The following is a 144,179-nucleotide window of genomic DNA, read 5'->3' as shown; positions in this document are numbered from 1 at the left end:
TCCAGAGTCCTGCCACACGATGTGAGATCTGATCATGGCTCTTTGACATGGGGAGGTGCAGACACAAGTGTATCACAAGAGCAGAACAAAACTACTGCTCGTAGGGAGAAGAGGGATTTTCTGTCTTCCACAGACACTGCAATAACGAGACACTATTCCATATCAGTGTGCTTATCTTAAAGAATGGGGCAATATGAACTGGAAGTGCTCAAGTGGGAACAGTTGAGAGGGTGAGGGGTGCTCTATGTTTTTGTGTTTTTTCAGGTTTTGGCACGGTTTCTTGTTTTCTCTCAGTTTGACTAAACTCTGCTACCTATGGATGCTAAGCAACTACACCAGCTCAGCTATGTGATATGAGGAATATGCCACCATTTCTTCTAGAAAGAATCCCTGCACCCTTTTTCATAAACTTCACTCTCACTTTTTCTAAAACCTAAAATGTTAAAAAATGCTTTCCTCATTTTATGATTATGTGTAGGAAATAGAGAAATGGAACCTAATGATACTCTTATTTAATGATTTCCAAGTAAACCCGAGTGTAGGACAGCAACGTACAGTGTGTCATTAATGATATTCCCTTGACACTGCGAAACAAATAGCTCATTTCCTGTAGCGCAAACCGATGCATGAAAGCTCACACAGACTCAAGCAAAACCTTGTAGTGTAAAATGCTATGTGGCATGAGAGATGCTTAAATAGAGTGGTCCTCTTTCAGGAGCACTGACATGCTGCTTTAAAACTGTGCTGCAATTCCTCAGGGATACCTCCTTACAGTTGTCTTTACTCCCTCTGCTGGTGGCTTGTATGTGGGACTGATAACAAATTGACTTTCTTATGTATTATTACCATTGAATGTACATTTACCTTCACCTGGATTCTTTGCAGAAATATCAAGGTTCTGTTATTATTACAGTTTTGCAAAGGACCATGATTTTTATGTAAGAGGAATTATGAATGATAATATGTATTGACCCCTGGAAAATTGGATTTTTATTTAAAAAAATTAAACAGACAAAACATTTTTATCAATAAACTAATAAACTAAAATTAGTCAAAAAATCAAAGGAAAGGAGATTAGTGTCTTGCTATTTTTAAAGCCAGTTTCACCCATGGTATGCAATACACATCATTATGTACACAGTGAATTTTTTTACTGTTATATCAAGTTAAAACCTTTCATTTAATTTATGAAAGTGTGTTCAGATTGTGCTTCTGCACTATCCAGAGTGTTTGTAATGTACCAGGACAAATCCATTTTGCAATCTGTTTGGTCTGTCTGGTAGAGTTATGGGGAACTAATGTTTCTTTGTAAGTAAACCAAACTGTTCTGGAACTAGCCTCCTGAACCCACTGTCCATTTTTTTCCGTTTCTGCTTCCTACTACTACAAGAAAAAGTGTGATGCTAATCTCTGTGCATTCTTTTAGCATGGCTTGATTTGTTTATAGTTGAAATGCTGTGTACTTTAGGCAGTGGGCCAAGAAAAGTAGCTTTCAAGATAACAGATCAGACCACAGAATGTTTTAGGAATTACATTATTTCAGTATTACTCCTTCTGCAGTTGTTTTTCTTTTCTGCTTCACAATCAGGTTATGGTTTGTACCAAAGAAAAGGTTTATTATGTACGCCTGATTAATGAAAAACTAGCACCCAGACAAGCTACATGGGCCAAATGGCTTCCTCGCATTCGCAACCTTTCTTATGTTCTTGAAAAAAGTATTTCATTGCATTGATTTTCTTTAGCGCTGTAGCTGTGAGGAGTATTAAAATTGGATGGCACTGGGGACTGATTGTGTAGTGATATTATTAATCTCGCAGTTTCTTCAGCCAGGCAGGACCCTAAGGCTCTGAAGTTCATTTTTCAGTCAGGAGCAAATGTGAGTTTGAGTCAAGACCATTCTGTCACACACACACACACATCACCCATTCTTCTTTTCGCTTTGAGTTTAATTAATCATAAACAAGTCAGGGCAAGGGGAGAATGAATTTCTTCCAGATAATCTATTTCTGTTTTCCTGAAAGGAATGACAGGAGATGATGTCCAGGGCTGATCTGAACAGACTGGAGTGGGTTCTGGGAAGCCCGGGTCTCACAGGAGCTGGGTTTGTTTCCACCACCAGCTGAACAAAGGAGAAGGTCCAGTCTCAGTCTCGGTCTCGTGCCTTGCCTCAGGTGAAATGACACCGAGAGCAGATGGAATTCCCCACAAAACCTGCAGACGCAGACAGACTTGAAATGCAGGTGAGGAAATGAGCTCCGGTCTTGTGTACATTGATTCATTGAAAGAAATCAATTCCTGTAAGCTAAAGGGTTGTTCCTGCAAATATTTGTGGGACCACTCTTCCCACACATCTTTGAGAAGGACACGCAGAAAGGATTGTAAGTGGTTTGACCTCGACTGTTTGTATTCTCGCACCAGCCAGCCAGGAGTGCCAAGACAAGCCTTGCCTCTGCTTACAAAGGTGTCTAACGAGGATGTGCCCAGCTGTCTGCACAGCAAACATGGAGAGCCGAGGCGTGTGTGCAGTATGTGTATGTTCAGCTCTTCCCAGAGCTCGCTTCCTGGCCAGGACTTCCACTGCCGAAATGTTAGGAAGCTGTCGTTTTATCACGGCCTGCAGATGTTTCTCTCTGAGTGGCCCCCTGACCCCCACCTCCAGCTTCCTGGAGAAAGACAGAATGCACCCAGCATAACTTTTATGGGTTATCAACGAGACAGCATTATCTCTTATTCATGTCCTGTGTGTGTTCTGCAATTTTCTATTCAGAGAAATCTTTGGCCCTGTATCCGTGCTGCGTTCAGTGTTGGCGAAGGTGAGTGTGTGTGTGAGTAACATCTGTTTGACTGCTTTGGTGTATGTGGAGTAGGAGGCGCTGGGTGGTCAATTGATCTAATTGAAAGGAAGAAATATGAAATCCTTTTTGGCTGAAATTTTTGTTTGGCAAATCCTAGAAACCCTAAATTCCAGAAAGTTCCAATGTTTGTGCTCTCAGTTTTAATTTATGCTCACATGATGGAATAGATCTGTACTCTTGCTTTCCATACAGTTCCCAGGAATACACGGAAAACACATTTTGCTCATGACCAGAGGTCACAGCCCCTTTTCAGTGCTCATTCTTTCCTTATGATCCCAGAGATCAATTGTCATTAGTCCGACCACTTTCCAAACAGCAATCTTTATTAATGATGAAAGCAGCCAAAATTCTATATTTTAAATAAGATCTGCTTAACTTTGGGTAGAAAATAGTCATCCTCTTTTGAAATATTTCAAATTTATATTGAGGTAATAACTCTGTTACTGCCTACATTCATCAGCTTTTAAAAGGTTTTAAACAAACTGAGGAGAAATACTCTTCAAATCAATTAAGAAACTATATCAGTTCAAAATCCATTGAGAGACAGAAAACTGAAAAGGAAAGGTCTCTGTTAATGAATTTCACTATAGACAGTGTGTCTAGTGTAAGGCAGAGACAGATTTCTGTTTACCCACCCTTTGCTCTCTGATGTTATGAACACAGGGTGAGTAGCGTGCTGTTCATATTAATCAATCATGCCTCCGAACAGCAGGTTAAAAATAAGTGGGAGTGAACTGTCAGACTACAGTATCTCTTGAGACACTATAACTAACCAAAACCCAAAACACACAGTGGAGTCATGTGGGTGATTCAGGCAAACTCATGTAAAATTCCCTCTCAGCCAAAGCACATTTCACAATGGAGCTCTGGTTACTATGGCCAGCTCTGTCCGTTGTAAAAACAGCCAGAAAGACTGTGGTGCCGAGGTGACGATTAATGCCTCTGGATCATTTCACAGCAGGAAAGGCAAACACAACCATTTTAGAGAGTGAGACTGAACATGTGAAAGAAGAAGACCACTCTTTGTTCTGAAAGTGCACTGGTCTGAGAGGTTAATAGTCTGAGAAATTACTTTGAAAATTAAAATGTTAAATTCTGGTTAGAGTTAGGACTGAGGGTTAAGTTGTAATTTGTTTTAAAAATAATCTATACATATATACTTTTAGAATATTGAATTGCATACTGACTTAACAAATCTATCAATACCTGCTGCAACTGCAAATTCAACATCTAAAATTTTAGAAATCTTAACTGATAATAGCTTTGATGTTGTTTGATGGTGTTGATGTAGTTTGATGGTTAATTAAGACTTATTTTCATTTTGATTTCATTTTTAAGTTTAGAAATGAGCAAATGTGAGATTAGGTTTAGGTTTTACAGGCACTATGGATAGTAAGGCAGCCGAGAAACCTCAGTTTATAAAACGTTTTCTAAAATGTTGAAATCTACAAACTTAAACACTTGCCAGATATCAAAAACGTTTCTCATATTTTCTTGATGAGACAAATATTAGCTATGGTATGGTATTTACAGCTATGTTGATACATATGATACATATGTTTTTTTATGAATAGATTTTCCCTCTCAGCAGTTCTGATAAATCTTTTTATCAGAAAATTGCCTCTAAAAATTCCAGTTCCATGCTTTCATTAACACACATTTCAAAGACAATACAGAAATATATCTGAACTTCAGCTGTGTCTTGAAAGGGGATTTTCAATCTTCAGTGCTACTTATGATGCACACAACATGAATCAAGCAAAATAACAACAGCAAACTAATAATAACATCAGCAACAAAACTGAACCACAGTAATATTAATTCGGGACTAAGGGTCCTGTCTTTCCATGGTGCTCTCCCAGTTCAGCTCTGTGACTCTCCCCCAGTGTGCTGTCTGAGACATGGACGTGTATGAGACGTGGGAGTGGTAGTTAAGTTGTCAATCCCTCATGTTTTATGCATGTGCCTGCAGGACGCAGCGGACCGTGGTGTATATCCAGAACGGTGTGTTCGGCTGCCCAGTGTTTACAGGGGTCTGTTCCCAGACACCTCGAGACAAGCAGCTGGATGTACTGTATCTGTAAATGTATTAATCATAAAAAAAATTCTGAAAAATCTCGGCAACCTGCCTGAAGTGAAAAGCGGAACAGATAAAGCCTTTCTGGCTCATTTTATTTTTTTCTGTTTCTTTAAAGCCGTGATACTTGATGCAGGCTTTCTGAAGGCATAGAGCCCATCTCTCTCTCTCTAACACCTCTGTGACACAAGAGGAGCCAATCACTGTGTAAACAGGTATGTATTTCCATATGGAAAAAGTGAAAAATACGTACAGAGCCACGTTAAATTACAACAATATTTTACAGTTAAAAATGCCTTGCCACAATGCTTTTGTTGTGTACTTCTGAACGGTTCAAGGTTAGTGGATAAATTCTTTAACATGAAAGAAGCATCATGGGCTCTTTAAAAAACACTTTTTTTTCTATTTTTTTTAGACTACTCCTGCTTACTTGCTTACTCTGAGTACCATGGTTTCCTCCAGACTCTAGTGGTCCTGTGAAACATTCAGTGTCATCTCCAGACATCACCAATTACCTCTCCGAGCTCCGGGATCAGCCTGCTCTTTGATGGAGGGCACACATCCTTCCTGTACTCCAGTAATGATGAGGAATCAACAGTGTCCTCTTCGAGACAATGTGGGGAAGTGCTGTAAAAGGCCATCGAGATGTTATGGTATAGAGAGAAAAGGGCAGAGTTTGAATCAAGGGAAGTTATGTTAAGATTATATAATGAACCAAGATCCCATTTATAATATGGTGTTAAATTATGCTCTCCAAGTAACATTTATAAGAGATAAGATCACTTTATTTATTAGCCATATACAATTTATTGTATTAGGAACTTGTCTTTGCACATACCCCAGCTTGCTCTCCATGAGACACACAGACAGGGAGAGAAGCTTGGGGTCAGAGCGCAGGGTCAAATATTTATGCAGCACCCCTGGAGCAGCTGGGGTGAAGGGTCTTGCTCAGGGGCTCAATGGAGTAGGTTTCCTCTACCAGCCACGGAATACAAACCAACAACCTCCCAGCCACAGGCGCAGATCCTGAGCCACAGAGCCACCGCACTGTTTCTCGGAGCTCATGTGAATTTAAAGGCTGGCTCTTGCCTTAAGGGAATATTATACCCATGGCTAAAGCGACTATATTTCTTTAGTCTTGAATGCAGGAAACTACGGGAAGGTGTGTCACTAGTATAAGAATAGTATACAATACTGAAAGGCATCGATCATTGAATCAAGGGGACCTCTTTAGGACACAGTGTGAATTAGGGCACCTGAGCTGAAGCAGACATGGAGAGGTCATATATTTCGGAACAAGTAAAACTTTATTCCATGCTGAAAAGAGAAGAAAAGAAACACAGCATTTCAGCTGTGGAGCCTTCTTCGGGTGTGAGAAAGAGAGGAAAGTCGGTAGCCGATAAAGTGTGTGTCATATATTTAGGACTGGAAACAGGTCACAAAAGGTGATGAGTGGCTGACAAAAGATACTTCAAGATCAAGCTGATTACAAAGCGCAGATCATTTAAATACCAGTTACCAAATCGGCTGCTGACTCCTACACTTGCCTGTGCTTGTATGCAGTGGTTTACAGGATAAATGCCATTTCCCATTGCCAGAGAGGAATATCCAACCTCTGTGCTGACACAGCTGCATATCATGGCCTAAGAACTTGTCACCTGTTAAAACATAAATAAAAATGAAAAGTAATCAAGTAAATAAAAAAGTGAATAAATAAAAAAGAAATGCCTATGAAGAAAATATCTTTCCTTGCTTGAAAAATGATGGATTTTTGAGACTCCAGAACCTTTTGGATGTTGTGATTTGAACATTTTGGGGAACAGATATAAGATCGTGCAAGGGCATGGTGTAGTTGCTAAGCAACACTAGACTAGTGCTGTTGCCCTGACATTCCCTGTGGCAGAGAAAGGGGCTCATTTTAATTCACCAAAGTGGATAGATACATTTCAGAAGAACCTCCGCCATTCATTTTGATTGCCAAAATACCAACTGTGTCAGATTATTGTTTTTTTGTTGGTAGCCAAACCTGTGTCAGTGGTTAGGTGACGTTTTATAGAGAAAAATCAATCCCCACAGAAACCTGAGAGACAGAGCAGCATTATTAATGTTGCTTGTATGTTTTAAACAAAGAGTTAGAAAAGTATGAGAAAATAATACCCCTTGTCCATTTTATTGATCTAAAAGTATTTCTAAGAAAGGATGAATGGAGAAGAGTGCTTTATTTCTACGTGAATGCACATTAGGGGCCCTTCAAAATGGATCAGGTTGCTTTTCATATTAAGAACGTTTTGCTCCTGAGCAAAGAACCACCTTCAAATAGCTCTAGAAAATGTCCTTCTGCATAAACGGTGGGTTATACCAGTGGGTTATGGTTTGATGCGAGAATATGGTCATTCTTTATTCGGGTTTAATAACTTCAGTCTAAATTGAAAATCCTGGGGGTGATGTTTAATTCAGGCTTGACGTTCCTACATGTGCAACATATTGTCAAAACATCATTCTTTCACCTCAAAAATATTGCGAGACTACGTTCTATATTATCGCTACCTGTGGCTGAGAAGCTGATCAACACATTTGTCTTCTCCCAAATTCACTACTGTAATGTTCTACTGACTGGGGTTTCTAAATCCACATTGAACAAACTCCAGTATGTCCAAAATTTGGCAGCCAGAATCCTGACCAGGTCTAGTGCAAGTGATCACATTACTCCTATCCTGGAGTCCTTGCACTGGTTTCCTGTCAGGTTTCATGTCGACTTCAAACTCCTTCTGCTCACCTATCAGGCTCTGCATGGCCTTGGTACCTCAATACCTGTCTGAGCTATTATCACCCTACTCCCCACCTCGCAACCTTAGCTCTTCTAATTCTGCTCTCCTAACTGTCCCCCAAGCCCATCCACATTCTATGGGTGACAGGGCCTTCTCCTGTTATGCCCCAAAGCTCTGGAACTCTCTTCCCAAGGATATCAGAGAGCCACCTTCTCTCAACTCCTTCAAATCTAGACTCAAAACCTCCTTCTTTAGAAGGGCCTTTACTGAACTGGTTCTGTTCTTTACCTCTCTGATCCTGTACTCAGTACCTCCATCTACTGTTTCCTCTTACTGTGTATTCTGATTGTGCATATGTTGTATTTTTTTATTGTTGTTATTGTCGTTCTGTAAAGGGCTTTGGAGAGCCACCTTTAAAGGTGCTATATAAAATCAAGTTTATTATTGTAATAAAGGATTTTAAAGGGTCTAAAATGTAAAAATTGATAATAAGGGAAGAAGATGTCCGGTCATGGTTGAGGTACTGGAGGGTTACGCCGAAAGAGGTTGTTGTAGAAAGATCCCATATTGACACGTTGTCCCATCCCTATTGGACCGTGTTTTGTTTGGAATGACAGACCACACTGCAAACCAAAGCAGCACCGAGTGTTTTCACCCTGGGACTCTTAAATGAGCATTCTGCGAAATATTTGCGATCTCTTACAAAATAAATCATTTTTTCCTTCTTAAAACTTGTAAGTGTCAGCTGAATGTGATGTCAAATGTTCTGTACATATTGCTTATGCAGTGTTTTTCATTTTTGACTGAGCGTCTCTGGGGTCTGAGTACCTCCCTGTGACATACACTGCTAATTGATTGTTTTCATGGAGGCCAGGATATCTGTATTTCTACATGCTGGGTTTTAATCTCTAAATCGTACTTGTTTGTGTTTGTTTTACCTGATAAACACTACCTGAATACTCACACTACACACTGTCACACTACATTCATTGTACCATGTTTACCCACGCATGGGACACAGCTGTAAAACAATGGTTAATATTTTAAGTCTTGTAATATATTGATTTTTCCTATTTTAAGTATAGAAATTTACTGACTAGATTCAAGCACAGGTCATATTTGAGTTAGGTGGGTGAAGAAATACAATCAGTAACTCTAGTGACTGAAAAACACAACGCCCAAAATTATTGTTAATTTGTTTATTGGTGAATTCTTCTTAACACAATAATGTGGGCAGATTAGCTTTCAACCATGTGATATCACTGCCTACTTTCTAGCTTTCACAAAGTTGGTAAGAAATAGACCAAAGATGCAGTAGAATATAATCCTGTTTTTAGTTCAGTGGCAGAAGATTACAGCATCACAACGTATTATTGTTTCTCTCACTCCTCTCTCAATCATGAAGTTATATACAGATAAAAAAAAACAAGAAAGAAAAAAGGGACCCTAACTGAAAGGGTCATGTTATTTGGAACTTGTTTAGAAGCTGAATTGTTACAGTTGTCCTTTCAATCGGTTGCAAGCTCTGCCCAAAGTCTGATATAACAGCAAGCAAAAAAAAAGTGTTCTCTCAGTCACATATTGCAGTTTTCTTTTGTAAAGCATGTCGGGGGTCAAAAATAATAAAAAAAAATGTGATTGCTTTGATGTACCTCTATCTTTCAAAAGCAGTTCTCCTCTCAGTGTGATTTTTTTTTCAATTCATTTCAGTAGTACAGGCTGTATTGCTTGACTTAGATGTCTCTATTCACTGCTGCTGAAGTAGTTTTAAAAATCAGCCATTAGGAACCAAAGTAGATTGGGTTTGAAAAAACTGAATGCATCTCTCAGCTTATCTTTTAAATAGCTATCACTAGACCTCATTTTAGTGTCAATTAACAAAGAACTACAATATGATTACATTTACAGTGCCTAGAACTTAGAAATGAGCTAGTGGTTCATTTTAATGAGAGGAGAAAGCACCTGGCAGATTGTTCTGTGAAACACACTGAAGAGTTTATTTCAATTTCAATAGGGACATCAGCTTCCAAGAATGAGATGCTTTGTGGATGTCTGCGGTACTTGGTGAGATAAAGGTTTAGCTTAACGCGCATGATTAGTGGGCAGCCTACTGCCACAGAACGAGGAGACTCGAACCCCTTTCAGAGTGAGTGAACCCAGGGGCAGCTGCCCAGGTGGAGGTGGGGTGGAGGAGGGAAGCTTGAGATGAATGTGAAGGAAGACGTTTGTGGTTTCTGTTCGAAGTACAGTATATAGCTAATTTCATAACAATGGTGATTAGGTCCAGTTGTGTCTGATTGACTTGCTGTTATTTCTCCCAAACTTGAGTGAATATCTTCCATTTAAATTGATAGCTTTAATTCAATAAGATCTGCAATGTTTTCAAAAGATATTTTGGAGTAGTATAGAGCTGAATTTTCATAGCACATACAGAGAAAAATGCATTACGCTTCAAAGGGTGACATGTCTTCCTCATTCAAAGTTGTTATATTTGGCCTCAGCAATTACAACTGTTGCACTGGTGTATTCATGAGCTGGAAACCCATATTTATACACGTTGTGTACACAGCTCTACTGAATTTCATCAGTCACAAACACAGGGCAGCAGAGCTCATAACACCTGTGCTATCAAGAACCTTTGTTGTTTCTTCAAACATGCTGTTTTTTCTTCTTTATGTTTTTTGACTTTCTGTCCCAAATCAATAACTGTCAAACCATGTCTGTTTCATCACATTTAGGAAACTGAGAAGTATAGTGCAGGTTAGGTTTATGAGAAAAACAGATGAACAGAAAGAGAGAGAGGCAGTTTGTTGCTTTTTTTGGCCTTTATATTGAGGGAGGACAGAAAAAGAAAACAGAAATTGTTGGGTGTTCATGTGGAATGGAGCCCTGGTTGGGGCTTCTTGCTTGCCACAGATACACAGAGTGCAAAGATTTACGATTGCAACAGTCATCCCAGATGATGAAGCTCTGCTTTGCACTGAACCATGAAAAATCCCGAAAAAGATGAAAACGCAAGCAGTGCTCATTGTATTATTCAACAGGCAGTCACCCTGAGATCACAGGTCACCCTGTCATGTCGCCTGGTCGCTTGTGATGTCATCAGGATCATTTCTGATATAAGAAGATACAGATCAGCAAACGATACCACTGAGTGTATGATACTGTACATGTCCACCTGACAGGGACAAAAAGCTGTTCCTGCTTTCAGCTGAATTCTCTTCCCTAAACTGTTTGCTTTTCAAGCTACGTTGATCCACATATTTTAGTTTCTCCCAGTGACAAGGCACAACGCGTGGAAACATGCGCTCCCAAACACACCCACAGTAGCAGGCCGAAGCCACAGCAAACCGGTTCAGACGAAAACAGCTCGGCTGAAGCTCCCTGACGAACACAATCATCTGAAATGACGATGAAGAAACATTTGAGTTTAATCCAGTTTAACAGAATGTGGTTAGGTCCCCAGTTAAGTTTTTTTTTTTATCAGAGCCTCTGACTCATTAGGCAACTGCTGAAGCTGTAGCACGTAATAGTTGAGAGCTTATCACAGCATAGAGGTTCCATTATGGGGAAGGAATAGCAGGCTGGAACTGTGTGTGTCTGTACCACTGTCAGCACTGGGAAACTGTCTGTACTTCTGATGTGAAAGTGAAAAGCACTTGGCAACGATCCAGATCCTAATTGTGTTTTTATCTTCCAAAAACACCTGATCCTCGTGGTATCCAGGTTACACCTAGATTTTTAGGTTAACTACTCCACTTTGTTGAACGCAGTTTTCTAACGGAGTCACCAGTTTAGGCATTCATCTCTACCTCCGTGCAGCTCATTTTACTCCTGTAGATAATGGGTGAACAATTTGGAGAAAGTCGTCCCCTTTTAATTAGCTGTACAGTGGCTTTTTCTTTTTGCCTGGGGATGGTGGAGTGGGGAACTTTTGGTCTGAAAGAAAAAAACCCAAACAGAATCTGCAAAATAGCTTGGAATCTTATAGTAACTTTCGATGAAAACCCTCTTTGTAAAAGCTCTCCTGGAAAGTATTTTATGAGGGATTCGGTTTAAGGAAACTATGCGGCTGCCTCCAGGTTTCTCTAACAACAAGTTCCATTATTTGTTTGTCTACAGTCATGAGGTCTTCTTGATCTTACTTAAAGATTGAGATTTGTTTATGAATGTACTGTAATAATACATTTACAAACAAGATGGGCTGGTCTGGTGAGCCAATATGCTGTGCATTAGTATGATGGACTACAGCTCTTATCACTCTAAAGGAATAAGACAGATGACTTTTAATTATATAATTGTTAAATGAGATTTTACAAGTGTCAGTAAATATTATGGAGTCCAGCTGAATACACAGATGGTAAGACTCCACTAATCACAATAAAGATGCACAGAGGATTTAATCATTCTCCCTGCCTCTTTTTTCACTGCTTATAATCTCACAATCTGGGTCCAGGAAATGAGAAAATGAAAGGTGCTCTATACGTTAAGTACCAGTGTTTTTATAACTAAAATTAAAGTTAGAAGTATAATATTAGACCTCAGTATAGTTTAATTTTTAACATAAACTGCTAAGAGAATGAGAAAACTAAATTAAAATTTTTGCTGTTGTTGCTATCCGGCCACAAACACAAATAATTCTGTGAAATAAGTCGTTTTTAGAAATTAAAATGAATAATGAAAGTTCTGTTAAGTCTATACTATACCTAAACTTTAAATGTTTTACTCTTTTGGTAAGGAAAGTTTTATGTGATCACACATTATTTATTAGCTAAATTCATTCTATATTGATCAATTGTTTTATACAGAGACTGCAACAAATTTGTTGATTAAAAACATAATAACACCCTTTTAAATAATCGTCAATTCACACTTTACATCTTTAGAAATTCAGAAGGCATTTATCATATAAACCTGAGTGCCTCCAAACACAGCAAAACTATCCACTTTTCCAACAGCACTTGCCAGGGACTAAACAGTGTTTGCAGTGTTTTTGCTTTAAGTTGTGTCCCATACTCTCTGTATGCCAAAGGTAATCATTTTTAAGGTAGTGCACTGTGTTCAATTACAATACATTATATTGTATTACATATATGGTCTAATCAGTTACTTGAAAAAGCCTTCTAATTGGCCAACACAAAATATACAATAACAGAAATGATCTGAGTCGTGAGAGTGTGTCATTATACTGTACACAATCTTGTATTCATACAGTTATTTATTACTATGCATTGGTGTGAGTGTGAAGCTTAAAGGTACTATTAAAGACATTGTTAAATGTGAATTGATATTCCAAGACCAGGACTCTGAGATGAATACATAATAAGAAGTCCCTCGTGACTTTTGTTCAAATGAGGCTAGTACATTGTATTTAATAATATAAACCTGACAAAGCTGTGGAATAATTAGTGTTTTTATTTAGCTGTTACCCCTAGGGTATCTTAATTTAAAAAAATGAATTCATACATGATTAAATCTAGAGAGAATCTGTGGGACTTTGCGACAGTAATGTCTTCTGTTAATCGTGGCCAAAGCCTAATTGTGCAAGAATGTTGCAAAATTGGTAAGAAATAAAAGAAGTTTAGAACTTTAGCTCGGAAGTCGGAAGTAGGTGAGAGATCACAGTATAATACTGAACCTCCTCACGGGACTCAAACCCAAGACATCCAACAAGCTCAGCTTTTGAAAGAGGTCTGGGACAAAAGGCAAACGTCTTTGTCAGGGTTGTTTTGTTTTTTTTTTGTATGTAATAAATCCAAGCTATGCCATTTGACTTTTCAATGTGTTTTAATGTATACAGTGAGCTGAGGAACACAAATTGAAAATGGCATATACAGTATACATAGTCAACTGAATCCACCTCTGTGGGAATTTTAAATATGTTCAGATTCAGTGGGAATGCTTGTCTTCCTTCAGTATGTTAAGGGCTGATTCAGGTTTAGATAGGGTACTTTTAGATGCTCTATTTGTCTCATGACAAGGATTTAACATCACTGTATCTTTTACTGATACAGACACTGATTAGATTGCTAGCAGAGCTGTTGACTGTAACCCAAAGTGAAAATTAAGAGTTTCCCATTAGTGGGCAATTATTTGGAAAACCCTTTAAATCCAATTTTTACAGCCACTCTGCAAATGAAAATTGTGAACTGGAAAGTAATACTTTAAAAAACATACCTTTAATTATTTTGTATGTCAGCTCGATCAGGAGAACCATTTGACAATATACTAGAGGGCATCATAAATGTTTTGAGTGATATTTTATTTGTTCAGTATTATTATTAGAATCCCCCCCCCAACAAATTATATTTGATAAAACCTGGTTTTATATATTTATAAATATTTTATAATAATTATTACTTTGCCTATTTCTTTGTTTTTTCCCATTAGAAAGTTTACTGGATTCCCCAAACCAAAGAAGAGTTTTGTAGGTTCTGTAAAAAAAAGCAAAAAAACAAAACACCTGTATTCCATATTAAGAATTTTGCAACATTTTCTGTTCTTGTTCTCTAATCTCCTATTTATTTTAATTTGGGCTGTGGCCTTGAAAAATGTGCACTTGCTCTCCAGAGTTGGTGATTTAAACTGCGTGAGTGCAATTCATACATACAGGCAGGATCAGCTACCAACATTTCCTGGAATCCCCTAACTACACCTTGTATACAGAATGTTTTCTTTCATGTTGCATATTTACCGTCATTTATTAAGTAATAATTCACAGTTATTGTGTATGGTACAGCAACTATCGAAACTGGGCAGGAGTAAGAGATTATTTCAATATTTTGTCTCTGTTTACATTGCAGGGCATCAACTCAGCATTTTTTAGCATATTCGATTATAGAGTGAATTTTTATGTTCTGTATTGTGTACTGTCTCTCGTCATCCTGTATTTTAATCATCTGTATTGTATACTGTGAAGTCCTGTGTTTATATTCTGTATGTAACTGTCACATGTCAAATGTCTGTAGCAATGCTGTACCAACAACCATTCCCACAGGCCTTGGTCATGTGGCAATAAAGATTCTATTCTATTCTATTCTATTCTATATACTGATGAATAATGAACCATCATAGCTTGTGCGTAATGTTATTAAATTCGGAATATAAGCAGATACTGTAGGTCTGTTGGCTGGGACGTATTGCAAAATGTTCAGCTTTAATCAATAGATTTCTTAAAAAGCATCTGATGTTCTATGTTATTTAAGATGACCTTTAAAATTGCCAAAGTGAATTGAATCTAGAATCTCTCTAAAAAGAAAAGATTTTTAATGTTAAACATATGGGCATGCCTAGTAGAGAAATTAAGATCACTCAGCTGCTATCAGCAAGGCAGAAGGAGATAACTGTGAGATAACTTGTCCAGAGACTGAGATGTCCTACTTCAACAATCAGCAGACTAGTCCAGAGAAGCCAGGACACCGGCTCTGGGAGGGACAGTTCGTGTCCTGATAGACAGGGTCACTATATTGTCCACAGGCCATCACCTCCATCACACTGCACTGGCTACAGCATGAGGCATTCAAGGAAAGCACTACCTGCACATCAGAGAATGAGAGTTGCAGCTCTCCATTCTGCATGAAGATGACTTCATAGGTAATGGTAATGGCCGAGAGACAAAAGTCACACCTGTGGGTCAAAGAACATGTGCGGTAGGAGCGGGGAGGATTTTCTGCACTGTTGAATGCCGTTCTGCCCTTAATGATCCAACCTTCATGTACAGTACTGTAGTGACACTGTGGTGAGCGTCACTCTGACTGAGCACGCCAAGCGGTGGAGCAGTGAGTGGAATTGTGTGGGGAAAATCTTCCTTAACAGGCGAGCAGTTCTGGTGCAGGTTGACAGCTTCCCGGCAATACTGTACATTGACGGAGTTCTTGAGACAATGGTTTTTCCTTTTCTACAAGACAGTCTGAAAGTATCAGTTTTCCGGCAGGACAGTGCAAGACCACACAGTGCTGCGATTGTTGGGATTACAACAGCATGACTTCAAGACAGTAATGTCAAGGTCTAATCATGGGCAGCGTTTCTCCTGAATTTATTCCAAAACAACATTTGTGGGACCAACTCACTAATGTAATTAGCGGGAGACAACAGGAGCAGGTTGACATTTGTCAGCTGGCCAGAGATGAACAGGAAGAGAAGTGGAACATCTTAAATATTCCACTTCAGACTACTCGACTCCAGACTATTCCACTCCAGATTACTCCACTTCAAACTATTCCAGACTACTTCACTTTAGACTACTCCACCTCAGACTTCTCCACTTCAGACTTCTCCACTCCAGACTACTCCACTCCAGACTATTCCACTCCAGATTACTCCACTTCAAACTATTCCAGACTACTTCACTTCAGACTTCTCCACTCCAGACTACTCCACTCCAGACTATTCCACTTCAAACTATTCCAGACTACTCCACTCCAGACTACTCCACTTCAAACTATTCCAGACTACTTGACTCCAGACTATTCCACTCCAGATTACTCCACTTCAGACTTCTCCACTTCAGACTTCTCCACTCCAGACTACTCCACTTCAAACTATTCCAGACTACTCCACTTCAGACTATTCCACTCCAGACTACTCCACTTCAGACTATTCCACTTCAGACTATCAAAAGGCTGATCAGGCACATGTGCTCACACTGCCAAGACTGTGTTAATGCTCAGCGTTGTGCTCCATACTTACTTGTAATGGTTTCATTTTCACATATACTGTATATGTATATACAGTATAACCTGTCTGTCTAGGGGGTAATATTGTAAGCAAGATGCTTTCATTTCATATTACTGTGGTATATGGTGTGCACATCACACACACACCATATACCACACACACAACAGTACAGTACAGCACAGGAGCACAAAGACACAGGTGCACAATCCTCTGCTCTTTCTTAAACAGTATCGTGAAGCAAAGGAACTCACATGTGCACCCTCCTCTACACAAACCACGCCCTTTTGTTATTTGGATAAAGTTAAAAATGAATAAACAATGACAAAATTGCAAGGTGAACAGTTTGGAGTCTCTCGTCTCTGGCAAGCCGCCATGTATCTGCCATTTATTTTTGTACGGCATTCCTAAAAAAGAGAAACCTGACAGCATGGTATTCTAATGAAGAAATAAAACATTTAGCGGTGAGTCATTAGTCTATCACTCCCAAATTCTGCTGAGAAAATGCTGCTTCCTTTTGTATTTTTTGCCCTTGGATTTGCCCCTGCAGGAGCAATGATTGCTAGCATTTTTAAATTCAAGCTCCTTATAGCTTCTTTGAAATGCTGTCAGCTGAACAGTAACCCTCTGAATCTTTAATGATCCGTTTAGTCCCAAAAGCCCTTCACAAAAGGGAATTAAAGGAAGCTGGGGTGGTGGGTGTGATAGAAAACCTTTAGAAAAGCAAAAGACTAGGTCATTAGTGAGTGGATTTTCTGACAAATCCAAAATGCTGTGTGCGAACTGCACCTTACAAGAGGCCTAGGTAGCTCTGTAAGACTAGATTTTCCATTCACCACCCTAGTGGAGTCGGTTGCAGTAAGGCAGTGGTTCTCAAACTGTGGTACACGTACCAGGAGTGGTACGCGGAGCGTCGCCAGCTGGTACGCCATATGACCCTGGAACTTTGTTGTGTGTGCTGAAAAATCGGGACGGGTTTTCATATTTTCTATTTTAATACGTGTGGAAAATGCACCCTACGTACTACGACTAATACTTGAGTGGTCACAGAGCTGCAATGTAATTCTATATATTCTATATTATTTTTATTTGTTGTTGTTCTTGTTTTTTTCTGTAAAGCACTTTGAGAAGCCACCTTTAAAGGCGCTATATCAAATAAAGTTTATTATTATAATATTTATTATACGTGTATGTGAGTGTGTGTGCACACGCGCTCATGTTGGTCATTGAGATTTTCTGGGGTTCCTATGAGAAGATGACTTGTAGGTGGTACTTGAATGCTTTTGTTACGATCCCTGCCTCCCGGCAACGGAGGAGGCAGAAGTAGGCGTAGCCCCTATCCATCAGTTCACCTATTAGTTTTCCCATTCACCACCACACCCCCGTCTCATCCTACTTAAACACCTGTCCTTCCCTACCTCGTTGCTCAGTATTGGTTTTTCCGTTCGAGCTTCCTGGTTGCGCTACTTCTACAATGTGTTCGTCTTGGCTTTCGGTTTGCGGTTTTTCTCTTTGGACTTCGGCTTTTCGGATCTCGGCTTGGATTGGTTAGTTTCGTTCTGTTTCGGATCACTGGCTACCCCTGGATTATCGGATTGCTCTACTGACTACGACTTCGGATCACGCTTCGGCTTCGGTACTCGTTCCCTTTCGGATATCTGGCTTCCCCTGGACTCCCGGCTCGTTCCTACGATTACGGTTTGCTTTTGGATTACGGCTTAGCTTTGTTCGCTCCTGCAAGTGGGTTCACTCACTGGTTCGGTCCCTCTTACCGAACCCGTAACAGAATACTGAGCCCTTTAACATGGACCCAGCGGAGCAAGAGGAGATTCGCTCAGCTTTGGATCAGCACGGACAAGCCTTACTTCAGCTCCAGGCTTCTGTCCAACAGATCTCTGCGCACCTGTCTGCAATGCCGCCCATCGGCAATCGAGGAAGCAACGCTGGAGCTGCCGCTTCAGCTCCGCCCCTGCCAGCTCCTACACCTGCCCCTCGACCTCTTCCACTAACTCCACCTGACAGGTTTGACGGCAACCCTACGAAATGTCGGGGCTTCTTAGCACAGTGTGAGCTGGTTTTCAGGCTCTATCCGGAAACTTTTTTTTCTCCTCAGGACAAGATCGCCTTCATAGTTTCGCTGCTAACCGGCCGCGCTTTGGAATGGGCTACTGCTCTGCTTGATCGCGGGGCTCCTGAAATTCAGGATTATGATCTTTTTTTAGGAAAATTTAAGGGGGTTTTTTGTCGTCCCGTAGTTGGCCAAGACTCTGCCTTCCGCCTCTCCTCCATCCACCAAGGCCGCCGGTCTGTACATGATTATGCTATAGATTTTCGAGTAGCAGCAGCAGAGACTCACTGGGACGATGAGGTCCTTATTTTTCTTTTCCGTCAAGGACTCAGTGAAGAAATTAAGGACCATCTGGTTAATATGCCACAATTGGGCAATACCTTGGAGGAAGTTATTTCACAGGTATTGCAATTAGAACTCAGAATTCGTCATAGGAGTGCTGAGAGATCTCGGTCCCCCATACTAGAGGCTCCTCGGCTATCACCTTTCAGATCTGCCGACTCAGAACAACCTATGGAAATAGCCCGCACCCGGTTAACCCCTGAAGAACGAGAGAGGCGCCAACGAGAGGGTCGCTGCCTGTACTGTGGGAAATTTGGACACTTTAAAGCGGCCTGCCCTGCTGCGTACTCATCCTTGAGGCGCCGCCCACCTTCTCAGAATCCTAAGGTGAGTGAGAATACTCAATTCCCTCAGCTTTCCTCAGGATTTTTTATTTGTTCTACACTATTCTGGGGTAATGAAAAGAGACCTCTTCTTGCTTTTATAGACTCAGGGGCGGCAGGAAACTTTATAGACGCCTCCGTTGCTCGAGCTTGGAAACTACCCTTGACCCTGGTGACTACCCCTCTTCGTGTCCAGTCTATTGATGGCTCCCCCGTATCTCCAGGACTTATTAGGTGGCAAACGGAAATTATAAGCCTGCAGATAGGCGCCACCCATGTGGAAGACATCTGGTTTTATCTCCTTGAGACCCCAACACATCCTCTGGTGCTAGGCTTTCCTTGGCTACAGCAGCATGACCCACATATTTCTTGGTCCCGTAAAGAGATTGTAGCTTGGGGACCCAGATGTATTAGAAATTGCTGTCGCCTCCCAGTGAAGATTGCACTCATGGCGACGTCCCCTTCAGGGGTTCCTACCATACCCCCTCAATATTCTGATCTACAGGAAGCCTTTAATGAACAGGAGGCCTTGGCCCTCCCCCCTCATCGACCATACGATTGTGCCATTGACCTTTTGCCAGGTACTATCCCTCCGAAAGGTCGTATTTTTCCACTCTCCAATTCTGAGTCTGAGGCCCTGAAAGTCTATATACGAGACTCTCTGAAGTCTGGGCTTATACGTCCATCCACTTCACCAGCATGTGCCAGTTTTTTTTTTGTGGAAAAGAAGGATGGTGGGCTCCGTCCCTGCATCGACTATCGTGGCCTCAATGAGATCACAATCAAGAATCGGTACCCTTTGCCTCTAATTCCAGCAGCACTTGAGTCTGTGCATGGAGCCAGGATCTTTACCAAACTGGATTTACGAGGGGCCTATAACCTAATCCGCATTCGGGAGGGGGATGAGTGGAAGACGGCATTCATGACAACCCATGGACATTACAAATATTTGGTCATGCCCTTTGGTTCGGTAAATGCTCCAGCAGTGTTTGTCTTTTATTAATGACATCTTTCGTGATCTCCTACAAAGATTTGTCTTGGTTTATCTAGATGACATATTAATTTTTTCTGATTCCTTCCAGGATCATGTTCTCCATGTCAGAGAAGTACTCTCCCGGCTCATTAAGAATAAACTATATGTCAAACTAGAGAAGTGTACCTTCCATGCTTCAAGGATTCACTTTTTAGGGTACGTCATCTCGCCGGAGGGGGTGGAAATGGATTCAAGTAAAGTCTCGGCGATTACTGATTGGCCCACTCCCAAGAATCTCAAACACATTAAACGATTTCTCGGCTTTGCTAACTTTTACAGGAAGTTTATTCGAAACTTCAGCTCGGTGGTCACTCCCATAACCTCTTTGACCCGTAAAGGACCAAAACAAGGCAAATGGACCCCTCAAGCCGAAGAAGCATTTCAGCGTCTGAAACACCTGTTCACTACAGCCCCCATCCTAAAACACCCTGACCCAACTTTGCCTTTTGTGGTCGAAGTGGATGCTTCAGGCCATGGTGTGGGTGCTGTTCTCTCCCAACGTCATGGAGACAAACAGATTCTTCATCCCTGTGCCTTCTTCTCTAAGAAGTTATCCCCTGCCCAAATGAACTATGACGTTGGTAACCGTGAGCTCTTGGCCATTAAGCTGGCATTGGAGGAATGGAGGCACTGGTTAGAGGGTGCTCATCACCCTTTTTTAATTTACACTGATCATAAAAACCTGGAGTTTCTGCAGTCGGCCAAACGTCTTTGTCCTCGCCAGGCTAGGTGGTCCCTTTTTTTTTCCAGGTTTAATTTCTTGATCACCTACACTCCAGCTTCTAAGAACATCAAAGCAGACGCCCTTTCACGGATCCACGACCCCCCTGAGGCCGAATTGATTCCAGAACCCATCATCCCGTCTGGTAAGTTCCTGGCAGCTGTAAGATGGGACATTGAGGTAATTGTCCGACGAGCCTTGGTAGGGCAGACGGTACCTCCTCAGTGCCCTCAGGACAAGTTATTTGTCTCTAATTCCGTCAGATCGTCAGTTTTACAATGGGGACACGACTCCCGCTTCGCTGGACACCCTGGATTCCACCGTACCTTGGATTTCATCTCCAGAGACTTCTGGTGGCCAACTATGGCCAAGGATGTCAAGGAATATGTCCAGGCCTGCTCTATCTGCTCCCAAATGAAGTCTTCCCGGATGAGGGCAGCGGGCCTTCTTCAACCCTTACCCATCCCGGACTGTCCTTGGACCCACCTCTCAGTAGATTTTATTACTGACCTTCCACCCAGCCATGGACACACGACTATTATGGTGGTGGTAGACCGTTTTTCCAAATCTGATCATTTTATTCCCCTACCATCTTTACCTACAGCTCGAGAACTAGCAGAATTGTTTGTGCAGCATATCTTCCGACTGCATGGCATCCCTAAGGATATTGTTTCAGATAGGGGCCCTCAGTTTGTCTCCCGATTTTGGAGGGCTTTCTGTAAGTCACTGGGCGCCTCAGTCTCACTTACCTCGGCTTATCACCCTCAGGCCAATGGTCAGACAGAACGCATGAATCAGGGACTGCTGACCTATTTACGGACTTATATCTCCTCTACCCATGATAATTGGGTGTCCTTGCTCCCATGGGCAGAGTATGCACACAATTCATTGTATACCACATCTACTGGCATGTCTCCCTTTAAGTGTTCCTTAGGTTATCAGCCTCCTCTTATCCCTGACTCCCATCCCAACACAGAGGTACCTTCGGTTCAGGACTACATCTCTAACCTGAAGACCTTCTGGACGAAGGCCAAAGCCACCCTTCTTCGCACCTCAGCTCAGCAGAAGAAGGTAACTGATCGGCGCCGTCGTATCCCACCCAGACTTCGACGTGGTCAGTTTGTTTGGTTATCTACTCGTAACCTTCCTCTTAAGCAACCTTCTGGCAAGCTTGCTCCCAGGTACATTGGTCCTTTTCGTGTCCTCGCCCAGATTACCCCAGTAACTTACCGGCTGGCCTTGCCTCCTACCCTTCGGATCCACCCTACTTTCCATGTTTCCCTCCTTAAACCCTTTCACAGATCCACCCTGTCTAAACTGCAACAAAAACCCCCACCGCCTCGAGTAATTGATGGACTCCCTGCTTACACGGTCAATAAAATCCTGGATTCCCGATGGTCTCGTGGATCCCTACAATATCTCGTCGATTGGGAAGGCTACGGTCCGGAGGAACGCTCATGGGTTTCGGAGAAGGATATTCTGGACCCCAGCCTCATCCAAGACTTCCACCTTAACTTCCCGGATCGTCCCGTTAGGGCGTCAGGAGCTGCCCGTAGAGGGGGGGGGTAATGTTACGATCCCTGCCTCCCGGCAACGGAGGAGGCAGAAGTAGGCGTAGCCCCTATCCATCAGTTCACCTATTAGTTTTCCCATTCACCACCACACCCCCGTCTCATCCTACTTAAACACCTGTCCTTCCCTACCTCGTTGCTCAGTATTGGTTTTTCCGTTCGAGCTTCCTGGTTGCGCTACTTCTACTCTGTGTTCGTCTTGGCTTTCGGTTTGCGGTTTTTCTCTTTGGACTTCGGCTTTTCGGATCTCGGCTTGGATTGGTTAGTTTCGTTCTGTTTCGGATCACTGGCTACCCCTGGATTATCGGATTGCTCTACTGACTACGACTTCGGATCACGCTTCGGCTTCGGTACTCGTTCCCTTTCGGATATCTGGCTTCCCCTGGACTCCCGGCTCGTTCCTACGATTACGGTTTGCTTTTGGATTACGGCTTGGCTTTGTTCGCTCCTGCAAGTTAGTTCACTCACTGGTTCGGTCCCTCTTACCGAACCCGTAACAGCTTTGGTTTGATCAGGGGTGGTACTTGGTCCAAAAAGTTTGAGAACCACTGCAGTAAGGGATTGCTTAGGGAAGCAGTGCAGGTGGGTCTCTCTTGCTTGCTTGCTTAAGGTCAGACACATTTGATGTAGACCTGTGTGACCAAGAGTCCTGTAAAAAACATCAGTTGTAATGGCGCTTGAGATGTTTTTGGCAGGTAAAGAACATATCACAAAATGTTATACGCCCGGTATCTCAGGAAATATGAAAAAAAGAAAAGTGCAGCGCAAGAGATGATATTCAAGATCTTTGGCAGCAAACAAACAGGTTGTTAATTTTTCTGCACCTTTGAATGGCATTGCTCCAATGCTCCTCCAGAAAGGCATTCTTTAGGGACATGTCTGACTCAGACATTTTATTTAAAACAAAAAACAACCTTTTAATGCAAAAATGCTAATGGAAGCAGAACTGAAACTGAGTAGATTCTGCAGAGAGCAGAGATGCACTATAGCAGACACTGCTCCCACAGGTCATTACATCAGAAAGGCTCTTGCAGGCTGGGTGGATGAAAGTTAAGATACAAGGGGACAACGAGGACAGGTTCACTTGATGATCTGTGACTATGACCAAGCAGAGAGATTAGCCTTGACCTGTCCTGACAAAAATCCATAGGAAGTTATAATTATGCAGCCACTGATCATAGCCCCTGTGAAACGTGTCTGTATGCAGTATGTACCGGATGTAACCTTGACACACTGCATGGAATATTAACAAAGAAACACAATCATTAGGGCGAACTTAAAGTTTCAGGCAATTTTTGTAAGGAAATCAAATTATTTCCATTGCAATAATGACAATGATAATGATGATAATACATTATTACCTATTCATAGCATACATATGTTTTGTTATATTATTTTGAAAGGATCAGATTTGTTTAGCAGAGAAGGAGAAACTTGTGACATAACCACTCTGCTCTTGAAATTTCATTACTATTCATGCAGGGTTTTTATATTGAAGGAGTGTTGTACTGTAGGTGACCTGCATGTATGTTGTGCAGAAGAGCACCTATGATAAGTCATCTTCAGTGAGTTGTTGAAAAAACACACATTTCTAAAAATAAAAAAGATTGACTTGAAATATGCACTTAGCCCTTTGGACTAGTTTCTATAACAACAAGAAGAGCCCTATAGAAACGAAAAAATTCAAGGGCTTGTATTAGCTTGAGAGCTGACTCGAGAGAAGGATATTATTGAAAAGAGTACGTACTGCCAAAGAAGCAGAGCTTGTGGACAATATCGGAGGACAGCTTTAGATAACATCACTAGTAGCTCTACATTTGAATTGCCAAAGTACAACATTGTATTTGACAAAAGAGTAAATAAAATCTGTTCTTTTGTTGTGTAAAGTATTGAAGTGGCAGATATGCTGAGGGGCTTGGCTGTGTGATATTTGTTTAAACATCCCCAATGAGCTCTTACAGAGCTTGACTGCATAAACATTTACAAGAACATTGTAAAGAAAAATAACACAAGGTACTGTAAGGTGCCATTATATGGTACATAGAGAAACATAATACAATCAAATGTTTTTATTGAGAAAGCTGAATGTTAGAAATAATAATAATAATAATAATAATAATGGGAATTATTAGGAGGCCATGATTGGTAAAGGCCAACAGGAAATTTGGCCACTACTCTTTTCAAGAAAACACCCTGGGACTTTTAATGACCACAGAATCAGGACCTCAGTTTTACATCTCATTCGAAGGACGGCACAGTATACAGTCCCCGTCACTATACTGGGGCATTAAGTCCCACACAGACCCCCAGGTGAGTTACCCCTACTGGCTCCACTAACACCTCTGCCAACAGCAACCTGAGCTTTCCCAGGAGTCTCCCATCCAGGTACTGGCCAGGCTCACACCTGCTGAGCTTCAGTGGGCAGCCAATTGTGAGAAATATGTTAGAAATCATATCTCATAAGAAGGGAAACCAGAATAGTGACTGGAGGCTGAGATATACATTTTATTTTCCTTCATTTCTATTTTATACACATTCTCCATGGTGTCTTTACAGGTAGGCCATTAATTTTAAAATCCCACTACATTTTTAAGAAGCCCTATTGACTCCTTAGAGTGGTCAAAGAATTTGCAAATTACACTCTTAAGTTTGTGGAAGTCCTGAGGAAATGATTATTTTCTTAGCTTTCAGTTAATAAGAGGAAACAAAGTAGAAGGACTGTTTTTTTAATGATAAATGTACAATTAGGAAGGCAAGGTGCATTAGATGTGCCTAGGAAGTGATAGTGAGAAATATGGAAATGTTATTACAAGAACAGAATTTGATTTTGGCTTCAAAAACAACTCTGAAGATGTTGTTCCAGAGGCCCACTGCCCTTTGTTTCACTTCTGATTCTGAAGTAGTCCAAAAGGTTACTCTCACCAATGCCTCTGAAGATTTGGAATATTTGTCATACATTAAAAACTGAGAACAGAAGGCAGTGAATTTTTGCATTAAGGGCTGGAACAAGCAGCCATGTAGCCGAAGCTGATACTATCATTTCTTTCAAAGAACAGCTGGAAGAGATCCCCCCTGATCTGATCAGATCAATAAGATACCAATCTTAACAGGCCAGATAGACTGAATGGTCTCCTCTCATTTGCAGTCTTTCTTACCTTCTTATTCAACGATTATTTAGGTTTTCTTTATGTACAGAAATTGAAATATGGACTATAAGCCATTATTACATTATACAGGAAGGAGAGAATTTGTAAAAAAATCTTGCTTGAAATAATAACCACTACTAGGCCTTAAAATCTATAACAGTGCCTGATATGAGACTTTCATCTGTCAGTCAGGACAATTTATTTTCAAAGAAGTCGTTAATTGTCATTAGATTTATTTATTTAAGTTTTATTCTGTCTAAAAACACTGTAACCAAAATGTTGCATTCCTGAGGTGGTCATGGTGAAACATCACCTGACCTGCTGGCTGCCATATAAAACTACTTATTTTTCTTGTTACAGTTTTAGGTCTTAAAAGAGATGACCCAGAATATATGATGTCACTCAGCAGATAGTCTTACTTGAAACCTAATAAATAAAACAGCCATAATAAAAATAAAACATTCAAAGATATAAATAAAACTAGTGACAAGGTGTGCCTCTGCCCCCAGCATTGCCTTCTAATCTGTCACACATTCCAGCTCTGGTGTGTTCAGCCGTAAAATATGCCGACTTAATCAAACTGAGCTGCCACAGCCCTGCTCTCATTATCTAACAGTGCAATCCTCATTGATGTGAGCTGTCGTCTTCATAAAATAACAGCAGTCCTCCATCAGGTCTGCCATATGGTATGTATCCGGCGCTTATACAGTACACAGCACACACCCTCTTGCTTGTTATCATTGCAGAGAACAGCAGGAAAAGAGAGGAAGAAACGAATGCAGACAAGCTGAAAGATATTACTGCAGCTCCTCCTGCACCCCGTGTCTAGTAGCCCTGCACTGTCCATATGTTCGTGAATGCATCACCAAAATGACTTCCTGTAGTTTAATCTTTAGAATTAGACTGTGGCCGTAACTTGTATTTGTTCATACCTTTGCATATCTTAGAGAGCACCTTGCACACAGGGTTAGTGCTTTTTTAAGAGAAAACAGTTACTATGAATTGTGGGGATGCAAATATTAATTAGCGCTGGATGTTTCAGAGCTGTAGACAGCGGAACTGTGTAAAGGAGGAGTCATCAGACTTTCTCCAGAATTCCACTATGTTCCAGGACTTTGAGTCTTCCAGGGATTTAAACACTTAATTGATCCTTAAGGAGCCAAGGCACTGTAGTATAGCCAGCAGCTACTGTCTATGTGTAAGCCTGGTCAGTACCTGGATGAGAGACTCCTGGGAAAGCTATGGTTGCCGCTGGGAGAGGTGTTAGTGGGGCCAGTAGGGGGTGCTCACCTTGCGGTCTGTGTTGGTCTTAATGCCCCTAATATATTGACGGGGACATTATGCTGTAAAAAAAGCAACCTCATTTGGATGCGACATAAAACCGAGGTCCTGACTCTCTGTGGTCATCTCTCGAAAAGACATGTGATGTTACACTGGTATCAACGGTCAAATTTCCCCCTGCCCTTTACCAGTCACGGCCTCCTAATAACCCCCCTCTCTGAACTGGCTTCACCACTCTGCTCTCCTCCCCACTGAGAGCTGGTGTGTGGGGGCGCATCATCCAGGCGGGGCTGCACACTGCTGGCGGTGGAGGGGATCCCCATGACCTGGAAAGCGCTTTGAGTGGAGTGTCCAGAATTGACTAAGGATTACTATCAGATGGTCCAGGAAATGGGCCTTGCATCTCTGGTACCACTTTCCTTCGTCTGCAATACTTCTTAATTAATAAAAAATCTCACGCGCCGGGAGGTGTGGATGAATAAATAAGCAATTAAACATACTGAAATATTTTCTTCACATATACTATTTACTTTATAAAGGCCATGTTCATTGTAGCAGGTTGACACAGAAGGCCATGTTGTGCTCTGAAACCCAATTGAGAGTCCAGAAAAGTGCTACATAAGTGTAAGCAGTTATTAATTATTCTTAATTAACCAAGGTGCTGCATAACACTTCAGAAATTAAGGTTTAGCTGGAGTAAAGATTTGCCCTGGTTCTGTTATGTTCAGTTTTTCCTCTTAGACTTTTGAATTCATGAATTATTGGTATCCATAAAGTGGTAACAACCTCTGTTTTGTATTTTTATAGGTATTCATCATGTCTGTCTTTTTAATGAAAAACTCTCGTGGTTTAGGAAACTGATCAGCCATTAGACATGCTGCATCCCAATTTTACTTTTTGATTACAAGTGTTGACTATTATTTAGTTATATTTTTAATTCTCGATCTGTTGTACTCTCATGTTAAGTGCACAGCAATGAGTTTGACACATACTGTACACTGTTGTGGAACACCCTCAGAATCTAAATTTAATTAAGAAAACTTAATCTGCACAGCTGCTAACACCACATAAGTGAGTTAGCTAATGGGATGCTTTTTTACATTGTTGAGGCCAGGATCTGAATAGTTGAACACCACCCCTTGCAATGACCACATTTAAATCTTAATGCAGGGCTTGTTAGCAAACATGATTGTTTGATTTCAACTGTGTAGGGAGCCAGACACGATAACTGTTGCCAAATCAGAACAGAAGAGCTAATCCAGGTATAAATTTAAACAAATAAGGCTAAATTGGTAAAGGCTCACAGAGCAATTGTCAAGACCTGCCCCTATTAAATGTAATTATAGTGTTTCTCAAGGAACCTGATCTCTGCAACACTTTCTCTGATGGCGCCAGTTTTGAAAGCTTAATAGCTGCGGTGTGGGATTGGAGCTGGAAACCACAATACACCATCCTCTGTGGACATCCAATTTCAAAGGCATTTCAAAGTAGTATTTTCAAGCTCTAGCTTAAGTACAAAGTAAACTTTATTTTGGAAAAAAATGTGTCTAAAAGAAAATAAACTCAAGAATAATCATGTACAGATTAAATTCCATACAAATACTGTGAATGCTGGGATCACGATGCACAATTAATATAAAAACTAAATACAAATAAGGAGTATACAGCTCCTCCTTCCCAGTTTCACTCTACTTTCCCTTTAACGCTCATCCACATGACATAACATCTAGGAATAGAAAATAATTTTATTCCTCCAACACATGTCCACAAACAAAAGAACACATTACAATTAATATTACAAATCTCTGACTTGTTTGCATGGTTACATTACCATTTAGATATTGACTCTTCAAAGTATTATACTGCAGCAGATTTATAAAAAGGTCTACCTTTTCACCTAAATCCGTGCGAAGGTTTGTCACATGTTTTTTTTAAACAGAAAATGGTGAGGGTAAAAGTTGTTAAAATAATAATACAATTAATAATGATCAAATAAATGGCCAGTACCAGCTGTCTGCCTGACACAAAGACAAAAAAATCCTGAGTTGATACAGAATCTTTTGATACACCTAATTATTTAATTAAAATAACAATTTATATTCAGTGATGATATAGTATAGCTGGATTAGAATTGTGGTATTTGGCAGTTTGATGTGTACAGCCTGATAAAACTTTGTTCAGTGGGGACATTTCCATTTAAATCCATATTTATTTCTTTTTTACACTATGCTGATGACTCCAGCTGGAGTTCACACATTGATTTATGGGCCTGCTGTTGATAATGCAAACTTTTTTCAGGAGGAAGGCTGAAATAATCCTTGTTCTTTCTGCACCACAGCAGGGATCCTGTTTATAGCAGCGTAAGGAGATGCTGTTACAGGTGTGAAAGAGATCTGACATCTGCTGCAGAGATGTGCTTGACCTCAGTCTGTGTTGTCTTTTTACAACTTCGGTTTACTTTAAGGATGCAACAGTGTTGCAAGATTAAACCTAATCCCTTAAAAGTAAATGTGGTTTTTTTTAATGACATAGATTGAGTAGCTTCAGTAATGCACTTAATTATAAAAGTTTAATTGCAAAACCTAATTGCAGCACTGTGGCTCAGAATGAGGTTTTGTTGTTTGCTGTGCTTCTCCTGTAGCAGACATTAGCTACAGGCGGCCAAGCTGGGTGCTTACACCCATGAGAATGGTGGTGGCACAGCAGTACCAAGAATATGCTGCACTGATCATCAACAGAGCTGCGTTTTGACTGTGGAATCTCTTCAGACACAAGGTACTCTGAGGCCCATTATAACACTATTGTTTCACAGGAGTTAAGCCAATGAATGGAAGAAAGCACAGATGACAATGAATGATTAATGGGATACATCAAAGAGTCTGTGGTCTCGGGTGTTTTCTGCAATGACGCTCTCTCCTGAAGTTGATGCCACAGCAAACTCGATGAGAAATTAATATCGGGGCAGGAGTCCCCAGAGTGTCTTAATTTTAATGACTGTCTGGTCTCCTTAACAGACTTGACAGATTGAGAGTTGTAGGCTACAAATCTTACTCTGGCACTTTTGAGTACAATGCTGCAGCACATAAAACATTCTTTTTCTGTAGGACACAATGCAATCTGCCTGCTTGAATATATTCAACGTTATTTTTTTTTAAGAAAAGGAAATAATATTCTTTTACTACACTGTGAAGGGTCTGTGTTTTTGCTTTGTGTTGTGGTGCATGCACATGATCTTAATTTAAGGCCAGCTCATACAGTACATATTTATATTTATACATGCACACATACAGTTTACATCTAAACGTCTGATTTCCTTCGCTGGTCTCTACATTGAGTCTTTCACAGTCATGCTTGGCATCTGAAAAGGCTGGCAGTTTCTATTATTAGCTGTCTCTAGGCTGGAGAGCTTCATGCAGGTCTGGCCACACTCTCCCGCTGTTCTCTAAACAACAGTGGGGTCTGAAAGCTTGAAACCTGCTGCTCAGTGGAGTCAAGCCATGATTTCTTCACCTTTGATCCTGACTTCACTTGCTGATAAATTATCATGAAATCTAGCTCATCAAAGGCTTCTGTCTGGTAGTTATGCAGCCACTAGATGACTCTAAGCAGTGTAATTAGCAGACCCAGGATGCTGTATGAGCTTGTTAGTCTCCCCATGTCTTCTGTCTGCCCCCACTTGTCTTTTAATATATCTGAGCTGCCTCCTCAAAGCTGCAACCTCCAGGGTCTCCAGTTTAGGTTTAAGGGAGACCTACATCTATTAATAATAAAAATATTTGAAAAAGACTCAGAATGACTTTTCAGGACTTAACAGAAACATTTCGAGTTTTTAAGGGTTTAGTCTTTTACATTGTTATGTTCAACTGAAAGAAATGCAGATGTCTCAAGGAGTGTGTTGCTTGCTCATCACTTGTTGTTTGTCTCTCGGATGAGTGAGTGCAGGGAACTGAAAGTCAATTGAATTTCTAATACTTCAAAATTCACAAGCAATCCACTCTAATTGACTTATTTCTACGGTAATTAAGCATCTCTGAAAAGTGCTGCCACTCGGATACAAATTCTTGCTTCTATTTATATCATAAAAAGGCTGAAAATTGACATGGTTTTTAAACCATTAATTAAAGAAGCTGATGTATTAACAAAACAGCTGCTTGTTTGTTTTATCACTAGCAGGAGCTTGTTAAATAAACACAGGAAAAATCATAGTAGTAGAGAGTGTAATATTTGCTCTGTCTGGAAGCACGACAAACATGTGGGAGTCTATACTGGCTTCCCCTCCAGGCACATAGTTATAGTCTTTCCTTTTCAAAGTGCTGCATTTTCAAGACTTCTCATTTCCTGGGGACTGAATGTTTATTCATTCCTGTACCTGCAAGAAAATACATTCGAGAGTATTTTGTTCTAACTTAAACTTATACTTTCTTTATACTTCCAACAGTTTACTTTGGTAAACAAAGTGTGAGGAATAGGTATAGCAGATGTTCATTAGCATTAAATACTCTCAAGATCATATTTTCTAATTTATGACAGTCCTGTGTGTAATACTTGGATTTAACGATAACATCACATGCTGAAACTGAAAGAACAAATTACACAAAGGAAACCTATCTAAGCCATGTTTGATTCCAGAACAGCACAAGACAGTCTGTTTTTTTTACTTATGTCAGGCTAATCAGCATTTATTTCATGATTTGCAGCAAGCATTGGATATGTTTGTAAAGTACAGTAAAAATGATGAGCAGGGAAGAGAAAGACTGGGCAAGAAAACAACGTCCAGCTCATGCCACAGACTTAACTTTCCTCCCCTGAATAAATGCAGGTCTTGAATGCTTCCATCCAAGCCTCTACCATGCTTACTGTATCAGCACTGTGACTGCAGTTTTTGGCATGATATATGGGGGGGGGGCTGGGACTCCTTATGGTAAGGTTGCTGCTCCTAAGGCAAGCTTAATCATGCCAAAGAATCATGTATTTCAGTGCCTACCTTTTGAAATCGAAATCGATGGAAATACCTTAAGCTATTGCATTGCATTGGTACAAGCAAAGTTAAAGGAAGTGTTGATATGTTTGACATGCAGAATGAAACCACAATGAAAAGTAAAATGTAGAGATGTGCACAGTAATGTGTAAAATCTCCAATTTACATCTCAAAATAGACAACATTTCCAGGTATGTGCAGCACCATATTCTATGATTCAGAACGAGGCAACAGAACTTCTGGTGGCGTGAAGTGCCCCTATGACATTGTAAACAAGCAGGCTTATGAATACATTTCTTTTAGTCAAATAGAAATATTGCTCTCGACTCTGTCATTTTGCCGACAAATACCACTTACTTGTTAACTCTGCATGCAGATCATGTTGGAACACTTCTGCAGTGAAATGTCTGCTGCAAAACTTGTACGTATTAGCTTGTACATTGTATTATAGTAGTCAATACAGGAACTAGTGAGCAGGAAGGGCCACTTCACATCACAATTCTCGTAAAACTCTCGCTCTCGCTGTTGACGAGAGCAGGAGTTTCGGAAAGCATGGTGACAATATAGTACTTTCACAAAGCAATGATTTTGTGCTTAATTCAGAATTTGTGATTTTTTTCTATAAGGGGAATTAATTTATTATGTTACTGAGATTTAATAACTGTTCAGAGAAAATGGGACTTCCCTTTTATTGGCTAAGCGGAATTCAAACAGTAACAGTATAACATTTGCACAATGATTTGATCATTTTGCTGCGTGGGACAATAGTTTTGAAACCTACTGTGCTAGGAATGATGCATGCTAAATTTGCAATTAAATACTTCAACCATTCTTGAACTGTGGTGTGAATTTCAGATTGAAATAGCAGTGGTGTGGTTATCTTGTTTTACTCAGGAACCCTGTTTCAGTATTATAATTGCATCAATACTAGCGTGATGCCTACTGCAATTGCATTGGTACTAGAATCATCCATACTGAAATTGAATTGGTTCTGGAGAGATATATACTGCAATTGCATTGGTAAGTGTGAGAAGAAGTGTTTCCTCTTTCTGTTCAGAGTGGAATTAACCTTCACTTGTTCCTTTGCAGCCAATGCATGCTGACAATTCTCTTCATTCAAACTTGGTTCTAGGACGATGCCTACAGTATTCTAAATGCATTGCTACTAGAATGACACCTATCAGCTTTACAGTTAATTGTCCAAATGATTTTTAACAGACATCAGTTGTGGACACAAATCTAATGACCCAGCGGAGACAAAAATTGTCGCAACTTGTGAGGTGCACGCTTGAGGCTGGTTTGGGTATAGAAGAAATCTGCCAAGTTTCACTTCAGCTGGTGCGCCTGCTCCCAAGAAGATTTTTAAAGGTTCTTTGAATATATGGGTCACACTGTCGTCTTGGTTGACACCAAACAGCATTTCAGTTGCTGTGTCTGCGCTATCATAACTGCCAAATATGGAGCTGGCAGTCGGCAGGAGCCAATTTGAATTTTGGGAAGTAAAAATGAAACACAAATCCTTATGAGCACTGTTCACTTCCATGTTTGGAAGCCTAATGAATAAATATGCCGTCAGATGAGCACGCTGGCAGACCCATCCACTTGTATTAACAATGGAAGAGGCTGGGTGCTGCCAACAGTCTCTTGTTTCTATACGTTAACTCTACAATGGCACTCCCCCACACACACAGTAGGTGGAAGCGATCCAAATTATCCCACGGTACAGCTGGAACTACTGCCTGCCACGCTCAGCTGCATTGCTGACACTGCTGACAGCAATACCGCAGCAGATTTTTAAAAAAAGTTTCTGCTTTTAAAGCTAGATGCTAGAAATCTGCTTCACTTGAAGTGACAACCTAGATCCATGATTTATTACCTAAAGCAGCCTACAAGAGAAGGCCATTTCTTTTCAAATAGATACCTTAAGGTTATTGGCACCCTTTATTTGAAATGGCATTTTTCAGTTTTTCAGTTTTTTTTTTTGTTTAGTACCTGTTAATTACCAAAGGACACTTTTTAGCAATAATAATAGTGTTTATTGGCAAGTCAGTAATATCTGTCGAAGTGTACCGATCACTGATACATCCTAGAAAGATGTAGTGCTTATTCCTGAAGAACTGTCCAAGTTCACACACTTTAACATTTGCACACCCATAGATATCTGATCCTGATCGAAACTACATAACGGCCTAAAGGTAGGTACCTATTCTAGCTTGGACAATAATACACTGTGTCAGCTGCCACCAAAATGTAATCATGTTAACACAAACTCGTGGATTTCACTACCGCATCTGTGAAGGTACAGTATGTCATGTACGATATGGTGTACTTGGTTTTCTATATAATATATTGACCCCACTGAGAAGCAATCTGACTTTATTATAAACATGTATAATAAATGACAAAACGTTTCATTATTAAACCCAATAGAGTTGGCAGCTGTGAATGTGATCTTCTGTCACAGCCTGGGGGACAGAGTGAACCCCACAGATACATTTTGTAGTATTTTACTGTTTTTAATATTTGGCAATGCTATTGCTTCTTCAACACTCTACTACATTGGTCATGTCAATAAAGTTCTTTGAAATTTAAAAAAAAAAGATTCTCAAAAGGTCTAAAATCATAAAATCTGATCACAGACAGATAAGTGGAAAGTTGCCTACTTGGAATTTTTTCCGTACCGGCCCAAAAAAAGGAGTTTACTGTCACCTTGTGGTAAATGTGGAGTACTACAAATTAGCTTCAGCTTTGAAAGGCTTGCTCAGGAAGGTGTGATGAATAGAAGTCGCAATGACGGCCTCAAGGACTACATTTATAAATCGTCACACCTGTGGACAGTTTTGGAATATTCTCACGAGGGTTTTAGTTCGATGTAGGGGTCGATGTGTGTTGCTGTGAAAGGGAGTAGTCGGGAGAAGTCGTGGTAGTCCGGTGCCGTAAGTCTTTAAATTAAATCTCCTGGGCCTTAAATTGGTATCAGAGGTGGACTGCTGCATGTGTGATGGTCTTCTGAGCCGTTCTCCAACAGACAACGGTCTTCCCAAATGACAGATTTTATTAACAAATTACACTCTTAACAACCCCAGACATCTTAATAACAGTCTGACATGGTAAAAAGGTGGAAAGTGAACAAGGCGAATATGCGATCACCAAAATGAAGGTTTCCTCTATTTATCTCTGAAAGTTCTCCCTCTTTACTCCACGGCTCGGAAGGTCTCTGCTGATCAACGCGTACTGAAAATATATCAAAACTCACGAGTGGTCTCCAATTAGAAACAGTTTGGCTATTTATGTTCAGTGGGCAATATCTCAGGGGATATCTCATCTCAGTGGGCGTTCCCGAAGCTAAAAATGTATTTGTCGTGACAATTTAATGATTGAACATTCATCCGAATGTAAAACCAGTTCTGAATATTAAAAAAAAACCCGAAACATCCATTTCACGATTTCTACTGGACAAAAGTCTTTTTTGATCAGTGCGTTAGTTCTTTGCTTTAAGAGGTTTGGTCCATGTTCGTTGGTTTAACAGCGACATTGTCTGGCACTTTCATGGGAAGACCTACAACTAAAGGGAATAAAGTCACTCCCAAGGAGGGTAACGTATCTGGATTCGTAACTGGAAGGTTGTGGGTTCAAGTCTAAGATGAATCGCTGTTGCATCTTTAATTAGCTTGAATGTAAGCCATAAACCAGTCTTCTGCTGCATACACTTCCAGAGATATTACAAAGTGTTTGAGGGGACATTATTCAAGGTGGAAATTGACAGTGTGACTACAGGTCTTATTATTATTAATAATAAAAAAACCTTCATGTTATATAGCGCCTTTAAAGGTGGCCTCTCAAAGCGCTTATTAAGCAGGGTATATCGCCTGAATCCTCCTAATAAAATACCCTGTCTTTCCCTGACCTGTGGTGCAACAGGTGCCAGTTTGCTTTACAAGATAAATAATTGAATAAACACAAATTAAACATTGGCATGCAGGCATAATTACTTTGATTAAAGTATTTTAAAGGTGAACTTAAAAAAAGGTGTTCTTTCTTATTTTTACTTTGACTTGAAAAATGTACGACATTTGTGTAATGTATTTGTGTAATTTGTGTAATTTTTCATGCATTCTCGATTTTACTGCGAAATTAAAATAATATATGGTATTTTATGTTTTTCGCTCTCTAATTATAATATTGAACTGACCCACTTCAGCTGTTTTTGATCAGGGGGGTGAGAACAGATACACAGAACCAAACGGGTACAGGCTGCAGTCAAGACGAAGAACTGCTGGGATAAACGAGTACCCGTGGATCAAAGCGCATTCATTGATATGTTAGTTGATGTGCTAGAGATAGTACTGTATTTATATCTTACAGTTATTATATGAATTCTGTTTCTCTGGTACTGTATGCTGAAGAGTTTGAGTACCTTTTAAAGAAAGGACAACTATATTCATGTTCGTCCAAAAGACAGAAATATCAAACAGCACACTCGCCTTTAGAAATCAAGTAAAAAAACTCACTTTTTTGCATTATAAGGGAGATGCCTTTTGTATTTGTATTGTTTTTGCTTATGTTAAATAGATGTATTATTATAAGTAGTACATGTTACTACTAGTACAGTAGTACAAAACTGAACTGAATGCTGTTTGCACTATTTGAAGATAGCGGAGCATTGTGCCAATTCAAAATATGCGGAGCGTTCATTTACAGTACAACAGGAACAAAACCAAGAAATCAGTGGCAGGGCTTGTCAGATATCATATAGTATTAATCATCAATACACTCAAATTGAAACAGCTTATAACTTCGCATACAATCCATGTTTTAAAATCCCATCAGCGCCTATTGATGTATTCTACCAAAGCGTCAGGTTGCAAGTTTTAAAACGTGAACATCTGTTGAACCAGCTGTGCGTTCCTGAGCTGAACTCCGGCAGGTTTGTGACGCTGCAATTGGCGCTGTTGGTTTTCATTTTACCCGGCCTGTTAAAGGCTGCCATTTTTTCTAAAGCCCATAATACACCCAGGAGTTGGCCTTAATACGTCGTTTTAGGCGAAGAACGCAATAGGTAATGCCCTTATATAACATAAAACCTGGGGAAAACAATTGAATTAAAGAAGTCAGACTGACTCGGGGTAAATAAAGGGGTCTGTGTGGGAATCGGTGGCTGCGGTAGACCAAAAAAAAAAGTTTTTCTGTGGATCGTTCGTCAGCCACTTCTGTAATGCTTTTATTAGCAAGCCAGGTCTATTTGTTTTGACAACCGCGAAAGCTATGATTCGTTGTTTTTGCTTTGGTTATTATTTTAAAGTTATGTTAAATCGCTTTAATTACCTTTCTCGAGAACTGCCCCCCTTTTTAAAAGCATGTTGTCCGAACTTAAGACGGTCGCAGGATTACGCTACATTACCTCGTACACGTACACGTACTCGTACATTACCTTTTGACACAAATGTTGCCTCGCATGGTCGCACAGGCGATCAAGTTCTAGTGTCTGATAAGCTTTTTGTGTATAAATGCCTAAAATGGAACAATTAAACCTCTTTATACCATGGCGTATAAGTTCCCAGAAACGATTGCCTTTTTTCCTTATAAACCCTCCCGAAGAAAACCGCTTCTGTTTTGTGAATTTGTCTTCTGATTTGTGAATTTAATAGTCAGGAGACTAAAAGAGTCTGCAGGTTTACAGTACTTTCTGTGTAATGTCTGATACGTCCGTTAGGTGGCGCTTGATGCTTAGAACTTGTTCTGAGACGCAGGCGCTTGGAAAAGCTTGGAAAAAGTTTTGTTCCACTGTGCTTTAGACTTCGCTGGCGTGACGCTGGGCAATAACTCTGGACGTAGACGTTATCTGTTAACGTCTGGTTAGTTCTGGTGTAGGCTGTTTAATTGCACTTTAGGTCGTTGAGTTAGCTGGTCTCCGTGTACTGTACACTGCGGTGCTTGAACTTGGTTGGCTACCGCTTCTAGGGACCGCGTCTCCTCCTCCTCGGTTTCTTGCGGTCTCATTTTCTCATTGCTCTCCGAGTAGTGCGTAGGGTTCAAGAGGGAGCGAGGAGCAAAGCCGGTGAATCTAGCAGAAAGGGGCTCGTCACCCGGTATTTGTGAAATCGCGCACCGCATCCAGGATTTGCAAAGCTAAATCAGACAAGGTCTGGATCATGCAAAGATCGGACAGTGGGATTGGACGCGTTCAGTAGTTCGGGACAGAGCTGTGAACAATATGACGCGATTGCGCAGCAAAACAAACAGCAAGGTAAGTACTGTACATGTAGCTGCTTTTCTTGTCTTTTTAATGATTAACCTCTTCTCCGCTAAGGAACTGCTTTCGCAGTTCTAGAAAATAATTGGAACTTAAGTTATCTCGTTTCCTTTTGCTACCCGTCGCGCGTCAAACGTCAAATTTGATCAGCACTTTGATCTTTCTAGCCTTATGTATTTTTTTTTCTAGCCTTAGTGCACGATCCGGTGTGAAGTTCTGCAAAGATCAGTGATGAAACAGAAAGGGCGGCGCAAGTAGTGTTTAATCATTTTTTTTTATAATTTCTGCAAGGCGCTGCAGCACGTATCGGAGGAATTGTAATGTGAGCGCATTTCCTTATGTGATTCCCTGAGACTCACTGTCCTCTCCCGGGAATAACGCGCCATGGAAGCGGGGAACGAGGTGGACTTATCCAATAATAATATCGCCCCTCTGTGGAAGAGGAGATCTGCAAACCAGAATGGTTCAAGGGACCACGGCAAAGCCAAGCCCAGGCCTCTGAGCTACCAGATCGACGGGGTTCTGATGACGGATTTCCCAGTGGAGGACCCGTGTTCCTTTACCCTGACGCAGCCGGCAGAAAACATCCCGTCTCCAGGAGGCGCGGTGGTCTTGAAACACGTGTTGAACAGACCCACCCGCAAGGCGCGAGTGGTCAGGAGCATCAGCATCGGCCACCTGTCCAATGGCAAGCTTGCGCTGCCCAAACGCAAGCCGGAGGTGGACAGGCGGGTGGGGAGCCAGGCCCCTGGGGCTGCGGGTGCCGCCGAGAGCGGGGGGGCCCGGCCCGGCTGTCAGGAGAAGAGCCCCTCCTGCCAGAAAACAAAGGCACCCCAGAAGCGGCTGTCCAGCCCCGTGACGCTTACGTCACAGAGGGACCAGATCGTCTTCAGTTCAAGCCCGGGCCCCTCGCCGGTCAGGGAAGACGCCGCCGCGCCCAGCGCCAGCGCCAGCCTCGCAGCCCCGTCTTGCTACCCGCCCGGGTCTCCTGAGAAAGAGGGGGACCGCTCCCCCGTGTCTCCTCCCGGGGAGAGGCTGGTGCTCCACAGGCCGTCCTCCGGTGCTGCCCAGAGCCCCGACTCTCCCACGTCTCCCGCCGTAGTCCTGAGCACCCACAGCCCCGCGGCTCTCAAGATGGGGACGCAGCAGCTTATCCCCAAGGGGCTGGCGTCGGAGGTCAAGCTGGCCAAGAGCCACAGCCTGCTGGAGCCCACCAAGCGGGCGCTGCGGGCCCTCAGCCTGGTGGAGATGGGCTCCGGGGCCCTCTTCGGCGTGGGAGACCCGGACGGGGGGACAGACCCAGACCTCGAGAGCCCCGGCACCCTCAGGCGGGGGCTGAGGTCCACCTCCTACAGGCGGGCGGTGGTCAGCGGCATCGACGTTGACGCCGGGGCCCCCGCCAGTCCGATGAGGGCCAACCACCTGTCGCAGCCCAATCTGAGAGCCGTGGAGGAAGACAAGGAGAGATTCTCCACGCTGGGAAAGGGAAAAGTAGGTCCACCGTATTGTTCATGGAATCCCGAGTGGTGTCAGAGGGCTGTTTTAGACCACGTCGTCTTTAAGAAAATGAAGAGAAGCATATTTATCCTTATTAGCATTCGTTGTACATATGATTTTACATATGAGGTTTAAATTTCCTTTGGAGCTGGGTGCAAACTGGCACTGGTAGTTGATTTAAAGTTCGAGTACACTTCTGTGACCAAATGATAGTAGGAAAATTGGTCTGTTCAGCTAACTGACAAAATGGCGTTTATGCAGTAAGCCTAATGAACCAGTGTAAACCTAAAGATAAAATGAAAAGTTATACTGAAATCCACGACCCATCAGTAGGAATAAACCCATCCTATTGATCTTTTTCCATGTTCCCAAAAGAAGAAGGGGCTGCCAGCACAGGGAACTTTCGACAGTGAAGGTAAGCAGAGCAATGTGATCTTTTCACTGGCATGGGTGATTGTAAGTTCCTGAGCTCAGGTGCTCACTCCTAAGCAGGGAGATCTGGGGCTTTGTTAGTGTCTGCTAGTTTCCAGTTTCACGCTGTCTTTGCGCTGTCTTCATCCCTGCCATGACCTGAAGCACAATCTTGAGAACATCTCATTTATCTCCTCCTTACAATACCTCCTATTGTGCTGCAACTGGGTTAATCATTTTGTTTAAAAAAAAGCAGTAGAGCATTCTAGGAAATAAACCACAAAGTTAAGGTCATTTTAGACACCTTTTGTAATGTATCCCAGAGGGTGTTTTTTTGTTAGTGACCTCTGTATGCAAATTGGAGTTTCTGTGTGAAGTGCCTGACAAATGTTTTAAGCCTTTCACATACATCCTATGGTGAAACAGTATCAGGCGAAAACAGTATCAGGAAGGGGTTACCTGATACTGTTTTCACCTGAATGTGGCTACACAGCCCTGCAAATGTGACCTCATCTCTTGGAGATGAGTACCGACAGGTGTGTATGTTTCTAGTTCATAGTGGTAAAGTGTAGCTAATGTCAGATCCATGTTTAACTAGAAAAGTTCTGTGTTTATTTCCGAATGGATATGGGCTTGTACAAAACTGGTGGAATTTGGAACTTGCAGTGCTTGTGCTGTTGTGGGAGTGTTTTACTTACTTTTCCTATCAAAACTATGTGCTTTCATATTTACTGAAATTCCTCCCATAGTATTTGTTGCAAATTACAAAATCCCTCAGGCAGAGAGTTATGAGCTGTATATTATATATGATATGTAACATCAGTAGTTTGTAGAATATGTAGTCTTTTAAGATCTTAATTCCCTCAAGCAATATTTCAAGATAGGTTTAACAAATAATGAAAAAAATAGACGAGACCTGGTAAAAAGGGCATAATTCCCTTCTCACACATCCAAGTTTTTGAACTTTTCTAATTCAAATAAATCAAACCTCGTGTTAGTCTTGATTTGTATTGGTCATAAATAGATTTTGGAAGTCTAAACGTTACTAAATTGGTCATATGTGCATACTGCTGTGTGTTTCAGAGGAAGAGGTTCTGTATCAGAACTACAAGGAGAAGGCTTTGCACAATGATTCTGATGAGGATGCAGAGCCTAAGGAGCAGAAGTCAGATGACAGGATTGTTGTGCAGTATAAACCGTTACGATCCATGTGGAGCCAGCTCACAGTGGTAAGCATCCCTGTTCAAATGCTTGTGTCTTGTGGTCATCAGCAACACAGTGCACATGCAGCAATGATGAAGAATGCAGAAAGCCATTCATGTTTTCCAGTGCTGCTGTGGTGCCATTTCTTGAACCATCTCTTTTGATAGCTTCTGAATAAAACAGGTGCAGTCTGGCACAATAGATTCCCTATTTGTTCTGTGTTTCTGTCGCCGCTGCTATGAATACTACTATTACTAAAAATGCACATACAGTAGGATGTCGGGATTAGGAGTGACTCTGAGTACTTAGCAGAGCAGTTTTGCCAAACATGGAGGAATTATCTTGTTTCCCAAATGGTAAATGATAAATACTGTATCAGTGTTAGTACCTGCATCCAGCCTTGCACAACATGCACTGCAGGGCTGGACAGACAGATATTGTTTTCGTTTTTATTTTTCACTGGTTGTCACATATATTATTATAATTACAATACTCGATATTGACGTTTCATTTTAAATATAGGAATGCACAGTAACAGTATTTATTTAAGGATCAGATTGATTCTGCATTATGCTGTAATTAGAAATTCCATTCCATTGGCTCACTATAAGCAGATACACAGACTGCAGTGATTTTCCAAAGACGTGATGCTCTTAGATTTGTAACTCTCCTGCCAAAATGTGGTTTCCTTTCCAGTGAAAAACAAACAACAGCACAAATACAAACAAAGCATTCAGCAAGGGGCACTTCCATGAATGAAACAATTATTTTATTGTCGGAACAATTCAACATTCAGGGGTAGTGAATGCTGACAGAATGGAATTTCATAGGATTTCCAGTTTTAGTTGAGCGTGTTGTGTCGTCCTTCCAGTTCCTGTTTTTGCCAAGTTTAAGCAGGCGCATGAATGTATGAATAGTTGTGGATTGTTCTCAAGACGGACAAATTAATTATGTTAGATGGTCCTCTTCTGTGCATTTGCTGGCTTACAAGCAGCCCGTTTGGAGAAGTAAAGCAGTCAATGGTATTTCAAGGCTACTCACTTAGACAGATCCTACAGTAGCTGCTACTGCTACAGTGCATTTCGTAATCACTGAATATATCATTAACTGCAGAGGCAGTCAAAGCATTAGGATAAAATACCAGATTTACATTATGCAACAACTGTGTTATGTTAGATAAATGAAACCTTAATATTACAAACTAAATATTACGATTGTTTGTTTCTAATATTACATTAGAAACAAAAAAGAATGGTGTTGTCTATGCTTAAATTTGGCTCTTTTGAGATTTATGGGTTTGTTGTTTGTTATTTTAAAATAAAGGAACAGTAATAATGTCTTTGAAGGTACAGCTTGATTGATTGTATGGCACTAACGACAGTTGTGGTGTGTTTTAAAAAACACATTCACGGAAGTCTTTTTTTGTTTTGTTTGTTTGAGCGTCACAGCTTGGAAAGACGGACCCAGTTTCTGTTTCCAGGGAAACGAGAGCCATTGAAAAACAACATGTTGGATTTTTGAAGTACTTTGCATGCCAGGGGTTTAGAAAAGCTCCATTCAGTTCAGCACAGATCTCAACTGATCATATGGGCTCCAGACATTTGATAGAGATTTATGGAAATGATTTTTCGATTGTTACATGCCTGCATTACCTGGTAATGATCTTGCTTTTCTTGTATAAAGAAATAGTGGAATAGATTTTGCAATGCAAGTTTAACATAACATACTTCCTTCAAAGGGTGAATATTATTTTATCTGATAAATCATTTGACTTGCCAAACCTGGGATATCTAAAAATATCAACTAGATTTGAAATATTCTGTATAAAGAATTATATATATATAATTTAGTTGCAGGGCTAAGACCATTTGCAGTACACGTCTAAATTTGTTGCAGTATCCATACCAATATCCTATAAATGAAACTCCATCAATTTCAAGGTTGTATTTCAGAGTGGTTGAGGTTCAGGGAGAGAGATAAGAGGAAATTTAAAAACACACACTTGTATCATGGAAACGTTGCATGTTTTGTATATCTAGTTGTCTCGAGTATATGGTTTTAATTACTTCAGTTTCATTTGTGTGTTAATGATGTAATCGTAAATAAGAGGATAATTCCTGGAATCTTTACCAGCAGTTGTAGGATCCTGAATTCTGGTGTCCTTCCAAGAACAAAGTGTGATTACAAGAAACCTCATTTGGAGTTCCTGTTCTGTATGTAGTGTGGTGGTGTACTGGGTCACAGAGAATCTCTGGTATGTTACTAGTACTGTGTACTGTGCCTGGAGCTGCATGCGATTGTCATTCCAAGAAACCTCACTACTTACAGAACTGCGTGTCTCCTACTCACTTCTTGCAAAGCTTTAAGTGTGAAAGGCAGAGCATGGAATAATCTCTCTCACCCCTCTTGTGTTGCTCTAATGAATGTCTGGTGCTCCGAATGCACACCTCCCAGCTCCATTGATTCAGAATTTGTCTGCCTGAGGAAGCAGGTGTTTGAAGAGCAAATCTGGAAGCCACACTGATAGTTCTGGGCTTCCTATTTTACAAGCAACAAACGACGTAAAAGAGTCTGGGTCAAGCATGAGGACAGACGTACCCAGATGTATTGAAACTATGATAATCCCCCAATATCGCTGGGTTGGTTAAGTCACCCGGGCTCCTAAAGAAAGCACCAGAGGAGAATAGTAGAAGCATTTCGGTGACATGGTAAACGCAGACATGAAGAAAAGTAATATCAAGATCACCTTGCGGGAGACTACAGCTCTGGGCTGAACCAGGTGGAAGAAGAATACCTGGGCAGGAAGCTAGTGCTTTGAAACCCAGCGACGTCTAAATGAGGAAGCAAGGTCGAAGTATCGAAGAGTGCACACCCTGACCAGAATACACAGTGCGTGACTAGATCTCTCCCGAGACCACTCCTGCTCAGCCTGCCCAGCCTCAGGAGAGTTCACTGATCTCACATTGGCCTGATCGGTCACCTTTGTGTTCACGGCACGCTGACTCGGGAGGCACAGCCAGTGTTTGATGAGGGCACTTAAGCGCGCTAAGGCCAAACAGCACACAGGGTGTGTTCTGCAATTCCACGAACCTGAAAAAAAAAGAAACACCAACCACAATTATATGCTCTCTGACATTTATCAGATTCAGGCTGCAGAAAAAAAATGTACTGGTTAATTAATCTGTGCCTGGGGCCTATTGTGTGTTTTTGGACAGACAGGTGAAGTATGCACGGTAGGCTGAAACACAGATATTTACATTTATAGTACGAACCTGTTTGTTTCTGCTAGTTCTGATTTTATTAGAATGTTTGCAGAGTTCCAGTCTGCAAAATTAAGGTTTTATGATAACCTGCTACTATGATGACTTTTGAAAGCTGATTGACTCTCTCTTGGGAGTTTACTGTACTCGTTTTAAAGCTTGGTCTTTTCATTCTTTGCGCTGTCCTGTTTTTTTTTTCTCCTAAATCTAATAAGAATAATTCAAGGATAACTGAAAATATACCAGCAAAAGGATTTCACATTTCTGGTCTTGCAGAATGAAACGTGATGAATCTCAAAAATTCAGTACTTGAAACATGATAGTGAAAATATTGGTTCTACACCTTCATAGGATTAGGGACTATAACTCTGCATCTGATCTATTCTGTAGGGCACCTTCATTTATTTGGGTGACACTTTTATGTGAAACAGCTTTTAGAAATCTAGGCATTTTACTCAGGCACTTTGAGTGAAGTGTCTCGGTGAAGGATACAACACCTGCATTCTTAGCCTCCTGTTTTAGTTTTAAATCCTAAGGCCTAACCGCTACTCCACAGCTGCTTGGTGGATTTTGTCTGGGTTTCTGTCTATCTCAGATATCCATGTTCTGGCATTTTTTGGATGGATATTTTATGTTAAAAGGCATACAGTAACTCGGTTTGAGGTGTTGTGATCACCGATGAGTCGCAACATGTATTAGGAGAAAGGTTAAAGGTCATGGAGAAAAATAAAGTGCTGTGAAGGACAGAATTCCTGAATTGTTACCGTGTGTCATCAGGCTTTAATTGCTTAGGAACAAAGCCTAGTGACAAATAATTTAAATCGCAGTGCAGTGGGAAATGGAATATTTCTATCTGTTGTCTGTTGAATCCCAGTGGTTAGCTTGAATGTAAATGGGATGTTGCTTTTTCCAGGTGAAGAAGAGCGGAATATTAGACAGAACAAGCCAGGAAGAAAAGAAGAGACAAGAGGTAGAAGATCTTTAGTTCTCATTTATTTCTCCATTGAAAAGTCAACTGGATCCAGGATAAGTTTTCTTCCTTCCTATAGTGAATGATCCATCTCTCACAACATCCTAGCTGGACACTTTGAGAGAGGAGAGGAAAGCACAGAAAAAGATGAATTCCAGCCCAATCTCAACTCCTCCTGTCACTGGCCTTCTCTCATTGGAGACATGCTGGTTTGTTTACGTGTGAGGAAACTGGCCTTAATAGCTTTTTTTCTCTCTGATGCACGTTGTGCTTGACATATCCTGGCCTGAGCCAGGCCCACGCATGCTTGTCTTATCTGGTCAATTCAGATTACTAACTTTCTGAACTGACACAGAGCCAGTGGAAGTGAGCGCAGTGCCACACATACACACACAAACAAATCTTCTAAATGTTGAGGGCTAATCTGTGCATAAGACTTAGTGCACTGAGGCCTGTGCATGAAGTTTGTCATAGGGGTATATGTGCGTTTAATAAGAATCCATTCTTTGCCACGGATATATCCCGAGCTGATAAATGGCAGCTATATGAGTGTGGAATTCAACAAGCAAAATGAGAAATAGTAAAACCTTTTCTGTTACATATCTATTATATATTTATTAAGTAATATTTTAGATTTATTGTACCTATTTCAGCTCTATCATCAAGAAAAAAGGCCTTAAAATAAAGATACTGTCCAGTAATTTATTAACAGATAAACAGTGAGGAAGGCTCCACAGCTGATATGTTGACGTTTTTCATTATTTATATGTATTTAGTAGAAGTAACGCTAACTTGCTCCTTAAAAACTTGTTGTGTGTCCATTTCAGGCTATTTTTGAAGTAATTTCGTCTGAGCACTCTTATCTGCACAGTCTGGAAATTTTGATTAGGATGTTTAAGAACTCCAGCGAACTAAGCGAGACAATGACTAAGACTGAAAACCATCACCTCTTTTCCAACATCAGTGATGTCTGTGAGGCTAGCAAAAAGTAAGTTTGTTCTTTTTTCTTTTCCTTTGGGAATATCTGAAAAAAAGTATATAAAAAACAATCGATGTTTGAATTTAGTTTTTTGTCTCATCTCAGACTTCACTCTGCCAAGCTTTAATGTTGACATCCGTACAATTTCTTGAAAGACATGCTACCTACTACACAGTTATTGATAATGATTAAATGGGTTGTTTTTTATAGTTGTGTTTTTGCCCTCAGGTTGATTAAGTGATGTAGTTGTGGCTTGCCCCTTGTGGAGGATTTGCATGAAAAAATAGGTGTCTCTGAACACAGAATATTCACTGGAACTCACTCAATTTACACTTTCAGTAAATACAGAATTTATTTTATAGAGAGCAACAGTAATAAAACAAAAGAACAAAGCCAACCACACCTGTTTTTTGTAGGGTTTGATAAATTAAGAAGCGTAAAACGGCGATGATAAAAATGAAATGAGCCGAGGCACAATAGCCAATGTGAGAGTGCTGTTATTTCGGTCCTCCTCCTGGTATGAAAGGTATTAAGCTCTCATTTTCCACAGTCTTTTCTGAGATGTTTCTTATCTGAAACACAACTGAAATGTTACTAACAACACACTAAAGCGGGACAAATCATTCCCAAAAAACAGGAAATAAAAAAGCGTTAAGATAAGGGAAACATGTAGCTCATAGGGGCTTTTCAATATTATACACGGTGCTAGCCTGACAGTACAGTATATTATTCCTCGTTCACTGTCCTGGTTGCAAGTGATTCGTTGTGCAGTCTGGCAGTGCTGGGTCTTATCCGGGTGAGGCAGAATCACGGCAGCACAAAAACAGTGATGACAGATGTAACGCAGACTGAGGTGTAGGGTTTGTATCAGCTGCACAGGAGAGAATGTTCCTCAGGAAAGAAAAGCTTCTCAACCGCAAAAGTTTTAGCAGCAGTGGAGATTGGGGGGGAGGGAGTTTCAGTTTTAGTTTTCACATCTGGTAAATCTGAACGAAAATCCCATGAATTCCTACAGAACACCTAATTACTTTGGCTAAAGGGCTATAACCCGGAGTTCTCCGAGTTCTTGGGAAGAATTTTATTTCAGCATAGAAAGAGGTACAGTAAATGGAGAAAAGCTTTACAGATAAACATGCACATCAATCTCAGATCCTCTCTTGATTTTATTTCTGTTCCAAAGTGAATGTTTCACATTTTTATTCATTTACATTTAATAGTTCATTGAAGGGTGACTGCCCTTTTTTACTTAAACTGAGCAAGTTAAATCTGTCTGAAATCCATAAGGAAGTTTACTGAAATTAAGCAACAGTCAGCCCATTATGATTAGATAGAGGGTGACTAGTTTACAGCTCTGTGCTAAATCCTTTCTGTTCATAATGTGATTTATAAAGATTGGCACACAGTGTCTGTGCGTGGCCATGGCCTGAGTCAGACCGTTCGTTTTGTTTTGGTGGGTACACACTGTATCTTTGCTGGAAGCCTTTTGAAATCGACTGCTGTGGCAAATGGGAGCATCATCTTTGAGTCTGTAAAGTTTTTTTTTTTTTTTAATTCCCATGTGTTTCGAATGTCAGATGCAGCCCATATTAAAACTGGCAATGAAGCGAACACAGAAGACACAATGGCTGTGTATACAGGGCTGTCATCCATCTCCATGGCTATGGCACTGTGGGCTTTACCCAGGACAGCAGTTCAAAGTAACAGCAGTATGGGCCTCTGCTCTAATTGTGCTGGTTAATAATGAACTGATTAAATAACTTAAGAATTCAGTTTGCTGTAGTGAAGTGTGCATTGTAAGCTAAAACATGCTTGCATTTCTATCTAAATAAATGAATACTCATACTACACATTTTCCTTGTATACTTTGCCATTTAACCCCATATACATTATTTATGTAAAATATGGGGACTCTGTGTACATTTATGCATGATTCTCTTAAAGCATAAAAACACATCCCACATTCCTCTCCAGGGCTTAGTTCTGTATACTATATAGCGCTCAGTGCTTTCATCAGTACAGAAATTAGGCATGTGAATGAAACGCTACCAGTATCAAACATGGAAAAAATGACGAGTGTAATTTTTTTATCGTGAAACAAGTCTTGTCCTAGGTAGATCTTTCCAGTTATTCGCTGTACTTTTGTCTACTTCCATCTGACAGAAAACGAAGTTGCTCAATAATAATAATTTGTTTTCTGGAGCTACTTGGCGCAGTGGACGTGCCGGGAGAATGAAACCAGATGATTGTCCCTCCGTGCTCTCGGTTAGAATGCGGGCGAACTCATGCTGTATTTTGGGGTCGAGGAAGGAACCTCCTGTTAAAACCACAGGCCAGCCCAGAAGCAGCACAGGTCACATACAGGGGTCCTTACAAACCCCTCATTGTTCCACTGTGGTAACAGCCAGCAACATTCCAGCCAGGCATTCGCAGCTCGTCTTGGCTTAGCTGCTGTCAATGGAAAGGGAAGACGTCCGCTGAATCCCCCGCCTTTTCGAACGCACTGTGTTCCTCCTACTGTATGGAGTCTTTGTTAGTCACTATGAAGAACTCACTGCTGCTCTATACAGAATCAAAAGACGGCCAGCAAGAACAACCACACCACTGTACTTCCTCCCCAAAAGAGAAGGTTTCATTGTTTCTCGTGTGTTCAGACCCATTTATTGTCAGAGTTTAATATCACGGGCCTTGTCTTGCCAGAACAGATTGTCCTTTCGAGGATGAACTTGCTTGGTTATCTCCAGTGAGTCTGACGTGTTAGAGGTTCGATTGGAGACGCCGGGGTGGTAGTCATTGTGTTGGGGATTGTTAAAGGATGTTTTTTCTGATTGTTTTGTTTGGGGGTAACGTGGAAATGAAGAGAGTGATCCTGTCCTCTGATCTGTCCCAACTTTGCAAAATAATATTAGCCACAGTGTTGTGGTAATTGATGTAGTATTGTGGATTTATCCTGAAAGGCATTAAAAATGCTGCAGATGAGTACTGGTGCTGATAGCATTTAGAACCCATTGAGAAAGGTCTGAGAACCTTGTCTAACCTTGTTTTCCGAATGAGTTTTATTTCTGAGGCAGTAATGATGTATGAGAAATGAAGACTGCCAGTTGGTTACAGCGATTGATTAAAGCATCTTCTGTGCAGGAATGGCATGTGTGTTTTTTTTTCTCACAGTGCAAAAGGGTTTTTGAAACGATGGTATATTTGTGTCATGCAGTGTTGTATGGGATCCTTGAACAAGAAATCCGTTGAAGCGCTAGAGCTGTGTTGGAGTACTTTGTTGACTTATAGTAGGTGTAGCGCCAGATCAGCATAACATCCTGGCAGCAGTTCTTTGTTTAGAATATAGTATTTCTGTGTATTTTCGTTTGGTGAATGCAACTAATTCCGAACACAGATGGACTGAACTTTTACATGCATTTAAAATGTTAGATTTGTTTTAAGCTTTAAATGTCTGTCAGTGCACAATGCAACAGTGCACATGATTGTGTTTTTTGGACTGTTGTCTTTAAGATGGGGGGTACAGTGAGGGCAGGAGGTTTTGCATCCTTGCTCAGCTGTTACTAAATTTGGGGAGGTCTTGTCACAGGTGATTCTTTTCATGGTTGAGAGATAGTGAAGCTTTGCCAGAACATTTTTTTTTTGCTGAAAGGTCCGCTCTACTCATACCAGAATGATGTCATGCCTGTCAACCGTAGCTCAAGGACTGATTCTCCTCAAATCCAAAGTAATGTTCTTTCCCTGTGTGGACTTGTAGGAATCTGTTCTTTTAGAGCTGACTGTCGTCTTTAACATAGGTGAAGTGGCAGTTTCTGTCTGAAAGAAAATATCAGCTTTTCTTTTGTTAAGACTTGAAGAATTGTTTTCACTAAACAAAAAAGAATTAATCATAATCCATTCTGATTACCTTTCTTCTAGAGTATAATGGATCTAAAAACTGTGCCTTCGGGAATTAACCTGGTGTAGCTTGGATGAGGAGTTAAGGAAAGAAGTACTATTTCTTCTTGCAGTCAATTTTCTGTAAATAATTAAACATTTCCCCAAGGCAAACTTCTGTAAGGGTTATAATCTGTAATACTGAAAGTCATGCTTGTTAAAGTGAATTATTTGCCCATTTAAGCGGAGGTTCTATAAATGAAACCATAACTTTTAAGTGTTTTTTCAACAGAATACCATTTTTTAAAATATATGTATATTGAAGGAGTTTTGCACTGACCTGGAAAAGACCATTGAGACACAAAACAATTATTCTGTCCCAGGCAATTAAATTGTACCAGTGAATACAGAAAAGACAAACAGGATAATGAGATAGATTCAACTACAAACTTGCTGATGTTGGAGTCACCACTTACTTATACTTGTTTACAAAATAAGGAAACGTTTCGGTAGATGAAAAAGGTGACGAGACTTGCATTAAGAAGATAAAACAACAATTGTCATCTTATGGGTCTTTGGATGCATTCTAAGGAGGTGAGGATGGATTGAAAGCCTTTTGAAAAGCGCTGACTTACAGTAACACAGAACAAAAATACATTATCCACTTAAGAACCTTTACTGAATTCTTTGGAAACAAAGAACCTGTCATACTGGTCCAGCTACTTACGTACTTAGAGTATCACATTTCTGAAATAGTTTTATTCAAAATTAAAGATAATTGTTGAGTCATAGTCCTGTAAGAAAGCATTCTGGTAAGGTAATGTAGTTGTGCAATGTGGTTTACAAGTCATATAAAGAAATTAAGCAATTGAGAGAGATCTAATTCCTCCAGCAACACTTTGTTCTCAAAGGTTTTGTCCACAGGATCTTGGCAAGGCGAATATTCTGTCAACAGTGCGCTGAACCCCACCCTTTTACTAAACAGATGGTGAGAGGGAAAGGGCAGCCCAGGAGAGAGCCCAGCTACAGCACCTTTTTAAAGATCATGAATGGAAAGAGCAGATTAATAAGTGATCTTTGCGAAAGAAGATTGAGATGGACTGATTATTTCACAAGAAACGTTTTAGGAGTTTATAATGCTCATTAAAAAATTACAAAGCATAAATGCGCACATTTTATTTGACTGTTTTAAATATAAATGACCATTGCAAATATGAGCAGCTCTCACCATATCATGAGGGAACAGCCTTTGGCTGTTGTCTTTACAAGTGAGCGGCCTGTCTGTGAGTGTGTTAGCGTGGAGATTCTTTGGCTCGAGGATTTCCACAGAATACCAAAGAGATGAAGGAAGTAGTGCAAACTGTGCGAACCGCCTGTGTCTGGTGTGGTTTCTGTCAGCTCTGTAGTGATGCAGTAAAAAAAACACTTACAGTACGAGAAATCCATTACGTTGCAGTGTCTCTCTGATGATATTTTGCTGAGGCTTCATTTCGCTTTCATAATGAAAGGCTCCTGCTCCAGAGCTTTTGATTAATCATTACCTTAGGAATTACACTGCGCTGTTTCCCAGCTTGTTCTGCAGCTATAACAATTTTGTACCAGACACTTTCACTGTCCTTTCACTTCATTGAAGTTTCCAAAGGAAGATGAAAGTTATTCTCTACAAATCGGGAAATGATAAAAATATGAATATTTTGTTCCTTTAATAATTGTGATCTGTGTAAATTCTTAAAGAAAATAATGATTTACTTATGTGCCTTTTTTTGGGTGGTTTGCCATGTTGCCGGTTTTGCACATCCGAGCCAACCATTGTGATAGTAGACGGAAAGACCAGACCACAGGATGATTGTGTTAATGTCATTAATTTGCAATGTGCAGTATATGTTCCATAGTTGAAATGCGCATATTAGTATCCATCCTCCAAACTACTTAAAACTGCTCCATAAATCATTACTACTCTCATCCATACTTCATTGCTTAAGACTAACACACCAGAGGGTGTGGCCTAGCCTACAAAGGCAGAATGTTGCAGGGTGAGATGAAATAGAAACATTCTTCATCACATACAAAGCTTAGGGCTATTGAACTGCATGGGTTCTTCCATTTTCATAGCCACTGCGTACAGTCCTCTTTATTTTGTATTTGCTCAATCATCCCTGCATGTATGACATTTTTTTAGTTGTTTTGCGATAAAAAAAGTTTCAGCGTGGCTCAGGATGGTTGATGTCTTGTATCTTTACTACGTTTTATTCTGGTTGTCTTCATCTGCTCAGAGTGCTGTGGCACTGTGCTGTTCAGCAATTCAGAGATTCGCAGTCCCCCGTCCTTGCCAGTGTTCCTGTGCTGTCGAAACAAGATTGTTTAGGTTCATAGCTGAGCTTCTCTTTTTTTCTTTTCTTTGGGGAAGAATGTGAGCACAGCATTTCAAGGATCTGCATGGCACGTGCTCTCAGCTGGCTTCCAGTGGCCTTTTAAAAACTGCATTTACTGTATCCCTTCCTGCTCATGGCCATTAGCCAGATCTGCATCCACAGATGGATTGCTGCTGTTATTTCCTATACCCATGGGAAGTAATATCTTTTTGTTTCAGGCTAATAACACTGCTAAGTAGTATAATGATAAAGAACACATACACTGTGTGCTCCAGGGTATCGCTAATTAACAGTACTCCCCAAACAGGCGACAGCACAGTGGCTCCTGTGTAATTCCACCTACAGTAGATATTAATCCAAGGTTACACAGTGCAGGATTGCCTTCTTAACAATACAATCGTAAGGGATGCACTCATTGATTAGACCCTTTTTTCTCGTTAAATGAGGGAATCTGTTCCTGGAACGCGCTGAACATGTATTTAATGTCAGCATACCATTGCTGTCTTCAGCAGGCTCTTTTCTGTGTTTTGTAAGTGACTGTTTTTTTCACGGGGTGATGTCCAGTTGGTCCCATGTTTGAGCAATGCGAATTGCTTTGTTTGGATGTGATGAGAACCTCTTTTCAGTTGTGTCAATACAATGAAGATCGTCCTCCCATAACACTTTTAATGTGCTGCAGAAACACTGTTTTTTTTTCTTTCCTTCTTGCTTCCATTTGGATCGTGCCCAGGCAAAGACAGCCATAGAAACTAAGGGTCAGCATCTCATCAGGTACCAAAGATACTGTGCAATATAATACCAATAATGGACTATCTGTGATATTCAGACTAATTCATGTGTTTGCTCAGATTACTGTTTTCTATGTCTGACTATTGAACAATCTCATTCCTCATAACCTAATAAAGTGTGCATTTCATGTTGGGGATAAACCAGACCTAGGCTTGTCTCTTGTTTTGTTTTTTTTAATCGGCATCCAGACGAAGCTCCATGGACCAAATACCCTCTTCTCGTTTGTGACCGTCTTTGTGTTTCTCATTTAAAAACATAAGAAAAGTTCCAGATGAGAAGAGGCCATTCAGCCTGTCTGGTATTGCTTGGCTGCTGGTAATTAATTGATCCAAGAATCTCATCCAGCCGTTTCTCCAACGAAGCCGGGGTATCGGTTGCAGTAACAGGGCTGGGTTGTTTGTTCCAGACTCCCTAAACCCGTTATGTAAGAAAGTACCTCCTCTTCTCAGTGTTTACAGCACTTGCATGCAACCTCCATTACTGTCCTCTGGTTTGTGTTTCACTGCTGATTCGGAAGAAGGCCATTGGATTGAGTGTTCAAGGATTTTGATTACCTGAATCAGGTCTCCTTCAGATTTTCTGTTTTCAAGATGTTAAAGGCTCAGTTACAGTATGTTAGCCTGTAAGTAGGACTTGAAGTGTTTATTTAGATTAAATCTAACACACTTCAAAATCTGCTTCTCCCAGTGTCAGTGCTTGTTCTTCAAAACACTGAAACCTCTCATAACATCTAAAATGTTTTTCAAATGCATGTGTTAAAGCTCTGATATTCCAAGACAAGACCTAAACCCCACAAGATGACTTTTTACTTCATCATCTCTAAAATACAGTAGGTTCTGAAGCCTAGTGCCTGCATGATTTGTCCTTTAAACTCTTTGACCTCCACTCACTTGAACTGGAATTCTGTGGCTGGGGTGGCAGCTATCTGAGTGTATTATAAATTGACAAAATGCATTAGGATTCCCTTCAACATCGCACACACAAATTGAAGATTAAAAACAGGAATAAGAGGGTCGCAGTCACCTTGTGAGAGGTCATGGTAGACACCACCCTGGAACTGCAGTGTTGTTAATAATGGAAACAGTTTATGGTTTCATTGAAAACAGTTGAAAAGTGATACACTGCAAAAGACTCTCTGCACAGACAACAGGAAAAGCTTGAAAATCACGTTTTAAGTGACTTACCAATTTCCCACTTTTCAGCCTGGGAGTGGTAGAAAAGTAAAGCTTTGGCCTTCTATCATAGATTTATAAAAATCTGCTTGTCTTCCTTTCCATTTTCACAAATTGTCACCAGAAAAGTCCTTCTCTTTAACTTACATGGTTGTGATTATCCAGGCGAGTGTCATTTTTATTTATGCTGATAGGATCTAGTTTTGCATGTAGAAGCCAATATTTTCTCCTTATCTTCAGATTGAGCCTTAGAATAAAAAAAAATGATCCCATGCTGAGTCTGGACTGCTTTACTTAATGTATTATCTCTGGAGTTTCCTATAATTATTTGTTTGACATTTCCTGCTCTTTTTGAAGGTTCTTTAAAGAGCTGGAGGACAGGCATCAACAGAATATTGTCATTGATGACATCAGCGACATTGTTGAAAAACATGCCATGTCGACCTTTGACCCCTATGTGACATACTGTTCCAATGAAGTTTACCAGCAACGGACTCTGCAGAAGCTTCTGTAAGCTCTACACCCTTGTCTCTGCAGGCTGCTAAGCCACTGCATGAAAGCAGCATTTGTCCATGTGATTTTGAAATAAATAAATGGCAGCAGAGGACAAGATAACAGGTCTGACATTAACGTCAGTCAGATGCTCTTTTGTCAATAGTCTGGGACAAGCAAGTTACAGTAGAACCTTAGATGTGTTAGCCTTATAAGTGCATTTAGAGGAAAGCACTTTTACATTGGCTCTGTAGTAAAGATTGTATCAAACATCAAAGGTATAGTTAATAGGTTGGTAGGTTGATACATTTTTTCCAATGTCATTTTGTTTAGGATGTTAATACCTGTACATTATCAAAGATTCATATGTCTTGTGAGCTCAGTTGTTTTGGAACTTTTTCTTTATGACACAGGACTAAAAACCCCTCCTTTAAGGAAGTGCTTTCTCGAATCGAGAGTCATCCTGACTGTAGGAACCTCCCGATGATCTCCTTCCTCATCCTGCCCATGCAGCGAGTCACCCGCCTGCCTCTCCTGATGGATGTGAGTTCCGCGGCTCTCAATGGTGTCTTGGGGCCCGACTTCCCTACAGCTAGTCTGGCTTCACCTGCAGAAATGAAGAGGCAGCCTCACTGTAGACGGGGCTTTGGAGTCTGTTTTGGTGGTCAGGAAAACCCAGCAGTGTTCCCCCTGTGGCTCTAAAACAGAGAGAAAAGGCTCCCATATACAGTATGTATGGGAAATCCAAAGGGAAATTCATAGGAACCATAAGAAAGCATACAAACAAGTGAGGGCTGTTTGTACCTTCTTTCAGGACTGACTGGAGAGGGGAGGGGCGATAATAGATCTTGTGGCCGAAGTTGGCGTGGCCTCTTAGTTATACAGCATGGCCCAAAGTAGAGCGAGATTTCCATGAACATCTGACGTGTACTTGCGTTCCAGCTTTCGTTGCAGTCTCTCGTTTCCTTCACAATCCTCTGGTGCAGAGAGCACCCTTGCAAGTCCTGTGAGTCACTCTCTGTCTCCTCCACCATTAACTTCCCTCTTCCGAAGAGATGCTTGCCGAAGCCCAAGAGTTGAATGTAGACAGAATAATGGCCAGGACTCTGCACTGTGTAATTGTAGAACTGCAAGACTGTCCCAGGTGGAGCACTGCTGTTGTGCCCTTGAGCAGAGTGCTTCACTCAGATTGCTCCAGTAAAATTCCCAGCTGTGTAAACGGATATGAATGTACTGTAAGTTGCTTTGGATAAAGACATCAGTCAAATAAATTAATAACATGTTGTAGTGTTGAGTTGAGAAATATTTTTGTGGTCTTCTTCTGGCCTTGTTACAGCTGAGATTTTCAACAGTTGTTTTATATCCTACAGTGTTGTATATTTTTGGAAGCTCTGACATCTTATTTGACAAAAAATATGTTAAACAGTTAAGATAGGAACAGCTGGGATAGGATCTATAGATATTGGTTACAAATGTTTCTTTCCAAACTGAAAACACTTCATGCTTAACGTGGGTATTTTGAACTAATTTAATGTCTTGTGTTCCCATAAATGCCACAACAAATTGAAACCAACTTGAAAATGTTCCAGGTTTCACTGGCAAAAGACATGTTAATTGTTTAGAAACCTGGAATTGCTGTCTTTGTTCCTGTCTTTGAATTAGATTGCTTTGTCTTGCAGACTATCTGTCAGAAAACAGCAAAAGACTCCGCAAAATACGAATCCTGCAAAAAGGCATTTCTGGCAGTGAGCAAGGTGAGGGAAAATGGGATCTCTTATTTCTTTTGGGGTTTTTGTTGGGCCCTGTTCACATCATTTTAAATGCAGTGTCCAATAATAGTGGTAATATTAGTTATGTTCATGATCAGTCTGCTTTGGTTATCCTTCTTGGGGTACCTCTTCATTTGTTATTGTTTTTCTGTGGATAGTGAGCCGAATTTGAGCTGCTGTTTAAGTAGGAAAGAGGGATTTTCAGATAAATCCTAAACAAAAGCAAGATGGTGACAAACATCCTGCTTCCTGTCTGGTTTTAGCTGGTCCGATTATGCAATGAAGGAGCCAGGAGAATGGAGAGGACAGAAATGATGTACACAATAAACTCCCAGCTGGAATTTAAGATCAAGGTAGGCTTGTTTGTTGCATTTTTGTCCCCTGAAGGAAAAAATGTAATTCAGCAGGGCCTGGTTGCTGCTGATGAGTTTTTATTGTGTCAAACTGTTCTTGTCCGGTTCTGCCAAGTTGTGTGCCTCATTTTTTACCTCCACATAATTCTTGTACACTGTTTAAAGTGAGAAGAAAAATTAGCATCTTTTCCACAAGTGCTGCATTTCGGTAAGAGGCCTTTCACCCTCAGTTCAGTTTCAGTTTTTGCTCCAGAGGGAAAAGCTTCAGAAATTAGTGTGTTTTTGAAGTTGATCCTCTTAATGGTAATGAGCTGTAATTTTGATGCATGTGGGAGTTCATTGCACAATCCTCTGCATTAACCTCACCATGCTTAGCTTTAACACGTTCTTACTTTTAATACCCAGACTGGGAATTAAAAGCTTTTTGTCAATAATGGATCCATTAACCTTATTTGTGCCACCCCTATCCTTCCATTACAGCTATAAAGAGGTTCTGTACAGTAGACCTGCTTAAAATGCAAAATATAATGCCTTCCCATATCTTACAAAAAAATAAACTTTTGGGGTTCTTTTCTGGCTGTTGCCTGAATTATGAATTTTGGAACATTTGGATGCTACAACTATGGACATTGAGGATTGTTAGTCTTTTTAATCTAAAAGCATTTTAAATTTTGAGAAGTGGTCTGATAAAAAAAACAAGCAAAACCAATACATATAATATTCTTTATATCAAATTTAACTGGGTACAAGGACTCCATTGCATACAGTACATTGTATGTGCTAATTTCAACACAGTAGATATTGTCCAACGAGGTCAGTTTCAGACCCCTTCGTAAAATTAGGTTTTGCCCCCACATCGCCTGCAGGCATGGAAGAAAATCCTGCTCAGGTGCCAGGAGAATCAGTGTTCGGGTAGAGGAGTGTTTGAGGGGGCATGGAGCACCTGTAAAAGGTTTATTACGTGGATTAAAGCAGCCGGAACAAGAGAGGCGCTTTTACACGCCCACGCCCACGCATGGAGAGACAAACAGAAATCTATACGATCCCTGGCTGTCTCATGGGCACTCAACACTGGTCTAACACGCGCTCCGAGCGTGGGCATGTACAGTATTGACCTCAATGGGGGTACTTCATTGGCAAAACCTTTTTTTTCAGAAATCAGATAGCATCTTCTTTTAGATGTGGAAGTGCCAACAGTATTTGTCCCCAGCTGTGGTGTTTTAGTTTAGTGCGGAGTTTGGAATAGCAAATAGCAACAGTATGGGAGTCGCTGGGAAGTCCCTGCAGATACGGGAATACAGCTGTGCGTGTGGTTCAGATACACTGGAGACTGGCGGCCGGTTCACACAGAAGGAAAGAGGATTGACTGTTCCCCTCTCACACTAGGGAAACAGGAATGTCTTTGTCCTGTCCTGGCTTATCCCACAAAGTGGGATTTGACTGTGCAGGGCAAACCGAGGCTTCAGGAGGTAATGGGAAGGTTGGCAGAAGGCAAATCGGACTACCACTGAGCGGCAGTGCATAGAGCACAGGTTTCAAGGCTCAGTGCTGTTCAGAGACTTCATCAGACAGAATCACTTGAAATTCAATCAGCGCACACTGATGTGTGGAACAGCCACTAGAGGTTAAACATCAGTCCCTCTGTATTCAGTTCCTTGGCTTGCGGTGGGCATTTCCCTGCCTTCTTGTTTTGCGACAATGTAGGGAGAAGGAATGTGGAGTTATTAATTGTTTTCTTCAAGTCCAAGATTAATCTTTTGCTTTATTTTCATTGCTTTTTATGAGCACACAGAACTGTGGAGGGATGTGAAAAATTGAGGCTGTATTTTCTGAGAGGATGAGGCTGCTGAACAATAAGTTACACTTGATTCAGGATAATATCACATAACACTGCGCTGAACGGTTTCTGTTTCCCGTCCACTGCCAGAAAGCTCTGCATGTTCCACCTGTGTGAGTTTAGTGTTAGATCACTTGGGATGTTTCAAATTAAATTACTGTACTTTGTAAGCAAATAATATTCAGGACATTATTTGTGCCAAATAACTGATCTTTGCCCTTTGTCGGGAATGGCGCTGTGCAAATATTGTGGTATGAGTGTCTCAGAAGTAAAAGGAGCTAATGCAGTTCCTTAGTGTTTGCAAATTACAGAGAGAATCTAATCCTTTAATGTGCTAAAACAAAATGGGTACAATGACAATATATGACGTTAAGGTGTACTAAGTATATTTGAACTCTTTTGCTTACTTCAGATGCTTAGAAAATCAAATCAGAGGTGGATGTGCTTAGGTCGATCCTGAATTTAGTGCTCAGAAATTATTTTTATAAGCTCCTAGGTATTTCCTCTTGGAGTAGTTTTAGGTTAAATGTATTTTTTTGGAAATGAAACTTATCCGTTATTTGAAAAGGGATGGCGTTAATCAAAGGTCATTTACAGATGTTTCACGATGCAGGATATACAGTACTGCATGTCTGTTAAAATGTTTCATGAAACTGTAGGATAAACTTTAGTATTCTGACTGCTCAGATCACTGTAGATGGAATGGTGTAGGCACAGCTTTGTAATTTTGTCGTTCATGACTCAAAAACATTCTGAAGGTGTACGTTAAGCAAAACATAGGTGAAAAAGCACTTCACCTTGCCCCTGGCATGGTGCTGCTTCTTCATAATCTTACATTTTTTGTTGTCAAACAGCAACAAGTGTCTGAGCGAGTGTGGGAAAAATGCTTTCTGCACAGTTGTGCCAGGCAGATGTCTGAAACTCGGAGCAAGTTGGTGTTGTGAGCTGCTCTTAAAAAAAAAAAACACTTGCCATTAATGCAGCTGCTCACACTTTGTCAGGGGCTCTGCAACACTCCGCTTCTCAGAACCTTTTACAGCTGCAGCTCAGTCACTGGCAAACAAGCAGCTGGTCTAAAAGGAATGCTACAGTGATATGGATATGTTGCATGTTGTACTCTCACAAGTGAATATATGAACAGATCTGTACAGGTGTAATTATACCGCTGAGGCAAATCTCGGAGACAAAATTTTGTTTCAGCCTTTACCCACACGGAGAGATTGGACATTTTCAAGCAACTGTACAGTAAGTCAATGTAGTTTCCAGATAAACTCTAGGAAAAGGAACATGTTCGTCCTGGTAACAAATAATAAATGTAGACATCGCACACAAAACTGAGGGGGGGGAAAGGCATTGCAGGTTGCAAATACTGCAAAAAGTAGTGGATCATATACAGGTTGACAAGCACTAGGTGTCAAGACGGTTTCCTTCCATTGAGGATATTTAATGTGGGAGTAAGGGCTGATGCTTCATTTATACTGTGCCACAAGCTGTACTAAGACCTGGCAGCCCCATTCAGAAGCAAGCGAGGGCTGTTGGTTGAGAAAGGAGGACACTTTCTGTTCTGCTCTTGTTTCAAGGTTTGTCTTCCGTGACTAAATTCCGCTTCGCCCCTCAGCCCTTCCCCCTGGTGTCCTCCTCCCGGTGGATGGTGAAGAGAGGGGAGCTCACTGCCTTTGTGGAGGAGAACGGGATCTTCTCCAAGCGCACCTCGCGGCAGCAGGTGTACTTCTTCCTCTTCAACGACGTCCTCATCGTGACGAGGAAGAAAAGGTGGGTGGATGTAGCCGTGTTTCCGGACTCGCCGTGGAGGGGCTGCTCTGACACGTCCATGGCTGGCAGTTGGGTCTCACACCCCTCGGAGAAAGTCGATGTTTATGTCCCGGAACAGCAAGGCAGCATTGTGGAAAAACAGATGTTTTTTTTCCAGGAAGATCATTTTAATATGGCTGGCCCCTGTTTTATGAAATGGTTGTGATGCTTGTGTTATTTTGCACAGAGTACAACTTTATAAAGTAAAGATGCAGGAGGTGAATGCTCTTGAACGCTGTTCAGCGTGTGAGAGCTATGCTGTGCGCTATCCTGTTCAAGCTGAATGCCATAACAATGATCTGGTTGAAGTTTTCAATGTGCCTCCTTGCCAGAATATTAAGTCAACATGGGTATGTTATTCTTAGATTTAAAAAATATATTTTTCTTTTTTTTATCCCTGATTTGTTACTTTCTCTGATGTCCCCCACCAGTGGAAAGATCGGTTTCTTGCAGCTGTGCAGTTATGCAGAGCACTCTTCATTCCTTGCCTTTCATCTGCACGATAGCTGATGGAAGTTCACTTTGAATCATCAAATGCACAGATGAGAAAAGCTGTATTTATGAGAGGATTCCCATGTGGCTTTTCTATAAAACAAAAAAAAAACTAATCATAGGTCAGTTTACAGCAGCTTATGAATTCAGATTTTTGACATACCAGTTGCATAGCGTCAGAGAATAGTTTTAGTGGCGAGGTGAGTTATGGGTCCACGTGCCTCTCAGTACTCGCAGGCAGTGGGCATCTCTCTCAGTCAGAGGGCTTTGCCTACAGAAAGGAAGCTGACTACTTTTGGGGCTTAAATGGTGATGAACCCTTTTAGGGGTGGGATTTAAGATACTGCTGTTTCAATGTCACTGTCTATACTCAAGGGAATGGTCTGGCTTTATTGATATGTTGCTGAAAAAGACATGTAGATTTCTGTTTCCTGGAGCAGAAATGTGTGTCTTATCTTTCCTTTTTGTCGGCAAAAGCTCCAACTGTGTGAAGAGAGGTCAGGGCACACCTCGCAGCGTGGAGCCTGTCTGACAGACAATGAAAAAGGATGATTTGTTACAAATTATGTGGCCTAGTAGTTTTTTTTTCACAGATTCCATTGCTACTGGATCACTCGGGTTTCAAGGAATGTAAAAACTGTTCCTTCCAGAATCCAATTTCCATCTACCGATCCAACCTGCTGAGCTGTGCTTTTGAATTTGATACAAAATTATAATATTGATTTGTACTGTCTGGCAAGAAACCAGTGATTTTTTTTTTGTTTTCATCCAAATGGACCTCTCTTGCTATACTTTGAACATTTTAAGATGTACTACTCACTGTTTTTCTTGCAGGTACTTCAATATGGAATGGTTATATAAGAAGGTTTTTTAGAAAACAAACAGCTGCCTTTGCTTTTGTTGTTCTTGGTCCCTCGCGTGTTTTGCTTTAACAAGCTCTCTTCATTAAACTGGACACAGATGCCCTGGATCTGCAGTGCTTATTTTTACTGCGCAGTGCGTTGTGCCTCTCTCACGGGGAGCGTGTTTATTTTACGGAGTGTGATGGGACTTTGAACTCTGATTGCACCTCATTCTCATGCAGTTTTGAACTTGACGTGCCTTCATTTTACTATATTCGGGGTTTTTTTTAGCTGGGATGTGGATTTTTTAGTGGAAGGAGGAAATGGAAGCTTATACAGTACATTGTTCTGAAAGAGCTAGAGGACAACAGATGTACGTTTCAGTCTTCATGTTTCAGTATGTGGAATCAGGACTCTCTAGGTCTGTGGGTTCTAGATATGCCTTTGACTGTGATTCTGTCACCAGCTGTGATGTTAATGATGGCCTGTAAATTATCACAGGTTATTCCTGAAACAACAAAACACAGTGCTGTCCTTAGGCCCAAGAAGACATCAGCCTCTTAGATGTCTTCTCGTGTCCTGTTGCTCTAGTGGACTGTGATATGCCCTAGTATTTCAGAAATGCTGCTTGCTCTCGCATACCTTGTAAGAAGTCCCATTGCCAGTCCTCACTGTAGGTCAGTCAGCTCTGCGTCTTGACAGTGATTGAGTTTCTCCTCTAGTTCCAAGGACTGTAACTACAATGCTCCGGCTACTTTTTCTGCTCTTGCGCAAGCCTGGACTGATGCCAGTCCAGTTCACTATGAGCTTGTGTGGCTTGATAATAGAGTGGAAGTATTCTAAAGAGGAGTGCAACTGAAGTTACTTTCAGTTGTATTTCTGCTTGTGACTCTGGAATGGGAGACTGATGTGTATAACCTGTGTTTGTAGTGATATAATTTTTTTTTGATTGTGCAACAGCCTGGAGTTTTTTCTATTCCTGGTACAAGGTGTGTCTGTTAAAAATGGAGACCGTACAGAGACAGCCACAGATTGTTGTGGCTTTAGAATTTGTGTGTATGAACGTGTCCCTTTGTTTTAAATAGACCTTCTTTCATGGCTACATTGTTTAAAATTTTCCACTGTTGAAATAATGAAAAGAATACAGAACTTGACTTTTCCAATACCCATGAGGTTTTTAAGTTCACAATATTTTATGGTTTTAGATAAAAATAAATCAGACTGGTCCATCATGTACTCACACTTGTGGGAGAAATACATTTTAAAGCATATTGCTGTTAGCTGTGGACAAACAACAAAATACTTCTGATACTTCAAAATATTTGAAGAATTAGAATTTGAACTGGATTTAGATTAATTCCTTTGACTATTCATGAAAGATGTCTGCTTCGTATAAAGAACAACTACATTGTTCCGAGGGACAGAGTTCACACAACATGAGCCCATGTGCTTCGTGAACTCTGAACACAAGTCACTGCAGAGCGCTGAGGCTGTGTTCCATCATTCCTCTCAGCTAATTAGGAGTAACTTTATAGCTGAGAAAAAAACGGCCGAAGGGAAGTAGTGAGAAACAGCTTAGCAGTCGGGACCGCCTGATGTGCGGGAGATGAATTTGGCGTTTGTCAGGAGATTCGTCTTTCAAGCTTCTCATTTCAAGAATAAAAGTTTGCAAACAAGAAGGTGGTCAATTATGCTAATGAACTCTTGCGTTTTCCCCCCCTTTTCACTTCCTCAGCACAGGCTTAGAAGGATCTGACAGACCTTTATGAACGAACCTCCTGTTCCTCTGCAGATTATCTGATGCGGATGCTGTCTGACGGAGATTTGTTAATTAATTAACAAAGAGAACCCAACTGCTAAGAGATTAGCAGAATATAGAAGTAATTCAGCTTTTGCATATGGAACATACTGTATGTGAATGACTTTCTAATGGCACTTCTGCAGTCTAGTGCTAAAGAATAAACAAAGAGATCCATTGAAACAGTGAGAGATAAAAAAGGTTAATAATGTTTGTATGGCAGTATCTCAGTTTTTCTCAGTCATCACAGGTGTCTCAGTTTTTTACACTGCTACAGTACCTCGCAATGCTGGGCGGCTGTGTTCAATTCCGGGGGGTACCCCTGTGGAGATTGTATGTTCTTCCCGTGTTCCCCTGGGTTTCCTCTGGGTGTTTTTAGGTTAATTGACCTGGGTGTGTCTCGTCCAAGGGTGTATCCTGAGAGATGGGACCATCTTCACCACATGCTGCCTCAGAATGGTGAATAATATTAATCAAGGGTCAAACCCACCCTGGGAAGCTTCTACCCCACATAAGACCACCCCTAATTACACCCCTCTGTTTTTGTACTGAACTCAAAATACTGCCACTGCTTGAACATTGCACACCGCTGCAATGTGAATCCTGTTAAAATTATAACTGCTACCACAGTCCTGTCTCGAAGAATTGTAATGTCATTTTCTATGTCAGTGTTATGTTATTTTTTATGTCATTGGCCACGTGAGGGAGACAGGCATGTAAGCATTTCATTGAGCTCTTCACATGCGACAATAAAATTAAACTTGACCCTGCTTCACGATTGCTGCTTGCTCCCCCATGACGCTGTATTGGATAATGTGGTGAGAAAAAATGGGTGGATTGAATTGTGTTTCTCCCATGACAAGCATTATAGACAGAAGATGTATAGTTTCTCTTTCTGTGCAGTCCTGAATGAGAATCAACAGAGCTTTGCCACTAAAACAAAGCGAGCAGCCCCCAACACAGGGGAATCGTCCAGTTATCCAACAGAGCTCACTCCTATAAATACCAGCTTTGTCCAAAGAGTGTGTATCAAGGCCCTTTACAGTGCCTTAATCCAAGCCACCATGTGTTTTCGTGTGCTGCTTGGCATTTTGTTGCGGGTGTTATCTCTGTGCAAAGACGCTTTATTTTAAAATGTAGAGGCTCTGTGTGCACCCAGTTTCATCATGGGGCACTCTTAGCTGACTGGCACGTTTCCTCATAAAAATGATTTTGCCATAAAACTGCATTTTTTCGTCACAAGACCACCTTCAGACCGCATGATCAATGGATTAAAAATACCTGTGTAACTATGTTGGGGAGGGCATAGAAGATAGAATTTGTATTCACTAGTTCTTATGGTCTGTCGAATCTGTAAACACAGTTTCTTTTCTTTTGCAGCGAGGAGAGCTATAACGTGATAGACTATGCATTGAGACACGAGATCTCCGTGGGCCAGTGTGAGTCTGACGAGTTAAACCTGTCCCCTGTGAGGACCACGTCAGGGATGCTGTACTCCCGGCAAGGATCAACCAATCACATCTTCAGGCTTTCTTTCTGCAGCAACCATTCTGGAGAAACAGTGGAAATGATCCTGGGTGCAGAATTACTGTAAGTGCTCAGCTCATGCCCTACTTTCTTTTGACTTTTCAGAACAGGCAATAATCCCTGAAGATACAAGATGTCATTTCATTTTTTTTTTTTTTTTTTTGATGGAGTGCCCATGGGAGCTATCCCAGAAACTGTCAGCTGTTCTTGTAAGATAAAAAAGTATGGATTTATCTGAGTAATTTGTTTTCTATACTGTGCATTCTCTCTTAGTTGTATTTGTTGTTGAAACAAAGTACTTAGTTCTTCGTACTGAAAAAAGTCTATAGGTTTTGCCTTGGACAAGTTAGTAGCTGGATCTTCACATTCTAAGAAAAGGTATGATAAACACTGAATGACCAAGCAAACCTTGGACTGAAAGCCACAGTATAAAGATGGGAATGCAAGGTTGGTCAGTTGTAGTGTTCTGTGGGCAGCTGTTGGTAATTGCCTGTAATTTTAATGCTTAATTACAGATCTCTCACCTGCAGCTGGAATCACATTTAACAGTACTGTAGTAAGCTGCTGTAAAGTTACATTTTTTTTTGACAAACCTCCCTTCATTCCTTCCACGACTGGAGTTTCTCACAAACGTTAGTGGCCTCATTTACGCTGTCAGTCGTCCTGTGATTGTCCTGGAGAAGTGAGTTTTTTGGGTACAGGGTCAATGTAATGGAAGAATGTGTCTTGCGTACTGGGCCAAGAGACCAGTGAAAAAATATTTCTGTCAGTTTTTATCTGTAAGTTTCTTCCATGTAGTTGTGCTCTTTTCTAGCATTTTTTCTGGGAAACCTGCTGATAAGAAGTTGCACAGCTTGAGCTCACAACTTATTTATGATGGCTTCTGGGAAAAACCGGCACTGGTGTGCGTGTCTGGGTGTCTGTCTGCGTGTGTGCCCTGCAATGGACTGGCATCCTGTCCAGGATGTACCCTGCCTTCTGCCCGTTGCTTGACAGTATAGGCTCTGGCATCCACTGCAACGCTGTACTGGAGAAAGCAGTTAGAAAATGGATGTATGGAATTAATTAGGATGTTAATAAGCAGAAACAACAATGGAATTTACATTTTCTCGTTATTTTACTGTTAGTCCAAAAAATATGACTTAGTAGACCATTATTGTTCCCTAATAAGGGGGGATATAGCAGAGATTACAGTATCTGAGTAAAGCATTTATTTACCAAAGGCAAATTTTATAGAAGGGACAAAAGTAGATCAATGTACAATAAATGAGGACATTTGAATGCATTCATTAGACTTTCAGATCATTGTGTGACTCGCTTTTTGTCTTTTGAAAATCATGCTTAAGTCAAGTGTCAGGAGATTTCTGTGAGAGTTGTGCAGTTCTACACTGTGTTTTCCCAGTCTTGGCCAGATTAAATTAACCTCCCTCTCCAGGACTGGAGGCTGAAGCAGGAAAACAACCATAAAACTTTCAAATATTCTAATAAAAATAAATCTGTGCTAAAAAAAACGTTACTTTGGCTTTTCTACCTCCTGCTGGTGTATTCTTAATGTTTTCAGCACATGGAGGGGTTTGGCACGTGAGTGTGGTTTTCTTGTTTGGTTTTACAGTGGTCTTGTCTTTGTTTATTGCTCTCACATCTTGCGTTGCTTTCTGTTTAGCTCAAATGAATTTCAGTGCTGATACAAATCTCTGTAGAATTTTTTCAAATCCAATGGAAAAACAAAAAGGAAAAGCTGTGTGAGCTGTATTCAAGAGCTTGATTTACTTAAGCTGTTTTGGAACAATTTGGACTGTGCTGAATGTTCACGTTAATCAACATTATAGTTAATTAATGTGCTCACATATAACTGTTGGGGCTGAAAATGAAGACAGAACAGCTGTTATTTGTCTCAATGACAAGGTTACTTTGTTTCATGATTTCCATTAATGGAGCACCCTCCTAAATGGAGGCATTACAGAGTTTTCTTTGGTTTCCTAAGATACTGTACATGCAGTACATACTGTATATGTAGCTGAGTAGTGGCTCAGAGGTTTTGTAATAGGTTTCAATGAACAGCAAGCCTGCTGCTTTCTGCAGATTCATATTTGGCATCACTTATTCATGTGCCAGTGTGTAAGGTATAGAAAGTGTAACACAAGCCATGTTTACACTTTGCAGTGGGACCAAAGGTGTTGATAGCTGTTATGTTGTACAAGGACTGAGGTCATCAATGCCATAATACAGGCATAGCTTTTTTAGTGGCCGGCATGTTTCTAATCCAGTTTAGCTGGTTTGTGTGGTTAAGGTCTAAACATATACTGAAGATTTGCTGCACATCTTTGTTTTTAGGTTTGCACATCCCAGGTTATAAATGAATTGGTTCTTCTTTCGCTTTATATATTTTAGTGCTTTAGCTAAACTAAGTATGTGGTTCTTCAGCGTAAGGCGCAAGATGAGTATAAAATCATCACGAAAAGAGTCCGCTAAAAATGAGGATCCTCATTGTGCTTAAAATGGGAATTCAGTTTCCAGAACTTGTGAAGTGTTTTCCAATGTCTCTGACCTCTGGACCTCCAGTCTTTGGGAACTTATTAAGCTGCAGTAAAGTGATGTTGTCAGTTGTTTTAGACAAACCTCCCTTCATTCCTTCCTTGAAATACAGATAAGGATTATGGAGTGTATTGTGGATCTTATTTTAGCACTGCTGTTGAACTGCAGAGCTGGGTTTCTGGCTTTTATTGCATAGTAATTGTGCGCTGTTGTTGCTAGGCAGCCATTATTGTTGGGGCTGATCATTCCCACAACTCCCTCTCTCTCCACCTGTCTGGCAGTGTGACCCGAATGTTATTGTACTCCAGGGGATTAAACTATTTTCACTTGTTTCAAATTCAAATGTTAATTTGAATTTAATGGAGCCTTATATATGCAGTTAATGCAGAATCGAGCTTGTTCAAGCTCTTAAAATGGCAAAACATTGTGAAAATGTTGTCAGGATTTCACATTTACAGTATGTGAGTTAATCCTTCTTATCCATCCGTTTAGAGATGGGATGAATTGATGAATGATAGCAGAAGTGCAGGTTGCCCTTCACATCAGAGTGACATCTGCATTGCTGGTCATCTTCACCTGTTTGCATTGCTTGGCACTGTGATATCAGGGCAGAGGCACGTTCAAAACTAAACTTTCAGAGATGAAGGCATGTAGTTCAATACAGTTCTTTTGAGATGGAGTAGTATCGCCTGCATGAGGGAACTATAGTTTCTCGAGTTTTCGTCAGTTCAGTCGCAAGATTAGCCGGAGGCATTGTAGATTTGCTTAAATATCAACCAGCAAGCTGTACATAAATCCTCATGAGCCTCATCTGTTTACTAAACGACAGTTAAACTGTATCTAGGGCTCTCTGGTGCTTAAGTCTGAAACCGAAATAATCAGTGATTATTTGGTAGAAACAAAATTGGCTACTCTTGTGCCTTGGGTTTGTTTTGGGTGCAGTGTACAACAGATGTGGATGGTATGTCAACGTTTAGCTTTTTTTCCTGTCTGCTCTTGATTTTCCCAGGGCCTGCCAAGTTACGACATTTTTAAGTGTTTTTTTTTAATGTTAGCATTGCAACATCCTTTTGCATTTTTTGTGCCATTGAACTTGTTCTCCTACTCTACCCAAACATTTGCTGTAATGAAAATTCCAATAATTCCAAAATGACGGCACATTTTTAATCTTGAAGTTTCGTAAGCCGTCTAACAGGTTGCGTACGAACGATGAGCAGATGTAACAAACTGTTGAGCAAATGTGCAGGCTACAGCTGCTGGACTTGGGCTAAGCCTGGGATGAGCAATCCTGGTTCTGGAGGGCCAGTCTGTCGGCAGGTTTGCAAGGTCTCTTTAAAATCTGCTGCAGCTTCAGAAGAGCTGGAAGAAGCTGTTGAATTGGTGAAGCCAGTAACCAGTTGGTTTAGCTCATTAACAGATGAGGTAGAATGAAAATGTGCAGATGCACCAGCGCTCCAGGACCAGGACTGAGCACACCTGCTCTACAATGTTTGACATGGTTATGTCACTGCACAACCTCCTTCTAACCTGAGGACACCTCAGAAGCAGAGCCAGGCTGGACCGGGTCAGCACTGAAATGGAAGAGGCTATTGCTGACAGTGGTGCTGTTGGATGAGCCTTTTGTGCTGTTCCCAACGGACCAGATTTTCCAAACACCCCACACAAGTGGGATGCGGTCATGTACTGTAGGATGAGGCATTTTTAAAGATGAGTTTTTAAACTGAGGTCCTGAGGTCCTTTGGCTCTGTTTGTAAGAGTAAGGATGTTAACCCTGATCCTGGTCCTGACTAAATTCCACACTCAGTTTGAACAATATGGTGTTTCTGTAGAGTGTCCTTAATCAGTGAATTAACATCTGTGTCTGATCTGCTGTGCAGTGGGGCAGTTGGGTGTCCTGGGTCATCAAGGTGGGTGTTGTTTATTTTGAGGAGTAAATGAATTCAAAATACAAGGATCATGTTAGATATACTATTTTCTGGATAATGATCAGCGTCTCTTCATTACTGTTATGTTAACAGTGTTGTCATGCCAGGCTTTGTTTTTTGCAGCTGTGTACTTCTCAGTCACATACGGCAGTTCTCTAATGCTACACAACACAACCACTATGCTGTTCTTCATATCATCATAAATACTCTTTCTGTGGATGTACCTCCATCCAATTTAGTTTTGAGTAGCTCCTAACAGAACAAAGTTGAGAGACAACCAGATGTCTTGAAATGAAAATGGACTAAAAATGATTTGCTTGAGTGCCATTGCTGCTTTTCAGCACCTCGAAGCTGTTCCCAGTAATGCTTGAGTCTGTGTGGCTGTACCCTTTCTGTTTCATGTTTTTTTAGTTTCTTTGTGTGGTTTCAGTTTGAATTTTTGTTTATGTTTGCGGTGTTTTGCTCGAGTTGTTGTCTTTTTCCACAGCAACAAGCCAGTTCCTCTCTCACCTGTTACCAGAAACTGATAAGGTCCTAGCTCGTCTAGGCAGGGCATTCTCAGCGCCTAGGAATCTCCCTGCTCAAACGAAAGAATTCTGCTGTTATGAACAGAGTGATTGGAGGCGGGGTTCAAAACGGGGGCCTGCATTTTGTTGGAAAATGCTTCGTGCTTGCTGCCATCCTTGGGAATTGTTTTATGGGTTGTGATTCACAGATGGACTTCAGAGTAACCCCCTTCCCAAATGTACTAGGAGGAAATTGGAATCAGGCCTTTCCATCCACCCTTACAGTATTACACAATACTTTCAGATGATGGGAATTCTTGCTGATGAACTTTTGCAGTTCATGCTCTGTTCACACTGGGGAGGAATAAAAATAGGCAGCAATGAGAAACGACCACTGGTGTCTTGACAAAGACCTGGAAAATAATTGTGTGTTTTTGGTCATTACCCTTTCAGTCCTAATTGAAAGAAAGCACTTGCTATTCCTTTCATCTGTGAAATTGTATTGGGCAAATGAGAAGTGACTCATGGAATGAATGTTCTGTCAGGCTGTGGTTTCTCTGGTGGTCTGTTACTGTATGAGAAAGCAAGACTCGGTGATGCTCAGTGAAAGCTACTGCTCACATTGTATTCAAGCACAGCTCAAAACGTTCATTCCTTTTTTCTCTCGCCTTTTCCGTGGGATTGAATTTTTAGCTACCACTTATGCAATCGTATAACAAAAAGAAGAGAGAAAATTCTGAAAAGAATAGTGCATGACAATCTAGGGTTGGGCGATATGGCCTAAAATTTATATCACGGTATAATTTGAATTTTGGAGAGTAAAGATATACAGTACATCACGATATTGAATTTTTTCCTCATAATTCAATAGAACGTGCTTTAAAAGGAGAACACTACTTGGATAGTAAGTTTTTATTGCCATTTTAAACTATGACGGGCAACAGTTAAACTTTTTCAAACCCTGTTTTGCAACGATGCTGCCGGCGCCATCTATGTAAACATCAAAATTCCTTCCCACCGGTATAAACGGTATAGCCACATCCATATCGTGGCACATACTGCAACCAGTGTACCGTCTATACCGGTTATACTACCCACCCCTATGATAATCCAGGGAAAAGCATGTGTTTGTGGTTTTTTTTTTTAGCTTGTCAAAATCCAAAGCAATACGTTTTAAGTATGGTGTACTATTGTTTTATTGATGAAAATACACAAGTACACTTTGCAACAGGATCTTAAGGGTATAATTTTACACATTCCATAGCAGACATAGTACAGAAGTATTCGCTGGGATTCTAGCTGTTCAGCTGCACATGCCAGAGATTGCCCGGATTACAGAGATGGCCATTAAGGTGAAATTGTTGACTGTCAGTTTGAAATAGTAAAAACACCTGGCACTCTATTTTCTGCTAAAAGTGCAACAGTGTCACAGATGCCATTTAAAGCTTTTGAGATGAGTCATAAATATGTATGTTTTAATAGTGTGTAAACTGGGGGGAGGGCAATTGTCACACACTGCGTCATCAAAAATCAGTACCTTCTCTATTCTAAAGCATGAAAAAAGATAGAGGAAAACCTCACCCTCTTATAGCCAGATTCTACTAGCTCTTTAAAAAAGCCCTAAATATGCATGCTTTTTTAATATGTGAATGAAAAGAAAAAAATAGTAAAAACAAGCCATCGGCCATTCTGTCATTACAGATCGGGACCTGGGTTAATACACTTCGCATTATTGCTATGCATGCTGTTACAGTGTCATGTGTAGATGGAAGTCTGTTCCTTAGCACAGCCTGCAAGTAATGAATAAATTAAGACAATGGCACTTGGAACACAAACTGTATTTTACGAATATAAATAGAATTGAACCCACTGAAGCTCAGCGGGTCAGCACCTGGATGGGAGACCTCCTGGAAAAAACTAAGGTTGCTGCTGGAAGAGGTGCTGGAAGAGGCCAGTAGGGGGTGCTCACCCTGCGGTCTGTGTGGGTCCTAATGCCCCAGTATGGTAGCGGGGACACTATACTGTAAAAAAGCGATGTCCTTGGATGTAAAACCAAGGTCCTGTCTCTCTGATCATTAAAAATCCCAGGGCATTTCTCAAAAGGATATTGGTCTTACCCCCATGTCGTGGACAAATTTCCCCCTGGCCTTTAACAATCATGGCCTCCTAATAATCCCCATCTCTGGCATCATCAGTCTGCTCTCCTCTCTACCGAGAGCTGATGTGTCATCCAATGGGGCTGCACACTGGTGGTGGAGGGGAGTCCCCATTACCTGTAAAGTGCTTTGAGTGGAGTGTCCAGAGAAGCGCTATGTAAGTGTAAGGGATTATTTATGTAGACCACCCATTGGTCTTGGAGGTCCCGTCAATTGAAACAGAATTTTAATATATAAATATCATAAAACTATGAAGTCATTAGTTATCCATGCATCCATTTTCTAACAACTTCATGCAATACAGGGTCATGGGGGAGCCGGAGCCTATCCCAGCAAGCTACTACCACAAGGAGAGATACTGTACACCCCGGTCGGGACTCCGGTCCATCGCACGAGGCCAGTCTTTTCAGAGCCCATTAACCTACCAGTATGTTTTTGGACTGTGACAGGAAACCGGAGCACCCGGAGGAAACACAAACGAACACGAGGAGAACATATAATAATATAATAAATAATAATAAATAAATAACAATATAATAATCGACACAGATAGCACCCCAGGAGATGATCCCAGCGAGGCAGCAATGTTATAGAACACAATGAGTTTGGAAAATTGCTGAATGACTGGAGCATTACCATTTTCTGACTTACTTTACCCTTAATATCAATAGAATTTTTAGATTAAATAAAAATTATTAATGTAAAATGAGGTAATGGATTCTTTACATGTCCTATTCCCAAAAGCTACTACAGAAGTTCTTTTGATTAAAATGTTCATTATTAAAACCCTGGAATGTTCCCATGTGATGCCTACACCATCTGGCTTTCTCTGTGTACAAAGACAGTATGCAAGGTGCAAGTCATGCTGCCGGAGAGATTGTCAAAGGCAGAAAGAGCCCAGCCTGTTCCCTTCTGTGAGAACTTTTTGGCTCAGGCCGTAGCACTGAGGTTAAGTTACCTTATGATACTTCGGTCTTGTTCTGTGGGAGCAACTTGAGCAACAGGGCCTTTCAAAGCAGTGCTGACAGCTCCACCTGCCAGATAACAAAAGTTATCTTGTTTCAAAACCAGGGTCATGTTTCACTTTTTTCACATTTTGAACTACAACTTTTGAATTGTGGGTCAATTCACACAACTGGAGAAAAAAGAAACTCCTGCAGGGCTGTTTATGTCATGAGAATCTTTTTCTCACTTTTTCAGGAGAATCAATTCTCTTTCTCGACACCAAAATTAATCTTTTGTTTCGGTTGCAGGAATGAAAGAGCTCGCTGGATAAGTGCGTTAGGACAAAGCGGCACTGACAGGAAAATCGCCGACAGAACAAGTACGTGTCTTTCCCGCGCCCTTGTTTCTAAGAGTCCGCTGCTGCCACCTTGTGGTTAAAGCAAAAAATAAATAAAGTCAAAGCTGTGGCCTGGTTTCTCAAACCCAGGGAGAGCCGATCAGCTTTGTGCCAAGTTCACGAAGGGTTTTATCCGTCTATGTGTTTCTCACATGCTTCTGAAAAGATTTGTCTCCTTCTCCCTACAGAACTGATGCAGGTGGAAATTACAAGGACCTACACTGCCAGGCAGCCGGATGAACTGTCTCTTCAAGTGGCCGACGTGGTGCTGGTCTACCAGAAAGTTAACGACGGTGAGATAAAAGATTTCCACACTTTTTGTCAGGCAGTGACCCTCTCCAGCCCTACAATAGTGGGGGAATTCCTGTCCTGAGGGGGCAGAGGGATGAGTAAGAACTGTGCACCTTCTTTTTCTGGGCATGGATTAGCCTGGCTAACAGCTCCATGACATGGGTGAATCTCAGACATTGAAAGATAATTGCTCATGTGTCCTGTTCCCTTCTTTTAAATTGGAATAGGAAAGAAACTCTGAAGATGTCGATTAGAAGAGACAGCTTTTTCAATTATTTTAATACATTTATTTTATTTATTTTAATGTTCTGGTTTCCTCCTGCCTTCTAAAGAAGGCTAGCTGGCTGGGTTAATTGGCGTCTCTCAATGGTCCCTGTGTGTGTGTGTGACCATCACGGTTCCATGCGGGCTCGTGCCCTCTGCTGCTCCACCCTGCCCATTTTGTCCTGCAACACCTTGAGCACGAACCCAGGTCTCCGGCTTAATGCAACAGTGAACCAGCCGCATGAGCTAAAGGAGACCTCCCTCAGCCCAGGCAGCTGAGGTCCCTACTACGTGCAGGGAGGGCGATGCCCACACTGGCTCTGCTATGTGTGTGTGTGGGAAGTCCTGGGACCCTGTGCTCCTAAGATTGGGTTTCAGACTTCCTCAAGCCTCACCGAGAATCAGCATCTTCCTGGTGGAAGGATATTGATAATGCATATTTTGAACAATCATCTCTGATCTGCATTGCACAGTTGTTGTTTACTTCATAGTAACACTATTTTACAGCATAAAAGTCTTACCAATTCCTTAATACGAATAAATGGAATTTTAGCTTTGAAGGGCACCATATGCTGCTAAAGAAGATCAGTAAGTTGTCAGAAATAAATAATACATACATTATATAAATTTATATTAAGCTGCTTCATATATTACTTTTGATAGTCAAATCTTTAGGTACGTTAAAAGGCTCATATCGAAATGTCTTCCAATCAGAGCCATGGCTTTCGTGCACAGAGGAAGCACATCTTTAATGTTGAAAGGGCAGCCAGCTCAGAATAAATAGAATCAAAAGGAATCCTCACCCTGTGAATTCTTTTTAAAAAAGTAGTTCAAAGGCAAAAATGTACTTTGAACTCAAAGGTATGGGAAGGTTGGGCCTTTGTTCTGTTTTGTGCAGCAAATAAAAGTGATTACAATTGTAGAGCTGTAAGAAAATGTCATGTCTATCTCTGGTCAAACTCTGATACGACTAAATACAGTAGAAATGATTCAGACTGTTCCCTTAACGATTACAAGTTTTTTAGTTTGCTTAATTTTATTATTCTGCATACAGGACACATGCTTCACTGGTGGAAATTACTTTACAGAATTATAATTGAGAAAAGACTTTCGTGTCTTAAGAACTTGTTGCAGTTCTCTGTAGCTTCCCGCAATTTAGATGCAGTATTTTTTCAGACTGAACTTCCCAAGTTCAGTCTGGACCGAATCTGAGACAATTGCAGATGTTAACTCCATGTCCATGTCCTCTTTTCTTCATATTTTATTAATCTTCTCTGTCCTGCACAGTTTTGTTTTCTACTCTATGGTGACGTAGGAATACTGTAAGTCTCTTAATGAGAGGGGGCTATTCGGCCCATTTACAGTAGCTCCTTTGGGTGAAGCCTCTAGACAACACAGGATGTCCTCTCAGTACGTATTTAAACACACGCTGAGAGACGTTAACAATCCCGTCCTCTTTTCCTATTTCACACTTGTCCATGTATTTGTGTCTATAATCTGGAAACCAGCCTTTCGGAATATTCCAGAGATCTCTCACACATGAGCTTCCTCTTGTTACTCTTGCCTCCCCAGGCTGGTACGAAGGCGAGCGTCTGAGAGACGGGGAGAGAGGCTGGTTCCTCTCGGAGTGCGTGCAGGAGATCACGTGCCAGGCCACCATCGAGAAGAACATGCAAAGAATGGACCGCTTGCTGGGGCTGGAGACCAACGTTTAAACCGCTCTGAGGACCCTCCACTGCCTTTCCCTCCCAGGTCTGCACTGGAATGACACGGCTGTCCACAGGGGACACATCCTGAGCAGTCTGGACTTTGAACTGCTTTGGTTTCATAAAAAAGGGAAGGAAATGCAATGAGCATTCAGTTTCCTGACCCATCGGTTTTCTATGTGTATTTTGTAACTTTTGTAAATTGTGTACTTCTGGTGAATTTCACCTTTCACTTTTATTTCGTCTCGATTTTTGCATAAACAGATTTCAATCAAGAGGTACTAGGAAAATCTAACAAAACGTCTTTAACGTCAGCCGGGTAGCTTGTCAAGACTCCTCTTCGTTTGGAAGGTAGTCCAAACGTGAAAAGGTAGTCAAGGTGACTGAGTGGTTTATTTCCATGGTGGTGCAGGAACCACTTAGCAGGACACAGTGCAGGAGATTATGATGCGCCTTCTGAACATGAAACTTATTTGTACTCAGGGAAAAAATGGCAGTCGCTGTAAATCTTAAATAAATGTAAATAGTTACATCTTAAATAACCTATTCAGAAACATATGTACTCTATCCTGATGGCCATTTTAAAAGCCTCGATAAATAGATTTTATTGCATTCTGTCTTTGAAAGAAAAAATCTGTCCATCAGAATGCTTAGTCCTGGCACGTCTCTCGTGGAGCCCCTTTTCAGACGGGATATACAGTAACACGGGGGCATTTGGAGAAAACCCCTGGGAGTTGGAGCCCGGGAATACAAGCAAACTCCACAAGGAAGGTGGAGTAGTCCAGGAACAAACTTGGGACCAAGGAGCTGTGGGGCACCAGCGCTCACTTTCATACCATCGTCCTGCCCATTGAAGAAAACCAATATTTTGATCTGTTTACTGTTTATTACATATAACAATTCAATAACTTTCTTCCACGTATACAATTGCACAAGGAATTTAGCGAAGGATGCAGGCAGCAGAAGGAGGTAAGGATGCAAGGGGGAGAAAGAGGAAAAGCAGTCCCCCCCCACCCCCCTTGTGCTTTCTGGAGCTTGGTGGCTGAAGGAAGTTATTGCAGCACGAATGCTCAGGAGAAGTAGTAAATACCACTTCTGAAATGGAAGATGATGAGGACAAAGGGGAAAATAAATAGGCTAAATAAAAGGGCATTGGTTATAATACTATGCTGCAAAATTGAATCTTCAGTTCTGTGAGTCTAACGTATAAATGTGTTTATCCAGGTAATGTATGCGAGAGAGAAGCTGAATTTATGTACAAGCCCGTAATGAAATCACTCCTCTGCTAATGAGGATTCAACTGTTTTGGCATGTTGTTTTTTTTAAATATTTAGTCCTCCCACAACACTGAAAGAGCCCGGGGGATGCTCAGTCTGAAAACTAGAGTGGCCGCCAGCTCTTTGCTCTCAAGTGATCAGCTGTGGACTCAAACCAGCTTCTGCATCGTTGGTGAGACCCACAGCTGAGGGCAGCCCTTCAGACTTCTCACTGCTCACATGTTGCCTTTCGGAAAGGCAGGTTGGGCAGCGCAAATGTAAACTGACTTAATGGTCTTTTACAGGAAAATGTTAACATTGTATTACCTTCCTGCGTGAAAAATTGTTTTAACAGCAAATTGTTTCAAAACTACACAATTCTGAGAGGCGGCTGTACTGAAATACTTTATGAAAGAGTATTGGATTGTGTTTTTAAAACCTTAAAAGAGATTAATTCATGGGGACTAATGACGGAGGGATTAATACCTTTTTTGCAAAGATCTGTGAAATGTTTACAAGACAAATGATCAGTGCTGTTTCGGCAATGTAAATCACGTAGCGCATAAACTAGAATTAAATTTTTACATAACTCTGTACAAATCTTGTATTTAATATATTCACCAAAAATAATTTGGATTGATCTTTGGACTTTATAAAGTCACTGACTTTCTCAACGTTAATGGCTTGGTCCTTGACTACAAATGTTTTAGATGTTGTCTTACTATTCATTGGTCAGAAATTTGCACTCCACACCTAACCACCAGGGAGTCTCTTGCAATGGCCTGACCTCTTGCCTCCTACGATACCCATTAAGCTTACGTGAACCATGCTCTGTTTATTGTTGCTAAAGGTATTCCATTAACTCCATGCTGGGAGAGAGAGCAACTGTCCTGCAAGAACTTTGTGTTCAGCAGAGTGACCCCACTGAGGACTTTGCTAGTGCCAGTGCCCACAGCTTCAGGTGTTCAACCAGTATTCTTCCCAAAGTCAATTATCTGCTGCATGTCAAGTACACGAACATGTACCAACATACACGATAACGCTGAGTGCACACGTTCTGGATTCATCACCAGCCCAATGCAGGCTAGAAGTGTGTCACATTCATGTGTAGATGCATCGTGATTCACTTAGTTTCATAATTTGTAATGCAGGAATAAGGGGCGTTGATACATTTAATGATTTTACATGAAAAAATAAAGCGGTTAAACTCAGTACTGTATTTCCAAGTCTATCCCATTTCTACCAAGACAGGAGACAAGACAAAATAATCTAAGTACATTCAGCAGCCACTAGTCTTTGAAAGTCATGTATGAGGGCAAAGATGCCTGCATTGTATCTTCTATTAGTAAGAAGATCTTTCAGTGTAAAATCATCTCTGAACACCTCACTGCCTGTCACACTACTCATAAGACAAACCTAGTCTCAAACTGTTGAGGAAGCAGCTGAATTCTACACGGCCAACTGTAGAATGCCTAATGTTTTCATGTCCAATCAGAATTGAATGCAGTACAGTAGCAGTAAAGGGAGGAACTGGGAACGATCTAGACTTTTGTTGACAATGTTACCTGGATGCCGAGCTGTGAAAAGTTGGCTGAACTGGTGCTGCTTACCGACATCTGTGGCACTTTCCAAACACTGAGTGCAAACTGCAAACACGCGTTTGGTTTAATGAGCCGCCTCAAGGTCCACTTGGACCGGCTCATGAGGACAAAGTTCACACAAGGAACAGATGAAACCATAAACTTGGACCAAGCTTGCAATCACCAGCACAATGACCAGGACAGACTGGAGAAGTCTCGAGGCACAAGCCAATTAATATTCCAACACTACCGCTGCTCTGTTCTTACAACTGTTTCAGCCTGTGTCTGGTAATTATTTGATTGTGTTATTCTTTGCTCGTTTTTTTTTCTGATGCTGCACAATGACGCGCACTGAGTCTATTCAACAGGGACCTTCTGACGGACTGGCGGTGAGCTCCAGGACCAGAACCGATGTAATTCTAAAATGTGCTCAGGGGGGAACAGCAGTACAGTGTAATTTGTTGTTTTACGAGTCCAGTACAAGACAGATGTAGGGTTCAAGCATACACTGCTGTAGTAATTGGTCATTAATTGCGGTATTAAAGCTAGTTCCAAGCATGATGTAGAAGAATGTGCTATGCCACAACACATGAAAAAAGTAGGAGGCAAGGGTATAAACCTTTCCTGTTTAATGTTTTTGGATTCTTATTTTGGCATGTGTAACGTTAACATTTGGGTTCATGAAGTACTCCAGTTTCCTTTTGAGTATAAAAAAATAGCTGCAATTTCTAATCTGGGCAAGACTTCACTGGATGTGAAAGTCCCCAGGCGGTGCAGGACAGTGCATTTATTTCGTCCAGCTTTCAACGTACTGATGGAGCAAAGGTAGTTCTCGTAATAAATGGGGCACATTGGTTAAACCAGGCTTGAATTTCAATACCATTAACCACTTCATCACATGTGCCCAATCAGCTGTCACTAATGAAGGGATTTAGTGCCTATGCAACAACGTCCTTTGAGTGTATCACAATTAGTTATTGATGATCTAAATAACACCAAAAACATTCAATCCATGGCCAAAATCCAAACACATTTTCTAAAAACGCACACTCATAAATCGAGTGCATTTTCTTTTACTTAGGAAGAAAATATTAGGACCAGTCCAATTAATTTCTTCATTTCAATGGTGCAGTGAAAAAATAAATTTTCTGTTGGAAAAGTTCAAAACAGCTTTGAATAAAGACATCAGCTAAATAATTTAGTTTTAGTAGGCTTTGTAGCTTACAACTTACTAAGAATGATTTCCATATTATTTTCTTTGCTTTGTATTCAAGTACCAAATGAAATGTATAACTTAAAAAATACATAGGGTGTCAAACTTGAGAATGATTTGCACAAGTCCAATGTTTAGTTCATTATTTAACCGTGCAATATTTGTATTACTTTAACGTTCTATTACTTTCATGATGCAATAATATTGCACTTGATCAGCTGTAATTGTGCACCGATAAACTGTTTATGAGGAACATTATAACTTTAATGATTTCAGTCAGTTAAATGTTTGGAAGTGTAACATTTGATTCTATACTAAAAACGCCTGTTTGATTCAATGTAGATAAATGTGGAAAAGGCAGCCATTTATATTTTGAATTTCTATATTTTGTTACAAAATGCAAACAAACTCACTATTGTTTAACTCAAAGAAGGTATGCCTGACTAGAATTGAGAAACTTCCATGTTACAAAATGTATTCAGCTATCACTCTCTTTCTAGTTATTCTTACATCACATAGTGCCTTATGACCATTAGATTACCATGCACAGCAATTTATATGGAAACGTCATCAGCTCTTGTTAGTGTGAAGTATTTCTTTTGCAAAAAAAGTCTCTGCACACAGGTGATCTATTTTAAGAAGGAATTTATAAATCACAAAGAGAACATCTGTACTTGAAACAGTCACACAATCACTGTGTATGAGTATACAGACTGTATACAGATAGGTTTAGGAGATTCTGAGACTAAGTTATTATACCTACCTGTTTAGAAGCTGCTTGTTTTCTTGCATTGAATCGATAGATAATGTTCATGCAGTAGCATAAGATAACTCAGGTTGACAAAATCATCCAAGACATTAATGTAAGCAAATTGTGATCTGCACAAAACGTTAACTTCAGGTTGAATTTAACCTCTTAAAGTGTTCATGTATTAAGTTTAAACTAGTGAAGAAAACTAATTCATGCATCTTTATACATTTTATAAGCAACACTATAATACACTGACTTGCACAGTTATGCAAAACAAGGTTAATTACAAATGAATATAAAACAAAATAATCCATAAGGTTTAGCAAACTCCTTATATTAGGATTCCGATACTGTAAGGAGACAATTCACAAATGCTTGTAACAAGATCCAAGTGACTCTTTTCTCTCAAAAGCTACTTTCTCATGAGTTCATTCTGAAAAGAAATGAAAAATTCTGTGAAATGTCTTCAGCCACTCTACTGCTGAATCACAAAAAAAAAATATTACTGGTCACATGCTCCTCCAGCTACATGTTCACAGAGATCATTAATCGTAGTAGCCTTCACCAAATCTGGGAGCAAAGTTCCTGGACGCCCCACTCTCCTGTGTCGTGATGAGATCTATGATCGCTGATATGACTGCACAGTCCTTGGACTTCGTGTCATTCCAGTCTACTGGCTGAGGATTTTTAATCTTCTCTTGCAGGAGAGCATCAAGTTCCTTCTTTAAATCCTGTGCAGAAAACAAATTCATCAGTACGTCAGAAAAAAGAAAAAACTAAACTCAAAACAAGTGATGTGCTTTACATCCACTTCATTGGCTAACTCATCTGACTCGAGGAAAGAAAAAGCCTTTCACTGCAGATTTTGAGGTGTCTTTTCTGCGTTCACCCCTACAAAGATATCAGTAGTTTAGCAGAACAGACAAAATAAAATGGGTCTTGACAACAGTTTGTAAGGGGAACTGAAGTTGACCGGCATCTGAATTTGACCCAAGTCTAGGTCGTTGCCAATGTATTCTTGTGAAAACATGTGGCCCTTTCTAAAAGTGGTTGTTTCAAATTTACCACCCTTGCAGAACCCACCTGTACAGTAACACGTTTGACCGTATCGCCAGCTACTTCAGGTGTGGCTTGTATTCGTTCAAATCAATTAGATCCCTTCAGTTTCTAATGTCTGGTTTTCTGCATATAGATCTTCAGCTTGCTTCATATTCCACCAGCTCTATATTGGAATAGAGCCATTACTGACCATTAAAATAACATCTTTCAAGCCACCTCCAGATGACGGACTGTTGCCAATACCAATGGCAATGTGCTGAAGGCAGCTTTGCGAGTCATATTAGCCTTGTACAACTGGGTGAACTGGTCTTTAGTTCGAGGCAGTGACATATCAGCATCCCTGAATTTGCAGGTGGATGCGAGGCGCTTTCACAGCATTTTGAGCCCTATTTATTTTGTTTTTCCCGTTCTCACCTTTACTAAATGTGCTGTCTTGGCGGGGGACTGGAAGACTATCCATTCGTCCACAGCAATGGTGTCCTGGTCCTGGTCTTTCTGGATAGAGATGTCCCCTCCGAAGAACAGCAAGGAAAACGGGGAGACTTCCGTGCAGTCGTACAGGAAAATCTGGAGATGGACATTAGCTCAGTTGGTGCTGTATAGGTTAAGCTTCTGAAGTTAAATAAAGATTTTTTTAAAAAGATAACATCTTCAAAAAGAGCTGGACTTTTATCATTTTTTGTAATGAACGCTAATGCTGCAGAAAAAAATGTATTATGTTCAGCTAAGCTTTGCATAATACATTTTGAATCAGTTTTTGCCTGAATCATTTTGTTAGAAAATTGTGGCACAAATGTTCATTAAAAAAAGAAATGGGAGATCAAGCTTACACACTAAAATGTGAACAAATTTTAATTTGCAAATACAAATTTAATTAAAACGAATTTTAAAAATACAGTTTATGGTATTATTCTGGACATCACCTTTTTGATGTGTAGGACAGTGTAGGACAGATTAGACCGTAATGAACTTGCCAAGATACTTTAATCTTCCTTCAAGTATAAATTACAGTCATGTTTCGTGAAAAATCTGTGGATTCAGGTTACAAAACCTGAAGTGATAAAGCATTTTAAAACAGTAACTGGAGCCTTGCTCTCAAACTCATCCACAACTCCTTGACTCACACACTTATCAGTCCCATGCAGGTTTTCAGATTTAACACTATGGTAACAATCACACATCGCCAGAAGCACAGGAAAAATAAAAAGAGAATGGCAATTTCGTGACACCTCTTAAATGCAAGGACATTTCTCCTCTTGTGGCCTCTCAAAATGTGATTACAACAAGGAGTTTTCACGCTGTTCCAGAAAAAGGTGAAAAGCCTTTCCCTGCATTGCAGTCACAGGAAAAACAAACTGCTTTGTGATGTAAAAACAGAATAGCTGTGGTGTTGGGAAGGAGGAGAATATATCGTGTCCTTTTCAGAACTGAACATACTGCAGCTGGTTGTAGATTCATACAAGACCCCCCGGAAGCAGCCTTTAATGAAAATGCTTTCCAACTTACACTGCTTGTCTTCATCTTGAGGTGATAGATAAGCCAGCTGTAGTGGAACTCAGTTTCTTCAGCATTTACAGACTTCGGATGGATGCTGACTTTGCCATCTGATTTCGTATAAACCTTTACCCTGGAAATGGTACAGGCAGTATGCATTATTTCACCGTGGAGCTGAAGAAATCTCAGAGGTTCTCTCAAGACAGTGTATTGGAACAGCAGATCATAGAGACACAAGGACATGTACAAATCGTTTTCAAGTTCAGATACAGACACACGCGTCTGGAAGGTCTTGTTAGCTGTGGATCTCTTTACCCCTTTCAATAAATTGCCTCCAAGTAAACAGAGAGATGTATAACCTAACTATGAGCAATGAAGACGATACATCTTATCAGTGAGACTCCTAAAGTCTCTAGGACAAACTGTCCTCTAGAACATTTTTTGTTCAGGTGATAAAAGCTTTAAACCAGTTTCTACAGCTCAGTCTTTTTTCCCCTAAGTCTTTTTTAAAAAAATGGTCAATGATGGAATTCAAGGCTTCGACCTTGAAAAGCTTATTAGAAAGAGATGCGAGTGATGGCTTGAGCAGAGAACCCTGCGACGCAGGATGGCACTACAGCAGCTTGATGCATTTCAATTTTTGCAAGGTCTACAGGCAATTGCTCAAATTGTAATGGTGAAGCAAAAACAGAAAAATGCCTTTAAATGTATTTACTGCAAATCCAGATGCTTGTCTATGTGCAAATTTCTAAACAAATAAGCACAAAATATCCATCTAGCAGCCTGTACAGTAACCTGCAGCTCTTAAAACTTCAAATGGATAAAACGCCAGTGGGGGTGCTAATTCTATCCCTACCGAAGGCCTAAGGAAATGGATAAGCTTGCGCTGCACCACAATAGCAACCTTGTGACGCTGGACAGAGAGGACATGCAGTGCAGAGGTTTCTGGGCTGCGCATGGCAATGTGCCCAGAGTACAAAGACAACCAGCCTGCCAGCGGGACTGGTGAACACCTATCGATTCTGTCTTGCTGGGTCAAACGTAATGAATTGATGCAGCTGGAAGCAGACTGTGCACTGAAAAAAAAAATCCAAGGGAAAAATGGACCACGCTCACCAACAGATTCCCATCTTCATAATGAAATTCAGGGTTTATGGAGCACTTTACGGAAATACGGAAGCATCAGCTATTAATCCTTAAAGTATTGTCAAACTAGAAAACATCAATTCAAAAAGCAAGCAAAAGTCACTATGAAGAGCACTAAAAATATTAGCACAAAAACACACTCTGGCTTGCATCAGCATGACAAAATGTGTATTGTGGAATGGTTGTACAGTACGCTAACTGTATTGCTAACTGACCATCTGGTGAAGTGTTGGGAAAATTAAGGTCTAAATCATTTCCATTATGTTACCATTTTGTCACAAACTGCATTTGTACAAACGCATAAAAATACCAGTTCGTCAAAATTGAAAACGCGTTAGGCAAGTGCTTTTATTCATGCTACACATACACAGTATATTATTCCTGAAGAGTCAGAATGAATCACTACTCATCAGTTACAGAACACAGGTTTAGATATCCCAGCACACACTAACAGATAAAGGGCTGTACACAGTTTAGTAAAACCCCATTGAGTGAATTCTGGTCTAACGGTCTCATAATTGTGGATCTCTGGTTGTATTCTAAATTCCAAATCACAGCATGTGCAATTTTTAACTCAGTTGCCAATATTTGCAAGGCTGCAGCTTTGATTGAGTAATGAGGCCCATATGAAGTTGTAGTAGTAGGAGATTGATGCTGAAGTTTAACAAAATTAATCATCATTTGGAAACAAAATCTTAACTAGAAAGCAAACAACATTTAAAGCATGGAAAACAATCACTAATAAACCAAATATCATATGGAATGCAGTGAGAAATCACTAAAAAAAGCGTAATAATTTGACATTTTGTGCTAAAGAGGCATGTTTTGCCCCACGTTTAGTCTGAAAAGCTGCGGCTGTTGTTACATTGCAGACTGGAAACTTGAGAGAACATTGAACTGCCTGTTTAGTAAAGCCTATTTTAATATGCAACATCTAGAAGATAAATAAATGCATTTCTTCTTTGTGGGACCTATTTGATAAGGGCAGCATTGTGGCACAGTGGTTTGCATTGATGGCTCACAGTGTTAGAGCCCTTTGTTCAATTCCAGACCCAGGGTGCTTTTAGCATGGAGTTTGCATGTTCTCCACATTTGCATGGGTTCCCTCCGAGTGCTTCTGGTGCCCCCTACTGTCCAAAAGCATACTGGTAGGTTAACTGGCTTCTGGGAAAACTGTCCCTGGTGCGAGTGTGTGCATGCATGTATGCCAGTCTGTGTTTATGTCTGCAAAACAGGGACCACATGGAGAATAAACCTTATTACATATCGAGACTCTTTTCCCATGAAAATGGGACCCTTGTAATCCTTGGCCTTGTGATGCTGCCGAGACACTTTTAAGGGAAGCTTCAGCTGAGATGAGCGACAGATTTGTAATGACATTGAAGACGTTAATGGTGTGAAACACACTTACATTTTTCGTTTCTTGCTGAAACTAGGTCGTATCTTGGCAACCTTGGGGTACAATCCAGCGCAAATGACAGCTTTTATCAGCTTTTCATTGTCTGCAGGAACAATGTGAAGATCTGAAGTTAGTCCCTTGCAAAAACGTATCTGTACGAGTTAAGTATACCAAAAGAAACTAATCACTCTATGCATATGTTTTTTACAAAAATAAAGCATATAGATTTTGGATATTGATTAAATGTATATGGTGTCATTTTGCTTAATCTTTTTTTTAAGACCATTAAATATGGACTCTGACTACTGCATACACTCTAAATCTGAACCTGAAGAAGCTTTAACAGCCGAAACCTTTTATTTCCCTCTGCTTTTCTGCATGAGCTTAACCTTTACTTGTTCCTTTGCAGACGACGCACGCTGACGCAGCAGCCCGCTCTAAACTCTAAATCACCTCATTAGTGTGAGAGCTGACCGAGAACCAGCAAAATGATTTCAAGCCATCGAAAAAGAAGAATGCATTAAGGAACTGATATGCCCCTTTCTATCATGAGAACACTTTATGTTAACTTTGTGTTAAAGGTGAAGCAGGTCATTACAGGGGGACTCTTCAGTAGTAGAGCTATGTCCTCTTCGACAAATGAGTGGAGGCCTTGCATGCATCTCTCTGTGGGGCATCTCCATGGTGCATACATGCAAATGACATGCAAAGTGTTGTGTGCAAAAGACCAATCAATAAGGAGGTCTGAGATTAATGATCTGGGTAGGAGTGACAAGTCAGCACATGTTAATGTCAACCTGACCACATGGCACCGCAACATTCCAGTTAAGAACTGGACAGCTGTGCACTGGATGCCCTGCTCTCCAGACTTGATCTCCACTGGACAGGTGTGGGAGGAATCAGCATGACACCTGTCATCTAGACCTCACAGGCCAGCGAACAGGCACGTGCTTGCCCAGGCTCTATGAGCGGAATGGACAGAGGCAGCCTAGAGGAAAGCGCATGTCACAGCTTGAACTGCTTCCAAAAATGGCCACACACTTACACAGCAGATTCCCTCTCACCCTGCAACTCACATATGGTGACCCACTGGAGCTCAGCAGGTGTGAGCCTGGTCAGTACCTGGAGGGGAGACTCCTGGGAAAGCTAAGGTTGCTGCTGGAAGAGGTGTTAGTGGGGCCAGCAGGAGGCGCTCACCCTGCAATCTGTGTGGGTCCTAATGCCCCAGTGTAGTGATGGGGACACGCTACTGTAAAAAGGCGCCATCCTTCGGATGACATGTAAAACCGAGGTCCTGACTTTCTGTGGTCATTAAAAATCCCAGGGCGTTTCTCGAAAAGGGGTGTTACCCCAGTGTCCTGGACAAATTTCCCCCTGGCCTTTACCAATCATGGCCTCCTAATAATCCCCCTCTCTGAATTGGCTTCATCTCTCTGCTCTCCTTCCCACTGAGAGCTGGTGTGTGGGAGCGTACTGGTGCACTATGGCTGCATCATCCAGGTGGGGCTGCACACTGGTGGTGGAGGGGATCCCCATTACCTGTATAGCGCTTTGAGTGGAGTGTACCTGCGTCGTGTCTGTTCAATAATGTTTCAGAACACCTCCTACAAAAATATTTAACCATATTCCCGATGGTTTTGTGAATTTGCTGCAGTCCTAAGTGTCGGCTCTTTTGAAACTTGATATCATATTAATGTATATATAAAACTCAATTGTTTTACCCGAGTTGATATTGGAATTGGGGTCCTTAGGGTTTTTGCTGCGGACAAAACCAGCTGCCAGTAAGTGCTCTGCAAATTGGCCCTTCATGTTGTGCAGCATCTGGAAAACCACAGCGAAAACTCAGAGACAACACCGGAGTCCTCGCTAAATGGAAGACAAATGTTACAGTGATCCGATTTGTATTATGCATCTTATCCTAATTATCTCTATGCAAACAATGTTCCAAAAACTGCATTTCTCTTTTGTTTCGAGTTTCCCCACAGAATAAAACCTCCCCACGAAATAAAAGCAAAATGTCTGAGGGCTGTGGTTTAATGCCGTCAGCATGACTACCTGGAGCGTGTTTGAAGAGAGAAAGTACTCCCAGCAGTAGTCTCGCTCAGCTTTGTAACTCCTTCGCTTTGCTTCTTCCCAGCCCTTCAAAACACAAACGCACGAGGTAAGATCAAAAAGAGGGGCGCAGCAGATCCCCAGCTGTCCGTATAATCAGAAGGCAGCCCCCTTCGTCTCTTCAAAAAGAATGAGGTACAAGGACAATCAAAAGATTAAACAGCAGTAATGGAGAACCAAACTACTGCTCAGCAAACACTGTGAAGAATCTAACTGTACGAAGAACTACTTTTTTCCTTGAGACATGGGTGAACGGGGGCTATTAAAATAAGCCCACTTAGCCGTAAGATTCTGCTTCAGGAAATCAAATGGAAAGTGGTGAAAAACTTTAATGTACTGATTTCTTTCTTCCCGCTTTCAAAAAAACAGCCCCGAACAGCCTGTCTTTTCAACGGGTCAGGAATTTAGTTCAGAAGGCAACGTAGTTCAATGAGTCTCACTGCAGCCTGCTAAAGTACAATAAAAAAATCTTCATGGTCTAACGAAGGAAAGGTTAAAAACTACTCTGAGCATAGATACAATTCAGCTAGATAGAATGGGAATAATATGTACAGTAAATTATATTACAGGAAAATAATATCACAGCCTGTCCTCCTTGTTCCTTTAGTGAATGAAGGAAACGCCTCAACAAAGCAACTCAGATTTAGTTTACAAAGTCTACATAGAATTTGCACACACAGCCATCTTACCCAGAATGCATTCACAATTGTCAGGTGGTCACTTTTGGAATTCTTTGCCAGCTGCTTTCTCTTAGTATCCGCAATCTTCTCCTTGCCCTAATCCAGAACAAAACGGTAAATATGGAAAAAGAAGTCAAGTGACAAAGCACACAACGAGCTGCAGAACCGAAGCAGCCATGGAGTGTCGGTGATGGACGGACCGAGTCACATGTTTACAAATACCTGAAGATCATCCCAACCCAAGGCAATGTGAGATCCTGACAGAACTGTTTTGAAGATATCGCGTTTAACGTAGAAGAGCTTTAAACCATAAACCCCCAAGTAAAAGTGCGTAGACGTGGCATATCACTGAACTGCTTTACCAAAGGAATGACGAAGGGATCTCTGAAGCTCAGACTGGCGGCAATAGTTAGGACAGGGTCGAGGCAACTTAACAGCGCCCCGAACAGGATCATCTTCCCGATGTGAGGTTCCACTGGCATCCGCGCCAAGTGAACGCCGAGAGGAGTCAACTCCTCATCCTTATCCAAGGCATTCTGGAAAGGGAGGGGGAAAAAAGATCAGATAAGGATCGGGAAGTGAAACAACGGGGTGTGTTGAGGGTCTGCCGTTTCTTCAGATGAGCGTGCTACTATTTCAAACATGCAAACTCAACTCAAAAGAATACATGAAAACAGAAACTTTTATCAAGCTGATGGTGTGCATGAGTATTGTTGAAGTGAAATTCATTTATTATCTCTAATGACATAATACCAAATACTAATGATACGTACTAAATCACTCAATTAGTCAGAGGACAGATTGGGCTCAGGGTGAGGCAATTTAACCCGCTGAGTGACCAGGACACACCAAATTGTTTTTTTACTAAATCAAGCAAAGTGCAGAAGTGTAGCTTGAAGATTTTTCTTACCAGATCCATTAAATGAGTAATTGCTAACTGCACTGTCTGCTCTGAAGGAGGATCCAGTGTTTTCCGAAGGAATGATGCAATTCTCCCAAGCTTTAGTATCTGAAGAAAACAACATATTTTGAGAATATTAAGCAAGTAACTCAATTTTTTTTAACTCAAACTTGATTTTTTCCAATATTGCATTTGTCTACCAGTAAACCATTACAAAAATTGATTTCTTACAAAGCAATTTTCAGAGCTCAACAGGGAAGCTTATTGTAAAGAGACATCACAGGAGGTTGTGAATTAAAATGGAGAAAAGACTGCATACTGAACATCAAAAGAAACTAAAAAACCTTTGCATGTTTCATCAGACAAATAAAGTATATGAACTTTGTCTTTTGATTAAATGTTTTAAGTAATCACTTTGATTAAAAAAAACATTCATTGCAGTCTGTGATACACCTATGTGACTGCTGGATAAATACAAAAGCAACTCCTCAACAAGAGTTGAGCACTGATTAGGCACAGGTGATCAAAGAAGTGACTTGATTTTCAATCGGTTTGACGTTCAAATAAGAAAAAAACACAAATGCTCCGCTTACCAAGAGAACAATGCCCTCAAACTACTGGTATGTCATGAGCTAGAAAAACTCACTGCACAATTGCTTGGAGTCGACCCAAGTTCTCTTTAGCTATGAACCAAGGTTTGGCGTTAATCACCCTGTTGTTCGTCACATCAGCACACCAACGGACGGGGAGGTTAAAACATGCTGGTCTGGACAAACGTGTTCTAGTTGCTCTAGACTTCAAACTCCACAAGGAGTAAATGATAGCAAGATGTTTATACAGCACTAGCGTGATCAAGCCTTGAGACCTCCCTCGCTATCCTTCCTGTGGACATGACTCCTCCTGAATGACAACATTCCTGCTGGACAACAAACATCCGCACGCTGTAGTAGGACAGCTTTCTTGGCAGAATGCGTTCTGCTATGAACGTGACTCGAGCCCCATTTAATATTAAATGGGAGAGCTGGGAGGACTTGTTGAATCTAGTATGCAGACTAGGGGCTCACCTTGTCCAGAGAGGAATGGGAATATTGCATGACACAGCATCCAAAACCAATAAGCTGAAAACGGAGTGATTCAATCTTCTTTTCAAACACAATAAGCTTGTTTTCAATGCATAACACAGGTCAAAATTCCTGTGTTTGCCTCTACATTTTGTCACACAGCACTGTGAAATATAAGTCCATAGTAGTCTTTAATTCAAATCTTTGATTTGTGCCGCTGTACATGTGTAATAAGAGCATGGAAGCCATTTAATGATATTAATATTGCTGGTAAAATGTCACCAATAAGGTGATTACCTTACATTAAACACTACATCTTTAGACTTACCACCGCCAACTCAAACAGGCATTTCTTATAAACCTGACTCTAAACACAGAAATTCAGAGACATTCTTGCCACCATGCCTGAATGGAACAGCAGCAGTTTAACAATAAAATAAGTTGGAGACTTATCACCTTGACTCCAGCCTACTGAGTGACACAGTACCTTTATCTGCAAGCACAGTTCCTCCAGGGGAGTCCTCATAATTTCAGGCAGCTGATAGTCATCGAGAAGGCTGGCCCGCAACCCATTATACAGATGGTAACACTTACCAGGCTGTACCCTACACAAATGGAACATAAAAGAAAAAAAAAATCAACCCACAGTCATATAATTAATTACGACGTAAAAACAAAAAGCTCAAATTGTGATAATGGCCCCGACAGAGCCGGTCCGGGTGGCCGCGCTGACACCGAGGGTCCATCTGTTCAATTCCGTGGCGTCTTCTCCTGAGTCACTCTGGGTGCTAACGTGCGAGCTGCGCTCCCCGAGACGCCGCTTGGCACGGGCTAGCGAGCAGCAGAGAGGCTGATCAGCCTCTCCCGTGCGAAAGGGCTCCACGCCCTGGGAGTGGCGTGAAGTATGCCACTCCGGCGCCGCGCGAAGACGGCACCACGCGCTCGAAGTGGGCGGGCGACATCCCGCACCGCGTGTGCCACGTCCAGGAGGAAGAGAGGCTGTCTTCGGCGTGCCTTTTCAGAGGTTACACAGCTGTCCGTCAGCTTCCCCCGGGTCACTTTCATGCTTCGCACGGGACTCTTGTGCGCCCGAGCCAGGCCGAAAACTCGATCCTTCTGGAGTCTTCCCGGTCCGGCGCGGACGTTTCTCTACCTGGGCCATGTGCTGCACATCCAGAGAGCTGCCGGAGAGAGCGCCTGACCCCATCGGACATGTTTTTCGAGCTGCTGCTTCAGGTTTGAGCCAAGATTCATTGTCGTTGCCTCCTTAGTCCTTCAGATTGACTTTTTCAACTTTTCTCGAATACTGGAATTTGCCCAGTAAACGGCAACATAACCCTGTGATTCTTGGGCAGGACTGAGACCTTTTACGCTACCAGATGCCACCTTCCATCTCTCTCTTGGGCACAGACTGAAGACACACGATGCCAGAGTGTCCTTCACCCAGCCTCATATATCTCCAGCGGGCTGGGTCCAGCTGCTTAATACTGAGCTCGCTCCAGAAGAGTTACAGGGCCCGGTTTTAACGGGCTAGATCCAGTTTGGCTTAACAAACAGCCTGCGGAAAAACCACGCAGAACCAGAATTGTTCTGGTGCTGACCGAGCTCCCACTACAGTTCATACACATTTCATCTGCCTACGTGGAAGACGGAACCCTGTCCCTAAAAGAAACACCCGAGCAGCACACCTTCACCCAGGCCATCACAACAAAATGCTTCAACATGAAGGGCACGGGAAAGACAGACAACAGACGAACACTCACCTCCCAGCACGGCCTTTTCGCTGTTTAGCATTGGCCAGGCTGACCCACTCAGCGGTCAGGGTGCTGATGTTGTTCTGAGTGTCAAAGTTTGTCTCCTTTATTTTGCCCCCGTCTATGACGTGAACAATGTCATCGATGGTGATGCTGAAAGATAAAGGGAAAGAGGTTCTCTTGACTAGTATTTGTTTATCTTTCACGTCACTCTGCTGTCCTGTGGAAAAACAGAAAATAAATTGTTGCTATGGAAAAAGTGCTGCACTCCATTACTCTCCAAATGTGGCAAACCGAGCGGGTTACATCACCTTCGAGTTTTGGGGATCACATAAGACCTAGTATGAACATGACTAAGACATTTTATTTAACATGAATCAATGAAACTAAGAAATGAGAATGTAAAAGCCTTCCAGGGCTCAACATTGTAGCACTTAGCATTTCTTTAGTGTTTGCCTGGTTTTGTTCATATGAGGGTCTGATTGGTTTTCTGGTGCTATGCCCAGTTCAGACCCCCCAGTATTCTCAAAAGGACAAAAGATCTTGCGAATCTCTTGGCTGATTTTGAACTGGTACAATACTGGTTGGGTTCAAACCACTTCACTTTCTTGGCTCAGTGGTGAGAGGCACCTATCATACTGGTGACCGACATCTTGAAGGTTTTAGGGTGTTTTATTACTTTCCTAAGAATTATTTAAATTTTTTCCTTCAGAAATCTTAAATCCCTCCCCCCCCAAAAAAAATCTAAAAGCTTTCATTATGTAACAAGGTCTTGTTGAAGCATGTTTTAATTTTCCAAGCAAGAACTGCCCTCTTTCAGAGGTTCAGCCAAAACCCTGTGCTGTCTGTGTGATCCTGCCATTTTCAAATTCTTACCGCGGGCGTCTGCTTTTTCAGTGGTCCTCACTGTTCAACTGGTAACATTAAATGCAAATTTGTTTTGAGGCAGCAGGTTTTACACAGTCTATCTTTAGCAAGATCTGTTGCTTTGTGCGAGAGCAGTATGTTATCATAACTGCTTGATCAAAATTCCACAGACTGCCTAGTACAAAGGCTTGTCAAAAGGCACGGCTACCCCCTCCATTCAAAATCTCTCCCTGACAGATTTTCACAATTTAAGCATTTTAAGCACAAAGTATTTTTTGTGCCTGTGCATACTTCAGTAGAGAAAACTTCATAGCCGTTTAGACGGAGATTTTTCCAAAACCACATCGGTGATATTAAGATTGTCTTTGCCTGATCAAAGGAATGAGATAGAGGTATTAATGATATTTTAGAAGGAATGATGGAAACAAAGTCCTCCTTCACCTCTGCTTTTCTGAGCCAGGATATTACTTCTCAAATTCAACATAAAATACTTAACTGGGACACACTGTATTCAGAAAATTACATATTAAATACAGTATGTTAGGTCCAGCAATGTCTCTGTGCCATATAACACTACTGCTGAAGTCTAACCGCTTGCTATATTACATTATGTAATATATTACATATATAGATTAACAAGAGCAAAACAAACCTGATCTGATTCACTTCCAATTGAAAAGGTGCTTTTGGACATCACTTTGCAAGCCCTAAGCTATCAAGTCTGAAAAGTAGCATTGTTTTGCATCTGTTGCAAGAGCTAGAGAGGTTCCCAGAGTGCCTGCAGTGTTACTAATGTCTTCTCTGTTCTCCAATTTTATCAGCTGTAGTCATATTTGTCCTGTGTAACAAAATGATAAGCAACCTAATTCCACACAAGTAATTAAAGCTTCAATTTTTAACTTCAGTAGATGGCTGACAAATTTCAGTAGCCACACAGCATTCTTCTAGACACTAATACAAATTTATCTGATGGTTAGAAGTAGCTTAATAGATTTTTGAAAGTTAAAAATCTATAGTTTAAGTATAGATATTTACATATGTAAATAACTAATTTGTGTTGTTTCCATAAGCAATGTATTATGAGCATTATAGTTCTCTATATATCTGCTAGAAATTACAGCACATCCTAATAGCAGAGATTACAAATTATTTTCTGCCTCCTTATTAACCTGGCAACTCCAGCAGTACGACAATGGTTTGCTTAATACAGAGCAGAGCTCTATAACTTTGACTCAGGGTGAAGGTTACAGCTGAGCTGATGGTGCCGATTTCGAAAGGCTCTGCTGAAACGGTATTAAAGGAATTTGATGAATGATCATGGGCAGACAACCAGCATTCGTGTGTCCTTCAACAACAGGTGATAGGGAAGAAATGGGTAAAACGCACAAACACTACACAAAATTTGCCGTGTCCATCTATAAATAATCAAATGCAGGTTCTTTAACCAAAATATGACTTAAATGCATCTCAGGGCAACTAGTATGACACAGGTCCCAAGGCTTCCTGTAACCCAGGAGTATTGGCATCTTAACAACTCATGCAAAGCGGCAAAGTTAATAAAACCCTGTCTACTAGCATAAGTATATAACTTAACACATTCAACTATAGAATGGATATTTGCACTATAGGATTGAAAGTTGCTTATTATGCAGCCTGTGAATTAATTATATTTGTTAAAAAACAATGATACCTTGTTTCAGCAATGTTAGTGGCAATCACAATTTTACGAACGCCCAGAGGAGGTCTCTTAAAAACCTGAAAAGAAGACAAACGCATACAATGGAATTACAAAGGGAAACCTTCACCTTCTTGTAACGTGCACCACACTGCCTTCAGATTATGCCTCCACGCCTAAAACATGCAACTGAAAAGCGTTAACCTGAACCAATATCGAATGCTCAACAAAAGAAGTTCCTCTGCTCTTGGCTTAGTTAGAACTTGAAAAAAGGAGTCAGAACTTTAAAAAGTTGTTTGTTCCAAGCACTTACCAGTCATGCTGTGGAAGTTAATGAGGTTCTGGGATTAACAACCACCTGAACCGCCTAATCTTTTATTTTCACTTTCTAATCGATTTCTGCATCTGCACTTAAGGTTAAAACCAGACATCCAAGTGTGACAACACTTGAAGCCCGTGATTCTAATTAAAGTGCACAGTGTTTGTTAAGGGAGAACTCTCCCTCATAGTGGGTTTTGAAGATTTACCTGGGTCTGGTTGACGGTGGGCATCAGGGAGTGCAGAGGAATGATGATAAAGTTGTCTGAAAAGCGAATCAAGACTGATAAGCTCATGAAGGCAATTACTGCTTTCTGGTATTCATTTTTAGGAATGTTTGGCTTACAGTTGCACTTAAAAACAGTGGAAAGAGACACAAAGCCAGTCAGGTTGGTTCTACACAAATGATGCTGATAAAACAACCCAGAACCTTGTAAGCAGTCAGACCCGTTTTGATAAAGCAGAACCCCCCAAGAAAAAACAAAGGAGACCTGCTGAGTCACTACGAATGTGTTACATACAACATGGCTTAGCTGGGACTAAAGAAAAATAGGACAAAAAGAATATATTTATTGTACACATCTAAAACAGTATAAATTAAACTAAAGCCAGTTTTGTTCACCACTTCTTCGAATGCTTTTCAGGACAGGTTTCAGAGTTCTCTGCAGTACCTGACTTAAACATCTGCTGAGCCATCAAGAGATCGTTTAGTGTGCTAATGTTGTCCCAGCCAGGCAAGAACACCAGTATTGCTCCATCCTGCAGCAAAATAAAAGCCATGAAACTTTAACAGATTGTTTCCCATTATTAATGAAACACTTATTAGTCTTAAGTACCGCACATTAAAAGATTCACCAGTCATTCCTAAAAGGCAAAATCAGATGTAAATGTCAGTAGGGTTTTGGATAAAAATACTTCTAGTTACTCAAATGGGTAAGATAGAGGTAAGTTTTTTCCTTATAAAAGGAGAGGAAACTACACACTGCTCATCGTGAAAGTCAGTTTCATTCTGTGGGGTTTGTGGAAGAGAAGAACAGACAAAAAGATGGCTCGTGGGGAAGCAGTCTCTTTCCATTCCAGGCAGTAATGCGGTATCCCCACAGCTCTCCTGGGAGCTTGAGAACAGACCGGCCTGTACCCGGCACTGGAAGACAAGGACACTAGTGTTTATCTGTCCAGAATAAAACCTTGATAGTGGGTGTGTGCAGGGCAGACACACTATCAATACGCACTGCTTGTCCCTCAACTCGAGGAAGGTGTTCAATCTCACAGAAAAGACAACTGGGATGCTTGTGTCTCTGCAGCCAAAAACAAAATTCATCCCAATTCAGAAAAAAAAGAAGAGTGCTTTCAATCTCAAAGCCACGGTGGTTTCATCATTTTCCTTCTCCTGAGCGCCTGAACGCAGAATTTCAGCGGAAGCAGCTGGGTATTAATAAAGAGCTGTTTGCTCCACAGGACTGGGCGATGTCGACCAGCTCGCTCCCCACTGATCGAAGAAACACGCCGTTCACATTCCTCGCCCTTGCAGATCATCTCGCCTGCCCAGCTACCCAGCCACAAAATTCATTGATTTTTTTTCTTTTCCATCTAAAGCCAAATTAAAAGAAACAGCAGATCGCCATTTTCGAAAAATAAAACCTTGTATGACACAATGCAGGTTCCGGTCTAAATGTTCACTTCTGACTTGGTAAGCACTGTTCAGAAATACACATTTTTATAAAACACTTTCCTTTGAAATATGACCGGATTTAATTTTTATAAACACATTGAAGTTAAGTCACATAGAATGAGAGTGTAAGTATAATATTAATTGTACTAAATGGCTCTAGATGTTAGAAATGGATTTAGAGAGATTACTAAAATGTGCCAATGGTGCAGTTTTCTTCCACTGTTTAAAAAGCTTTAAGCTGCAGCCCTTTAAGGAAAAAGCTACTTTTAAATAAAAGACACCATGTGGGAAGAAGAAACAAGGAACTCAAAGTTAGTGTTAAATACATTTGAAAGTCTTGCTTTTGCCCTAATAATTACAAAATTATATTTTTAGATTCTCCTTTTGCAGAATAATTAACCATCTGCTGATATATAGAGTATATATTTTTATTTTGCATTACCCCTGTGTTTTAAATTCCTGCGGTTTTCTGAGATCTTATGACATGCCTTATAATTATAAAGCAAAAAAAAAGAGGTCCTATTTTGTGTGCTTATTTCTGGCTGGTTTCTGACCTAGTTTCTTTTACTCAAAAACTAACATGACAGATAAAATGTCTGAATTCCTAAACCTTCTCCTTAATTGATGATAATTAATCTCTATCCTGTGTAGCTCCAATCTATGTGATCGCACAAGTGATGGCAAAAATACCTTCACTGTTATTGCTGATGAGCCTGAGCTTTCCCTGGAGGACGAATAAGGGAGTAATTAAACTCCAGGAGAATATGTTACAGATTCTGAGGATTTTATGCATCCTTATGCATTAGTGCTAAAATCTAAATAAAATGCCACTTAAAGACCAAAGTCACTGTGTAACTGAAAAACAAATTGCCAACAAAATAAATTAAAATCTAATTTCTGCAGTTATGTCTGACATCAAAAAGTGAGCATTTAATTAAGAAATCTACATGAACAGACAGACAGCCTGAGAGAAATATGCATCACTCTGACTTGAAGTATAAAGGTTTAATTACAGCCTTAGCCATTTAAACGTTATCCTCCACTTCCCATAGCTTATCAAACAGAACACAAGATCGCTCGTAACTTCATTATTCACATTCTCTGTGTACGCAGACCAACGCTTTATTTCAAGAACAATCAGGAAATTTGATCAGAGAAATGAAGATGGATGAAAAGTGATGTCTTTATTTTAAATGAACCTGGGGTACTCCATTTCATATATAATAAAACATGATATAAAGAAACCCCTTAATTAAAACACATCAGCAAAACAAGGCTCTCATTCATTCATTTGATGGACAGCCAATAACACTAAGAAAAAGGAGAAGGTGGTAATTAAAGAAATATCAACATGCAAATAGACAGTTAGCTATTGCCTGTATACATTTCTTTACGACAACAAGAGAATCGTCCCTTATTATAAAGGGTACAAAATGATGTCATTCTGAGCTTTTAAAAACAAGAGGGAAATCCTCAGATACCAAGGCCCCTTCAGATCAAGGCCTGTGCTATCTGGGAGTGATTAATTAGATCGCTTACTGTCAGCGAACTTCACCCTGGAGAGGAACAGCCTCCCTGAACTGCTAGGGATTCACTACTTTCTGCCTCAGAGTCTTTCAAGTAACAGATTACACCAATAAAGCAGTTTCAGATAACACTATCTGATTAAACTAAGCACTCGCTGTGCCTTTTATGCTGTCCTGAAGAACTGCTAACTTTTTTAAAGGTGCAACTTGCGTGTTAAAAATACATCCTGCATTAAGGAGGTAGATGGAATAAATCTGTAAATTTCAGAGCATAATTTAAATTAAAGGTGAATTGATTTTTGTTTCCTAAGTTTTCATTATACTCAATAAAACACAAATAGAATATACTGCAGCCAAGAAAGAGGCAATAGAGTTAATAATGAGTTTTTAATACAAACCAATATCGAATGTTTATTTTCCTCATAACAAAACTGAATAGGTGCTGAGCTCCACAACAGTTTTAAAACGACAGGAACTACCCAGTGGGCTGAATTGTGAATCTGCTAAAAGTCCCAAACCTGGCGTCTTTAAAAAAAAAAAACTCACCTCATCGTTCCTGACAATGTACCGGATCAATTCTACGATGAGGGGCAGGTCAATTTTATCGTCATCGTCCAGCATTTCTAGGACCTCGATTGTGCTGTCTGAATACCTAGAATAAAAAAAACAAAATGAATTCGGCTCACCTAGAGCCAGAAAGCTACATCCTAGCAAGTGTGAGGTGGCAGGGAACGAAGGAGCTGCGGGGAATACCGGTCTCGCAGGCTTCTGGCATAACTGGGCCAGGTCTCCCTGTACTCCTCCTCCTTCTCCTCCTTCTCCGGCCGGAACTGCTGGCCCTGCATGAATCTCTTCTTCCACTGCGGCCGGCGGTCCTGAGCCTGCGGACGGTACCTAAGGAACGGACGCGCAAGGAAAACGGAACGTTGTTCATTCTGCAACAACGCGCCTTGCACGTACAACGCACGTGAACAACAGAAGTCGCTCCTTCCCTACTTCGGACACAGAACCCACAAAAAGAGGCGTGGAGGGGAAACAAATCGTTCATTCCCATTCTCTTAGGCCAAATCACAGATGCATTAGAGCTCAATCAGAAAAAAGCAGCATGGGGACTCTGAAAAACAAAGAACCAAACATTTGGTCTTTTAACTATTTTAGACATTCGGACAAGTTTTCGGACAACTGACCTCAGCATTTCCACCACATCTTCCAAGAGGTACTCCTTCACTGGAAAAGTGAAGCCAGGGATGTGAATCATGGGACATTTATCTGGGAAAACAAAAGACATAAAAAGTCTTAAGTCTTTAGCAGTGGATAAAAAAAACAAGGAACAACCGGCATTACATGAGAGAAATTAGATATTTTATCAACTTGTTTGCAATAAATCACTAGATTGCAAAACAACACTGAGCTCTCCCATTATTCCAGGACCACACTAGAATGGTATGTGATAACAGTAAGCACATAAAAAAACAAGGCCAAATTAGATTTGGTTAGTATTGATGAACTGAAGCTGAACTGTGATATTTCTCAAGGTGCATAAAATCAATAGGAGCTGCCACATTTTTTTGCTTAGTAGTCGCACATCATGGTCCTGTGAGTAATAAACAACGAACCAGTGTAAACGCGGCCAAATCAACAAAACACCTGTGAAGTGGTAACAAAAAATCAATAAAAAGCGTTTTGTTTTCTATAGAAGAATTCTTATTGTGTGCCCCATAAACATGCAAAAAAATGGAGAAATGAGAATTTTAATGGAATGTATGTGACTTAAGGGGTAACAAGTGTTTTAATTATCCCTGAGCAACAGTAAAGGATGTAAAAACGCATACCAAAATATTTGGAAAATTTGTCAGCATTCAATGTGGCACTCATCAGGATGATCTTCAAATCATCACGGAGTTCAAGCAGGTCTTTTACTATGGTTATCAGCACATCGGACTGAAGGTTTCTCTCGTGAATTTCATCCAGAACGATATGACTGATGCTCGACAGGTGTCTGAGACAGGAGGAGGGAGGAACACAGGATTATGCACTTGTGAAGGCTGTTACTTCTCTTTGGTCTTGGTTAGGAACAGCACGGCTGCAGGAGTAAGACATTTAAATCAAAATGTTGGGATGGCTTATGACTCCTAAAATGTCTGGAGATACTCCTTCAGTAAAGAAGAACAGATATTTATTTTGCATAACATTTTGTGGAACAGCAGGCTTGCAGGACATGAGAAATTAAAAGAACAGAATTGTATTTTTCTACCAAACTTTCAAACAAAACTTGTGCATTGGGTTTTGTGCCAAGAGTATTCTTGTGCCTAGTTCAAAGGCAGGCACTCAGTTTCTACGGTACAGGACGTCATCATTTTTTTTTTCTTTCTTCAATGAACAACAAGAAAAAACCGTTTTGCACTTACGAATCTGACCGCAGCCACTGCAAAATGATGCCTGTTGTACAATATAAGATAGAGCCTTGTTTCCTTGGTAACTGGCTGAAAAAAACACACACACAAAGGTATGAGCAAAAATTAATTCAGATATAACAAGACTAGTTTTTTCTTTAAATTTAACAATTTCCAACAAGTCACATTATATTCCCACCTCTGCAGACTTTTTGTAATCTCTATCACGATTCAGGAGTTGACATTTTTAAAATTACAATTCACATTCAATTAACACAGTAGACCAGATGAACCTTTTATTAGAATTTGTGTAAGTTGAGAAGAGACAATAACTTGAGTATATGTGACCAGACAAGCATTTAATGCATATTCAGAAATAAACCCTCAATTAGATAATGACATAAAATGACTTCATATTGTTTTATATGTTCATACGTTTAATATGATAAAGGAACAATGCCTTACTATTTAACAGCAAAGCTTTATAGTAAGTGATCGGGCAGGATCAGATTTGATTCGATTATTAAAGGACTTAAAGCTATGATTGAGCAGGACAAAGCATTTCACTGAATCTCTTTTCCTCATAGTGCTGGATCACTACATAAAAAGTCCAGTCAAAATCAACAGGTTCCCCTAATAATGCTTCACTTCAATAAAAAAAATCCTGCTTGAACTCAAGGAAGTCACCATTAAACATGTACTTATAGCCCCCAGCAATGTCAGCGATCCTAACATCTACTGGGGTCCTTCTAATAATCGGTAAGCGTGATCTTAATAGCACTGGCATTTTGTTAATAGCAGCTTCTCACTTTAATTTGAGCGAAAGTCTATTGAAAGGATAAGAAGACTATGTCATCATAAAAACAGCACAGGCAGCTATAATGGAAGTCAGATTTAAACAACTCATTACTTTGGAATTTCAGTTTCAATCTACATGTGGAATGAACATGTTGTAAAGAAACACTAATTTTTTATCAGGATTTAAACACTACTTTTCATAGCTGTCTCAGACGTAATTCCTGGAGGGCCCAGTGCCTTCTGGGTTTTGCTCCATTCATGGTCTCAGTTACACAGCTGGTCTAATTATTTACTTAGCTGCATTACTGTAATGTTAATGAAGCAAACACCTTATTTAACTAACTGTAAAGGACCTTAAGAAAAATCCAATATATAATTTGGAAAATAATTATGTTGTCTAATTGACTACACAGTTTGGAACAAAAATCCAAAGACACAGGGGCCTCCAGGAATTAAGTGTGAGACCTCTGCTCTACTGTAATTTTTTTACCATGCTAGTTCAATACTTCATTGCCATAACAACTAGCTGCATGGAATTTGGCATTATACTACAGAAATAACACCTTTCATATGCAGCTAGATTAAAAATAACCAGATGCAAGTCATGATCGGAAACCCTAATGAGTTTTGAAAAGGGATTCATGTTATGCGTGATGGCCTTTGAGCCAAGAAAGGGATTTTCGGCTTCAAAACGCCTCACCTAACCAGACGTTGACCATTCCGTCACTACCGGCAACAGACACACCAGCTTGTGTACATTTGCTAGCGATTTGCCATGCCTTCCTAAGACGCTCCTTCACTTTCCGCTGATGCAATATTGAAAGGTGACCGTGCAAGGAGCTCAAAGACAGCTTCTAGGACCACGTGTAAAATAACCACTTGCCAGCTTCTAAGCCTCACGCACCAACACACTGCCATCTCTGTTGCCAAGTGGAGTGCTTATCTTGTATTGCAAAGTACAGCATAAACACAGCCTTATCGGGGGGGAGAAAGGATGCCGACGTTAACCAAAACGGGTGGGGAAACAAGCCACCATGAACCTAAAAACGCACAGAATGATGAAGGGGTAATGAAGAAAACAACCCGGCTGCAGGATCGAGCCCTGAAGACTCTCATGGCTTGTTTCAACTCAATGCAATTCCAATTCAAACGTAATGTGCTGCTGAACAATGCTGGTCATGTGTCAGTTCTGTCCGCCCGAGACTTAAATTTTGAAGTTCCGGCGGGAAGACTTTACCACCATATTGAACTGCACAAGATCAACGCATATAAAAGAGTAATCTTAACGCCTCTTTAAACCTCCAGATTCCTGCTGTTCTCTTTCCACATTTTACACTAACCCAGGTTTAGCCATGAATAATACTATTCCAGTTCCTGCAAGTTATGGAGTCAGCATCCACACGCATGTACCACAGGGATAAAATCCTACATTTTTTAAGCTGCAACTGGTCGGAAAACTTACAGAACACAAGAACGTGATGCCTAATTTTGTTTGCAACTCGCCCCCAAAAGTAAAAGAGTCCGAAGTCAGAAGGAACGGATCCGATTGGAAATGACTTTTGCCGAACTTGTGCTGTCTTTTACATGTGGGGACAGAGGCTGATGCTGAATCCCCAAGACTTGATCTCAAGCAGCAGAGTTCTGAATTAAAGGCTGCAGCTTCATATGGCACTACAGCAGGGATTCTCAAGCCTCGCTTTCCAGCCTGATTACCAACGCATCTGTCACAGCTTTCCTCCCACCATGCTGTAAATTGCTTTCAAAAAATGTCTCTTCCAGTTACAAGAAAAAAATGGAGACTGAAGTCTTTACATTCATTCCTGCCTCCCCCACACTCTCCGTAATAAGCGCTACTTTACGGATGACTTATCTTCTGATCTACGCTTTTTAAATTCATAATTTTATGTAAGTTCAGTCATTTAAAAACGAACTGGAGGCACATATGAAATGGGGAACGCAAAAGAAAAAAGCAGCGGGCTGGACAGAACAGCACACGGCCGGCAAGCTCAATATTTTTTTTTTCTTAGTCACAGACTAAAAATTTTAAAGTATCTGCATATTGAACATTTATAAATGACAAGGAATTCTGAGATATCTCCTGTTGCAGCAAAAGAAAAGATCCCAGCGCTTTGTTAGCACTCCACCTACTAAGCTTGTAACCTCCAATGATTCCTTTTATCCTTAGCAGACAACATTGACGGCAAATTATCTCAACAGGAGCAGCAGGAACAATCTTTGTACGAAGAAATCCAGCTTGACATACACAGCAGAGAACGACTGACACGGAACAGCTAACTTTGGTAGAATGAGATCAGTGTTCCCAAAGCCTTTACTGAGCTCAGGACTCTCTCAGATCAGAGGAAACTGAGGACAAATGTGAAGGAAGTGTGTGCAGCAGAAATCAGCAAGATGTAAACATGCTGCAGCATCCCTGTCACCATGTTGCCAGCATGTAACCAATTATTTCTCTGAAGCCAGTGATTTAATAACACATCACACTACTTTTATAAATAACTATGCACGACTGTTACACTTACAATTGGGAAAAAAAAATATGAAAATAAAGGCAATAAAAGCAGACTGACATTTTTGTGAATCGAGCTTAAGTAGTTCCTATATCTACATCCCTGTACACGCTGGGCATGTACAGTGCCATCAGTAAGTATTGGAGCAATGATGTCTAAACAGGGATTTCAACAAAGTATTGGGCCATTAGGATCAACAGGTGTCCCTTGTTTGTCAGGTAATTAGGCACTCATACTGTAAATGATGTGTTAATTCTTCAAACTGTCTGAATGTGTTTTGGAGTCCCTATTTAAATGCCAAACTGAAAAGCAAATAACTTTGTTAAAGTAAAGCAGATGATTTTGAAGCTGAAAATGCACAATCAAACCATGGCACAGAAAGTGGACATACCAAAATTAACAATTTGGAATTGTTAACCACGGCTATACTTACCAAGTGAATAACACTGATTTGATCAATTATATAAACATCTACGGCTGATGACAGAACAAGTATCAGAGATGTCAAGAAAAACTCTAAAAAGCCATCAGTGAAATCACCAACAAACTGCACAGTGCAAGAGGGAATACTTCCACAATTTACAGAGGACAGCAGAATTACAAAGGCAAGATGTAAACGATCACCGGCCACAACAACAGAAAAGGCAGACTGGAACTTTCTCAGCACTATAAGGATACGCCAAAAGTGTTTTAGAAGGAACGTTTTATGGTCAGATGAGACCAAAGTGGAGGAAAGATTAAATTATGGAAAAAGAGAAACAAAAAAAAAGGAACTGCAGAGGAATCTGCAAAGAACAGCAACAATCTGGGAAACATGGGAGAGATAATGTCATGGCCTGGGTCCTTCTGGAACTGGCTCACTTGTCTTTATTGATGATACAACTAAGCAGCAGTTTTAAGTTTTAAAAACATTTTACCCTGCTTGTAGCTTGAGTTGTACCACGCAGCACTACAACAACCCAAATTATACAGACAAAAACAAGCACGGAGTGGATTAGGAGAGAGAAACAGGAAGAGTGCCCAAGACCATCTCCAGATTTAAATCCAATATTGAGCATATTGAAGAAAGAATACATCAGAAAACCCCAAGAAGAGGCAAGAAATCAAAGTGTCTGCAGTCAAGACTTGGCACAGCATCTTAAAGGATTACACAAAGCTTGGCAAGCTTAAATGGTGTCAGACCTGTATTTATTGCCTGAAAGGAATATGAAACCAAATACCAACTTTTACATGATGGAAATTTACTTCAAGAAAAAAGTGGCCCCAAAATTAATATCACGGAGGAATTAACCACTACCTGATCTCTATAATCTCTATAATTATACGCACCCAAATTCATATTTAGGTTTTTTGTGCACTATTTTTTTCTGTTAAGATTTGAATACTCCGGAATTATATGGTACATTCCTTTAACACTGACTGCTATAAAACATCTTAAACATCATCATTGTAAAAAGGTCGCGTGTCTTTTCAGCTGCTGTATTCCTTAAAACCCCATTTAGCTGTCACTGATGCATCTCAGTGCTTTCACAGTGTACATGCACATAGGAATGCTTTTATCAGCATGGATTATTAACCAGCAAAGTTTACTTCCTTAATAAACACCACAAAAGCATAAACTGGAGGAAGACTGTTACAGCACTTGACAGGTTTCACTCACCAATCCAGTCTGATCTGATAGCCAGAGGAGTTTCCTTCTCCACATTTTTCTGCCCTTTCTGCAGCAACTCTTTCAGCCACCTAGACAATCAGCAGAACTCAGAAATTAACATTTGAAATCCCTGGTGTTAATGAGCTTCAAAGAAAACACCTTCACTGCAAGCATCAGAAAGAACAATACTGAATCTGGGCAAGGAAGGGAGAACTACATCTAAAAATATTGTGGGAAGTTAATCTTTTAAATAGATAGCTCCCTGCTGAATCCATCTCCTGTGACGTGAATATCTGGATATAAATCTCACCAGAAGAGAACAACAGCATGCTGAATAATATCAGAAAAACAGGCTTTTCCTCCCTCCATCCCCACTACATGTATGCTCCAAGAAAAAAGGAATCGTGGGGGCTGTGGGTGTGCATGCCAGGTGCAACAGTGCAGCCTTGAGTAAGGCACTTTACCCCAATACTGCTCCATAACATTGCCGCTGTGTGAATGGGTGCCAAGATAAGAGAAGATCACTTTATTGGCCATACTCAATTACTTGTATTAGGAATTTGTCTTTTCGCATACCCCAGCTTGCTTCATGAGAGACACAGACAGGGAGAGAAGCTTGGGGTCAGAGTGCAGGGTCAGCCATTTATACGGCGCCCCTGGAGCAGCTAGGGCCGTGGGATTCGAACCGGCAACCTTCCAGCCACAGGAGCAGATCCTTAGCCACCGAGCCACTGCACTGCTAATGTATGTACATGTATGTATGTCACTTTGGATAAAACAGTCAGCTTTGAATTAGTACACTATGTTAGTAATTAATAAAAAGTAATTAAAACACAGCACTATTTGCCTTTAAAAAACATGTAAGATGGGGTCCATACTTAGAGTACAGAGTGTTAAGGTCCCTGATCTGCTGACGAACCATCCCCACACCTGACTGACCAATCAAATGCATCTTACCCTCCTCAGACGAGGAAAAGCATGTCCTTAGATATTTGAAAATAACCATCTATTATCAGTTTTTTTATAATTGCAGTATTACTTTCATAACAGACTTACAGAAATAGCACTGATCCTCCTGGGCTGAGTGCAGACCACCCTGCACAACGATCCCATCTCTCTCTCGATGTAGTCGTCCAGAATGAACTGAGTCACCTGCGTCGTTTTGCCACAACCCGTCTCTCCGCTGACCACCACCACCTGATTCCCTCTTATCAGGTCCACCAGCTCCTGCAAGATTCCGCAGGGCAGATTACCTTAACAAGAACAGGCCCCCACACTCTGTATGTGCAGACACTGGCAAAGACATTAGAAAAGCCTCCCAATCAAATGAAAAGACTCTTGTTGGCAGGAAAGGAGTGGAAGCCTGGAGAAGCATGGCCTAGACTTCGACCACCTTTCCATCCATCTCTCCATCTTCTAACCATTTTATCCAAAACAGCATTGGGAGGGAGCTGGAGCCTATCCTGGCAAGCAATGGCGGAAGGCAGGATACACCCTGGATAGGACGCCAGTCCATTGCAGTCAACCACTTCCCCTTGGCAGAGAAATCCCCAGAACATCACCGGGGAGAGATAATTTACTCTCCTACGCCCCTACTGAAACAATGTGGAATGTGTGGTTCACACCCACACAGCATCACAGCTTCAGCACAAGGCATCCCTGCTGGGAGAAGGGGATGGAACTGCAGACATTCATGGGGAATTCCAGAGGCACACTGTGACAGCTGTTCTTACTGTTTGCAGAGGCCCACCACCTCCTTCGCTACAAAATCCTAATGGTATTTATATAAGAAAAGACTTGATCCCGAGGGAAATTGAGGCATTACAGCAGCCCAGCCCAAGAAAAGCAAGACAGACATCAGAATAGATTCAAATTAAAACTACAGCATTAGAGTAATTAAATAAGCAAATAGAATACAGTTAGCAAAATAGGTGTGTGCAAAATATGCTAATAGTCACTTTAAAACAATAAAAGATGTGCAAAATGCACATAGATAGATACAGACTGAAAATACTACAGTATAAACAGTATAAGAATGCAGTGTCCAAAAAGTACATGAGTGCAACACGCTGTCCATAGATGAGCAGATGAAGGGCTAACAGGCCTGGCCTATATCACTGAGTCTGCCAACAAGAGGAGATCATTCGACCCATCTTGCGTGTTCGGTTTAAAAGGAAGGGAAGTTGTTTTAAGTTGGCAAGCAAATAGCTGACTATTTTTCAGAATCCTATTGCCGGATGATCTCTGGCTTACTCAAAACGAATTCCCATATCTTTACATACAACAGATGTAAACATTACTGCTCTGTAATCACTTTGTTCTGTTTAGTCACACCTCTTATTGACATAATTCAATAGGCTTGAACAACTGTAGGAATAGTTTTGCTAAAGGTCTCTTGAGTAACATTTCTTGTTTCTCTAAATACAACTGGTGGAATACCATCACACCCTGAAGATGAAGTGCTCCTAGTACCCATGACACTTCTGCTTCTGTGTGCCTGTACTAATTAAAATTGAAATGTGTCTTTCCTCAGCATGAGGTATGTTGTTGACTTCATCCTTGGTGAACACCTGAGTGAAATATTCTCTTAACAGACATTTCTCTTTCATTATATAAAGGAACTTCATTTTTATTTCTGACACTTCTGACATAAACCATTTTTTTAACTTCATATACCAATGCATCAAAAAAAACATTGAACAGGAAAATACAAAACCCTTATTATTAAAAAAACAATTAAATAAGGGTATCGCAGAACGGAATCATAATTCCCTTTATTATATTTAGGGTTCACAGAATTTTGATCTGGATGTAAAAGGCCTCTGAATTCCACTCTGCTAGCAAGCAGCAAACTCTTAAGGCCATTAACTCAGTGGGATGTTGTAATAGAAGGCTCATTTCAAAGCTTCCTTGTCAGTGCAGCTCTGAGTGATTCTCCCAGAGGATGCAGCAGAAAGCCTCTTCACTGGCTTTCTTTTCAAGCTACATGGGTGTGTGTGTGTGTGTGTGTGTGTGTGTATGTGTGTGTGTGTGTGTGTGCGTGTGTGTGGATGCTCGGCGGCCTTTCAGCATGTCGGAAACAACTGCAGACCACTTCTGAGAAACATGTTGCAAGTCTCCAAGCAGCTTTGGCTTTTAGATTTTGTGACAACCACGACATAAGCCCTAGCCTGAAGAGCTAAAAATAACAACGCCTCAAGCACACAGCCTCAGGAGACTTTGGTGTGGACTTGTTGGTCTAAATATCTCTTTTTCATCTGGTCTTAAAATTGCAGACATGCGACACAAAGCAGTGTGTCATGCAGTTTTTCCAAACTCTTTGCTGCCTGCAGCATATTTTCTCATCATCTTATAATGTGTGATGCTGTACAGTTGGAACAGTAAGAAGAGTACAAACGTCCTAATTTTAGGTATGGCAATGGCTGTTCATTCGGTCTTTGCAGTAGGTCCAGAAGCCATTACTCTAAGGATTCTGGACACATGCTTTGCACTTCGTACTGATCAGGGTAATTCTACAGCAAATACCTGTGCAAGACAGACAATATGGATGCTACATTAAATATCAAACAAATATAGCATAACTAATATAATGTAGAAAGGCTCCTGCATTAAAGAGAAAGTATTTGCTCTCAGCTTACAAGCATCAAAAAAAGAACACCAAACTGCCCTCAGTACACTGTTCCTGACTCCAATACTCCTGTATGAATAAGTTACAAAGAAAGAAGATGAGGCCCAAGCATGGCTTAATCCTGGTTGTTTGGATGCATGAAACTGTGGACACGTTTAACCATCACATACTGTTCAATGGTATGTCTGTAGGTCACAATGTTTCAGCACAGTCAAAAGAATAGCAGCAATACAACTATTTCCCAAAGGTTAAGAGAAGATTAGTCACTGCAGAAGAAAAGGTCTAATGTCTTACCTTTCTCATTGAATATGATGGAAGTTTCTCCCTGAATTTCTAAAAAAAATACATAACAAAGGATTTATGATAATTACACGCGATAACAGTTCAAATCAGTGTGGACAAGTGGCTTGGACTCTGAACATGTAACTAGAAGGCTGCAGGTGCTCTTGATCCCTTGAAGATCTGGAGACTGAACAATGCTGCTTCACTTAGCTGAAATACCCTGCTGCATAAGTGGGTACAAATGTGAGCCCATTTTCAAGATCTATGAAAAGATTTTGTTAAAAATAAGGAGTTGTGAAAGTATACATATGACCTTACATTTATTCTGCCTTCTTAATGAAGTCAAAAATCTAATCCTTGTAATTCAACAATAAGCAGATTAATTAACAGCAAGTTAAGTGATATAGTTAAAAAATTAAGATGAAAGGGTCAAGCTGTGAAAAAGAATTTCTTACCAACATTTCCAAGTACTTTGGATCTGTTCTTTTTCGCTGGAGATCTCTTTTCAGCTGTTGGTCAAGACTAGAATCTCGAACAATGTCTTGGAATAAGTATTCCAAGTCATGGTCATTTACTTCCTTAGTATCCTTTTGTGTAGCACTATCAGATCGGAAAACCCTAAAACAGGAACACATATATCCTAGTTTACATGCTCTGTACTGTACCCTGTTCCAAGAAAGATTAGGAAAAAAACTCAAACTCAAAGGAAAAACATATTTTTGCATGAACACATAAAGCACTGTATCTTACTGCAGTTAGAGAAAATTCAATTAATTCAATGAGTTTTATAATTAGTCCTCCAGCATTAAAAGCAGCAGTTCCTCACCCTTTAGTCATACAGATCTATTAAGCACACAGCAGAATACAATAAAAGCTTTAGGTCCACGTTTAAAATAACCTTTTGGGATGTCATTATAACTGGATATAACATCTACTAAGCCTATTTACTCATGATAATAGGGTTCAGAACAATAGGTATAAAAAAATCAGAGTTCCAAATATTTGTAAAAAAAAGGCCAATTAAAAGCAAGGCACATTTTTTTTCACTGCTGGCGATGGTTCAGATATGCTCAATACCCAGTAGAGATGCACTCTGACAGCAATACTAAAGCCTGCAGGAAACAACAATTTCCACACAGTAGGAGCAAAACATAGAACAGTAGAAACGGCAAGACTATTCGTAAGATTTTACTAACGAATCAGTTTACTAAAAATGTATTAATATTGCTGAATAATTTAATATACTGAAGATCCTAACACAGACTGTTTTTAGATCAGACTGAGCAAACTAGTCTGCATTGTCATCTATTCAATAATGACTGAGGAATCAGGAGCTCAGACTGTTGAAGGAGACTTAGAACTACAGACAGCTACATTCCTGTCAAAAAGTGAATGCAATTAAAAACATGAACTGACCTACAGTTAAAACATTCCCTAGCATTTCTCTTCATTGTCTGTCTTTTGACCTTCAAATGATTGAGCTGGTTGCACAATCAGTTTAACTAATTTTACATCTACACATGTTTACACAACACAAAGTGCTGAATTTGTCAAGCTCATTTCAGGGACTATGAATACAACATGCAAACATTAAAAAATCTGATCTATAGGTCAGAAATATAATGCAGAAACTTTGGGTTAAGTACACAATATTTCCTCAAAGGTTGTGTGTGTGGGTGCAGATGTAAAAATGAGCTGAATCACCATGGTCAGGAGAACTGCTGCGATGGGTTTCAGTGCTCATTGGGACAACACCCTTGTAATTGTGATGATTTGGTCAAGTCCGATACTGGCAATAACCAAAGACATTTTAGCACATATTTTAGTGTGAAATCACCTGCAGCTGTGAATATCTTAGTTACAAAGGGACAATACAGCTCTGGAAAAGGGAGATCCAACTCCAACTGCACAGGCTCTGTACATTCCAGACTATTTCTAATTCAGCAATTACAGGTTCACACAACATAAGAAAGGACATTTAGGATTTTTCCTAAGCACTTTCATCTATAGCTTATTGCTGCAAGACGTTCTATGCACCATAGACTACTGTTTATGAAATGAGGGGAGGTTTTGAAGATTAAAATATTTTAATAAGGGGTCTCTGTAAGAAATATTTTATCAAAACGAATCATCGTTTGCTTTTTTGTAGTTATAGTCTGTGACACGCATTTAAAATAGCTGCTTAAAGTTTTTTTTTTTCAGAAAGCAGCACCATGAAAACTGAAGTGTCACAAAGATCATTCAGGATCTTTAAGAACAATAAGAACATCAGAAAATCTGTTATGAATACGGTCCCCAGCATTAAAATTAAGACTTCATTGTAATTAACAACTGAATGTAATTGTAAACTTGAATTACAGTGAGAAATGCATGACATAGCATACCTAAAGAAGACTCCACAGCCGAAACAGTGTGTTTCTTTTCTTGTTTCCAGCATGGAATAAACCTTTACCTGTTCCTATATCACACCTTGGGAAATACTGTACTCTCTTACCTCTGGCTGTCTCTGTGAGGCTGGGGCGCCTCAGAGGCAGAGGAGCGGGCTTCCTTTGGGGCGCTGTCAGTCTGGACAGAGTTGAGGAGTTGGGTGATGTGGTGCTCTCGCGATTCATCCATCTGAACCACAGCTCTCTAAACACAACAGACCACCTGAGCTGGCAGCGCTCCACAAATGAATGGGGCAGAGGGCATAGCTCTGAGGTTCAGTGCCCTTTACGCAGCAGTGTACATCGCCTGGACAACACAGACTGCTTCATGAGAAAAGGGAACTTTGTCAGCTGCACCCAGTGAGGTGTCATCAAATTCAATTGGCTGTTTTCCCACATTAACTGAAGTGCCTACAACAATCGTCAGCCTACTGATCACCCGGAATGTTACCCTTATAATTAGGAACGTTAATAAGTCATGTTAATGTACAGTATCTCTAAATGTGATGTTAGTTTTATCTGGGGGGGTATGGGAAGTTATGATGGAATAGATTTTTAGGTCCGCTTATGTTATTATCTTATCATCAGGCTGATGTCAGACCGCTTTAGGGCTGCAGGTTTTTCTCACTAGTCAAACCTACCGATTTTCTCTCCTGTTCCTTCCTTTTCACCCCTCCTCGCTTGGCGTACCACAGCCCGATCTCCCTGCCTTTCAGGTGGCTGGGGTGCCGTCCTCGAAACGAGTCTTCGTCCTCCCGGTGGTCCCCGCCGGGGTTTCTCTGGTATCCCCCTCTGCTTGACCCGGCTCCGCGGTCCCATCGCTCACCGCTGTCCTCGCCGGACCCGCGACCCCCTCGCCGGCCTCTCCAGCTGCCGTATCCATAGCTCATACCTCGCAGGGTGTACAGCCAGAAGACTGTTCCGTGTCGTCGAAAATGTTTAGCTAAAATCACCGTGTGTGTGTTTCTTTATGTTTTATTATTATTAACGTAATGTACTATCCTGCCTCAGAACGTGCTAGGTGGCTTCAGCAGAGCTTAGACACAAAAGCACCACGCTATCCACTGTTCTCCTAGTATTACAAAGAATCTAGTGACAAAAAAAACTAAATTACAAATTTCAGTATCAATCCGTCAGGACCGAACGTTTATAAAATATATTATCGCATTTTATTTTCTATTCAAAGTGAGAAAAGGACTGTATTATATTTCTTATTGTTCTACAGCAAACATATCCGGCATGTCGCATTCTTATGGCGTCATCAACTAGCTTGAGGCCCATGTGAGAGTGGTGCGAAGGGGCGGAGCTATTTTGAAACTCAGAACTGAGTGAATGTGTAATAAGTCAGAAGGCCGGAATTGTAGTACTTCTTGCATGTGTACAGTTGTAGAGTTAGGTCAGAGTTTTATCTTTTTTTACTGTTGTAGTGAATGTAATTAGATTCCCGTTAGCTAGCTTCGTTTGCCCTCGTGTAATGTCCTGGTAGTTGCAGCAGAAATGAGCATCTGGTTTCTAATCGTCTGACAAGTTACTATTGGCTTGAACTGGTATAAGCTCCTTGCCAGTAAATACTTTCTGGGAATCGAATGGTAATATAGCTGCCTCTTTAAAAATAATTCAGTAATAAACTCTGCTGGGTTTTGAAACATTTTGAACTGGGACTGGCCAGCAGTAGAACCTTTTCAACTGGAATTTCCATGAGAGTTTGTCCTTCAAATTGACATGTCTGCGCAAACGTGTTCCCTATTCTTGTGCAATTTGGACTCTCTTAAAGTTATTCCTTACTGGCAAAGTCCCACATCTCCTTCTGGTCTGTTGTGTTATGGGATTATTGGTGCAGAATGGCTGCTGATCACCCAGATGGGGCTGCACTTCAGTGCTAGGTGAAGTGACACGCTCCTACACGTATTCACTACTATTCTGTGCATGGACAGGCATGTGTAATTTACAAGGAATATTTTACTTTTCTTCTTAAAAAACTTCAGGTACATCTCTTGTATTCTTGTCTTCTTCATTTTGAATGTTTTGGAAAGGAACAACCACTTTGTGATAGCATAAACCCAATACTGTAAGAAGTGAATGTGTTGCAGCCTCCATGCCAGGAAACACAAGTGTAATAGTGTAAGCAAAGCATACTGAGCTGTTTCACTGCCTACTGCGCCACAATGAGTAATAATTACAGTACCTTTAACCCTTATGCTGTGCTGGGGGGGTCAAGGTTATCAGTGTCAAATAGTTCCAGGAGCAAGAGAGAAAATTGTAACCTGTGTACCTGTGTGTGACTATCAAGTGAAAAATGCCCATAAATCTTTCACTCTTGTATTCCACCATTGTATTTACAGTCTTGTAAAGGTATTTAATGCCTTTAAGCTGCTTTGAAGATATTTTTCCAGATCATTTTTCTTAAATTGACCCCGAACATAGCCTTCATAAAAACATGCTGTGAAGGTAATTATCACTGGCCAATACCATACTTCTAGTGGATGGAATGGATGGAACAAGCACATTAATCAGGTTGTAGTAGTTCAGGTGGGTAGCTGCGTCAGCATGCGTAGGCTGCAAAGGAACAAGTAATAGGTTTATTCCATGCTGAACAAGCACATTAATCAGGTTGTAGTAGTTCAGGTGGGTAGCTGCGTCAGCATGCGTAGGCTGCAAAGGAACAAGTAATAGGTTTATTCCATGCTGAAAAAAAGAAGAAAGAGAACACAACGTTTCGGCCGTGGAGCCTTCTTCAGGTGTGAGCCCTCACACCTGAAGAAGGCTCCACGGCCGAAACGTTGTGTTCTCTTTCTTCTTTTTTTCAGCATGGAATAAACCTATTACTTGTTCCATTAATCAGGTTGTTGTCCTTTCAAGGGAGGCCAGGTAATAGCAGTGCCTGTGGCTGTGTCAGTGTTCCAGGGACCCACCCAGTGTGTAAACAGCCGAGAAAAAATAAATCACGGCCTTCAGCTCTGGGTCTTCAGCTCTGAAACCCAAGTAAGTATAAGAGCTGAGCCAAGAGGCTGGAGCCTTCAGCCCAGGCTGTATTTGTGAAAAACAGAAACCAACAGCCTGCACCATGACCAAGGCTGTCGCTGTAGCAGCAAAGGTGCTCTTCAGCCTGGAAGTAACTAGGCACAAAATATCTTTGGCATGCTGCTGGGCTTGCAGATGTTTGGAACTGATGTTTCCCAATGAGGATTTCCTGAAGTGTATAGACAGCATACACCAAATAAAATACAAAACATTACTGGAAAAATCGGAGGTGGCCACTAGCTCTATTACTTAAACTTGGAAGGTAAATTTATGAGTTAATAATTTTGGAAGCCTAATCCTAAGTGAGAGAAAAAAAATAATTAGTCTCCGATATAATAATGTATATTCCGATAAAATAATTTGCTAAAGCAAAACTGAGTGCAAAGTGAATACTCTTGAGATCATCTCGAATGCTCTGCACACAACATTCATTAAAGATTAATCAGATTTATATGCAGATAGTATCCTCTTGCAATTTTTTTCATTGTTTATAAACACCTTAACAGACATTATATCAAGAAAGGGAAATTGTAATTTCCCTGCAGTTGAAAGACAGGAATTTTCAGCATCTATAAAAGCAAATAAATTAAAAATCCCTTTGCAGAGGACCTCAATATGTCTGAAGTGATGTCCTTAGAGTCAATAACTGGCACTCTTTGGTTAAAGTTCTGTTTCAGAAGACACTGTATGAATCTTCAATGCTTGGCTTGAAATAACCATTCCCTTAGAAGTGCCATTTCTATTAATTTTAGTTTCTTTTAATCTCAGGTCTTTGGCAAAATGTGTTTCAGGCAGTTTGTCCTATATAAGAGCCATCATAAGTGTTAAGTAAAAAAAAGGTCAGATATATGTCTGTATTTTCATACCTATTATATACATTAGAAACCTTGAACCGAACAATGAGACGCTTGAATTTTGCAATTATTATTTTTCTTGTACAGATACCAAGAAATTAATATGTAAATGCTTTCATCTCAGGTGTGTATTCATGTTAAATAAGAGTGCCAATTAATTTCTGTGCAGCAATTACAAGGTTGGAAAAAGCAGATGCTCTGCAATAGATGCCTTGAGTTAGAAAGAATGGACTGAAATGAATCATATTTAAATATCTCTTTCACGAATGCAACACCACTGTCAGGGAGGTGTTCCATTTTCACTTTCAGATGTTAATGGTCTGTGTTGATTCCAAATCATCCATCATGTGCCAAATAATACTTTCATGGGTGTTGGACTTAGTTCCTCAAGGGCCTTGCATCTCCTGGGTTTTGTTTCAGACTCTGTAGTCAGTTAAACAGTGGACCTCATTATTTTCTAAATTATACATACACACGATACAGATGATTATACAAGAAATTCACTTCAGTATCAGTACAGTAACCTAGAAATCACCGCAGTACCTGGTTAGAAGCATTGCAATTACTGTATGTAGCTAAAAAAACAGACTGTGTATGTAACCGAGAATGTGGTTGGCACAAAATGTAAGAAGTACAGTTCACGCAAATACTCTTTTTCAATTTATATAAATGAAAGGATGATCTTCATTCTTTTGTGCCAGTTCAACATTTCCTTCACCTTTTCTAAATTTTAACAGTCTTACTCCAACTATTATTTCTGAACCGTTCAGAATACAAAAATATAGGGCTCTACATGGAGCTTATTTCTATCGATTCTAGTGTCACTGCTATATGTTCACCTTTACACGTACAGATATACAGAAAAATTGAGAAGCAAGTTTTGTTCCACATCAAAAATGGACAACTTTAATCTCCCTGTTTGGTCCAGCTGTCACTTTGGGGTGCGGTAGTTCTTTCAAAATGTCTTTCATCCTTTCATACGTGAATGCAAACAAAACTTATAGACAGAAGTGAACCGTGAAGTCTGTGACAATACTTTAGATCACAGAAATACTCAGTTGACACCCCAGGTAGGGTTAGGGTTAGCATTCACACACTACACAATTTTTAAGCTAAGGGCTGGATTGTGGGATCCAGGTAAGATTTAGGACAGGTAGATTTTTGCTCCTATCTGAATTTTTTTTTTCGGAAACTCTTTGGGGCTGAATGGTGTGGTGCACCGTGCAGTAATTGTATCTCAAAACTGAGTCGGTCGGACCAAAAGCTATAACCAAGCATTATTGAATCTCATTCACTTGCAAGTGCTTCTATCAGTGGTCTTGATTGTTTCCCACTCATTTTTTGGGGGTTTGTGGAACATGTCAAAATCCTATGCCAAGAGAAGTTCAGATATAGATAGCAGAAATGCTCTGCTGACACCCCAGGTAGGGTTAGGGTTAGCATTCACACACTACTTAGACAATTTGTAAGCTCAGGGCTGGATTTTGGGGCCCAAGTCAAGTTTTAGGATGAGTGGTTTTTTGCTCCTATCTGAAATCTTTTTTTTTTGGAAACTCCCTGGGGCCTGGATGGCATGGTGAACTGCGTGGTTATTTTATCCCGTAACTGAGTCGGTCAGATCAGTAGTTGTAACCAAGCATTATTGAATCTCATTCTCTTGCAAGAGCTTTGATCAATGTTCTCAATTGTTTCCTACTCATACTTTTTGGTTTGGGGAACATGTCAAAATCCTATGCCCAGAAAAGTTCGGATATAGATCGCAGAAATACTCAGTTGACACCCCAGGTAGGTTTAGGGTTATCATTCACACACTACAGTACACTGAGAGACTTTAAAATTTAACAAAGTCTAGTATTCATTTCACATCTTTTGAAGACCTTGCATATTGTATGGATAAAGTGATATATCTTCCAATACTGTTGATTTGCACAGTAGGATCTGTGCATACTATCTTGGTCATTTTGTCTGTTTTTGGTTCTACAGATTGAAAGCTTCTTGGTTTACTGGCAGAATGAATGGGATTTCTGCCTTGAATAGTTGTGCAGCCTTTTGTACTGTATCTGTTAGAGATTGGCCCGCTGTAACTGAAACACTATAAACGAATGGCTTCTGGTCATGACTTTGGCTCCTTTCGTGTCTGTGTGTATTGTTGTAGTGCTTATCGACTGTCACATGCAGCTGCCTGTTCTTTGGCCATTGTGTTGAGCACTGAGAATGATGTTGAGTTACTGTAATAACTGAAAGACAACACAAAAATAAGGCATATCTTAATGGCACACTGTGAGCTTCCGTGCTCTGAATGGCTGGAAAATGTCAATCCAGTTTCAAAGAAAGGATTAATTTTGTTCTTCTTATTCATTTATTTACAAGAAATGGCTGGGCATTGCAAAACTGAGTCAACAGGGTTCTATGATCAACATTTTGTTTTTGTTTGGTCATATTGGTAAAACATGCAGTACTGTATGTTGTAAATGTAAAGGGTGAAAAACCTGAATTACAGTATTGTTTTTGCTGGCCTGTAATGATGAAGCACAAATATAATAAAAAGATGATAATAATTATCTCGTGATGACATTCTGTTTGTTCCACTATGTTCTGCTTATTACTCTAAATTGTGCTTATTTCCGTTTTGTTCTCACTGCCAATCAGTGTTGTCACACTGCCAATACAGTACTCTAGTCCAGTTGGTTTGACATTTCATGGGCGATAATATTTTACTAAACCAAACATTTCTTTCCACTTACATGTATATGGTACAATAATACTTTATTGTCTGATTTCTCAGAATATTGTTTTTCATCCAAGCAGCAATGTTTTACACAGAGACTTACAAAAAACATACAAACAGTAAAAATAAATATTACATTAAAATAATTATAGCATTACCACTCTTACAGGAATCTCCACAGTTTACCAGAACCTGTGAGTTTACTCCCTTCACAGTCACCCTAATCCAATATAATTGCACAATACCTTTTCATTTTTCCACGTAACCACTAATTGAACTAATTGATTTAAAAAGTCATTTATAAGGCTTCGACTGGTATTCATGCAGAATGTGTGAGGGACCAGAGGAAATACTGTAGTAACAGCCAGTCTCGCACATACTCTTAATGTAAGCAGTACAATCCAGTTAGTGGTGAGTATCTATTAGCTCCAGTCCCCTCTCTAACACACCTCCTTTCAAAGTCACTAAAATATTCAAACTCTCAAAACAACAAAAATTAAACCAAAATAAAAAATTCAGACACAATTTTTATTTCTTTTCTTTGAAATTAAAAGTATTTATGTTACATCAAGCTTTTTTCATAAAAATATACATTTTCCTTTACCTTAAAAGGCTTTGGATGTATATACAGTACACTGCTGTGCTAAAGTCTTAGACATCTAGGACACAATCAGGAGTTTGAAAACACTCTATGTATGTTATAAACATAAACATAAACATGTACTCAAAGTCTTCAATAGTGTTGTCTACTATTATAACAATTTAGGCAGCTTAGTTTGGGTGAAAAATGAAGCATGACATTGAACAATCCTTAATTTACATTGAACAGAATTTTCACTAACGTGATCACAAAGTATATGTTAGTACTCTGAAGTGTTGTAGTAGCTAATCCACCACATTTAACAATCAAATCTAATTGATTTAGTGTCAAGTGCTCATTGTCATTAGCTCCTCTCCATGCATCTGGAAAGCTAAAAGGCTATTTTTTGTATTACAGAATGTACCAGGATTAACTGTTAATTTAAAACAAATGATGAAAATATAGTATTAGATCACAGTGTCATTGTATTTCTGCATAAAGAAAGAAAAGCATTTAGTGAAAAGAGAAGAACAATGCAAGACTTTAGCACAGCAATCTACTGCAAATTTTGAGAGATCACAATTTGGCGTGGCAGACTCAAAGCTAGTGGAACATACCGCCCCCACAGATAGTGATCAATCTTAAACCAGGTGTTAGCAAAATATACAGTACGTACTGCATTTGCTACCAAATTCAAGTGAATAAATTGTTAGGTTTTGTTTCCAAGTCATTTTGAAGTGAATATTCCTACAGTGAAAGTTTTTTAAGAGGTGCTTTATGAGAAATTATACTCATCAGGGCTGATCTTCTCCAATTCGGACCATTATGTAACTGAAAAGATGAAGACAGAAATTGCTCTTAAGCACTGTTTCCATGCTGTTCTTGCTCTCTGGACTGAAGCTGACCTACACACACTTCATGATAACCCCTTCCAAAAATGGAGTTCGTTTGACATGTTTTTATCTTGGTTACGATATTAAATGGAAATTATCAGAAGCACGGTAATGGTGTGAGTGTTTAATTTCAATAATTACGTCCTTTGACTATTCCATTACCTAGATATACTATGTATTGATTGCCTATTTTACAAAACAATATGTATTGTGTGCACTCTGTTCATTGGTATTTATTTCTTTAAATAGCTGATACTGAATGTGCAGCAATCTCCCCTCTCTGTGACAAATATTCTTCTTGGTTTTAGCTTTTTAGCTTTTAGTTATAACCTATTGACCCTAAAACTGCTGTTCACTTGGTATATATCCTGCCTTGTTTAGATGGCAATGTACTGAAATGATTACAGAGAAAGCTTCTATGATCTGATTCTTAAAATGCTTTCTGTTCATTCTGTATATAAACCCAAATCCGGTCAGCAGGAATCTGAATCACTAATGCACACTTGTGGTAAAGTCTGCTTAGTACTATCTGAGTGCTGATTCCATTCAAAAGACACTTTGTCCTGACAATCCATGTTAAATTTGATAGAGTGGTCTACATCACTGCAGTCCGGGATCAGGAGAGTTGACCCAGTGCAAAACTAAGAAAAACAATTGAACAATCTCACTCATGTAAATGTGCTTCAGAAAAAGCTATTTCTCATTGCAGTCAATTTACCATGTGTAATGCATATTCTGTGGTTATGTAGTGATACACATCTCCATGACAAGAACATGACACTTTTTGTGCTGCAGTTCACTGTTAATTTGTCTTGACCGACTGACCCAAACTGCTGACTTGGCCTTAAAGGCTTGCGCTGTGCAGTGATCAGTGTGTGCGACAAGGAGTTTAAAAACACACACACGAGTAAAAGCTCTGTGCACAACAGTATGGAAGTACCTATGAATGTATTTGTACAGTAGCTAACTTCAGACTAAAGCAGAATAATTAGGAAGTCCTGAATCTCCTTTCTGACCTTAATGGATGGCATGCCACATTTTGACTCACGTTGAGATTCAACGATAGCACTGTCACAGTAGTGAGTCAGGGAAAGACTTCTGCATGTGGAGCGAGATTTGAATTTTTATCACTCTAAGTTAATCTGGCATTTAGCACAACTACATGAGTCACTAATGAGATACACATACTGTTGGCTATTGAGGACCGAGGAAAAGGGCGCCTAGATTTTTTTTTCTCTGTTTCACCATGGCTGGAGCTTGTCTTGTCACACGACATGTTAATGTTGCCCCCGAGGTGGGCAGAAGAATACAGAAGTGCCGTACATTCATTCATCAGCAACAGGACTTGAGGTGAAATGCCAAGTGCACTTTGTGTGATTCCTGCAGCAGCACCTGATGCTGTGCCCTGCAGTTGGCTTCACTGCTCCGGCTTCCCTTCATGCTTTCTATAGGCCTCGTTAAGTAATTGTATTTCCTCTCGGTAACCTGATTTATCCTGCTGCTGCTTCTTGCTGTTCTGCCTGTGTGCCTCCACGGTGTCAGGGATCGTTATGTTGATGTCGCTGTCAGGGTTGCTGGTGGGGATGAAGAGAGAGTAAGAGGCGGTTTCGCCCAGGTCACAGGATACGAAGCGGTTCTCCCTCCTGGAGTAGCGGAGGGAAGGGGAGCGGGCATGGGCCGAAGACTGGCTGATGTTGCTGACGATGGACACCGTGTCCATGGCCTCCTCGTTGTCGCAGATCTCCAGCACTTCCAGGTGGATTTTCACGTTGGTGTCCGCGATGCTGCTGGGCGACGCGTCAGTGTTGGGCTCGTGCCCCACGCTCTTGGAGCGGTAGACCTCGATCTTCTTGGCGCTCGGGGAGATTTTAAGGCCGTCGCTACTCACCTCGTACGTGGAGAGCGACAGCGTCTTTCCCGTGGGCGCGTGCAGGGACACTGTGCCCTGAAACGCACACAGAGGGATGGCGAGCCCCCCACTGGACCTCTGAAAGAAAGAAAATAAAGTCCTAATTAGGTCAATCAGAATCCGGTATATGATAGTTAAAGCCTTAAGAAAGCCTAATCTCGTAATCCCAGGTTGCAACTTAATGTATGGTACTTGTAGGCTATTATTGAACTATAGCACTGCCATGGGTGCTGCATAACAATAATCATCATAATAAATTGCATCCATATAGTGCCTTTCATTGCAGAGGATCACAAAATAGTTCACATGAAGGATGGGACCCATTTCAGTGGAATTTGGCAGCCATTATACACCCCTACTGCTGGAGACATGAGAAACTGCTCCACCCATTGCATTCAATGGGAACTTTTTTTTTTGGGGGGGGGGGGGGGGGGGGCAATAGTGCAAGGCCAGAGTGGAATTCAGACAGTGTTCTAGGTTTAAGATCACTGCTCGTATGTGCCTTATCATGCAATCTTTGACAATCAAGTACCCATAACCTCAGTTTATGATCTCATTTGAAAGATAGCATCTTTCACAGCACAGTGTCCCTTTTTAACATGTTGGACACATAGGTCTGGCAATTATGGTCCAGAGGGAAGAGTTCCACATCTTCTGAAGGCTGATGATATCATGCTAAGGTGATAGCAGCATCAATGTATGTAGAATAGATTATTTTTTTCATCTTAATGGTTGACTTATTTATGGAGTTCCGTCGTGTGTCAACAATGTGTCCTGCATCTGAACAAAGCATCTCATCCAAAAAGTGCATAACATGACATAACTTTCTGTTTATCAAGCTGAGTTGAAAACACCATGTTTTTTGAGTTAAAAGAATTACGCGTACTTATCATCAGCTGGGAAAATTACAGCGATGGGTAAGAAATCGGTCTTTTTAACCTCTTTCGTATCAAATCATTATACACCTGTGGCTTTATCTTGAAGAATGACACAGGAGAGAGAAGGAAGACAACCTTCTGATTTTAAGGACAAAATGACCAATACACAGGTGAACAGCTATTGTACAGTAGATCCCTGAACAAACATATGTTGGTACAATGGGGATATAGAGAAGTCCTTTTCATTTGCCACATTAACCTATACAGTAGGTTAAATAACTTAAGTAACATTTTCATAAAGTATACTTATAGAATGTACCTCATAAATTAATCAGAAGTAAAAGGAGCACTTACTCTACACAAAACATACACTCACTCAGACATATTCTTCAAACAATCATGGCAATATTATTACACTGGGAAATGTGTCAAGGTCTGCTGTCTGTGCTTAAAGCTCTTTAAAGTACAAAAGCATTTCGTATTCCCAGGCAGACACTTCCATAAAGAGTATTACTGCCTAATTAACAGAGACACCACAGGAAGCTGAACATCAATTACTAGTTACATTTCACAACAGAAACTTCTGTGTTCAAGCCTCAGGTACAAATTCATCAATTGAACGATTATGAAATAATAATACATGCACATTAGACTCCCTGGGCATTTAATGTTATTTGAAGAGTGGCTGCTTTTATTTTGCTACTTATGGAATCTTATCTTTCCTGGGAATTGAAAAATAATAAATTATACAATTGAGGTACTGATTATAAAAATGTTTCCTTGAAACCCTACATCTACAGTACAGTTTTTCTGTGGTTATCCTGCCTTTTGAGTTGGGAATCAATTTATGATACCAAAACGTACAAAGAGCAAATAAGGTCAGCTTTTGTTCAGCCTTTCTTCCAGTCCCAACAAATATGTATGTAGTCTTTATCCTCTTTACTGACAATTCAAGCATCTTTACTGCTTTGAGCCGACATCTCTTCTGTCTGATGTGAGGATCATCAGTATGCAAGCCTGGTGTTGCAGTGATCCTTCAATAATGCAATGAATTAAGTATTATTTGGGTCACTAGTTGTTTGTGTGTAGTAGTAGCAGCAATAATAATACTATCAGCAGCAGTGGTAATAGTAATAATATTAAAATATCATTTCTATTTGATAGGCTGTCATTTCTGTGACACGTCATCACAAGCTGAAAAAATAGAAAAGCAGTCTGACTGTTTTGCTCATGGGACTGTTGTCATTCTGTTCATCCTGTTGGTTGTACTGCATTACATGAGACAATTAGGACAGTAAAACTACTAACTGTTAGAGCACAGCAGATGGACGCTACTAAAGCCATTCTGGCACTAGAGCCTTCGCCAATGTGAGACATATTTCAAGGTAATGCTGAAGAAGCAAGCCTCCACATTTCACTAAATTTATTACGCGTTAAGAATGTCTCAATCTTAAAAAAAAAGAAATGCACATTTGGTGGAATGATTAACAATCAAGACTCAAAACTGTGAGACAGATTGCAATTCCACGTTCAGCCAAGCGTACGCACGGTGTGTTTAAATGAGGTTACAACCTGAATGGATTATTTTTCTGACTCAGAACTGATATTACCAGCAAATCCAGATCTTTAAAAGAAGTAAACATCCTCTTACGAAAACTGTCTACTGTTAGGTATGACCATAACCGTCAACTCGCTAATTAGTGAAAAAATTGCAGCCTTATGTTTATGGGCATAAACTTAATTGTAAACACATTCTAGACAAACAATCATATTATATCATAAACAAGCAGTTTAAGCTGTTAGGAGAATCATTACTGGAATTTGCATTATCACTTCAGTACGCAGTTTTATTTTGTATTTTAGCCCATGTATGACATAGATTAACAAAGTCCTTGGGCTGGTGTGATGATCTGGCTGTTTTCTAGGAGTTATTATTTCCATGCCAGGTGGCATTTGTTAGACAGTCTGGAGTGAGATTATTTCCAAATGAATAAAATCTGCAGCACCTGACTTGAAAAACCAATTCTTGTTTGGGTAAGCTCTTATCAGTTTTAGCCTCTGGTTGACTGATGTTGACACCTGCAACCATTTAAGTTCGTGTTCTGCTGCTGGGAAGGTACAAGGCTAAGCTTGGTTGTCTTCAATATCCAGGTACAATCTTTTCAATGTTAGATCTTAGAGACACTAGAAGTGCCAGGTGAAATAAAAGGCCAGATCTACTACAAGAGCACTTTAACGCTGATTCTCAGCTAGACTGAAACTGGCCTATGGCGGATGAATGATTTGACTATTTATGTACCAATAAAGACTTTGAAGCTGCCTTTAATATGTTAAAAATAAGCTAATATTTATTTAATATGAATAAAACTATTCATATTAAATAAATAAATAATTCTATTTATAAATAAATATTCTGTCTTTCACAGAGAGCACTGGGTGATCCCAGTACTCAAAACCCTGGAGGGAGAGAGAATTATGGTGGAAAACTTGTACATTTCAGACTGAAACAAGCTGGCATTTTTATACAAAGGGGTGTGGGAGTCTGGAACAAGGTAGCCAGCCAGGTTGGCACTCTGGCTGCTTTCACCGTGTGGCTGGGTGGGATTCTTAGACCAGTTAACTACTAGAAATCTAATGAGCTAGATGGGCCAAATGACCTCTTTGGCTCATTTTTTTTTCCTTCAGCTCAGACAGCAGCTGTAGGAATTGTGGAGGACAAAGATTCTCAAAAGATTTGTGTTCGATCTTTTCTTCTTTCAGAAGGCCAAGACTGGGCACAAACACTCTTACAGTAGTTTCAGCCAAGAAGGAATCATTTTATAATCATCTTGTCAGACTAGAACTCGATTTCTGTTTTGAAAAAAAAAAACTGCTTTGTTTGGCAATAAAAGTTAACCTTTATGTGCAAACAGGAAGCTTAAAAAATCGTGGTCGATCGAGGAGACTTTATGCTCCCATGTTGCCAACAAGCCTTTTGCCTTTTGCTTTGCTTTCCCGTTTGGCAGATTATGTTTTAAAACATGGGTCAGGAACAAGCAATCCAAAAGAGGTCCAGAATGAGCTACTCAACGGAGATTTTTTTTAAACTGCTGTATTACGTTTGCAATAACAAAGCATACGGAATTTGATGAATCACATCAGGCATTTTAGATGTTCGGAACGCTTAGTAGCGTTGCTTTGCTTTTGCATTGGCGAACGTGTTGCCAAGATCATGGGAAATGCGTTACGCGTTTTCTTCTTTTAAAGACTAATTCTAGAAAGTCTGGGTGTCTGTGGTGCTTCGAGTATTTGCGTGGTTGCTGCTCCCGATATCTGTGTTTAGGGGCTGCGGAATATGTCCAAGTGGCGACCCACACACCCGTCAATAGGCTGCCACAGTGGTTCACAGTCATCTTTTACATTTGTAACCCCGGTTTCAAAGTATAGATTCCTGTTTGCGTCTAGACGGAAACTACTTCGGGAAGTCTGGAGGCAGCAGGGGAACTTTTACCTGACGCTGGGTCCTTTCCGATTTGCTGCGGCACCACTCCCAGTCAGAGAGTTCAATTTTGCGGCATTCCTCGTGGGACAGCCTTCTTTCCGGCCCCTCGAAGACCGAGGAACTGTCCGCATTGTTCTCCTCCTGGGCATCTGATGCTCGCTCAGAACCGGTATCAAATCCTCTGCACGTCAGGGCCCCCGGCTTGGTCCCGCTCTTGGCAGCTCGCTTGCTGAAGTCAGCAATCAGGGAGCTGTCCTCTACAGCTGTGGTACTGAACTCAAATTTGGCGCCGCTATAGGGCTGGCCGCAGTCTGCCTGGGTCGTTTTCCTGTTGTTTGTGCCACAGTTCAAGAGGTTGCAATAGACGTTTTTTTCATTGGACAAATTATTTGCCTGGGTTATCTTGTAAATCCCATATCCTTGCTGAAAGGACAGGTTGAACTCAAAGCCTCTCTTTTTTGCTGGAAAGAGAGACAAGTGGTAATGTATCAGACTGCACTGCTTCAGACATGCATGCTATTTTTTTTCATGGCGCATAGACGAAAAATATATATAACTATAAATATATATGTCAGTTTCTTACGAGTGTTTGCCAACTTTTATTTTTAATTTGACGAAAAATCTAAAGCAGAAGAAATAACTTTCTCTGTGAGTTCTCAGAAGGTGAGACTGAACCATTTTGTAGCTTCCATTACAGCTAAAATGTCCCACTATCATTTTGTAATAGCTAGCACAGTGACACTGTGTTCCGGAGAAAAATAAACTACTGAGGGCAGTAAGGCCATTCTTTAAATAAACAAAGAGAAAAGATGCATGCAAAGAAGAAGAACCATATTTCATTTGCATTACTAAACCCAAATAGCTGCTGGATTTTTCAAAAACAAAATTTGATATTTACAAGCGAGTTGACTCAGCCTCAAGAGACTTTTTTGTTTTAAAAAAGGGCATACTAATAAATAATTTCCGACATGCTTACCCAGCGCAGGGTCTGACGCCACGGTGTCACCGTTTCTCCGGCAGTTGATGAAACAGCCACACGGGAGATGAATCCAGCGTTCAGACAGAACAAACACAGGTGTGACTCCAGCTGACAGTAAGGTCAGGATGAAGCTCAGAGTCTCAAAGGACGAGGTCGTAAAATGAGTGATGTGACTCACAAAGATCTGTATCTGGAACCAGAATAACACAAAAAACGCGATTATAGCCCCTAATGGGGGATCAGTATGTCAAGACAGACAATGAAATTGAATTCAAAGGCACTTTAAAAAAGTAGAGTAGGGTGTCTTCTATGTGGTGACCTCTGACATGAACAGAATCAATCTCCTTTCAGCTGAGATGTTTCTATTCTTTCCTTTTCGGATTTCTTTCTCTAATTACCTTTACAAAATACAATGCTAAATCTAGGACAAGATTTCGTATTCGCAACGTGATTATAATCCCGGGTAATAAGTATACTCAGAATAACTGGGGTTGTAAGGACTTGCACTGTCACATGTTTTCGGTTCATTGTAACATTGCCTAGAGATTTGAAACAAGTTTCTTTTGTATCTTCAGGAAGCTCAAGGTTAAACTCCTTTAAAGCACATTTAAATGTGTGTTCACATTGCTTCATAACAATCCGAAAATATGTTTATTTGAAGATTTAATTCTTAGAATAATTGAAATTACCCTGGATCATTCAAAACACGACATTACTTGGACCTTATAAAGCCTGTCCAATTTGCATCTCCCATTAAGACAATGACACAAGGAAATATGAAAGAAAATTTCAGTTGTGAATTTTTGATTTACCCTTGACCGTTCCGTGATCATGAGGCAACACCGAAGTACACACGGTCATAAAAATAGTAACTTGTTAGGTTTGAAACAAGTACAAGTGGACAAAACGCTCAGGGTGCAGCTGAAAGGAATAATCTTCACTGCTTCCCACAACATCAGGCCACCTGATCAGTGTCTCCCTATTAAAGGATCTGGGGTTCCAGGTGGGACATTGCTGTTGTACCTCTGAGAAATGCACTTCATTCGCATTTCGCATTGCTCCGGTAACTGTCCTATTGTGTACATAATGTAGGTAGCAAAGGAGTCTGCACGTTGTTTGAATCGGTTCTCACATGCCTTACAGTATGAGCTTAAATAAAGGATCGCAAATGTAAACTGTGCTACATATATTGTATGTGGGGACTTACCATCATCGGCATCCATAAGACAATTCTAACCATCGCCAGGATCAAAGAAAACCTCTTTTGTGCAAAAAACACAGGTGAGTTTCTATCGCTTTGGTACTCAGGAACTACAGGACTGGAGGAACCGTAAGTCTCCACTTTGCTGTTTAAATGTGGCACTGAGCTGACATTCCTCTGACTGGAAGTGCCGAAACTTTCTTCCCGAGAAAAAGACGGATTGTCACACACTGGGGCTGACCCGTCGACAGCCGGCCCCCGGGCGATTTCAAAATAGCTGGGGTAAAATGTTTTCTGTTGCTCGTCTGAACACAACAGTTGATAGCTCAGAGGCACGGAAAAGGCGGCTAGAGAGCAGAAACAGAAGGCATACAAAGTGAAAAGGAGCAGGGTGTAAGAACTGGAGCTATCCGCGAAGCATCCCAAAGGCGTGGGAGAAAAAGAGCCCCATCCGCTTAGAGGTAAAAGACTTACAATCAGACTGACTATCCATATAGCGGCTATAGCCCACACTATCCTCAGGGGTCGTTTCGCGGACTGGAAAACCCCAAAACGTTTGGTGATGTAAAAAGTGTAGACTGCAATGAGGGATGCTTTCATGTTGCTTGAAATCCCCTGAAAAATATACAGAAGTCCAGCTAGAGTGCAGCGTGCGTCTTCGCTGGCCCCCCACTGCACCACCAAGAATAAAGACACCGGTATCACGCTGATGAGATCGTCTATGGACATAGACGCCACTATGAGCGAAAGTGAGGTCTTACTCCGCATCTTCAGCAAAGATAGGAGCGAATAGATACTACCCACGAAAGTAATAACTGTGATAGCAAAAGTCAAACAAAACAGTAGCAGGCTCGTCTGCCTTTGGACATCTGAAGAATCCGTTCTCTCGTAGCTTTCCGTAAAAAGAATGGTTCTGTTTACAGGGAGCGAGCTGGATGTTGCAGGCATTTTCATCGAAGTTTTTGTTTTCTTGTTCCACTACGATACTTCACACGAGATGTAAAAAAGCCTTTGTAATTATACTCCCAGAAGTTACCTTCTCCGCCAACGCGCTCCATATGCTAGGACACAACCCAAGCGAATCCAAAGCCCAGAAGCGTTTGCTGGGATCAGATTTTTTAGCTGCTGTTTTACGCAAAGGTAAAGGTTTCTTTTCCCGGATGCTGCTCTTGGCCGGCGCGGCTGGGATCAAGACGCCAGCAACAGTAAGTTAAGAGTTACTCGCCGGCTTAATATCTGTTGTCTCACTTCTGTTTTCAAACAGCGCGATGCTGTCATCTTTGTACTAGAAAAAAAGCAGCAGGAAAACAGGGGGCAGCCACACGCTCTGCGCCGCAGATTGAGAGAGTAATGAGTGAGATCGCGATCTGCTGCTGCCCCCTGTCTCAGGCACGAAGTGTGGGCGGCGCGCCGTCCCTCCCTCGTCTTTTACAAGTAACCTCCTGTACATGCAACGCGTCCAGAGCCGAGGACAACGGACATGAAATAAAAAGAAAGAAGATGCAGGGTAAATAAGTATCAAATGACGTCTAAATTGGTACTCTCCGATTTAACGCGACACGGGGCATGGCATTCGTTTGCCGTCGGTCTCACAGATCCAAAAGTTGATTTTAAAAACGTTTGAGAAGTAGGTTAAAAAAGGCTTGTGTACAGACCTGTTTGACGAAAACATATTAAGCCTTTATTTGGTATGAAACTGATATAGGGACAAGGATAAATCCCTTCATCATCATTATTAATAACACCACTAGTCATTATTAACCGGGACTGCAACGCGAGCATCATCACTTGTGTGTGTGTATTTCTGTGTGCTTTTTTGATAAATCCATTTGCGTGTTTCCTGACTAATGACGCAGCTCCCGATTTGTGGTCACAGCTTATTGTCAAAGCGCTCAGTTTCCTGGGCACAACCCGCTAATGGTGAAAATGCATGCAAGGTGAAAAGCCTGGACTGCAATCAACAACGCACGAATAAAGTCAATGAGAAGAGGGGGAAAACGGGAAATATGAAAATCAGTTTAATTTTTATTTTGGCCACATGATCACAGAGGCTGGCGACTGTCCCGCAGGTTTGAAATGAATCTACATCTGAAGTCTCCTGGAAAGGGGGTGGGGGGTTTGACCAATTAAGTCAATAATTCGATCACCACAGTTGTAGAAAAGTAGGTCGGTACGAATTCCCGGCGTATGGCGGCTGTGTGGTTCCTTGACGATGTACCACTGACTGTGAGAAAATAGTAAAAAAAACAAACGCCTTTAAAGATTAAGTAAACTACAGTACGACAAAACGGGAATACCTGGTAATCTATGCTACCCGATGGACAAAGTGAATGAGTGAATTAGTATGTAAGAACTTGGACGTGTGTACAGTTTGCAGGCGACGCTACTTAGTATTCATATAGACAGAGGACAGCACGCACACATGTCATAGGGAGACATACAGGACGTTACTTGCGATATCTCTGTAGACGTGCTAGTGAAGGAGAGACAGAATTTTATGAGATAGGAAATATTGTTTCTTTTTTAAGGACTTGAATCGGGTCGGAATTACCCGAGGAATCAATTTTTAATGCTTCAAGAAAATGGTAATAATAGCCTAGATGGTTGCAATGCCGTAAAAAAAAATTAAATAACGTCGAGCGCGTGTTATTTAAGAGCACTTAGCCGGTTCTCAGTTTGCCTGCGATGATTATGATTGCACGTTATAATCCGTGCTCCTCGCCATGAGTCATCGCCCGGTGGAGAGCCCATCCCTTCCTGCACTACACAGGGAGTCACAGGTTGCTCATTGCCGGACCAGCATGGCCGCGAGTCAAAGCGCTGTATACACTAGTTTGCTTTTACAGTATCTGAACAGCACAGAAATCCACAGTGGATCAGCACCATATCTGTTATTAAGAAGGGTGGAGGCGTGCATCTTTTTAGGTTTCGGAACAATCGCAAGCGGACATAAGGTCAGGAACTCGTTATGGTCTGGCAGACTGCTTCAAAAAAAATCACAACAAACGCGGTGAATGAAGCAGCAATCAAACAGCATAACCGTTCTTAACGGGTCAACCCGAGCCGTGCCCTGCGCGTACAATATTGGGTTGCATCCGTTTGAAGTAAACTATGTATGTATGTGTACTGTATATTAAATCATTAAAGCTGTTGAGAATATCAGTCCACTGTTTTCATTTAGATGTCTTTGAGACAATATTTTAATTTTCTATAGTGATCCCTTGTTTAAAAATGCATCCTAGATATCTGAGTTCCTGTTGGTAACCACGCACTTAAAGAGAAATCAATGCAAACGTTTAATCAGAAAGCGATATTGACGTTTCTGTCGTTCTGCACTAAACACAAGTTGGGTGAAAACAGCGGGATACCTACTGTACCTAACATGCAGCTGCAGAAGACTGAAACCATTGTGACATTTTCAATAAACACAATATAAGAGTACCAAAACAAAACAATTTTTATGTTCAATTTGTTTATTGGTTTTGAGGGGAAAAGGGTAATATTACAGTACATGGTACACAATATGGTTACAGTAATGAACAAATGTGAACAAGCATCATGGCATGACAGAGACGTGGTACCTAAACAAATTGTAAATCCAACAGTAATATAAACACAGGAATAAAGCAGTAGAAAAAAGGAAACCAGAGAAAAAATAAGGTAGTGAAAGGGCAGAAGATTTGAATAATTCAGGAAAGTCCCACCACACTCCTGGCTAGGAAACTGGTTTTCAAAATACATTTCCCAAAGTGACTCACACTTATAACATAAAACCCTTAGATTACTGCCAATACTACAGTATCTCTAATGATTCTGAAATATTAAAAGTAATATTGCAGGTCAACAGATCCCAGACAGCAGATCTGCCCTTGTGTTACATGTGGCCAAAATGTGCCAACAGCCCTGCTGTGATATCTTGGATGCTTCATCAAAGATTCATGCAATTTGCTCTGATTTCACTACTCCTTCTCCAGGCAGTGTCTTTAAAAGAGCCACTGTACTACAGTTTTCATACCCAAAATTAAAATGTTGTTTCTTCAATGTCCAGATCTCCTCTGCCTCTTGTATAGTGTCAAAACTGGCAAGTATTTATAAGGACTGCACCCTAAAAAACAACCATAGTCCTGGAGGGTGTGTATTGTAAGATACTTGCCTATCTCTCCACTCTATCAACTATATTGTGTAAATGTTTTGGGGCCCCTAGACACAAGATGTAAAAGTACATATTTATTATATAGTAATAATTTATTGCAAAGGAAAGAATGCATCACGTGCTTGAATTTGCAACTTTTTTCAGGGGTTTTGTAGGATTCGGAAAGTAGCTGCAGGACAAATCATCAGGAAATGACCGTGTGTGAATACATGCAGTGCTAATCATGCTGACACCCACACACATGCTTGTTCGTGTGTAAATCCCAGGGCTCAAGAGGACTTGCACAGCCAGGCATCCGTAATTCAAGTTATATTGAGCCCGAAGTATTGGCCTTTCAGCAACAGAATGCTTTAACATTTAAGTTCCTGGCATTTTCCAGCAGGAGGAATATTGTCTTCTGGCAATGCTTTGGTTTTTCAATACTAGAAGCCGATTCTCGGTCTGTGCTTCATCGCTGCATTGTGTGGGACAAACACAATAGAGCAGAGCATACTGTTGATTGACACAAAGGGGCAGACTCTCAAGTCACTTTAGAAAAGTTGAAAATCCCATCATAAACATGACCACCCGCCTAAGAATGATAGTTTCTTAAGTATTGTTATCTAAAATTAGTTTTAAACATATCATTGTCAGAACTGAAGATGCAAATAACTATAAAATGCTGTCCACCCCCCACCTCAGTCCCTTCTCACATGGACTCTAGGAAATTGTGTACATATTTATATCTGGCAAGAGGCCTCATGGTTAATTAGTGTTTGGTTTGCAGCAGGAAGATACAGTAGGACTAATTACTTTTTATAAGGTGCATTCATGCAAGAGTTTAAATCTACCTCAACAGCTGACAAATCATACAACACTTGTTTCAGTATCTAAGGACAACGACTGGAGTGCACAGACCTACTGTACAAAGAATTACACTGCCCCAGTCATTCTAAAATTACTGATGTAGCCTTTGCTTCGGCTGAGAAGGAACAGGAACATCAACAAAGGCGGAAGGATTTAATGGTAAGTACAGTAAAACGTGACCTGATCCGAGGAAGAGCAGTATCTCTTCTGTGTGTGGCAGTAGAGCTTCACCCCCTACAGCTGAGAGCAGGATTCACGTGTATGGACTAAACAGAATTATCTATAATTAATAGATAGTAAGTTTCCAGAACACAATGTCATTGTTTTAACGGTTTGACAGTTTCATTTGCTTAAATCATGAAGTTCACTTTTCACTATAATGTGCAAGTGTTGCACATGATCATGCCACTTTGATACGAACTACCCAGTAGTGCCAAGAGGAAAGGCTCCTGAATTCAATCCAAAAATAAACCTGAGTAGACGTGTTTCACTCTGTGACAATAAAACAAAAACACCAGTAATCAACAGTGACTGAGCAAGTGAGATGTGGATTATGTGCACAGTGATTTAAATAACATGTACTCTACATTGCACAGATGATCTCCATTAACTCAAACACTGTGTGTTACAGTGCTAATTTGTAACATCTGTCAGGTTTTGAAAGCCTTAAAGATCTTAATTTCTCCTAATTTAACAATGAGGATTGAATTTTTTTTTATTGGAAATATCCAGCACTTTGCCTTCCAATGCATTTTGTTACAAGATAACACTGTGTGTAAAGGATATACGAACTGTATGCAAAAGAGTATGCAGTAATTGTAAATATTGTCAAAACCGAGCAAACATTCAAGGGATGTTTTTCTATTTACGGCAAATAGTACATTGTTTTCACCCACCTTAGTTATTCATCAATGCATTTTATCATTCAATGTGAGATGCACCGCACCTCAGGTGACAGGCCAAAGGAAGCAAAGAGTTTTAGTCTTGAACATTAAAGACTACAAGGTGACCTGATGTAAGTACTCCAAATCTTCAAAGACATCAACAACTTTATCAGCCCAGCAGGGTTCTTCAGAATGAACAGTGGAACAAGAAGTGAGAAGAGGAGGAACATAAGGATTGTGGGAACAAGCTGCCCAGCCCTGTTGTTGACGCCTATGTCCTGATCTCTTTCAGGAAACAGCTGGAACAGATCCTTGGATCAATTAGCTACTAACTACCAAACAATATAGGCAGGTCTAATGGCCTCTTTGTCATTTATAATTGTTCTTGTGTGGTCTGGAAATGCCTAAATAGAGCCCACCATTTTCCAATTGACCATTTTAAGTTAATAAGCAAAATTTACTTTCCAACTCCTCAAGAGCAACTTTCATATACTGTAAATACAAGGCACACAATTGTCTGTCTGTTTGCCTCTGTTTTCTCTTCATTTTAAGGCTTAAACTTTTTACTTGTAGTAAATGTAAGGCAGTTGTAGTCAGGCTTTGTTTTTTATCTCTTCCATTAATATAATATATTTCATTATCAGCTGTATTAGGTATGACTTGATTTTTTTGAAAAAATGAATCAAATGGGTTATTGTAATTGATCTGATGTTTTTTTAGGATGTTTTGATTACCCGATGTTAAAGCCTTTACTTTTAACATTTAATTTTATAAACTAAGAAAATTATAAGCAAAATATCTACTGGATGTTAATATAATATCTACTGGATGTTATAAAGGCTGTCGAACATATCAATAAAATAATTACGCTTCTGGCACAATTAATTTGATGAGCCAACTCATCTATACACATGTGAACAAATATGGCAAACCAGTAACTTACAGAAGATGCATTTGTTCCTTTTTGTACTCATAATATCCATGTAAATATTTTAGTGTTTGATTAAAATAGAAGTCACTGTGTGACTAAGAAAGATTATGCTGCAGCCGGCCTACAGAGTCATGTTAGTTGCCTCTGAAAAGAAAACGGCATATATGTCTCATGACAGCAACTACTGTAGGTAAATTAAGATGGCTTTCCAGTCTCACTGTGAATTATTATTAATTTAGTTGACTGACACTTTTATCTGGAGCTGCTTACATTTGCACCTTTTTATAGCAACTGACATTATTACTGAAGCAACCTTAGTGAAGTAACTTGCTAAAGGGTAATATAGCAGCTCCACACCTGAGATTTGAACCCCTCTAATATATAGTATGTAACCCCTCTAATGTAATTAGACAATGTATAATATGTACCCCTATTGAAATATGTTGTCTACTGTGTTCCACTTACACATATTTGCACAAAGGCCCACACACATGCATTATACCTAATTAAAAAAAAATATGTTGACAAAATACCACCCGATATTACATTTATGGAATCCCAAGATGCATATGTTTTGTTTCAGTGAATTACTGTAAGTAACGACAGTGGTTATTCAGTTAAAATCACATTTTCTGCTCCATGTAGCCCGAGGCAGAGGAATGAAGAATCCATTATTATGAGACTACCACAGCAATGTATTGTGCAGCAAACACAAGTCCCATTCTTATCGTTAAAAATAGTGATGGATTGTATTTTTGCTGGAAATAAGTTATTCCATTTAGACTGTTCCAGGTGGGTGGCATGGTGGCGCGGTGGTCGGCATTGTCGCCTCTCACTGTGGGGGCTCGGGGTTCGAGTCCAGTGGTGCTGCCTATGTGGGGTTTTTATGTTCTTCCTGTGTTCGCGTGGGATTCCTCTGGGAGCTCCTGTTTCCTCCCACAGTCCAAGGACCCTGGTGTGTGTGTGTGCGTGCCTGCCTGTGTCTGTATGTGCCCTGAGAGGGACTGGCGTCCCATCCAGCGTGTGTCCCACCTTGCGCCCAGTGCTTCCTGGGATAGCTTCTGGCTCCTCTGCAACCCTGGATTGCATAAGGGCTTCCTGACAGTGACGTGATGAGGTGCATTTAGGACTCAGATCAGAAGGCCCTTTTTTACACAAAGTGTGGCGGGGGTTTGGAATACACTGCCCCTTAATGTTGTCAAAACAGATTCCCTGGGTTCCTAGAAAACATGTCTGGGAGAGGTTCTCAGATCATTATGCTATCAGGAACCAAACAATTTGAGTCTTTCGAATTTACACATTTTGGCAAGTCCAGCACAGTTTTGCCCTCCATATGCTTTAGCTCTGCTGCTGAATTTCTTTTGTAATTAAAGGTGACCTGAATCTATTGAGGACAAAGCCACAGAACAGAACGTCTTTCATTATACAGCATGTTTTTCTGTTCAACCTGTTTTCTTATCCCCTCTCTGATCTTTCTCATTAGCACTTACTACTTAAGTAGAATTGCCAAAGACACAATGGGATCAGAAAGTTAGATTTCATTAATAATATGAAGAAGTACTTGGCATATGCCTCTTCTTAATTACACTCAAGGTCATGCTAGATATTTGGTAATCATCTTGAGGACAAGCTGCTTTAGAATAGAAAAATCCTTCTGGGTTTCAAAGGAAATGGAGAGTCTGTACTATCCAGATAAACATGCAGAAAGAAAAATAAGTATGAAGGCATTTCTTGATGTCAACAATTTTATCCTTGTTCAGATCTGAGGTCAAGAAGATCTGTTCTGTACATTATTATTTTTCAAATTTGTTCTGTCCTATTTTGTTAGTCCTTTGTGTGTTCAGAATTCTATATACTGTATATAGTATTGTTAAATTCTTTAATGTAATACAGCCTGAAGAAACAATATTCAGTACACTTTATGCTTTCTTGTTCATGCTGATTCAATGTAAAGTAGAGATTATCCTGATAAAACAGGAAGTATTAAAACAGAAACTTGGATTCCATATTTCGTATTGTATTAATACTGTAGATAAATGCAGCAAACTTTTGTTGCTGGGTAATAAATTGGAGGATATGTTATATCATTCTCATGACTAACATCACTTATTTTTTATGACACATTTCACATATGTGATCCTGGTCCTGGCATAGTGCATGAATAAAAAAAGTAACAACTACAAGATCAACAAGATGACACAACTTTTAACAGTACAGAAACACAAAAATAGCACTGTCTGATTTGTGATACAGTAGTTTCACTGCTGTTTATTTTAAATGGCTCCCTTAAGTTGTTATTTTGTGTCTGGGGATGTATGTCATCTCCTGTGGGAAAGGAAGGGTTAATCAGCTGTGAAGCCATCTGAGCTCGTGAGGATGCGTGTAACAGCGATGTCTCTGGAGGTGTCTCTGGGTTGTGTGTGCATGCGTCTGTTAAACCCCAGCAATTAGATTAGTGCCAACAACAGCAGTCAAAGTCAGTGTTTGTTCTTATGTGCCACTGATTGTGACCAGGGGCTGGGGAGCTCTGTGTGGTTGAGAGCCTAAATGGCTCCAGTAGGGAAAAGACGCAATAAAGCATGTGAAAAACAAGCCCTGCGGTCAAGCGGAGATTTGTGATTTGTGTTTCACGCTGGAGTCTGAAGAAGTTGGGGAGGAGGTTGGCGTTGTCAGTGACTTTTGGGATTTTTGCAAATTTGAATCAAGTCGTCTCATCGCCTTCCCCGTTCAAGGGTAAAAAGACTGAGTTCAGTGTAAGACACATCTTTGAGCCCTAAAGTATAGCTGGTTGCTCTTCTATGGCCTGATTCCAAAGCAGCAACATATTTTCAAAAAAAGAAATAAATATTCTAAGTGAAAATATGGAAATTACAAGCAAATTGTGATTTTTTAAAGTACTGCTGCATTTCAGTGATATCCAAATGTATCACATTCAGCAGATTAGAAATCTTAAACTTATGTCATACAATTGATAGTGTCAAGTGTTCTATGTACATCCTCACTGTAGGTATATAGCTATTTTCTGTAATAATTTTTAGTTGACTGTAAAATGAAATATAAAAGTGATAGAAATGCATCTTGAAGTGCATCTTCTGAATCCGGCCTTAACATAGTAGCTAATGTTTTATTTATGTGACTGCTCTTTCAGGGACAGGAGTAATCTTTGAGGTCTGAGCATAATACCCACATGTACAGTGCTTAAGAGCCATCACAGATGCAGATATACTAAATTATAAACACGCTATTTATCTTTTATGATGTTTTGGAAATTTCAGACAAGCACAGTACATCTCAAGCCAAGGGTGAATTATTGCAAAGGATTTCAAGTGCTGTGTGCTGTTTTCTACTTTGTAAAGGTCTTTAAGTTCAGAACTCAACAGACTGCAACATTATAAACCCTGTGTGCGTAATTCGTGGCCTCCTTAGGCCTTCGGCCATATCCGACAGGTTTCCAATTCCCGTAGAAATTGAACTTTTTAATAAGTAACTATACAATTTCCTTTCAAGTGGAGGTTTATTTAGACATGCAACTGGTCAAGCGGAACACATCTCAGATGCTATGTAAATCCTTTGTGTTTGTATAATTCAGCCATTTATATGCTAAGGTACAAACACCGAGGGAGAAGGATCTTTTGCTTGAAGGATAACTTTATATTGATGTCCACTGCTTATGTTTTCATGTATGCAGAACATACTCTACATAGAATCAGGGCACCATAGAATTCTGAATTCCATTTTCTTTCAAGAAGGATTTTATAAACGAAACAATGAATGCCGGCTGCAAACAGGCAATCAATTCAGAAAAATTAGAAAAACATCAGGGAACAATTTGCCAAAATAAATGGTAAAAACATGAAAAAAATCTTTGAAATCACAGCTCCAGTTTACCCTATGAAACTTTCATCAGGGATATTTAGAGCAACTGATGCCGCAATGGAGAAAGACACTTTGAAACTATAACTCATTCTAAAAATCTTTATACTATAACTCAGACTAAACATCTTTGTTTTTCCACGTCATTAGGTCATATGAAATCATGTTAGATATGAACTGGAACTCAGCAATCTTTCTTTCTGGCAGTAAAAAAGACCTATATAGCCTTCCTTGTGCTTCCTTTCAGATTTTAGTATTTAGTCTTTTACAAAAGTGAAAGGAAGTTCAAGAATAAATATAATGAAGTTTGATAGCAATTTCATTCTGTTTGTTTGTAGACATTTCTCATTGTGCATCCACTGTTTCTGTGGCTAGCCATTAATTAATTATGGCCCGCAAGTAATCACAGATTGACGTCTTTTCTCTGCGTAGCTAATGTTAGGGGTGTGGTGTTTCTTCTGTTCTGTTAATAAGCTCCTCTAGTGAATAAAGAAAAGCACTTGAATTCAGGCCGTTTTCATTTGTCAGTAATAGCTTGCCTTCAGCTGAGCTTTGATGTAAGACGGTGAGGCGTATCTATCTATCTGCAGGGAAATGATAAAGACAAAAAAGACCCTCAGAATAACAGGATCAAACGGACTTGCATTAAAGAAATTACACAGAAAGTTTTTTAAATCCCCTGGATGATAGCTTAACCTTTTATTATGCTCTTTGCTTACTGTAGTTAAGCAAATAGAAAGGAAAATGCTCAGAATTGTATTAAAAGTGTTTTTCCATTAACTCCAGTTTTTTGTGTTGCAACGCCTCCAGTCTTCAATAAATATTCCAAATGCACATAAGGATATGATGCCGAGCCTAGATAAGCCACCTTCTGCTCAGACAGCTTCCCATTGCATATGTGTTTGAGACAACCAATGAAAGACGTGCTGCTAGGGTTTCTAACATACGTCAAACATACATACATTGCACATCACGCTGACGTACAGTATACTGTGGATCACTGTCCCTGCTCTTCAGTTGCCACTTATTAAGAGCAGGGGTCCTTTGTACACTTTTCTTTGTCTATTAATGTGTGCCAGATAATCTTCTGTTGATTATCGTGATAAAAGGTACAGTATGTGCCCCCCTTATGAAGTGTACATGTACACCTGCTCAGTTTTTTCTTTGCAAATGGATGAGGAGAAAGTGGTTAAATCACATCAAAAGGACACTTTACGTTTTGCTACACTGACCTTTTCGGTGCCCTTGAAGGTTCGTCCTCCTTTAGGCAGCGAAACCAAAGGTGATTCTCTCCAAGCTGGACCACACCACAGTGCGATTCCTGTCTTTTTTCCTCCTGCGAGAGTTGCTTTGTTGATGCTGGCAGGAGTTTGGAGAAATGAACAATGCCACAAATGAAATATTTCAATGTGGGAGGACTGTGTGGCGATGTTCTGCAATCATTTCATGCAATCTGCTTTTGGTGTTGGTGACTAACTCCTAATCAGAAAGGTTCAATTTTCTCTGGGAGAATTACAGGACCTACAGGGATATGTTTGTAAACAGCACCTTGTTTTGTTTCAACACCGTGTTGCAACACCTTGTAATAATACCTCAGTATAATAATCAAGCTTTAGAAAATGATGTCACTGTCTAAAAGAATAGAAAGGTGGTGTCACTTAAAGCTGAAATGTAAGTTACCTGAAGATGCTCCATTTAGATTCAAGGTGGACTGTAAAAGAGAGAGTAGTGTTCCTTCTCGTGAACACCTCACAGCACATCTGTCACCACAGATACACCACTTGCAGGTCATGTAGACCAGACAGGAATCGCCCAGATTCATGAAAAATCAACTCTACAACAGACTGAGGACATGTTCAAGACCAAAATGATTTGGTCAAGAGCCACTTGGAAAAGCCCTCAAGTTTTCTTGACTATTTCAAGCCATCTGCTGCCACATGCAGATATAAACACACTTTTTTAAAATGAAGGGCTGTTTTGAGGGCTTCTCCTAGTGCCTGAGCAAGTTAGAGTTGGAGACAGAAAGAGTCCTCAAAAACAGGAAGAAAATGTAATTTCCAAAAACAGCAATTATAATTCTAATTAACGTCTGGCTATAGAAATTCTTCACTGAGTTACAAAGCATTTTATTCTGGTATAAATAGTACATAATGCACTTAAGAATATCACCTACAATAACTCTATATAGACAAGTAGTATAAAGACCTTCTATTTGTATAGACTGCTCATGGTCCTTTTAATGGTCCTTTAGGGGTGGAGTGATCTCAACGCTGTATTATTTTGCACTGTTTGCTCTGTTGTGTACTTTTGCATATATATGGGTACTGTCATACTGGTACCATGCTCGTTGTTTACATTGTTATTGTTATTGTATTAACTGTCTATTGTCTTGTCTGCTGTTCTGTATATACTGCACCTGAGAGACTAATGAGAAACACCTTTCATTACACTATGCACCTGTGTAAGTATAGTGACAAAGTTGAATTGAACTCAAGGGGATCAATTCACAAAGCCAGACAACCTGATCAGCATGTCTCTAGAATCTACTGACACGGCAAAGCAGAGTCTTGCCAATATGCAGCTCCGCACAGCCATTGAACCCAGGACCGTGGTGCAGTGACCCAGCAGAGCTAACCACCACACCGCCCTGTAAGTACCTTAGACATGCCGTATTCCACCCTTTTTGCTTTTGACAAGACCACTGTTAAAAACTTTTCTCCAAAATCTTTCGGTACTGGAACGCAGAAGTAAAGATAAATTCTTATTTTTTTGGTACTTAAAATCAAAATGTACTTATTCCTTACTTTATGCCTTTACTTTTAATGCATTACCACCACCACTCTAACCTTTGAATCAGCCCGGGGCTCAATGAAGGCTGTATACTCACTCCTCCAACATGTCTAGTGTAAGCGCCAATTGCTATTTCACAGGCTGCCAGTGGCAAATTAGGAAAAAAATATAGATATCTCATTTAACTTCATGGGATCATTGTCATGTATTTATGGAAAAATAGGGTATGAAGATAGCATTGGTATGCACAGTTAAACTGGTTCAGAATCGAATGCTGAAGGAGTTTATCGTGATATATTGTGGAACAGGGGTTGTATTTTTTTAAATGGCAGTGGTAGTGACTACAGCTCACAAGTTGAAAGTGTCCTTTCAAAGCTCTTATACAGTAACAGTGTTGAAAAGAGTAAAACCTCATTATAACCACTAGAGGGATCCATTGTATTGAAGTTGAGTTATCTCCAGGGCTGATTTCACAAAGAAGTATTTTTTAAAAATGTGATGGATATGAAATGATAAATGAAATATTTAAACAATGTATTTAAATGTCTTATGCCTCTGAGTGAGTCTTTTAGTCTCAGCTTAGCGTCAAGTAGTATTATGGTTATTCCTTCATTTCTTTTTTTATTGAAAACTGCTAAAACTCCAATTTTGCTCCGGAGGGGCATTGGGTAATCAGAAATCCTTATCATCACTTTCTTTTTTTCAAACCTCAGGAAAAGAAAACATAGAGGTGATTCAAGGTAAACAGCACCGAAGAAAAGACATCAAGACCCATTGACATGAAATACCATTGTTCGGTGCATACGCTGCCTAATGAACATCTTGATCTTGAGCACTAACAGTTCAGTGCTGAGAGGTGGGAGGAATGTCTGGAAGGAAAGGTTAATGTAGGTTGAAGCATTGTTATAATTTGTTGGTCCCGATTCTTTTAAAGTGTGCACACACTTGTGTTTAATGAGCAGACTGGATCTAATTAAATAGGCAGCACCTGTGCCTCCCAGCAGACTTTTACATACGTCAGCAGTGGCTGAGTGTGACTCATGCAGCAGTGATGAGGGTGCATTAGGAATCCAGAATGCAAGCAGGCTGCCTGGAGCCCAGCGAGAGCCTGCTTGTGGCAATCTGAGTGAACCCAACATGAGCGTTTCTGGTTCTGCGAATGAGGGCATGTCTGGTACTAATAATGCATTCCTGTTTTTTACTGCTCTTTTACAAAACAATTCCTTCCTTGTACTGTTGCTATATTCTTGTATGGATTTTCTCATTTTATTTCTATTTTCACTGATTTCTGACTGACTTCCTGTTCTTATAGCTTTCCTGATAGGACTTCAAAAGATTGTAATCTTCAATATGTTTGTTGTTGTTTAGTCTGTGATACCTTTGCAGCACTACTAAAATATGTTTTGTTGAGCTTAAATAGAAATCCTCTTCTGTTTTATATTACTAAGGATTTATGATCCCCAGCAAACCAAGTTTAGTGTGTTTAGATGTTTAATCAGATCTTAAACTAATGGCATGAACCTTTGCCGAAACTAATGATTCTAGAGGGTCTTAACCTACATCATTAACCTTGGCAGGAATTTGTATCTAACAGCTGTGTCCACTGAGTGTTGCTGAGTGAACAAACTTATCACACAAAACAGACTGAAACAATGGCTAATGTAAACCGTACAGTAACATTGAAGCAAAATGTAAGCAAGTAAAAGCAAGAAAGTCTAGTCTAGTTAAAATTCAGGAACTTTTCAAAGGAAAGGA

At 40.5% G+C, this 144,179-nt stretch overlaps 3 protein-coding genes across 4 annotated transcripts; 1 reads left to right on the top strand and 2 right to left on the bottom strand.

Moving 5' to 3' along the window:
- Positions 1 to 37,614: 37,614 nt before the first annotated feature.
- LOC148837132 (rho guanine nucleotide exchange factor 26-like) lies at positions 37,615 to 78,192 on the top strand. Of its 2 annotated transcripts, none has more exons than XM_088912605.1 (15): positions 37,615 to 38,083; positions 38,381 to 39,580; positions 39,965 to 40,001; positions 41,081 to 41,226; positions 45,374 to 45,430; positions 46,258 to 46,418; positions 54,967 to 55,119; positions 55,515 to 55,644; positions 56,781 to 56,855; positions 57,134 to 57,223; positions 60,679 to 60,833; positions 65,385 to 65,594; positions 73,907 to 73,977; positions 74,184 to 74,288; positions 76,123 to 78,192. In XM_088912605.1, exons 2-15 carry the CDS (start codon positions 38,474 to 38,476, stop codon positions 76,263 to 76,265), a joined length of 2,640 nt encoding a protein of 879 aa, XP_088768731.1. In that variant the 5' UTR covers positions 37,615 to 38,083; positions 38,381 to 38,473; the 3' UTR covers positions 76,266 to 78,192. The 2 variants fall into 2 exon arrangements, with proteins under 2 accessions (XP_088768731.1, XP_088768730.1); XM_088912604.1 differs by having other exon boundaries at positions 39,962 to 40,001.
- A 2,745-nt stretch (positions 78,193 to 80,937) lies between these two features.
- On the bottom strand, positions 80,938 to 113,687 carry dhx36 (DEAH-box helicase 36). The gene is made up of 25 exons (XM_088912603.1): positions 113,065 to 113,687; positions 112,492 to 112,628; positions 110,453 to 110,615; positions 110,010 to 110,048; positions 107,144 to 107,314; positions 106,097 to 106,176; positions 101,129 to 101,203; positions 100,553 to 100,719; positions 99,908 to 99,989; positions 99,474 to 99,614; positions 99,267 to 99,372; positions 96,194 to 96,281; positions 95,732 to 95,787; positions 95,220 to 95,284; positions 92,672 to 92,815; positions 91,396 to 91,513; positions 89,857 to 89,955; positions 89,309 to 89,482; positions 88,956 to 89,042; positions 88,210 to 88,293; positions 87,876 to 87,975; positions 86,167 to 86,257; positions 83,622 to 83,742; positions 82,530 to 82,682; positions 80,938 to 81,787 (listed from the first exon to the last, which is right to left on the bottom strand). Exons 1-25 carry the CDS (start codon positions 113,311 to 113,313, stop codon positions 81,602 to 81,604), a joined length of 2,976 nt encoding a protein of 991 aa, XP_088768729.1. The 5' UTR covers positions 113,314 to 113,687; the 3' UTR covers positions 80,938 to 81,601.
- An 8,069-nt stretch (positions 113,688 to 121,756) lies between these two features.
- LOC148837130 (putative G protein-coupled receptor 149) lies at positions 121,757 to 129,901 on the bottom strand. The gene is made up of 4 exons (XM_088914928.1): positions 128,954 to 129,901; positions 127,744 to 127,936; positions 126,777 to 127,228; positions 121,757 to 122,486 (listed from the first exon to the last, which is right to left on the bottom strand). The coding sequence occupies exons 1-4, from the start codon at positions 129,899 to 129,901 to the stop codon at positions 121,917 to 121,919; spliced, it is 2,163 nt and encodes a 720-aa protein (XP_088771054.1). The 3' UTR covers positions 121,757 to 121,916.
- Positions 129,902 to 144,179: the final 14,278 nt, after the last annotated feature.

This window comes from Atractosteus spatula, chromosome 4, assembly GCF_055471065.1.
Source record: "Atractosteus spatula isolate fAtrSpa1 chromosome 4, fAtrSpa1.hap1, whole genome shotgun sequence".
Lineage (NCBI taxonomy): Eukaryota > Metazoa > Chordata > Actinopteri > Semionotiformes > Lepisosteidae > Atractosteus > Atractosteus spatula.
This window is presented reverse-complemented; position numbering and strand designations above follow the sequence as displayed.

Coding starts and splice junctions, on each gene's coding strand:
- LOC148837132 (XM_088912604.1), top strand. CDS start 38,474: ATGGAAGCGGGGAACGAGGTGGACTTATCCAATAATAATATCGCCCCT. Junction 40,002..41,080: donor GGGAACTTTCGACAGTGAAG/GTAAGCAGAGCA, acceptor TGTGTGTTTCAG/AGGAAGAGGTTCTGTATCAG. Junction 57,224..60,678: donor AGCTGGAATTTAAGATCAAG/GTAGGCTTGTTT, acceptor TTCGCCCCTCAG/CCCTTCCCCCTGGTGTCCTC.
- LOC148837130 (XM_088914928.1), bottom strand. CDS start 129,901: ATGAAAATGCCTGCAACATCCAGCTCGCTCCCTGTAAACAGAACCATT. Junction 127,229..127,743: donor GGCGTCAGACCCTGCGCTGG/GTAAGCATGTCG, acceptor CTCTCTTTCCAG/CAAAAAAGAGAGGCTTTGAG. Junction 122,487..126,776: donor CGGAAAGGACCCAGCGTCAG/GTAAAAGTTCCC, acceptor TCTTTCTTTCAG/AGGTCCAGTGGGGGGCTCGC.
- dhx36 (XM_088912603.1), bottom strand. CDS start 113,313: ATGAGCTATGGATACGGCAGCTGGAGAGGCCGGCGAGGGGGTCGCGGG. Junction 110,049..110,452: donor CAAAGTACTTGGAAATGTTG/GTAAGAAATTCT, acceptor TATTTTTTTTAG/AAATTCAGGGAGAAACTTCC. Junction 87,976..88,209: donor TCTCTTCAAACACGCTCCAG/GTAGTCATGCTG, acceptor GTGGTTTTCCAG/ATGCTGCACAACATGAAGGG.